This window comes from Oncorhynchus mykiss, chromosome 25, assembly GCF_057628025.1.
Source record: "Oncorhynchus mykiss isolate SJ-2025 chromosome 25, ASM5762802v1, whole genome shotgun sequence".
In the NCBI taxonomy this organism is placed as follows: Eukaryota; Metazoa; Chordata; class Actinopteri; order Salmoniformes; family Salmonidae; genus Oncorhynchus; species Oncorhynchus mykiss.
In genome coordinates, this window is record NC_143046.1 from 34,174,067 (window position 1) to 34,318,245 (window position 144,179).

Sequence of the window (144,179 nt, forward strand, 5' to 3'; positions counted from 1 at the left end):
GGTTTGCAACCGGACATGGGGACAAAGATCATACTTTTTGGAGAAATGTCCTCTGGTCTGACAAAACAAAAATAGAACTGTTTGGCCATAATGACCATTGTCATGTTTGGAGGAAAAAGGTGGAGGCTTGCAAGCCGAAGAACACCATCCCAACCGTGAAGCACGGGGTGGGAGCATCATGTTGTGAGGGTGCTTTGCTGCACGAGGGACTGGTGCCCTTCACAAAATAGATGGCATCATGAGGAAAGAAAATGATGTGAATATATTGAAGCAACATCTCAAGACATCAGTCAGGATGTTAAAGCTTGGTTGTAAATGGGTCTTCCAAATGGACAATGACTCCAAACGTACTTCCAAAGTTGTGGCAAAATGGCTTAAGGACAACAAAGTCAAGGTATTGGAGTGGCCATCACAAAGGCCTGACCTCAATCCTGTAGAACATTTGTGGGCAGAACTGTAAAAGCGTGTGCGAGCAAGGAGGCCTACAAACTTGACTCAGTTACACCAGCTCTGTCAGGGGGAATGGGCCAAAATTCACCCAACTTATTATGGGAAGCTTGTTGAAGGCTACCCGAAATATTTGACCCAAGATAAACAATTTAAAGGCAATGCTACCAAATACTAATTGAGTATATGTAATCTTCTGACCCACTGGGAATGTGATGAAATAAATACAAGCTGAAATAAATCACTACTATTATTCTGACATTTCACATTCTTAAAATAAAGTGATGATCCTAACTGACCAAAGATGTAATTTTTGCTAGGATTATTTGTCAGGAATTGTGAAAAACTGAGTTTAAATGTATTTGGCTAAGGTGTATGTAATCTTCCGACTTCAACTGTATATACTCTGTATGTATATATATTTAGCAAATGTATTTTTGTTCTACTTTTATTTTATGCACTGCATTACAAATGTAGTAATAATAACAATAATAATAATTATTATTATTAAATTGTTTAACAGTAAAACATTTAATGGATTCCATGTTGCCATCAAGAGTTAAGACAATTGCATTTAGAGTAAGAGAGCAAATTAGAATGTAAATTGCAACATTTGGTGCCTGCAGGGAAAACAGTTTGCTCTGATAAAATTAAATGCATTTAGGCTTTTCCAAGCCACTGATGTTTCAATCCTCTCAAGAGCAAACAGTACATTAGTTAATTAAACAAGTTTGCACGGTTATGCAATCTTCATCAAGTAAATTACTAAATACATTTTAAAAATACGTTTATATATTAGTGTCACAGCTTCAGTGTCTATGATCTTGGATACTTCGCCTCTTCATTGATTTCTCAAAACAAGGGTTGATTTTTTCCCCCTGAAACAATATTAATTATGATATCGTGAAGAACAATATAATAAATCATTCACAACAATGCCCTGATTTCACCTACCATCAGGTGACTTCATGCATGGGCGAAATTGATATACTGTACCTTTCACATTTTGCCTCATCTGGGTTTTTTGCCACACAATTTCTGAGCGGGAGAATGTAGAGAAAATATGAAAGAATGTAGTTTAATTTCCAACGTGGTCTCAGGGCAATTTATTATTCTGTATGTAAATCTGTGACACTCCATTTAGTATGATATGTTCCGTTACATTATGAATTGAATAACAGTTGTACAATATCATACGAATTAGAGGACATATAGTATCATACGCCTTACCCAGTCTTACAATAGCATACGAAATGGAATAAGTCATTTATCATACATCTTGGGGGACGTAAAGTGTTGCACGTCTTTACCTGAGACCAGGTTGCTTGTTGCACTGTAACAAAGGAGAATTACGGAGAGAATTTATGTTGGTGGTTATGGTAACTAATGGCAAAGGTTAGGATAACTAAAATTACAAAGGTGAGGTTAATTTACCAAGCAGGTTAGGTTTAGAATACGGGCTAGGTGAAGTGTTCGATGAAAAGCAGTAATTGTCCCCGACTCGACTCAAACATGCAAACTTTGGTTTTCTAGACTGTTGTGGATTACTTCCACCCATCCTCCCTGACCAACCTTTCTACTTTTGTTCCATGTCTCATGTAACTAGACCATTAGTAGGTTTCATCCGTCTTGGAGGTGCTCAGAAATACAGTAAGTAAAGTATATTTTGTATATTTTACAGGCCAGGCTGTCATTTCAGCTTCACTTGATATTAACTCTGAAAAGTAGGAAACAGGAAACATATTACAGATTGTTGTTTAAAGGTGTCATCTGGGATGTTTTGGAGTCATTTCATGATTTAGTGCAGGTAATACTGTAATAATATGGCCATTTCTAAGATTTATTCTGTCCAACGCAACTTACAGTTACCATATTCAGTATATATCCATAAACCTGGTGTTGCAAGCAGTATGTTGTAACCTACTGAGCTATCGGTTATCGTTCTAAGTAACAAAATTACCTTCTATTGTGTATCTACCATACAGTGGCTTGCGAAAGTATTCACCCCCTTGGCATTTTTCCTATTTGTTGCCTTACAATCTGGAATTAAAATTGATTTTTTTTTGGGGGGGGTAGGGGATTGTATCATTTGATTTACACAACATGCCTACCACTTTGAAGATGCAACATATTTTTTATTGTGAAACAAATAAGTCTCAAATCTCTGGAAGACTGAAACAGGTTAATTTCCCTGTATTTTGCATCATCCATCATTCCTTCAATTCTGACCAGTTTCCCAGTCCTTGCTGATGAAAAATATCCCCACAGCATGATGCTACCACCACTATGCTTCACTGTAGGGATGATATTCTTGGGGTGATGAGAGGTGTTGGGTTTGAGCTAGACATGGCGTTTTCCTTGATGGCCAAAAATCTCAATTTCAGTGTCATCTGACCAGAGTACCTTCTTCCATATGTTTGAGGAGTCTCCCACATGCCTTTTGGCAAACAGCAAACGTGTTTGCTTATTTTTTTACTTTAAGCAATGCCCTTTTCTGGCCACTCTTCTGTAAAGCCCATCTCTGTGGAGTTTACGGCTTAAAGTGGTCTCTGATTAAAGTGGTCTCTGCCTCTCTGATTAATGCCCTCCTTGCCTGGTCCGTGAGTTTTGGTGGGCGGCCCTCTCTTGGCAGGTTTGTTGTGGTGCCATATTCTTTGCATTTTTTAATAATGGATTTAATGGTGCTCTGTGGGATGTTCAAAGTTTCAGATATTTTTTTTATAACCCAACCCTGATCTGTACTTCTCCACAACTTTATCCCTGACCTGTTTTGAGAGATCCTTGGTCTTCATGGTGCCGCTTGCTTGGTGGTGCCCCTTGCTTTGTGGTGTTGCAGACTCTGGGGCCTTTCAGAACCGAACATGTACTGAGATCATGTGACAGATCATGTGACACTTAAATAAAGTCCACCTGTGTGCAATCTTCTGAAGGTAATTGGTTGCACCAGATCTTATTTAGGGTCTTCGTAACAAAGGGTGGTTTCCATTTTTTATTTTTAGAATTTTCTGAAACAAGTTATTTTTTAAATTTCACTTCACCAATTTGGACTATTTTGTGTATGTCCATTACATGAAATCCCACCCCCCCTTCAAATCCATTTAAGTTACTGGTTGTAATGCAACGAAATAGGAAAAACACCAAGGGGAATGAATACTTTTGCAAGGCACTGCAGCCTTGACTGGAAGACAGGAACTGGTGAGTAACAGAGGAAGCTACATTTTCAGTGTAATTAGACCTTAAGCCTGCCTGATCACAAATACACCTAAATTACCAGATCATATCCAAGGGGAGTCTGCCCCTAATAGATAATTGACCCCTTTGTGGGTCTGGAGGCTGGAACCAGCGGGAAGGCTAATGATGAAATAAGTGGGGGGTCATGGCTAAACAAGATCATTTGTATTCGCTTCACCGTTACATCTCACTGTACTCCCATTACTTCTGTGTTGTTTACAAAGGCTCTGGAGAGGAGAAAAATATTGGCAAGTTGGACGACTTGGACCTGGCAACACTTGGAACGAGGGGAAGTGGTAAATAATTGATTATTGAAGCGTCCTCTTGACCCTTATTACTATTAATACATATTTTTTTGTCAAAGCCATTTGAAACCAAAAAGTGATCTTACTAAGAACCAAAAAATGTAAAAGTATGAAAACAATATTTATATTGCTCATATCATATTTTTTCACTCCTCGCCTAACAGCCCTTCCTTGGTAATGACCTTTCCATGAAACCCTGTGCTTTACATATATATGAGTAATAGGCTACATTAATCATAGACTACATTAATCATAGACTACATTTATCATAGGCTATATTAATGTATTACAGAGGCAATTTTAGCATGTAAGTATTGGTGGGGCAAACTAAGGGCAACATTTTTGTTTATTTTTGATGCATGCCAGCAAAGCCACTACACAACAGAACACTAATAAACAATACATTGTTTGCACTATAACGGTGACAAACGGTGCCCACAAACTTTTAGGGCCTACATAAAGCTGTCCCAACAGCAGAGCTTTCTTTTCAGCACCATGGAGTGAATCCTTACCACTGCTACACCTGGCTATCAGAGGAGCTTTGTCTGGGCTTGTATGCCAGACATTCCTTAAATTCAAAAAATATATATACACCAAGTACACCAAACATCTTCCTAATATTGAGTTGCACCCCCCCTCCACCTCCATCAAGTTGGCTGGATGTCCTTTGGGTGGTGGACCATACTTGATACACACGGGAAAATGTTGAGTGTGAAAAACCCGGTAGTGTTGCAGTTCTTGACACAAACCGATGCGCCTGACACCTACTGTACTACCATACCCCATTCAAATGCACTTATATTTGTCTTCTGAATTCACCCTCTGAATGGCACACACAATCCATGTCTCAATTGTCTCAAGGCTTAAATATCCTTCTTTAACCTGTCTCCTCCCTTTCATCTACACCAATTTGAAGTGGATTTAACAAGTTACATTAATAAGGGATCATATCTTTAACCTGGATTCACCTGGTCAGTTTATGTCATGGAAAGAGCAGGTGTTCTTAATGTTTTGTATACTCAATGCACATGAAAATCCAGAAATATTGCAACGAACAAACCTTGAAAGCTACTATATCATATTCTGTGTGCTAGACTTATCTTCTGCATGTTTGACTCTGCTTTCCTGACATGTGTTTGTGCCAGAGGTTCTGAGAGGGAATTAGTTATGCTAATTCCACGGCGTAAGTGTCCCATCTGTTTCACAAATCACACACACAATTTAGAAGTATAATTTAGCTACAAGGAGGCGTTATGCACATTTCTCTATTGTCATGCACACAAGAATTCACATTTTGTTCCCACAACCTATTATAATCCATCTTCAAAACCATATGTGCACATTAGGAATGATTGGGCAAAGAAAGATTCATCGCATTCTGTTCATCATCTGCAACACTGAGAATAAATGGCTTGAAGCTACTACTACCCAAAAGCTCCTTACCATAACAAGGCGTATCATTTAGTGTGTTATGCTCCAAATTCACTGTTTTCTTTGGGAAAAGATCACATGAAATTGATCCCAAGGCAACTGCCCGTGCAATATTCCACATAAGGCATCAGGAGCTATACTGGCCTTGTCAGTGGTCTTGTCTAGACCTCCAAGTTCTTAAAAAGATGGCTAGCAAATGATCTTGACATTTGTGGAATATTAATGTATAATGCATCATGTAGTTCCCGTTCATATTAAAAACAATAAACCACGGTTTAAGTGTGAAATAAGAATTGTTCTGAAGTTGAAAAAGGGAATTCACATGAGCACCACAATGCATACTTCACCCATGCTCTACCAAGATTTTCCAGCACACAGATTTGACCTACTACAGAAGCTACTGTATGTTGGCCTATTTCTTCAAGCAATGTGTATGCAGGTTGCTTAGGATTCACACCTTCTCAAACAGCCTAAAAACTCAGATAATACTTTTATTTCCCTTTTCTTTTGACCCACATTTTAATCACATAGACAGTCAGGGGAAATCCAGAATATCTAAAGTGTCACAAGAATGAAGATGCATGCTCACACAATGTACACAGTGTAAATTGTGTCAAAAAGCCAGCATGACTACTTTTGGGGAAGTATTTGGACATGGATGTCAAAATTGTTTTTGGACTCTATAATCAAATCAAACTTTATTTGCCTCTTGCACCGAATACAACAAGTGTAGACTTTACGGTGAAATACTTACTTACAAGCCCTTAACCAACAGTGTAGACTTTACGGTGAAATTCTTACTTACAAGCCCTTAACCAACAGTGCAGTTCATGAAGAAGAAAATACTCAATACTCTAGCACTTTGGGTTTGAACGAATAATGAGGCAATATTAGGAAGGTGTCCTTAATATTTTGTACACTCATTGTGTATATATATATATATATATATATATATATATATATATATATATATATACAGTCGTGGCCAAAAGTTTTGAGAATGACACAAATATAAATTTTCACTAAGTCTGCTGACTCAGTTTGTATGATGACAATTTGCATATACTCCAGAATGTTATGATCAGATGAATTGCAATTAATTGCAAAGTCCCTCGGTATTCCAGAGTAACATCTGACAAAAATATCTAAAGACACTGAAACAACAAACTTTGTGAAAATTAATATTTGTGTCATTCTCAAACTTTCTGCCACGACTGTATACACACAGTTGAGGTCGGAAGTTTACATACACCTTAGCCTAATACATTTAAACTCAGTTTTTCACAATTCCTGACATTTAATCCTAGTAAAAATTCCCTGTCTTAGGTCAGTTAGGATCACCACTTTATTAATGTCAGAGTAGAGTAGAGTGATTTATTTCTGCATTTATTTCTTTCATCACATACCCAGTGGGTCAGAAGTTTAAATACACTCAATTAGTATTTGGTAGCATTGTCTTTAAAATGTTTAACTTGGGTCAAATGTTTTGGGTAGCCTTGCACATGCTTCCCACAATAAATTGGGTGAATTTTGGCCCATTCCTCCTGACACAGCTGGTGTAACTGAGTCAGGTTTGTAGGGCTCCTTGCTCGCACACACGTTTTCAGTTCTGCCCACAAATTTTCTATGGGATTGAGGTCAGGGCTTTGTGATGGCCACTCCAATACCTTGACTTTGTTGTCCTTAAGCTATTTTGCCACAACTTTGGAAGTATGCTTGGGGTCATTGTCCATTTGGAACAGCGGAGCTGGTCTGCTGGGTCTGTCATGGCCAGTTCGTACTATAAGGGCACAAGGTGAGACCCAGATGCAGACACAGGAGGCAGATGGTTAGAGTCTTTGTAGTTTATTTATTGTTCAAAAGGAGTAGGCAAGTGAATGGTCGTGGACAGGCAAAAGGTCAAAACCAGATTCTGAGTCCAAGTAAAGAGTGGCAGACAGGCTCCATGTCAGGGCAGGCAGAAGGGTCAGGCAGGCAGGTATGGAGTCCAGAAAAAAACAGGCACGGGTCAAAACCAGGAAGACTAGAAAAAGAGGATAGAAAACAGGAGCACGGGAAAACACGCTGGTTGACTTGAAAACATAAAAGACAAACTGGCACAGAGAGACAGGAAACACATGGATAAATACACTGGGGAAAATCAAATCAAATTTTATTTGTCACATACACATGATTAGCAGATGTTAATGCGAGTGTAGCGAAATGCTTGTGCTTCTAGTTGTGACAATGCAGCAATAACCAACGAGTAATCTAACCTAATTTCACAACTACCTTATACACACAAGTGTAAAGAGATGAAGAATATGTACATAAAGATATGTGAATGAGTGATGGTACAGAGCGGCATAGGCAAGATGCAGCAGATGGTATCGAGTACAGTATATACATATGAGATGAGTGATGTAGGGTATGTAAACATTATATTAAGTGGCATTGTTTAAAGTGGCTAGTGATACAATTTTTACAGGTATGGCAGCAGCCACTCAATGTTAGTGGTGGCTGTTTAACAGTCTGATGGCCTTGAGATAGAAGCTGTTTTTCAGTCTATCGGTCTCTGCTTTGATGCACCTGTACTGACTTCGCCTTCTGGATGATAGCGTGGTGAACAGGCAGTGGCTCGGGTGGTTGTTGTCCTTGATGATCTTAATGGCCTTCCTGTGACATCGGGTGGTGTAGGTGTCCTCGAGGGCAGGTAGTTTGCCCCCGGTGATGCATTGTGCAGACCTCACTACTCTCTGGAGAGCCTTACGGTTGTAAGCGGAGCAGTTGCCGTACCAGGCGGTGATACAGCCCAACAGGATGCTCTCGATTGTGCATCTGTAAAAGTGCTTTTGATGACAAGACAACTTTCTTCAGCCTCCTGAGGTTGAAGAGGCACTGCTGCACCTTCTTCACCACGCTGTCTGTGTGGGTAGACCAATTCAATCTGTCCGTGATGTGTACGCCGAGGAACATAAAACTTTCTACCCTCTCCACTACTCTCCCGTCGATGTGGATAGGGGGGTGCTCCCTCGGCTGTTTCCTGAAGTCCACGATCATCTCCTTTGTTTTGTTGCCGTTGAGTGTGAGGTTATTTTCCTGACACCACACTCCGAGGGCCCTCACCTCCTCCTTGTAGGCCGTCTCGTCGTTGTTGGTAATCAAGCCTACCACTGTAGTGTCGTCTGCAAACTTGATGATTGAGTTGGATGCGTGCATTGGCCACACAGTCGTGTGTGAACAGGGAGTACAGGAGAGGGCTCAGAACGCACCTTTGTGGGGCCCCAGTGTTGAGGATCAGCGGGGTGGAGATGTTTTTACCTACCCTCACCACCTGGGGGCGGCCCGTCAGGAAGTTCAGTACCGAGCTGCACAGGGTGGGGTCGAGACCCGGGGTCTCGAGCTTGATGACGAGTTTGGAGGGTACTATGGTGTTAAATGCTGAGCTATAGTCGATGAAGAGCATTCTCACATAGGTATTCCTCTTGTCCAGATGGGTTAGGGCAGTGTGCAGTGTGATTGAGATTGCGTCGTCTGTGGACCTATTGGGGCGGTAAGCAAATTGGAGTGGGTCTAGGGTGTCAGGTAGGGTGGAGGTGATATGGTCCTTGACTAGTCTTTCAAAGCACCTCATGATGACAGAAGCGAGTGCTACGGGGTGGTAGTCATTTAGCTCGGTTACCTTAGCTTTCTTGTGAACAGGAACAATAGTGGCCGTCTGGGCCTGCAGCCTTGCGAGGGTTAACACGTTTAAATGTTTTACTCATGTCGGCTGCAATGAAGGAGAGTCCGCAGGTTTTGGTAGCGGGCCGTGTCAGTGGCACTGTATTGTCCTCAAAGCGAGCAAAGAAGTTGTTTAGTCTGTCTCGGAGCAAAACATCCTGGTCCACGACGGGGCTGGTTTTCTTTTTGTCATCCGTGATTGACTGTAGACCCTGCCACATACCTCTTGTGTCTGAGCCGTTCAATTGCGACTCTACTTTGTCTCTATACTGATGCTAAGCTTGTTTGATTGCCTTGCAGAGTGAATAGCTACACTGTTTGTACTCAATCCACGGTTTCTGGTTGGGGAATGTTTTAATAGTTGCTGTGGGTGCGACATCGCTAATGCACTTGCTAATCAATCCATGCGATTAAAGCAATCTTGAAGCGTGGAATCAGATTGGTCGGACCAGTGTTGAACAGACCTGAGAGCGGGAGCTTCCTGTTTTATAAGCCACACCTGGAGGAGGTGGAGACAATTACAAGAACAGGTGAAACAGATCAGGGCGTGACATAGTGTTTTTTTCTACTCTTCTGGTATTTATTTACAACACCCTGCAAAGGAGAACCAAAGGAGGATATAATATTAGAACAAAAGCCCAAACTGTTAATGCTGATGACGCTCATATACATGTAGGAGGGTTACAGCTCCGACTATGAAAACGTAGAACACATCTATGTGGACCCAGATGAGTATGATGCCACGTACACAGCTCTTCGGAGAGAGGGCATTTGCACTTGTATGAGACCATCCAGAAGAGAGAATCACCACAGGACCTGACCTAAAGGGCGTCTGCAAGGAGAGCAATGGCACCAAACAAAGGCCATGCCTCATAAGATGGATGGGTCATTGGATACATGCTTGGGAAAAATCTGATCTGTGTTTTCTTTTTTTATGCAAAAAAATGTATTGAATGTAAATATTGTAATATCCATGAGTGCTTGGAGCTATTTCTATGGTCTTTTTTAAATTATTATTACAAGCTCATGAATACCAGCAAATTAATGTGTTGTAATCTACAGCATGTATAGGCTACTCGTGAACGAAACCTAATGCTAGTTCTTTATTTAGTCTTTATTTTTGTATAACTTTACTGCCAAGACAGGAAATGACCTTGCATACTTACCTGAGCGTTTAGAAAATAGGTAACTGATTACCTGCTGACAGAGACTTTAAATAATTTAATTTAAGTAATGCTAAACAAATAATCTGTCCATAGACTGAAACACCCTAACATTCAGAATATTCCCTGCAATGTCCTCCATAGTGCATGCACAGTGATGACACTGAACTGAGTTGTAAATTAGGGTTTTTTGTGAAATTATTCTCTCTCATTAGTCCAGTCACTCTGGTCCACACTGTAGCCCTGCCAGATTCTCTGCACAGTGCATGTCCTTAACCTTGTCCTGCCTTTCTCTGGAGCTTGACCATGAGAGGGTACAAAATGTCACCAAGACGAAGTGGCAGACGGGGACCATCTCTCCGGGGCTCCATGCCCCTTCTCCTCTCATTAGAGAACATAGCACGATCTCGCCCTTCTTCTCAAATCAAATATGGAGTATTTGATGATGGCCTCTGCGACCTGAGGGCCCTTAATGAGTTTCAAAGGACACTATTCTTTCTTTCTCTCACGATATTCGTCTGGTTCTTGCTGTTTTTCTGCTCTCCAATGCCCTTTGTGGTGCCATGTGAGACAGATTGCCATTTTATTACTACATTTTGTCTGTTCCATTTTGTCATATTACATTTTGTACATTTTTGTACATTTTGTACATGTCACTGTGTATATAACTAAAGATCATCAAGGACAACAACCACCCGAGCCGCTGCCTGTTCACCCCGCTATCATCCAGAAGGCGAGGTCAGTACAGGTGCATCAAAGCAGGGACCGAGAGACTGAAAAACAGCTTCTATCTCAAGGCCATCAGACTGTTAAACAGCCACCACTAACATTGAGTGGCTGCTGCCAACATACTGACTCAACTCCAGCCACTTTAATAATGGAAAAATGTATGGAAAAATGTATCACTAGCCACTTTAAACAATGCCACTTAATATAATGTTTACATACCCTACATTACTCATCTCATATGTATATACTGTACTCTATACCATCTACTTTATCTTGCCATCTTTATGTAATACATGTATCACTAGCCACTTTAAACAATGCCACTTAATATAATGTTTATATACCCTACATTACTCATCTCATATGTATATACTGTACTCTATACCATCTACTGCATCTTGCCTATGCCGTTTGTACCATCACTCATTCATATATTTTTGTGTACATATTCTTCATCCCTTTACACTTGTGTGTATAAGGTAGTTGTTGTGGAATTGTTAGGTTAGATTACTCTTTGGTTATTACTGCATTGTCGGAACTAGAAATACAAGCATTTTGCTACACTCGCATTAACATCTGCTAACCATGTATGCGTATGTGACAAATAACATTTTATTTGATTTATAGATGTAAGATTGCTACATTCATTTTCAGCAGTTTTGTCATTTTGTATGTCTTGTAGGATTATTTTATACTACAAGGATTGGTTGTTGCTAGCTATATTCAGTTTGTTTTCGAGTTTGAAACTGCCAGCATCTACCTCGCCTATATGCTTCATGCAGCTTGCTTTTGAGTTTGTGCTTTCCAAGTGGTTCGTACAGGTTGAATGAGCCTACCGCTGATCGCGCGCATCGCCTCTTGTGCTCCGTGAAGATGTGACCAGACAAACCATTAACATTTTACACCTATCCAGGGATGCTAATTAATGTTCCACTGCAATGTTGGAGCTGACCTGGCACAGACCTAATTTAATCCACCGTATTTTATTCTCAGTGCACCTGCAATGTGAATAAACTGCTTTCTTTGCCAGTGAAGGCCCATGGCCTTAATCTCCTGAACTCTCCCTCAAGTTTACTAGCTTCCCTTAAACCCAGTTCATTTTGGGTCATGTTCTCTGTCTCTATAGTCATATAATCTCCTTTCCTTGATTTATTTTGTCATGACTGACCACTGATCGGTAGAGAACTTGAAAGCAATATGGCAGAAAGCTATGTATTCCTTTGAAATATCAGCAGTTGTCAAGAAAAGGAAGTGAATTGAGAGTATTGGGACACGGTAGTACAGTATGTTTATTTGTTCAACAGAGGCACGCATTAGCACTGAGTGAGACAGCTGATCAGACACTAAAGCAACCCTTTATTCCCCCACCTATGGGTTGTGGCCCATCCAAGTTTTACAATTGTACTCATGAGTCATTTAAATATTTACTATTTTTGTATAAAAAATTAATTTAAAAAAACTATGAGGCTGACTGCATCTATTCTAGATTGATTACTTTAATGTAGGGGGTCTGAAGTGAGCTATGTGCATGGTAAACTACCAAACTAGCCTCGGTAACAATATGCTTTCTACTTCTAATGTTATTTTCATTGCTATGCTGTCGTTTGCCACTATTCCCAGAAATTGAAGTCTATTTCGCCAGTTTCCATGAAAGATATCACAATGACCTTGATTCAAAACTGCAGATTGAATTGAATTGATATTTTCATATATATATATATATATTTTTAGCAGACACTCGTATCCAGACCGACTTACAGTAGTGAGCGCATTCATTTTTTATACTGGCCCCCTGTGGGAATTGAACCCACAACCCTGGTGTTGCAAGCGCCATGCTTCATAAGTTCCTTTCCTTAGGACCCTGAATTTGACTGAGCTTCTGCGGCTCAGCAGTTGCTGCACGATATATTAATCCAAGATTTCTATGAGTGCCTGAGACTTGCTCGTACAATCAGCAGCTTTAAAAAGAGCTTCAAATCCCATGAGCACTGATCCCATTTCTGATTGCCTAATCATTTTAATTGAGGTGCTCCGTCTCATCTCTAACTAGACAACGTAAATGGACTAGACAAAGTAAAGGGTTGTATATCAACCACTTAAATAATCAGGCATCAAGCTGTTTCATTTGAGCTCTTCCTCTCTTTCAAGAGCACAACGTTCGTTCCTGACGCGAGAATACTAGAGACAAAAGTCCCATCAGCCATGAGACAGCACAACCGTGGAGCTAGATTAGCATCTCAACCCACATTGACCCTATGGAAGGCTTGCTATGTGAAGCAACAATACCTTTAAAAGATTGTTGCACAATTCATTTGAGTTTGTCAATCTAGTGTGTGTACAAAGCGCAAAAGGATCATAGTAAATAAGAATAGGTACCGAAAGTTACACAATTGTGTAATAACCATGTACCTACATAGTTTTTGCAACAGTCATGGGAGCAACTCTCAGTGACGAGCGGATGGGCTATGTCATTCTCTGTACAGTAAGGCTCTCTCACTAGGGGGAATATATTGTCTGGAGATGATATTCTGCTGTATTAATTAGTTGTCAGGGAGAAACAATGGGTGCCCATTGAGAGACATTAGACTCAGCACCACTCTCTTTCTCCTTGAGACACTAAAGCTAAAAAGGAAACAATTACACACTCTACTTACACTTCTAATAAACATTAGCCATGCAGTCCCCCATGCTTTGTTCACACTCCGGAAAGAAATGGGTTGTTTATCAAATTCCCCCAAGTTTTCAGTTTACTGCTATTCGGTTAAAAAGAAAACAATTTGAACCCGAGAAGGAACGTGGTCCTGTGAATTTGTCCTTGTATCATAAAACAATGGAAAAGAATGCTAGCCATTTGTGATCAATGATTTATTTGTCTCACATTGCCGGTGACCAAGGTAACCAAAAGAGAGCAAATAGAGTTTTGTATGAAACATGACTATGCTATGAAAAGACACAGACACGGTAATCTATTCTATGGGCCAGCCTATGGTATAGGAAAGTGATATGGACCTTGCATTGTGTATGGGGGCCTTGTCATGCTGAAACATAAATGGGCCTTCCCCAAACTGTTGCCACAAAGTAGGAAGCACAGAATTGCCTAGAATGTCATTGTATGCTGTAGCATTAAAATTTCCCTTCACTGGAACTAAGAGGCCTAGCCCGAACCATGAAAAACAGACTGAGGCCATTATTCCTCCTTCACCAAACTTTACAATTGGCACTTTGCATTGGGGCAGGTAGCGTTCTTCTGGCATCCGCCAAACCCAGATTTGTCCGTCGGACTGCCAGATAGTGAAGTGTGATTCATCACACCAGAGAACGCATTGCCACTGTCACTGAGCTCTTCAGTAAGGCCATTCTACTGTCAATGTTTGTCTATGGAGATCGCATGGCTGAGAGCTCGATTTTAAACACCTGTCAGCAACACATGTGGCTGAAATAGCCGGATCCACTAATTTGAAGGGGTGTCCAAATAGTTTGTATGTACAGTAATAGCGCAGCTAAGGTTTTATCATGCTGTAAATGTTTTTCTGTTGTAAACGCATCAGGTTGTCAGAAACATCTTCTAAAAATATCTGCTTGCAATTTATGATGATACCACAGCACAGAATCTCTTAGTTGGCACATTCATGGATCATTCTAGTTGCCAGGGGGATTAAAGGGACCTATAAATAATGTGTAAGACAATATGTCTCCCTTTAACATTAGAACAATACTGTCATGCAATCACAGGTGTGTTGAACACAGCCCACATGCAGCGAAAATATATTTACAGTTCCCCTGAACAACCTATTTTTCCCAGGGCATTATTTCACATGACTAACCATGCTATTTCCTTTCCCCCGTCATTAAGACCTCTGGTGCATGACCAAATAAAAAATATGACAAAGGAGAAAGTCTCCCGAATGTCTGCTGACTCCACTCGCAGAGGATTGTAAAATCCTAGAATGAATCCATGAATGATGGGGAGAAATTGGTTGTGGCAAGGTTAAGGGGAAAGAATGACTCCATGTTTTGCGGTGTGACCCAGAAATATTAAGAGGAGACCCAGGAGGGACAGAGGAATGGGAGCAGGAACTAGGTGATGGTGTTTGTGGAGGCAGGGGGATCCTGAGCTATTGCTGTACTATGGTGTGTGTGTGGGAGCTAGCTGTCAGATGTGTGTGTCTTGGTAGTGAAGTCAGGTGCAGGAGAGCAGACATTTGTGAACAGGCGCACACTTTATTTTGGCAAAAGTGCAAAACGAGCAAAACAGTCACAAGAATTATGTTTAACAATAAACATCTTTGCGAAAAAAACAATACACACGTAACACAAACAATCTTACACAACGACATGATGGGGAACAGAGGAATAAATACATGTAGATTGATTGGGGAATGAAAACCAGGTGTGCCGGGAACAAGACAAAACAAATGGACACCGCCGAACGCCGCCCGAACAAGGAGAGGAGCCGACTTCGGGCGGAAGTCGTGACACTAACTGATAATCCACAGTTTTCCCCTTGAACAATGTTTAACCACATAGTTAGCTCAGATCTCAATTATTATGGAGTTAACTGTCACAGAATAAGGTTTCTAAATAACAGGCCAAACTGTAGTGTATTACGACCTAATTATTTGAAATGGTGAAATGATTGCTTCGGGGGTCATTTCAAAATCAAATCAAATCAAATGTATTTATATAGCCCTTCGTACATCAGCTGATATCTCAAAGTGCTGTACAGAAACCCAGCCTAAAACCCCAAACAGCAAGCAATGCAGGTGTAGAAGCACGGTGGCTAGGAAAAACTCCCTAGAAAGGCCAAAACCTAGGAAGAAACCTAGAGAGGAACCAGGCTATGGCCAGTCCTCTTCTTCTTTTATTTCCATAGAGTCACGATCGTCGTTGGAATGAGGTGAGGACCAAAGCGCAGCGTGGTGAGTGTTCATCATACATTTAGTAAACCGAGAACACTAAACAAAACAACAAAGGAGAAACTAAACTAAACAGTTCTGAAAGGTGACAAACACATAACAGAAAATAATCACCCACGAAACACAAGTGGGAAAAGGCTACCTAAGTATGATTCTCAATCAGAGACAACGAATGACACCTGCCTCTGATTGAGAACCATACCAGGCCAAACGCAAAACACAACATAGAAAAAGGAACATAGACAACCCACCCAACTCACGCCCTGACCATACTAAAACAAAGACATAACAAAAGAACTAAGGTCAGAACGTGACACATAGCAATTTCCTACTGTCCACGCGAGCGCCTTTAACATCTAGTAGGCTTGCGACGAGTTTGGGCGCTGGAAACGGGGTTGAGGATGGCCTTACACCGCAAGCTACGGCTCAGAGGATCGTGGAATCAATTGTTTATATTTTTTTATTTTCTGTTTTATCCCTACCCCAAACATTAACCCTTACCTTAACCACGCCGAATTAATACCTAAATGGTTAACTTTATCCCAAACCTTAACCATTAACTTAACAAGTGCACAATCCTCTCCTTTGTCTTGATCACGTTGAGGGAGAGGTTGTTATCCTGGCACCACACTGCCAGGTTTCTGACCTCTTCCCTGTAGGCTGTCTCATCATTGTCGGTGATCAGGCCTACCACTGTTGTGTCGCCAGAAAACTTAATGATGGTGTTGGAGTCGTGCTTGGCCATGGAGTCATGGGTGAACAGGGAGTACAGGAGGGGACTGAGCATGCACCCCTGAGGGGCCCCTGTGTTGAGGATCAGTGTGACGGATGCGTTGTTACCTACCCTTACCACCTGGGGCGGCCCGTCAGGAAGTCCAGGATCCAGTTGCAGAGGGAGGTGTTTAGTCCCAGGGTCCTTAGCTGAGTGATGAGCTTTGAGGTCACAATGGTGTTGAACACTTTAGCTGTAGTCAGTGAATTACATTCTCACGTAGGTGGAAAAAAACACACAATAGCACAATTGGTTAGCAGCCGATAAAATGGCAGCCATCTCTTCCGGCGCCATCATTTATCCCCTACCAGCCTGAGGATCTACACTGGGTGGGCCTAATATGGGTGTAAAATAATAGCTTTACCTTGGTTGAAAAGAAGTGCTCGGAGTGCATTTGGTTATTCTCCCCTTTCTTCTCCTCCACGGGAGAGGAGGTGCTGGGGAAGTGGACAGTTTCAGATTCTGACCAAACTGCAGGTGTTCTCAGTGTGCTGTCACTTCATGGCCTGCAAAGGGGCCTGGAGAGGGAGGAGGAAGGCACCAGCACCTGGGATGTCTCCTTCCAGGGTTCTGAACAAGAGGAATGTCACCAGCCCCTGGGATGTCTCCTTCCAGGGTTCTGAACAAGAGGAATGTCACCAGCCCCTGGGATGTCTCCTTCCAGGGTTCTGAACAAGAGGAATGACACCAGCCCCTGGGATGTCTCCTTCCAGGGTTCTGAACAAGAGGAATGACACCAGCCCCTGGGATGTCTCCTTCCAGGGTTCTGAACAAAAGGAATGACACCAGCCCCTGGGATGTCTCCTTCCAGGGTTCTGAACAAGAGGAATGACACCAGCCCCTGGGATGTCTCCTTCCAGGGTTCTGAACAAGAGGAATGACACCAGCCCCTGGGATGTCTCCTTCCAGGGTTCTGAAAAAGAGGAATGGCACTAGTAGCATCAGCACCTCAGAGCTCTCCGCTCCCAGAAGAGGTTCTGCCAATAAGGAGGCACTTAGCCTACATGTATATACTGTAAATAGTTCCTCAATAAAATGTCAAATTAATACACTTGATCAATAATGGGTTATTGAGACGGGTATAAAAACACATTAATTATATATTTTTTTAAAGTGACGTTTTGGTGCAGTATATTGTATGTGAATGTGTTATGTGGTCTGACACATATCACTTAGCACAATGTGCTCCATCAGAAGCATGTCAGAAATGATTCAGAAGTGGAATAATAAATAAAAGGTATGTAGTGACTCACTTTGTGTGTGTGTGTGTGTGTGTGTGTGTGTGTGTGTGTGTGTGTGTGTGTGTGTGTGTGTGTGTGTGTGTGTGTGTGTGTGTGTGTGTGTGCGCGCGCGGAGGTAAACACTCCCCAAGGGTGGCTAAGGAAAGTTCCTCGATAATTGCGGGTCCTTTTCAAACAATGCAGAGATAAAGATAAGATAAAACATGTAAAATAGTGACACGGTGAATAACAAATAAAACATAATGAGTGAAAATAGCGTGGCTGTATACAGGGAGTCGAAAATAACATGGCTACAGTACACACAGTACAGAGAGTACTGAGTAGATGTGCAGTGGTACGAGATAATTGAGGTAACTATGTACTGTACAAATAGGTAGGGATAAAGTGTCTAGGCAACAGGATAGATAATAGACAGTAGAAGCAGCGTATGTGGTAATTGTGAAAGTGTGTGTGTGTGTGTGTGCGTATGTGTGTGTGTGAGTTTTGTGTGTGTGTGTGTGTGTGTTTGGGTGTCAGTGTAAGTATGTTTGGGTAGAGTCCAGTGTGTGTGCGTAGAGTCAGTGCAAGAGAGTTCGTGCAAAACAGGGTCAATGCAGGCATAATGACTCCTAATTATTTTAAGTGTACTTGTTAGTCACACATTTTCATATGCTAGCTAGCTGCTGACTGGAAGGCAGCTATTTGGATTTAGCATTACAATATTTGTCGTCCGCCGCATCATAAAAAATGAATGGAAATGCAAACCCTGTCCTTTAAGGCATATTATGTAAATAACTCATAGGCTAATGACGCCAAGACAATGCCAACATATTTCAAGGAGGCATTTGGGTGTCATATTACGACCTATTTGCACACTTTCCCTTATTAAATCGAGACCCCCACATCTTCCACGCAATATGCTGCAAGGTATCATTCATTTAATAGTGCAACCTCAATAATGCATATTAATAAAGCCAAGTCCAACTCCAATAATACGCAACAGCACCAAAGGGATTGACACGCTAGGGATTACTATTCAGTAACTATCCACCTTAAAGTATCAGCTTGATATTATATTACTTGACTCAGATTGCCATTTACTCATTGCACCTTAATTGATTTCCTTATTCTTACCCACAAAAATATTATTATTAAATTACACTATTATATTTAGGCAATAAGGCCCGAGAAGGTGTGGTATATGGGCAATATACCACGGCTAGGGATGTTCTTATACACGAGTGCCTGGACACAGCCCTTAGCCGTGGTATATTGGCCATATATCACAAACCCCAGAGGTGCCTTATTGCTATTATAAACTGGCCACCAATGTAATTAGAACAGTAAAAATAAATGTTTTGTCATACCTGTGGTATACTGTCTGATATACCAAGGCTGTGATCCAATCAGCATTCAGGGCTGGAGCCACCCAGTTTATAATTATTAGTATTATTAGTATTGTTTTTTTATTCCTTATGTATCTGAAATGAATGGATGGGTGTACGCAATACTGTATGGTTACAGCATCACCTGTCAACCACATTTCTTACTCGTATTCAGTCATTTCAGATCTGCAAGGTGTGCTCAACGAAGAACCCCAAGGATAGAAGCATAGGGTTTCCACTAGGAGGAAACCCAAATACCAGGATGTAAAATGCCCACTATAATGTCCTCCATTGGTTGGAGATTAGGCCTTGATGATGGGATGATGGATATCAACTTCCTGGTTAGGTACCCACCACCATCCTTCCAGTCATGGGTCAGCAAACAGCAAGCAAACATCCCTATCCTTTCCAGAGGTAACAGGAAAGCAGGGAGTAGACAGCTGAGGTGAGCCTCATTCCAACAGTAGCCTATAGCAACCCTGTGTCCTCCATTAGGCGATCATATTAAACACACAATCTCCAGGGGAATTTCACACATCAAGTGGGATCATAGGCTCCAGAAGGCGGAACGGGCAACGGAACACACATGTCAGCAGTGTCTGTGAATTACCCACCTTAATTTAGAGGCCAACTCACCATTTTAAGGCAAAGGTTAGTGTCACGTTCTGACCTTAGTTCCTTTATTATGTCTCTGTGTTAGTTTGGTCAGGGCGTGAGTTGGGGTGGGTAGTCTATGTTCTTTTTTCTATGTTGTGTTTATGTGTTTGGCCTGGTATGGTTCTCAATCAGAGGCAGGTGTCGTTCATTGTCTCTGATTGAGAATCATACTTAGGTAGCCTGTTTTCCCCATTTTAGTTGTGGGTGATTGTTTCTGTTTTCTGTGTCTTCACCATACAGAACTGTTTTGTTTTCGTTCGTTCAACTTGTTATTTTGTTTTTGGTGTTCAACGTTAATAAATTATCAACATGGACACGTACCACGCTGCATATTGGTCCGATTCTTCATACTCCTCGTCTGAGGAGGACGAATCGCATTACAGTTAGCTTGGGCAGGGCATCCATAACGATGACCGTGTCTCTAGTCTTTTGTAATACACAGGAAACTGTAGCTGACTAAACTCAACTCCACGATTTATGATGGCGAACAGACTGGAACAGACTGGAGCTCCGACGTCACATAAAATGAAGTTTTTATCAAAAACGGTCATGTGTAATTGCATGCAGTCCAATGGGTGCTGGAATCAAATTAAGTTTGAACAAATTTTTTTTAATTTTTTTTAATTTTACCCCTTTTTCTCCCCAATTTCATGGTATCCAATTGTTATAGTAGCTACTATCTTGTCTCATCGCTACAACTCCCGTACGGGCTCGGGAGAGACGAAGGTTGAAAGTCACGCGTCCTCCGATACCAAGCCGCACTGCTTCTTAACACAGCACGCATCCAACCCGGAAGCCAGCCGCACCAATGCGCCGGAGGAAACACCGTGCACCTGGCCACCTTTGTTAGCGCACACTGCGCCCAGCCCGCCACAGGAGTCGCTGGTGCGCGATGAGACAAGGACACCCCTACTGACCAAGCCCTCCCTAACCCGGGCGACGCTAGGCCAATTGTGCGTCGCCCCATGGACCTCCCGGTCGCGGCCGGTTACGACAGAGCCTGGGCGCGAACCCAGGGACTCTGATGGCACAGCTGGCGCTGCAGTAACAAAAACTTAATTTTATGTGACATTGGAGCTCCAGTCCGTCCACACTAGTCATTGCTCAACTGCATTGTAAATTGTGTATTTTAAGGGAGAATGGAAGCACACTCATTCGGTTCGCCTAACCAAACTGAAGGATGCTGATGCCTTAAGGAACCTGAAGTCGTATTACCAGGTCCAAACATTGCAACATTGGGAGTCGTTTTTACCTTAATACCATGTTAAACCAATTTTATATACAGTATGTAGATTGTATAAGTTTTACTGGAAGTGCTCTTGGAACAGTTGAGTGTTTGGTTTAAAATGAGAGACTTTCTAGAAGAACTGAAGATGGGTAACCAGGTAAACAAGATGATGATCGCAAATCTGGACAGGTGAATGACTAGAAAGCCAAAAGAAAAACAGCAACCTACATTCTTAAGAAGCAAGAATACCTTGGGATTTGGCTTACAATTGGGAATTTCATTGGTCTATATTGCCTACTGGTGCATAATTATGAAGAAAAGTATATGGCTGGTGTTCAAAAAAACAAGTTAGGGAAATCATGTCAGTCATAGAATTGAGCCAATTTAAATCGCAAAGCAATATTTTAATGAGTGGCAAAATCAATTAATCTGTAATCAATATCTGTGGTGAGATAATGAAAGGGATGCATGGTAATCTAGTCTAGACCTGAGTTGGCCTCTGGATTGGTTGGAAACCTTAAATTATATTTATGAGCAGTTTTTTCTTTGAGTTGGAATAAATGGACTTTGAATACCTAATAACCTGTTCGAATGTGACTTCAATGTGTGAACAATACAAACGCAACTGATAACACCGGTTAATTGTAATCATGAAAATAGTTAATTTTCATCTAATATTCATTTTCATCTAATGTGTTAGTGGTTTTGACTGTGGAGATATAACCTATTTCAGTCAATACAAAGCAATAATGCTGTTTGAGTTAACTTTGGTTTTATGTCCGCTTTTAAAATTGTGAGGTTCGGGGAAAACCTCTATGGGGAATTTCAGGGTAAGTCTAATTACCTGGTTTTGGCTAGCCTGTTCAATCCCAACCTCACTGTTATTGTGATTCTCAAAATGAAATAAGTGAGAAAGATAAAAAAAAAAGATCATTAAATATTATCTACATGCACCATCATTTTAGGGAACGTATGTATCAATCTACTACGGTGTAACGCTGGTGGCCCATCAAAAAAATTGAGGGTTTTTCTTTAATTTGTACATTGTAAAATAATAGTGCAAACATTGAAACTATGAAATAACACATATAGAATCATGTAGAAATCACAAAGGTGTTAAACAAATCAAAATGTATTTTAGATTTTAGATTCTTCAAAGTAGCCACCCTTTGCCTTAATGACAGCTTGTCACACTTGGCATTGTCTCAACCAGCTTCATGAGGAATGCTTTTCCAACAGTCTTGAAGGATTTCTCACAAACGCTGAGCACCCATCACTCTCCTTGGTCAAATAGCCCTTACACAGCCTGGAGGTTTGTTTTTGGGGTCATTGTCCTGTTGAAAAACAAATGATAGTCCCACTAAGCGCAAACCAGATGCTGTGGTAGCCATGCTGGTTAAGTGTGCCTTGAATTCTAAATAAATCACAGACAGTGTCACCAGCAAAGCACCCCCACGCCATCACACCTCTTCCTCCATGCTTCACGGTGGGAACCACACATGTGGAGATCATCCGTTCACCTACTCTGCGTCTTACAAAGACGAGGTGGTTGGAACCAAAAATCGCAAATTTGGACAGATTTCTACCGGTCTAATGTACATTGCTCGTGTTTCTTGGCCCATGCACATCTCCTGTTCTTATTGGTATCCTTTACTAGTAGTTTATTTGCAGCAATTTGACGATGAAGGCCTGATTCACGCAGACTCCTTTGAACAGTTTATGTTGAGATATGTCTCTTACGTGAAGTCTGTTAAGCATTTTTTTGAACTGTTATCTGAGGTGCAGTTAACTCTAATGAACTTATCCTCTGCAGCAGAGGTAACTCTGGGTCTTCCTTTCCTGTGGCGGTCCTCATGAGAGCCGGTTTCATCATAGCGCTTGATGATTTTGCGACTGCACTTGAAGAAACTTTTAAAGTTCTTGACATTTTCCGGATTGACTGACCTTCATGTCTTAAAGTAATGATGGACTGTTGTATCTCTTTGCTTATTTGAGCTGTTCTTGCCATAATATGGACTCTGTCTTTTCGCAAATAAGGCTATCTTCTGTATACCACCCCTACCTTGTCACAACACAACTGATTGGCTCAAACACATTAAGAAGGAAAGAAATTCCACAAATTAACTTTTAACAAGGTACACCTGTTAATTGAAATGCATTCCAGGTGACTACCTCATGAAGCTGGTTGAGAGAATGCCAAGCGTGTGCAAAGCTGTCATCAAGGCAAACTTTGAAGAACTACTTTGAAGAATCTCAAATATAAAACATATTTGGATTAGTTTAACACTATTTTGGTTACAACATGATTTCATATGTGTTAGTTCATAGTTTTAATGTCTTCACTATTGTTCTACAATGTAGAAAATAGTAAAAATAAGGAAAAACCCTTGAATGAGTAGGTGTGTCCAAACTTTTGACTGGTACTGTATGCACATGTTCAAACTTCAATTGCACATGAAAGGAGGCCTTAAATTCTGTAGATCTGTAGAGGTCCCTAATGATATTTAGCTTGCGAACTATAGTACAAACGATGAATGACATTACAGCTTATTGTGGGAGACTTAAATGGTTAGCAACTCCAAACACGCAGCCTTTGACCATGATTGGAATCAACAGGGTGGGTGTATGTTTGATATTAAAAGCCAAAGTTTTAATGGGCTAATGCAATGCACAGAAATTGCACTTAGTACAGTACTGTATAGCAAATCCAAGGCACCCTGATGCTAATAAGTACAACAACGATGGTAACAATGATCAGGATAATACAGTACTAACAAAGCCCATCAATTAATCTGTTTACATTGTCCATTACTCTGTGAGCCTATGTTTTTCACGTGGGCAAGGGCTCACTAAAAGCAACAGATGGTGCAGCTGTGCCCGTTCAGCACTCAGTGGGTGGAGAAAGGAATATCTCCAAATGTCAGGTTTTGAATTTCATAGGAATCTGACACCCACGTTGATCTGTAATCCTGGCTATTACAGAGCTTTAGTTTCATCACTCGGGTTGCCATGCACACACAAACAGGTGGCTTAGAAACCAGTCTTGGGAGAGTACTGCAGCACCAGGGTACTTTATAGTCATGGCACCTTGTTGATTTGTTTGTGCACAAGCTGGTGTGATGTTGCTGTGTGTTCTCTCCTATGAATTATGTACTTTAAAGACTATAGAGTGTCTACTGTGTACATACATTACCAGTCAATTACCATCTACTCATTCAAAGATTTTTCTTTATTTTTACTATTATCTACACTGTAGAATGGTAGTGAAGACATCAACACTATGAAATAACACACATGGAATTTTTTACCTTTATTTAACTAGGCAAGTCAGTTAAGAACAAATTCTTATTTTCAATGACAGCCTATTCTGCCCCTGTTCAGGGGCAGAATGACAGATTTGTACCTTGTCAGCTCGGGGATTTGAACTTGCAACCTTCTGGTTACTAGTCCAACGCTCTAAACACTAGGCTACCCTGCCGAATCATGTAGTAACCAAAGAAGTGTTAAAGAAATCCAAATATATTTTATATTTGAGATTCTTCAAAGTAACCACCCTTTGCCTTGATGACAGCTATGCACACTCTTGGCATTCTCTCAACCAGCTTCATGAGGTAGTCATCTGGAATGCATTTCAATTAACAGGTGTGCCTTGTTAAAAGTTAATTTGTGGAATTTCTTTCCTTCTTAGTGTGTTTGAGCCAATCAGTTGTGTTGTGACAAGGTAGAGTTGGTATACAGAAGATAGCCTTATTTGGTAAAAGACAGAGTCCATGTTATGGCAAGAACAGCTCAAATAAGGAAAGAGAAAGAACAGTCCATCATTACTTTAAGACATGAAGGTCAGTCAATATGGAAAATGTCAAGAACTTTAAAAGATTCTTCAAGTGCAGTCGCAAAACCCATTAAGCCCTATGATGAAACTGGCTCTCATGAGGACTGCCACAGGAAAGGAAGACCCAGAGTTACCTCTGCTGCAGAGGAAAAGTTCATTAGAGTTAACTGCGCCTCATATTGCAGCCCAAATAAGTGCTTCACAGAGTTCAAGTAACAGACATATCTCAAAATCAACTGTTCAGAGGGGACTGCGTGATTCAGGCCTTCATCGTTGAATTGCTGCAAAGAAACAACCGCTAAAGGACACCAATAACAACAAGAGACTCGCTTGGGCCAAGAAACACAAGCAATGGACATTAGACCGGTGGAAATCTGTCCTTTGGTCTGTTGAGTCCAAATTTGAGATTTTTGGTTCCAACTGTCTTGTCTTTGTGAGACGCAGAGTATGTGAACAGATTATCTCTGCATATGTAGTTCCCACCGTGAAGCATGGAGGAGGAGGTGCGATGGTGTGGGGTGTTTTGCTTGTGACACTGTCTGTGATTTATTTAGGATTCAAGGCACACTTAAACAGCATGGCTACCATAGGATTCTGCAGCGATACACCATCCCATCTGGTTTGTGCTTAGTGGGACTATAATTTGTTTTCAACAGTGCAATGAAACAACACACCTCCAGACTGTGTAAGGGCTATTTGACCAATAAGGAGAGTGGTGCTGCATCAGATGACCTGGTCTCCACAATCACCTGACCTGAACCCAAATGAGATGCTTTGGGATGAGTTGGACCGCAGAGTGAAGGAAAAGCAGCCAACAAGTGCTCAGCATACGTGGGAACTCATTCAAGAATTTCCAACTCCTGTTGGAAAAGCATTCCAGGTGAAGCTGGTTGAAGGAATGCCGAGATTGTGCCAAGCTGTCATTAAGGCAAAAGGTGGCTACTTCGAAGAATCTAAAATCTAAAATCTATTTTGATTTGATTAACACTTTTTTGGTTACTATGTGCTAGCCTAGTGGTTAGAGCGTTGGACTAGTAACCGGAAGGTTGCGAGTTCAAACCCCCGAGCTGACAAGGTACAAATCTGTCGTTCTGCCCCTGAACAGGCAGTTAACCCACTGTTCCCAGGCCGTCATTGAAAATAAGCATTTGTTCTTAACTGACTTGCCTGGTTAAATAAAGGTAAAATAAAAAATTTAAAAAAAATTTAAAAAATATGTGTTCGTTCATAGTATTGATGTCTTCACCATTATTCTACAATGTTGAAAATAGTCAAAATAAAGAAAAACCCTTGAATGAGTAGGTGTGTACAAACTTTTGACTGGTACTGTATGTCTGCATGGCTGCAACTCAAGACCTGTACCTATGCCTTTTGCTAATTCTACTTTTAAACTGGGAGAGCTTTAAGTTGAATGGGGGATGACTCAACCCTACCCATCTCTAATCTGAGTGGAAGAAAGGTTAGGTCAATGTGAATCTAACAAGACCAAGAAAATATTGCAATACTCCAGATGAGCGCACATAGAATTCCATTCTCTAATCTGTCAGTTAAAGTTTAACAGGCAACAAGGATCAGATGAATGAACTACTAATTCCACCATTTTATTCGCTAATGGTGGCCAATATTCTGCTTTTCATTTTCAATTGCAGTAAATTACATCATTGTCATGTTGAAAATATCGACACAAACCCATACATGATGTAGCTACAGTATTAATACAGTACATGGACAATACAATGTTGGAGGAAAGCCTTTGTAAGGTTTGAACTAGATCAACTGGTTGCCAGTGATGGGTTAACGTAATGTGAAACCGGTGCAATCTGGTTAAGTCTAATGTGTCAATGATTTGATAACAGAGGTACTCAAGAAATACCTGACAATGGTAAGTAGGTATACACGTTATTCTTTCCTTTCACAACCTGCCCTGAAGCAAAATGCAATGTCTATGTGTAGCCTAATGAAAGGCTACCCTAGATGGATGTCGCCGTATATATAAAACATCTATGGCTGTCACCTTCAAAATGATTAATTCAACCACATAAGTACACAAAAACATATGCATGGCAAAATAAAATGTAGGTCAGAAATGGTAAAAAGGTAGCAAGGCAGGTATATAGGTGGTCATAAAAGCTTAAACTTGGTAGCCTTTTCATGGTTGTGGGCTGAGGCTGGGTTGTCGGCTATATTCCGGTAAACTACTCAAGAAGACGCTATTAGACCGAAAGGGGAGGGGTGAACAAAGACTCACTGGACCGCGTCAATAATAATCGCTCTCTTTCGGTCAGAACGTGGGACGTTTCAGAAGGGAGCTCTCCATGTGATTGATTCCGTGAGTTTCTTCATCAGCGGCAGGCAAGGCAGCTGCAGTTCCCCTCATAAACACACTCACAAAGCCAGTGTGCAAGAAGGAGCAAGGACGTCCCTTTTCGCAAGCAAACCGGAGATGCCAAGCGTGTGCACTTAATATAATAGTCTGCCATTGCAAGATAACTTCATTTCCTTGAGTCTTATTGTCGTTTTTGAAAGATTCCAATCGCCAGACAGGTAATTATGAGCACAGACGAAAACCCCGCTGTCGGGTTTACTATGTTGTAGGACGATAACGGGGCTCTCCACTAGCAATGGTGCTGAAACCTGCCTTTGATGAACAGGGAAGTGGTTCTGTATCACCGCGATCATTTCCATGGTGCGTTCACAAATGCAACGCGTTTATTCATCGGTTATATGTTAAAATTCACTTATAATCGAAATGCATATGCTATTCTTGCAATAGGCTAAATACAATAAAAAGGCATGGTTATTGTGCGTGAAAGAACACCGTAGGTTATAGGAACCGTACGAACATTGATCGGTTGGTTGACAAAACATTTGGAATCGTAAAAAGATACATTCTGTGTCGGCTACTGGAAGATGGAAGTTTTCATATATAGTACCAGTGGCAGGTATATAGTTTCATAACCGAATAATTATGAGGGTTATTGTGTGTTTTGGTCATCATCCTTCACCTCTGTGCTACTCCAGATACATTTGGAGACCTCAAAAAAATAGTTTTGATTTCAAGGTTCGGTGAAACATTTTTGACTTTGAGTAGCCTACCAATAAGAACACACGTTGCTTCATAATTTGCATTATCCCTAAACAGAAATGATCACATTTGATGTTTTAGGCATCAAAGAAAATCCTGCTAAGTAGGTACAGGACAAGTGTGACCATATTGTCATTTGTGCTCGTGACAAACTGTACATGCATGATTGTGCGCGCCTCTATTTTGTGTTCGAGGTCTGGTAGCAAATAGTCTACTGGCCCTTGGTGTCCTTCATATTCAATTACTGATATCAATGGATTCTTATGGAAATACGACTGAATATCGTTTTTAAAAGTTTCCTCAGAGTAAAGGGTTTCGGTCAAGACAAGTTACAAGTTTCAGTGGGAAACTTAACAATGACCGCTTTTCATTTTTTACTTTAGATCTGGCAACAAAGGACTATTTCTCCTGCTGGAGACCTCGAGGATAAAAAAGGCAGGAATTTAAAGCCATTATCATGGATTTTGTTATGAAGCAAGCTTTGGGAGGTAAGTGTACCTTACGCTACTACTGCCTGTTGACACCATACAGCCAGTCTATGGATCTTGTCTATGGAGGAGATTGGGGAGCGTCCGAGTGAGATCATGCGTGTCAGACTATGGGGCATGATGGGGTCCGTTAAAACGACTGAAACAACTTTTTTCATGTTGTTTAATGGGTTTTGGGGGATAAACAGTTAGCACGTTGTACTGTTACCTTTTTATCACGTGTATAATCTGGCAAAGTGCACTTGGAATAATAGCTATGCCAGTTGATCATTGAAGGCGAGATATGTTTCTTGGTGAAATTTGAGCACGGTCATTTCTATATTTAGAATGTTTGGATGTTTATTGATAGATTATGTCAAACGGATCATAACATTTTGAATAAACACTGTTTTGGTTATGCGCAATTGCGCACTGCCACTCCAGCGGTTAGTCCCTTTTTTTGCGCGCTCTTGCATTTCAGTATCTGAAGACGACACATTGCACACGTTATGAAGCCTTAAAGAGCCATTTACTCTACCATGAAGGTGAGCTGGAGCATAATGGTTGAACATGTTGTCGTTCCTACAAAAGGAATACAGTGGTATCCTACCTGTAGCCTTTCCAGTGAGCACCGTAACAAAACACCAGTTTGGCTGTGTAACTGATTGTTGCCGATCATAATTACTGTGCAGTACAGTACATCCTGACTATTTGCAGCACTGCTCCTCATCTTGACATGCTGACTACACATTTCCCAGCTGCGAAAGCCTAACCAACTGCAAATTCAATCTTCAACAATTTCATTAGTGCACATTAAATATGCATGATTTTCTCTTAATAATTGTTTGATTAACATATAGAGTAACATATTTTTTTCACGAATGTAACACATTGATCCCGCTGTATCATCAATATGCTAATCAATCTAGTGGATGGTGAAGTAAGTGTCTTGTATGGAGAGGTGCTAAACCTAGAGATAGACTGTCATACAGTAATCCCCCCCCACACACACACACACACACACACACACACACACACACACACACACACACACACACACACACACACACACACACACACACACACACACCCTTGTCCCTTGCCGCCCCCAAAAGCGTGACTTACCATTTGCATCCCCATTACTCGTGTCATCGGGGGCTTTTTACAGCCGTGTGTTCTGAGTCACGATGATGGATATGCGGGAGAACCAACCCTGGCTGAGTAGGGACAGCAGGGGGCTCAAAGGAGGGATGGGATTCGTTTCATTTAACAGATAACACACTAAAAACAAATGGTTCTTTACAGTCCCAATTAAGGGTTATTTGGCTTGTAACCATAGCGGTTTACAAGTTCTCATAAGATTCTAAATGGAAACTGTGTGGTGCTATAACGAACACTTTTCTAAGGTTCTATAAATAATCATTAAAGGAGCAGTGCAGTCAAAATCGTAATTTTACTGTTTAAAAAAAAAAAATCCATACTATGAGGTCGAAATGACACTGAAATTGCTTAAATTATGACAATGCCCTTTTAGTGTAAAGAGCTTTTTGAGGGAAAAAAAACGCCTGGAGTTTCAGCCTGTTCAGGTGGAATGGAGTTTTTGGCCCACAGCATGACATCACAATCTGATTTTCCTGACCAATGACCAGTCATCTTTTATTTGTATACATTTCCTCTTACTTTGAAGGGGTAAGTGGGGTAGGCTCTAGATTCTAGATGATCCTATCTGCCAATAAGTGCTAAATATATTCACATTTGTATCACACCCAAACGATCAGACTGAACATTTCAATGGCAAAAAGAGGATCAGGGAAATAAATTATTAAAATGATGAAAAATATATTTTTGTGAAATAAACATGATTTATAAATAAAAATACTGCATGGGGGCTTCCGCTATGGTAACAACCCTTTTTGGGACTATATAGAACCCTTTTTATGGTTATCTTAGAATCTTTATAGAGAATAGTTCTATAAACAGCCTTTCTCAATCTCAAAGATTCTACTTCCTATATACTGAGTGTACAAAACATTAGGAACACCTGCTCTTTCCATGACATAGACTGACCAGGAGAATCCAGGTCAAAGCTATAATCCCTTATTCATGTGACCTCAATTGATGTCACCACTACAAACCGTGTAGATGAAGGGGAGGAGACAGGTAAAAAAACATTTTTTTTAAGCCTTGTGACAATTGAGACATGAAATCAAATAAAATTTATTTATATAGCCCTTCGTACATCAGCTGATATCTCAAAGTGCTGTGCAGAAACCCAGCCTAAAACCCCAAAGCAAGCAATGCAGGTGTAGATGCACGGTGGCTAGGAAAAACTTCCTAGAAAGGCCAAAACCTAGGAAGAAACCTAGAGAGGAACCAGGCTATGAGGGGTGAGATTATAACAGAACATGGCCAAGATGTTCAAATGTTCATAAATGACCAGCATGGTCAAAAAATAATAATCACAGTAGTTGTCGAGGGTGCAGCAAGTCAGCACCTCAGGAGTAAATGTCAGTTGGCTTTTCATAGCCGATCATTAAGAGTATCTCTACCACTCCTGCTGTCTCGAGAGAGTTGAAAACAGCAGGTCTGGGACAGGTAGCACGTCCGGTGAACAGGTCAGGATTCCATAGCCGCAGGCAGAACAGTTAAAACTGGAGCAGCAGCATGGCCAGATGGATTGGGGACAGCAAGGAGTCATCATGCCATGGACATGGATTGTGTATACGAATAGCCATATAGCCATGTTATTTTTAATCGTGTATGTGTATATAATGTGTATATAAAACGACCCGTAAGTAAGCATTTCACTGTTCGTCTACACTTGTTTTCTACAAAGAATGTGACAAATACAATTTGATTGGATCTTTATAGATTTTTTTGAAGAACCACACAGGTTTTTTTCATTCTGTAAGCCTTATTATACTGTTACATTTCCTTAAGCATTATCATTGTGCTAATTGACAAGTTGAATCAAGTGAGCTACCTCTGGAACAGCTGGGGGTCCCTGAGGAGAGAATTGAGAACCACCGATTTAGTCAACCATTCTTTCACAAAACACCGTCACTGAACATAGTCACATATAACATGTAATGGCATAACACAACAGATTAGATCAACTGGAAGGACACTCTCACTCATGGTTGCACAAAAAAAGATGTGAGCAAACCCCACCACAAAATATTTGAATGAGCTGTTGCTAAAAGAGCAAAGAACGCTTTTTGTGAACTGCAAAGAACAATTGAAGAGCTGAAAGGGTTCTCTGAGTCATTATGGTTCCACATAGAACCATCCCCCTTCCCAAAGAAGCCTGGTCGGGACCCCTGGTCCGGTACACAGCTACATCGATAAAGTAAAGTAGAATCCACTGTATACAAAGGGATTTCACACTTGAGGAAATTGAGCAGTGGTGCCACGGTCCTAACCGTCAGCAGTTTGGAAACATGTTCTTCGTTATTACTTTCCGACATACAGTGCCTTGCGAAAGTATTCGGCCCCCTTGAACTTTGCGACCTTTTGCCACATTTCAGGCTTCAAACATAAAGATATAAAACTTTATTTTTTTGTGAAGAATCAACAACAAGTGGGACACAATCATGAAGTGGAACTACATTTATTGGATATTTCAAACTTTTTTAACAAAACAAAAACTGAAAAATTGGGCGTGCAAAATTATTCAGCCCCCTTAAGTTAATACTTTGTAGCGCCACCTTTTGCTGCGATTACAGCTGTAAGTCGCTTGGGGTAAGTCTCTATCAGTTTTGCACATCGAGAGACTGAATTTTTTTCCCATTTCTCCTTGCAAAACAGCTCGAGCTCAGTGAGGTTGGATGGAGAGCATTTGTGAACAGCAGTTTTCAGTTCTTTCCACAGATTCTCGATTGGATTCAGGTCTGGACTTTGACTTGGCTATTCTAACACCTGGATATGTTTATTTTTGAACTATTCCATTGTAGATTTTGCTTTATGTTTTGGATCATTGTCTTGTTGGAAGACAAATCCCCGTCCCAGTCTCAGGTCTTTTGCAGACTCCATCAGGTTTTCTTCCAGAATGGTCCTGTATTTGGCTCCATCCATCTTCCCATCAATTTTAACCATCTTCCCTGTCCCTGCTGAAGAAAAGCAGGCCCAAACCATGATGCTGCCACCACCATGTTTGACAGTGGGGATGGTGTGTTCAGGGTGATGGCTGTGTTGCTTTTACGCCAAACATAACGTTTTGCATTGTTGCCAAAAAGTTCAATTTTGGTTTCATCTGACCAGAGCACCTTCTTCCACATGTTTGGTGTGTCTCCCAGGTGGCTTGTGGCAAACTTTAAACAACACTTTTTATGGATATCTTTAAGAAATGGCTTTCTTCTTGCCACACTTCCATAAAGGCCTGATTTGTGCAATATACGACTGATTGTTGTCCTATGGACAGAGTCTCCCACCTCAGCTGTAGATCTCTGCAGTTCATCCAGAGTGATCATGGGCTTCTTGGCTGCATCTCTGATCAGTCTTCTCCTTGTATGAGCTGAAAGTTTAGAGGGACGGCCAGGTCTTGGTAGATTTTCAGTGGTCTGATACTCCTTCCATTTCAATATTATCGCTTGCACAGTGCTCCTTGGGATGTTTAAAGCTTGGGAAATCTTTTTGTATCCAAATCCGGCTTTAAACTTCTTCACAACAGTATCTCGGACCTGCCTGGTGTGTTCCTTGTTCTTCATGATGCTCTCTGCGCTTTTAACGGACCTCTGAGACTATCACAGTGCAGGTGCATTTATACGGAGACTTGATTACACACAGGTGGATTGTATTTATCATCATTAGTCATTTAGGTCAACATTGGATCATTCAGAGATCCTCACTGAACTTCTGGAGAGAGTTTGCTGCACTGAAAGTAAAGGGGCTGAATAATTTTGCACGCCCAATTTTTCAGTTTTTGATTTGTTAAAAAAGTTTGAACTATCCAATAAATGTCGTTCCACTTCATGATTGTGTCCCACTTGTTGTTGATTCTTCACAAAATAATACAGTTTTATATCTTTATGTTTGAAGCCTGAAATGTGGCAAAAGGTCGCAAAGTTCAAGGGGGCCGAATACTTTCGCAAGGCACTGTATATGGGAAATTAGTAAGGAAGACGATTGCCCTTTGGTTGATGAAGTTAGTCTTGTTTCCCCCTCTTAATAGCCTTGAATTGTGTCTACCTGATTTTTCTGAAGACACATCATGTTAATGTTTTTCAATGTATGTAAATTGTAAAGTCTTTTGTCTTTAATGTCTTTTTTATTATATGTCGGACCCCAGCAAGACTAGCTGTCGCCATGGTGAACCTAATACATCAAATAGAAAATAAATAAAATAAATAGTGATGAGATTTTCAGCCTTTGTTCAAAATACAGGCGTACAGGATGTTCATATGACTCTCTTTTGTGGCTGAAACACCACATGTTCACAACTACGGTACAGAATGCGCTACAGACAGAGAAACAATGCATTGTGGGTCCCGCAGAGCTCATGGCTGTACAGTCGAACAAATAAAGGGGCCGTTGAACGTTACCAAAATATACTTGGAAAAAGGAATCAACACTCTAACCATCATCCCTCGGTGGCTTCTACGCTCGGGGCAGATAATACAGACATACTGAGCGTTAAACAGGATTTTATGTCATCAGGCCTCCCAAGTAGACATTGATCAGTATTACTGTATTTAAAAAAAATGTTTTAATTTATTTCACCTTTATTTAACCAGGTAAGCTAGTTGAGAACAAGTTCTCATTTGCAACTGCGACCTGGCCAAGATAAAGCATAGCAGTTTGACACACACAACAACACAGAGTTACACGTGGAATGAACAAAACATACAGTCAATAATACAGTAGAAAAAAAGGAAAACAAAGTCTATATGCAGTGAGTGCAAATAAGGTCAAATAAGGGAGTTAAGGCAATAAATAGGCCATGGTGGCGAAGTAATTACAATATGGCAATTAAACACTGGAATGGTAGATGTGCAAAATATGGATGTGCAGTATTACAGTATTACTGTAGATAATACAGCTGGGTCTGAGCTGATATGATGGCGAGGTGAGCCCTGGGGTGGGAAAAATATTTAGTGGCACAAGGTTACCTAGAAGGGGAGGGAGGACGCAAAGGGCCTCAATCTTGGAGTAGTCAGTGGGACGTGAGAGTTACCTCCTGCCCTTCACTGTCTGTAGCATCAGCTGGAATCCACTGTGGAGTGTGGAGTATATTCACACAACCTGGGACACTTGAACATATGCTAAATGTATTAAACACACACAGAGCTAGATTTTCACATGCATGCCATTTGTACGCTCTTAGAAACTCAACTACGCACGCACGCACACACACACACACACACACACACACACACACACACACACACACACACACACACACACACACACACACACACACACACACACACACACACACACACACACACACACACACACCCACAACATCAACCACACCCCAAGCAGCCCCTTTCCCCCTACCCTTAACCACCTTCTCCCTCTCCTCTCCTCCTTTCCGTCTCCAGGTCTCTGGGTGCAGCCACGTGGAAATAGCCCAGTCCTGGCCCTCTCTTCTAATGAGGCTGACATGTGGCATGTCCTTGTGAGCTGCACGCATGGGCTCCACTGACTGCCATCCTTCACTAGAAGGCTAAGGGACACAGCAAGGGATCCACTGCTATCTAGGCTCAGTCTAAGGGATAGAGCAAGACATAGTCCCTATAAATCTATAGCTACAATAGTGTAGAATAGAATGTGCTGGGTGGAAGAAAAACACAGCAATCTCTAAATGATTGATGCATTGGCATCTGCCCTCATCAATCCTGTGATGTCTGTCCTTGGCATGTTCCGTTAAGCTTACTGTGTGTGTCCTTTGCTCATGAAAAATAATGACAGATTCCTTCCACCTGAGGGCTTTTCTCAGGTGTACTGGGAGAGTGGGAGATTGACCAATGACGACTGGAGGTATATCCCCAAGAGGGGTGCACTGCAGACCGCTGTCAATCAATGCTCCTAATCTGGATTCCTGGTGTGAAAAACTGGTTGTTTGGATTCGTTTGTGAATGAACCCTGGATTATACTTCTAAATAAATAAAATGAGGAAGTCATGCATTATTAATTAGATAATGGAGAAACACAATAGCTATGGCATTATTAGAACTGCCGTCAGTACAATCATCACCACCATTATCATTATTACAATAATCCCAACCAACGCTCAGCCGACCGTGAAGTCAAATAAGGGTTTCTTACCATAACTACAGTACAATAGCAAAACTGCTTCCTTAGCTTCCGCGTGGCTAATTATTATTATTTTTCTTTTCTTTTAGCAGGGAGTGGGAATCAAAACAGTCTACCTGCGACTCCGGGGAGTCGATTGTGTGTGTGCTATAAAAGCGCTGCCGCTTATTGATTTATGTGCTGACCTAGAAACGGCTAATAGTGTGTGCTTAGCTGGCGCATTTTTTTACTATTTAATGAGACTGTTTGTCTGTAACCGGGAGGTGAGCAACAGTATCACAGGGGGGTGGCAGAATCAATACAGCATCCATGACGAGCTAGCCAGGAGGGGATCCGCCTGCTGTGGGTTCAACGGAGAGATAAGATGGAGAGGTTGGGTTACTGGGAGATAATGGACTTAGGTAACGCTTTTATTGGGCACTAACAAGCAGGTGCCTCAGCAAAGGGTGACATCATCCTTTAATAGTGAATGTGTCCCTTTTAATGTGCATCCGCTTCTGTCCACAGGGGATTTTCTGATGTAGCGCGTCTGCTCTCTATGAGGAGTGATACAGTGGAGGCTGCTGAGGGAACGACGGCTCATAATAATGCCTGGAACCGAGGGAATGGAATGGCATCAAACACATGGAATCCACGTGTTTGAAGTATTTGATACCATTTCACCGATTCCACTCCAGCCATTACCACGAGCCCGTTCTCCCCAATTAAGGTGCCACTAACCTCCTGTGACAGCAGCATCAGGAAGAAATAGCTGCGGAAATGAATGAGAGATAGCGTGTGAAAAGGAAATGGATAAATGGCTTAATTTGCTCTGAATTTAATTTCTTTATGGCTCACAGAATTTTACCTCTTCTCACACACTCACTTACTCACACCATGTACACAACAGGCTGAGGTAGGTGTGTTGGGTTCTTTAGGGGTCAGCAGCTGTACATTCTCCTCCTGGACAGCCCACTTGGCAGTGCCGGCCCCTTCTTGGCTCTTGGCTCCTAATAGTAGCAATTACGATTGGGATTGTGCTGTGGTCCCCTCATTCCATCCTAGGGCCCTGGTGCAGAGAGAAAACAACTGCCACAGCAGACCCGTACGGGTACACGCACGCACGCACGCACGCACGTACGCACACACACACACACACACACACACACACACACACACACACACACACACACACACACACACACACACACACACACACTTAGAATAAAGGTTTGCTTAAGGGTTGTTCAGTTGTCCCCATAGGAAAACCCTTTTTGGTTCCAGGTAGAACCCATTTTGGTTCCAGCTAGAAGCCTTGTGGGTTCCAAGTACAACCCTCTGTGGCGAGGGTTCTGCCCGGAACCCAAAAGGGTTCTACCTGGAACCAAAAAGCGTTCTTCTAAGGGTTCTCCTACGGGGACAGCGGAAGAACCCTTTTAGGTTCTAGATAGCAGAGTGTAGAGACAGAGACACAGAGAAACACACAGACTCACACACGCACAACAAACCAACAGATGCACTATAACAATGCCATTATTCACATGCACAGAAAAAGTTAAACATACACAAACAAACACCAGACACACATACACACATTACTCTGGCTCATATGCACGTCACAGACGGGCTTACTCTCCTCTGGTGCAGCTGAGTGTGCCGTGAGGGAGTGACTCATTTGTTTGGCCTTGATATTTGCACCTATATTACACAGTAGCGCTTTGTCTACCATCTTTTTGCGTTTACGGCAATTTAACACAAAAAGCTCACACTTCAGTTTTGGATCTGTTTCAGTGAGAAAAACATACAAACCTTTTTCACACAGTTACAACAGTTACAACAGGGTTAGGTATGGATTGTTAACTGTTAGTCCTGATTTCATACAATTACATATTTTTGGTTTTGGGAACCAATTTACCAGTTATTTCGAAGCCATCGTGTTTTTGTTTCATTTGAATCTGCTTGACATTTCCATTAAGTTCACTTTATCATCATCAACAATTGCCTAACATTGTCATTTTTGAGGATGCTTTCATTGTTTTGAAGTGCAAAGTTCAGAATCAACGAAGGGGAATGAATATAATTGTACCATTGGTTTACAGCAGAGCACTATTGTTGAAAATAACAGACCTGTCTTTTTTTTGTTACTAATCTTAACAGTATTTATTTATTGGAATCAATTCATCTTCATTTTATCTCTGACAAAAATGTTATTTATGGTCACATAGTATTTAAGTTCTGTTTATCCTCTTGGCGATTTAAATCGTTTGACCTAATTGAGCAAAATTTCTTCCACAAATATAGACACCCACAATGTTGGGCCTCACTTCCGTTCCCGAATATTGAAAGTTCACAGTTAAGCGAAAAGTGAAAAGTTCATTCAAGAGACTTCAAAAGCTAGTATCTGGTATGATTATATAAAGGAACCACTGCCGTCAAAAATAGGCCTGTGACGTTGGCAGTTAGATAACCTCACATTTTCAGCTCGGGTCTCCATACAGTATGCTACCCTGCACCACCCATAGAGATGAGTGCGTTACTGGCAGGCAGTGTGCTAAGGTCTTCTGGCCAGAGCATCGGTTATCCTTGTTGTGCCTCCTTGACCAGCTTCCAAAATGGCCACCTCATTCGTATGTCATCTTGGCAGAAAATCCCTATCTCTCCCCATGCCAGGCTTAAGCCTTCGAAATTGAAAATGTGAGACGTGGTTCCCTTAATGTTATAGGATATTCAGGTCTCTCCATGCATTCACTTTCCCTTTACCTTCCTCCCTGCTCCTTTCCTGTATTTAACTCAAACATATAGGCTAATCAGTTATGTCAACCCAGACTTTTAAACCGCCCGGCCCTGTTTGGTGTGCTAGGCCATTTATCATGTACACTTCTGGTGTCTGTATCCCATTCCGTGTATGTGTGTGCGTGCGTGTGTGCGTGTGTGTGTGTGTGTGTGTGTGTGTGTGTGTGTGAGAGAGAGAGAGAGAGAGAGAGAGAGTGAGAGAAGGAGGGACAGATAAAGAGAGTGGGTTAGGGGGTGGATATGTGCAAGATGTAAGGTCAAGCAGAATGCTTTTGTGAATCATAACAGTCCACCCACAGCTTGCATTTTCACCCTCACAAAAGGATTACCAAGTGAAATTGGCAACTGCAATTGTGGTGTTACAGTCTAGCATGTGTTTGCTGTAACCAAATAAAATAGCTGAAATCAAGATTTGCAATGGAGAGTTAGCCTCGTGGAGCGATTTTGAGCAGGATTTGCCTCAAATAATTTATTCAGTGGGGAACCCCAGGTTCAGATGAAGGTCAATGAGTCTATCAGCCAATTAATCAACTAATTACCAAAGCCTGTACAATTCAATCCACCAATTGCTCTGCTCAGGAGTCTTCATATTGTGCATTCTACATGTATCTCCATATGGTGCCCTGTGGGCATTCTACTTCCAGCAATGTGCCTGGCTGGTCTTTTGTGTGCTGAGCAGCTCTTTGGCCCCATAGCTTTGAAGGCTTGGGGAGAGGGACATGTGGACTGGGCTGGGTTCCGCCGTTGGAGACCAGAGTGGCCATAGCAATGCCCTGGTCTCTGCTGATAATGTCGGAGGCTGCGTCACTCGCCATCTGTCCAAGGGAGATTCCTCTCTTCCCTTGCTCCTGAAAAAGGAGAGAATAGCATTTTCATTGTGGATAGCTCAGTTGCCCATCAACTGTAGTGAATGGGAGGGTCTGTTTCGAATGACTTAGGAGTTAGGTGTATAGAGAGTGGGGATCATTGAGGAAATTGGATTTTGTTTTGGGGGATATGCTGACTTTAGCATTCATCCCTCCAGGGCTCAGTCACAGGTATGATTCATCCGTCTCGTTGTAGGAATCTGAGCAGATTAGGTGCTGTCTCTCGAGTCAAAACTCGCCCGTTCCCATAACTAACTCCTCCCGTCGCTTGAGAGACGTGCTGTTGGATTGGGCGTGATGGATGCATCCCGCAACCTGTTTATGTGCCAGCCAGTTCCTATCATGCATGGTAAACAATTTGGAGGCCCTACTGTGTTTCTTTAACGGAATGTGATGAAAATATGAAAATGAGCCCTTCTGCCTTCCACGCCTCAGCCTCACTTGATCAAATATGCCCTTCAACGAATCTGCTCTCTGAAATCATATGCTCTCAAAGAGGGGGAGAGAGCCCATTACTTACTCTTGGTGGTATTTATCAAAATGCCATTCCACCTATAATCACCATCGTCCGTGTGTGTGAATGACAGATTCATTCACAGGCATTTGTTTGAAGTTGAGCTCAAATTCGAAAGGGATTTACATTTGAATATTGAGACTGTGTCTTTATAGCATTTCAGAGCTGGTACTATTAGTTGGATAGGATAAGAAATTGCTTGTGGCAACGTTGATGATAGCGTTCCAAGAGAGTGGAATTGATATGCTCCAAGGATGGAGGTGGCCATCTTTGTATAGGCTGCATTCTAAATGTAATTTTTTTTCCAGGGACAGATGTGGCTGTTGTTGTGTGGCCTGAATTGTGCGATAGCACAAAGCATGTTTATCCTAGGTGTCCAATTTAGAAATAGACGTCTTTATTGTTGTGTACAGCTTACTACTATTTGGCAATCTACTACTATCTGTCCACCAACTATCTCTCCACCAATATTCTGAGATTAACAGTGGTGCTTCATTTTTTAGTTGAATGTCTTCAAGCTGCATTTGTGGCTTTTAACAAGTACCTTTATTAAGGTGTACTCACCAGAAATGTGGGCGAGTAAGAAAAGACTTGCTGTGGGTGAGTGTAGGGACCTCTGCTGACCTGCTGAAGCTTGATGGATTCTCTAAAGTTCTCTGGCTGAAAGCATTGCCAGGCATTGATGTGTTGGATTCACATCTCCATCTCAACCAAAAATACAAGTTAATGAAATAAATGAATAGGATTAAGCCAGTTGGCACAGATCTAGTATTCACACCCCTTGACTTCTTCCATATTTTGTGGTGCTACGGCCTCAATGTAACATTGATTACATGTGGTTTTTGTATTAGTGGCCTACACAGAATTCCCCGTAATGTCAACGTGGAATTATATTTTCAGATATTTTTACAAATTAATTGCAAATTAAAACCTGAAATGTCTTGAGTCAATAAGTATTCAACCCATTTGTTATGGCAAACCTAAATAAGTTGTGCTTGAACTTATTTACATTTTAAAAAATGTGCTTTACAAGTCATAATAAGTTGCATGGACTCACTCTGTGTGCAATAATAGTGTTTAACATGAATGACTACCTCATCTCTGTACCCCACACATACACATATATTATCTGTAAGGTCCCTCGGTCGAGCAGTGAATTTCAAACACAGAGACCAAGTAGGTTTTCCAATGCATTGCAAAGAAGTTTACCTATTGGTCACTACAAAGACACAGATCTCCTTCCTAACTCAGTTGCCGGAGTGGAAGGAAACCGCTCAAGGATTTCAATATGAGGTCGATGGTGACTTTAAAACAGTTAATGGCTGTGATAGGAGAAAACTGAGGATGGATCGACAACATTGTAGTTACTCCACAATACTGACCTAATTGACAGAGTGAAAAGAATGAAGACTGTACAGAATACAAATATTCCAAAACATGCATCCTGTTTGCAACAAGGCACTAAAGTAATACTGCAATTCACTTCTTGTCCTGAATACAAAGTGTTATGTTTTGGGAAAATCCAATACAACACATTACTGAGTACTGTACCACTCTTCATATTTTCAAGCATAGTGGTGGCTGCATCATGTTATGGGTATGCTTGTATTAGTTAAGGACTGGGGAGTTTTCAGGATAAAAAATTAACGGAATAGAAATAATCACAGGCAAAATCCTTTAGGAACACCTAGTTCATACTTCTTTTCACCTAACACTGGGAGATTAATTCACATTTTAGCAGGACAATATCCTAAAACACAAGGCCAAATCGACACTGGAGATGCTTATCAAGAAGACAGTGAATGTTCCTGAGTGGCCGAATTACAGTTTTGACTCTTAAATCTATGGCAAGACCTGAAAATGGTTGTCTAGCAATGAGAAAACCAATTTGACAGAGCTTGGAGAATTTTTTAAATAATAATGGGCAAATATTGCACAATCCACGTGTGGAAAGCTCTTAGAGACGTACCCAGAAAGATTCACAGCTGTAATCGATGCCAAAGATGCTTCTATGAAGAATTGATTCAGGGATGTGAATACTTACAGTATGCAAATGAGATATTTCTGTATTTCATTTGTAATAAATTTGTAAACATTTCTAAAAACATGTTTTTACTTTGCCATTATGGGGTATTGTGTGTAGATGGGTGAGAAAAAATGACTATTTAACCCATTTAGATTTCAGGCTGTCACTCAACAAAATGTGGAATAAGTAAATTGGTGTGAATACTTTCTGAAATCACTGTAACTATCCAAGCAGTAGAGATTTTGACATTTACATTTTGATATTTGTTTAAGGAGTGCATACTGGCGGCAGAGAAGTCAGGCGCAGGAGAGCAAAGACTGTGTTACAACGGCGCAGTTAAATAATAAGAATCACTGTGAACAAAAACAATATATACAATGGGACAAAACCCCTTCGCACGCCAGACATAACGTGCACATACACTTACAATAAACAATTCCGGACAAGGACATGGGGGAAACAGAGGGTTAAATACACAACATGTAATTATGGAATTGGAAGCAGGTGTGTGGGAAGACGAGACAAAATGAAAGGTGGATCGGCGATGGCTAGAAGGCCGGCGACGCCGACCGCCGAACGCCGCCCGAACAAGGAGAGGGACCAACTTCGGCGGAAGTCGTGACAATTTGTTTGCGTTGTTAACCAAACACAATTCAATATTACTTTTGTAAGACAATGTAACACCTTAAAACGAGTAACACATCCATGGCCACATTTTGAGGTTACTGTAACAATAAATGCCTTCTTATTTAATAATAGAAAGCATGCATGTTCAGGTTTGCAGGACTGTGGAAATCTTCCCAATTGCTGTAATAATCTGCACAGACGGCATTGATCACATGCACCATGAACTTTAATATAATCTCAACTGCAATCCAGGTCATTTGGTTGTGCTATTAGATGAAGCACAGTGATAACACATTAAGTTGTTGTATTGATAAACACAATATCTGACGTTGTATTCCCTGTTGAACGTTGTTATGCTTTTAGATGGTTGAAAGCATAGTGATAATTCAACATATTTTTGGCTGTCTTTTTGAGTGGGCGAAAATTGGTTGGAATCTCATTGATCAGCGTATCTACCAAATATTACCCAATTCTCCACGTTGAAATGACTTGGTGTACCCAGTAGGTTGTGACGCCGATCGGTTCGTTTTCAAGGCTCAAAGTGTATCTGCTGCTGTTGTTGTTGCTTTCACTTCTGAAAATAGTTCAGCAAATCCCTCTCTAATGCAAATGAAGGGAAAGGGCTCTACGGTGTCATTTTTTGATGTACTGGCTTGAGGCCAAAGAAAATTAGATGCTTTTGAAGACAATGTTCTCAGCTTAACACTCACTGTATAGCTTGTGAAAAACAAATAGGTTGACTAGGAAACCCTGCAGCATGAGAAGGTGTAAACACTCTCTGGAAGAGTCTGTGCCTTTACAAAGGGAGATACTCCTCAAAATACAGATGTAGGGTCTTAATTTGATCACTCTTTTGTTTTTGTGAATTTGTATTGTATTTTAAAGCTTCTAATGTTTGTAATTTCCACAATGAAATTTCAGACTTGATTTACCCTAATGAAAAAAATGTATCAACCCTTGTAAAAATGTCCATTAATTATAATCCAGATGATAATTCACATTTCCTGTTGCTGCAAGATTATTTTCCTGCTGTAGCAAACTGGCAGAAATTAAGATCCTACATCTGTAAAATATTCGCCACCGGACACAAAGGAACAATAATTAGTTAGCGGACGTGAATTGCAAGGCAAATGCTACCCTTGCTTCAATTTGGGGATGGTTAATTGTGTCAGTGACTTGGGATGGAAAGTCGATGGAATTGGCCCCTTACATCCTGGCAATGAGTCACGGAACAGTCCAAAATTAGATCTGTTTTAGCACAGACTGGAGATAAAAATAACAAATCAGATCACTTCATCAATTGGATTGAAATTGCAGCCGCAAGTTGTTGACAGGTTATAAGTGGACCTACTTGTGACTGACACGAATCGGTAGAGGATGAATAAACTGAACACTCACATGAAAGGGAAGGAGAGAGCACAAGTTGAATGAGAGTGTTTTGCCACATGAGCCACATCAAGCCAAATCAAAGACGGCGTTCTTGTCCGATTGATCACAGGCCTTTGTCAAATGTATCTGTGGGACATGGTAGAGGGGATGGCAGACAGCGGTGCACACAGAGATGCTCTGTGCTGACGTACAGAGAGACACACTCTTAGAAAAAAAGGTGCTATCTAGAACCTAAAAAGGGGTTATCTCGCTGTTCCCATAGGACAACCCTTTGAAGGACCCGATAGGATTCCAAGTAGAACCCTTTACACAGAGGGTTCTACATGGAACCCAAAAGAGGTCTACCTGGAACCAAAAAGTGTTCTCCTACGGGGACAGCCTTAGAACCCTTTTGGAACCACCATGCACAACCTGTGCCTCAGCACTCCCACCTGACAGACAATAATGTTTATTGTTAGCGTGACCTGGCTGAATGTCACGCTCATACATTGAATCCCTGGTGGGATGAACTTGTCAAATCAATATCAGCTTCAGGGCCCTTTGTCTTTGAGAATGGAACGTCTTTGGCTTTTGTATCGGGACACAGGGATCATCTGGAGAGGGAATTTACAGGAGAGGGAATCAATGCCAGGCTTTGTCCCGGAGGACAACAGCACTGTGGTATCTCTCCAATCCATACCCAGTACAAAGAGTATTGGCCCTATAGGCCAAATGAGCTGAATGAAAGGCCTTTGTGGGTTTTGGATAAGATAAGGTATTGATGAATTTGGGTTAGGGTTCTGGTCTTCTGGATGTGCAGCCTGCAGCCCCTATGGACAGACTGGAAGATGTAACGACAAAGCAGGACTAACTTTATTGGCTACAGTTTATGCCTTTTATACTCTGAAAGTGGTCGAGCAATGGCTAGAGGAAAAATAATGTATTCCAGGTCAACATTATGGTGTAGCAGTGAACTCATGATTGCTAGCACATAAATGTAGAGCCAAGTCCAATTTCAATATAGATTTTCAATACTCTGACTATTACCGTGACCTATTTGAAGTGCCACAGTACATAGATTCCGTTTTCAAGAACAGTAATTCTAGTTTGAAGGGATTCTCACTGAAGTCAAGGCGTGAAATATAGGGTCAGCTAGAATCACAAGGTTCCATTGAGGTTATCCATTAACCACTAATGCAGACATAACAATGTAATGACTCCAAATAGGGCCCCAAATGAAGAATGTCTGTTCGAGAAAGATTAATGGCTCTCACAAAATGTCTGAAGCTATCTTGCTCACCCCTTAGCTCCTTCCTTATTTTAACATTAGCACCTGGTGTGTAAGTTTAGCACTATCTTACTACACAAGCTACCTAGCTGAAAGGTGTTGGAAATGAATGATTAATTAACAGTAGAGTTGGCTCAAGGCGAGTGTGTCAAAATATCAACGTCAAGTACTTCATATCAACGTCAACTACGAGCCGTTTTCAATCACGCCAACATTGGACATCCCATTAATAAAATGTTGTGTAATTTGTGTAATTTGTCTTGTTTTTCCACTCAGTCCATCATACTGTTGAGGTAATGGCTTTCCTTAAACATCCAAGTCAGGGTCAATATATTTGTTCTCCAAATGATAAATGATGCAATTATAGCCACAGCAAAACGAGATGAATCCTTCAAAAGCAGCCATGAGTTTCAAAATGAAAAATACAAAACAATACAGGACATTTTGTTGTTGTTGAAAAATGCTAAAATGCCATTAGATGCAATGAAAATAACACAAGATAAATCATTAATAGAACAATGCATATTTTATAAGAAAAGAACTATGACAAGCTAGCTACATTCTGTAGTTGTGTGGTTTTTCTTGGTCAAGCTGGCCCAGGTTCTCCATTGTGCTTTGTGCTCAAAGGCATTAATGAATAGAAGTGAAAGGCAGGTGTCGGGGTGAGAACAGGACTAATTTGGAAAACAGCGGTGATGGCATGCTAATCTTAAAGCTGCTAATTACTTAAGGCTTCAATTGGGTTGCAAACAGAGAGGATGTGACGCGAGGAAGGTTTATTCAGTGATGAGGGGACAAAAACAGCACCTGGAGTGTTATGTGTTGAAGGAAGTGGAAAGAGATGAAACTATAGCCTTCTGAAGTCGAATAGAATCGTAGCATATCACTCAAATGCAGCAGATTCCAGATCACCCAATGACTCAATAACATTTGCATCCTTAATCATGGAATGAACCAGTGCATTTCTAGCAGAGGGTAAAAGAAACAACATGAATGTACAGTCCTGTAGGCTAATAGATGAACTCATCCGTGATTTGTCTGGGTACACAACACCAGCCGGTTGGTGGAGTCTTGTCTCTACAGCCTGGGGTCAGATAGCCCTTCTGGTGTTCATCTAGGCATTTTATCACCAGCGAGCTGAGCATCTAAGAAGCTTTGACACCAGATAAAACTCACAACATTCCAGTTCACACTCCTCTCCTTTAGACATGACACAAAAAACCTCCAAGGGTCAACACAAACTGCCATTCAATCCAAAATGATAAAAGGCAAATTTTCCGAGCAAGCAACTCCAGTCAGATGCATTACAGTAATGATTCATATTATGGACTGGGGCAATGTTGGGCTATGAATTCTCAGGATGACGGGTTGCGCGTCTCTCCTGTATCATGACTCACTGAGTCCCAGACGTCGCTGCCACCGCCGCCTTCGAGAAGGCACGATGAGGCTATCAAACTCACCCGAATTCCTGAGTGATCGCTGGCACTAACATGCACGGTCTTGGAGAGCAGAGGGAAGCGGTAGGGAGTTGACCGGGGTGGTGAGTCTTGATGATGAGTACACTGCGTGTGAGTGATTGCAACACCTGATGCTCATTCTAGCCCTGAGGCCAGTCCTCGAGGGGGACTGAGCAATCCCTTCTAATGGTCTACAAGGGGACAAGGAGAGATTTGTCATCTTTTCTAGTATTGTCATATCCTCCCACTTTCTCATGTTGAGGATTTCTGAGAGTACATTTAGGGAAACACTTTATTTTAAGGGTCCATAATAAACCATTTGAAAGGCATTTACAGTGCCTTTGGAAAGTATTCAGACCCCTTGACTTTTTGCACATTTTGTTAGTTTACAGCCTTATTCTAAAATTTATTAAATAGTTTCCCCCCCTCATCAATCTACACACAATACCCCATAATGACAAAGCAAAAACTGTTTATTCAAAGAAAATGGAAAACAGAAATATCACATTTACATAAGTATTCAGACCCTTTACTCAGTACTTTGTTGAAGAACCTCAAATCAAATCAAATCAATCAAATCAAATCAAATTTTATTTGTCACATACACATGGTTAGCAGATGTTAATGCGAGTGTAGCGAAATGCTTGTGCTTCTAGTTCCGACAATGCAGTAATAACAAGTAATCTAACTAACAATTCCAAAACTACTGTCTTGTACACAGTGTAAGGGGATAAAGAATATGTACATAAGGATATATGAATGAGTGATGGTACAGAGCAGCATAGGCAAGATACAGTAGATGGTATCGAGTACAGTATATACATATGAGATGAGTATGTAAACAAAGTGGCATAGTTAAAGTGGCTAGTGATACATGTATTACATAAGGATACAGTCGATGATATAGAGTACAGTATATACGTATGCATATGAGATGAATAATGTAGGGTAAGTAACATTATATAAGGTAGCATTGTTTAAAGTGGCTTGTGATATATTTACATCATTTCCCATCAATTCCCATTATTAAAGTGGCTGGAGTTGAGTCAGTGTCAGTGTGTTGGCAGCAGCCACTCAATGTTAGTGGTGGCTGTTTAACAGTCTGATGGCCTTGAGATAGAAGCTGTTTTTCAGTCTCTCGGTCCCAGCTTTGATGCACCTGTACTGACCTCGCCTTCTGGATGATAGCGGGGTGAACAGGCAGTGGCTCGGGTGGTTGATGTCCTTGATGATCTTTATGGCCTTCCTGTGACATCGGGTGGTGTAGGTGTCCTGGAGGGCAGGTAGTTTGCCCCCGGTGATGCGTTGTGCAGACCTCACTACCCTCTGGAGAGCCTTACGGTTGAGGGCGGAGCAGTTGCCGTACCAGGCGGTGATACAGCCCGCCAGGATGCTCTCGATTGTGCATCTGTAGAAGTTTGTGAGTGCTTTTGGTGACAAGCTGAATTTCTTCAGCCTCCTGAGGTTGAAGAGGCGCTGCTGCGCATTCTTCACAATGCTGTCTGTGTGAGTGGACCAATTCAGTTTGTCTGTGATGTGTATGCCGAGGAACTTAAAACTTGCTACCCTCTCCACTACTGTTCCATCGATGTGGATAGGGGGGTGTTCCCTCTGCTGTTTCCTGAAGTCCACAATCATCTCCTTAGTTTTGTTGACGTTGAGTGTGAGGTTATTTTCCTGACACCACACTCCGAGGGCCCTCACCTCCTCCCTGTAGGCCGTCTCGTCGTTGTTGGTAATCAAGCCTACCACTGTTGTGTCGTCCGCAAACTTGATGATTGAGTTGGAGGCGTGCGTGGCCACGCAGTCGTGGGAGTACAGGAGAGGGCTCAGAACGCACCCTTGTGGGGCCCCAGTGTTGAGGATCAGCGGGGAGGAGATGTTGTTGCCTACCCTCACCACCTGGGGGCGGCCCATCAGGAAGTCCAGTACCCAGTTGCACAGGGCGGGGTCGAGACCCAGGGTCTCGAGCTTGATGACGAGCTTGGAGGGTACTATGGTGTTGAATGCCGAGCTGTAGTCAATGAACAGCATTCTCACATAGGTATTCCTCTTGTCCAGATGGGTTAGGGCAGGGTGCAGTGTGGTTGAGATTGCATCGTCTGTGGACCTATTTGGGCGGTAAGCAAATTGGAGTGGGTCTAGGGTGTCAGGTAGGGTGGAGGTGATATGGTCCTTGACTAGTCTCTCAAAGCACTTCATGATGACGGAAGTGAGTGCTACGGGGCGGTAGTCGTTTAGCTCAGTTACTTTAGCTTTCTTGGGAACAGGAACAATGGTGGCCCTCTTGAAGCATGTGGGAACAGCAGACTGGTATAGGGATTGATTGAATATGTCCGTAAACACACCGGCCAGCTGGTCTGCGCATGCTCTGAGGGCGCGGCTGGGGATGCCGTCTGGGCCTGCAGCCTTGCGAGGGTTAACACGTTTAAATGTCTTACTCACCTCGGCTGCAGTGAAGGAGAGACCGCATGTTTTCGTTGCAGGCCGTGTCAGTGGCACTGTATTGTCCTCAAAGCGGGCAAAAAAGTTATTTAGTCTGCCTGGGAGCAGGACATCCTGGTCCGTGATTGGGCTGGATTTCTTCCTGTAGTCCGTGATTGACTGTAGACCCTGCCACATGCCTCTTGTGTCTGAGCCGTTGAATTGAGATTCTACTTTGTCTCTGTACTGACGCTTAGCTTGTTTGATAGCCTTGAGGAGGGAATAGCTGCACTGTTTGTATTCGGTCATGTTACCAGACACCTTGCCCTGATTAAAAGCAGTGGTTCGCGCTTTCAGTTTCATGCGAATGCTGCCATCAATCCACGGTTTCTGGTTAGGGAATGTTTTAATCGTTGCTATGGGAACGACATCTTCAACGCACGTTCTAATGAACTCGCACACCGAATCAGCGTATTCGTCAATGTTTTTGTCTGACGCAATACGAAACATGTCCCAGTCCACGTGATGGAAGCAGTCTTGGAGTGTGGAGTCAGCTTGGTCGGACCAGCGTTGGACAGACCTCAGCGTGGGAGCCTCTTGTTTTAGTTTCTGTCTGTAGGCAGGGATCAACAAAATGGAGTCGTGGTCAGCTTTTCCGAAAGGGGGGCGGGGCAGGGCCTTATATGCGTCGCAGAAGTTAGAGTAACAATGATCCAAGGTCTTTCCACACCTGGTTGCGCAATCGATATGCTGATCAAATTTAGGGAGTCTTGTTTTCAGATTAGCCTTGTTAAAATCCCCAGCTACAATGAATGCAGCCTCCGGATAAATGGTTTCCAGTTTGCAAAGAGTCAAATAAAGTTCATTCAGAGCCATCGATGTGTCTGCTTGGGGGGGGGGGGATATATACGGCTGTGATTATAATCGAAGAGAATTCTCTTGGTAGATAATGCGGTCTACATTTGATTGTGAGGAATTCTAAATCAGGTGAACAGAAGGATTTGAGTTCCTGTATGTTTCTTTCATCACACCATGTCACGTTAGCCATAAGGCATACGCCCCCGCCCCTCTTCTTACCAGAAAGATGTTTGTTTCTGTCTGCGCGATGCGTGGAGAAACCCGTTGGCTGCACCGCCTCGGACAGCGTCTCTCCAGTGAGCCACTTTTTCGTGAAGCAAAGAACGTTACAGTCTCTGATGTCCCTCTGGAATGCTACCCTTGCTCGGATTTCGTCAACCTTGTTGTCAAGAGACTGGACATTGGCAAGAAGAATGCTAGGGAGTGGTGCACGGTGTGCCCGTCTCCGGAGTCTGACCAGAAGACCGCCTCGTTTCCCTCTTTTTCGGAGTCGTTTTTTTGGGTCGCTGCATGGGATCCGCTCCGTTGTCCTGTTTGTAAGGCAGAACACAGGTCCGCGTCGCAAAAAACATATTCTTGGTCGTACTGATGGTGAGTTGACGCTGATCTTATATTCAGTAGTTCTTCTCGACTGTATATAATGAAACCTAAGATGACCTGGGGTACTAATGTAAGAAATAACACGTAAAAAAAACAAAAAACTGCATAGTTTCCTAGGAACGCGAAGCGAGGCGGCCATCTCTGTTGGCGCCGGAAGTACAATTGTTACAATTACAGCCTCAAGTATTTTTGGGTATGACGCTAAAAGCATAGCACACATGTATTTTGACAGTTTCTCCCATTCTTCTCTGCAGATCCTCTCAAGCTCTGTCAGGTTGGATGGGGAGCTTTGCTGCACTGATATTTTCAGGTCTCTCCAGAGATGTTCGATCGGGTTCAAGTCCGGGTTCTGGCTGGGCCACTCAAGGACATTCAGAGACTTGTCCAGAAGCCACTCCTGCGTTGTCTTGGCTGTGTGCTCTCTGTCGTTGTCCTGTTGGAAGGTGAACCTTCATCCCAGTCTGAGGTCCTGAGCGCTCTGGAGCTGGTTTTCATCAAGGATCTCTCTGTACTTTGCTCCATTCATATTTCCTCGATCCTGGCTAGTCTTACAGTACCTGCTGCTGAAAAACCTCCCTACAGCATGATGCTGCCACCACCATGCTTCACTGTATGAAGTATATAGGTGCCTTTTGGCAAACTCCAAGTGGGCTGTCATGTGACTTTTACTGAGGGGTGGCGTCTGTCGGGCCACTCTACCATAAAGGCCTGATTGGTGAAGTGCTGCAGAGATTGTTGTCCCTCTGGAAGGTTCTCCCATCTCCAGAGAGGAACACTTTTATTTTGTTTTTATTATCATTACCAGAACAAGGTGAGGTATACACTACTGGTCAAAAGTTTTAGAACACAAACTCATTTCAGGGTTTTTCCTTTATTTTTTACTATTGGTAGAATAATATGGTATAGTAACCAAAAAAGTGTTATATTTGAGATTTTAGATTTTTTAAATAGCCACCGTTTGCCTTGATGACTACTTTGCACACTCTTGGCATTCTCTCAGCCAGCTTCATGAGGGAGTTACCTGGAATGCATTTCAATTAACAGGTGTGCCTTCTTAATGCGTTTGAGCCAATCAGTTGTGTTGTGATAAGGTAGGGGTGGTATACAGAAGATAGCCTTATTTGGTAAAAGACCAAGTCCAAATTATGGCAAGAACAGCTCAAATAAGCAAAGACAAATGACAGTGCATCATTATTTTAAGACATGAAGTTCAGTCAATATGGAACATTTCAAGAACGCAAAAACATCAAACGCTATGATGAAACTGGCTCTCATGAGGACCGCCACAGGAATGGAAGACCCAGAGTTACCTCTGCTGCAGAGGATAAGTTCATTAGAGTTACCAGGCTCAGAAATTGCAGCCCAAATAAGTTCATGTAAGAGACACGCTCAAAATCAACTGTTCAGAGGAGACTGTGTGAATCAGGCCTTCATCGTTAAATTGCTGCAAGGAAACCACTACTAAAGGACACCAATAATAAGAAGAGACTTGCTTGGGCCAAGAAACACAAGCAATGGACATTAGACCAGTGGAAATTTGTCCTTTGGTCTGGAGTCCAAATTGGAGATGTTTGGTTCCAACCACCGTGTCTTTGTGAGACGTGGTGTGGGTGAACGGATGATCTCCGCAATGTGTATTTCCCACCGTGAAGCATGGAGGAGGAGGTGTTATGGTGTGAGGGTGCTTTGCTAGTGGCACTGTCTGTGATTTATTTAGAATTCAAGGCACACTTAACCAGCATGGCTACTGCAGCATTCTGCAGCGATACGCCATCCCATCTGGTTTGTGCTCAGTAGGACTATCATTTGTTTTTCAACAGGACAATGACCCAACAGACCTCCGGGCTGTGTAAGGGCTATTTTAGAAAGAATTAGAGTGATGGAGTGCTGCATCTGATGAGCTGGCCTCCACAATATCCCAACCCCAAACAAATTGAGATAGTTTGAGTTGAGTCGGACCGCAGAGTGAAGGAAAGGCAGCCCATATGTGGGAACTCCTTCAAGACTGTTGGAAAAGCATTCCAGGTGAAGCTGGTTGAGAGACTGCCAATAGTGTGCAAACCTGTCATCAAGACAAAGGGTGACTATTTGGTTACTGTGTTATTTCATAGTTTTGATGTCTTCACTATTTTTCTACAATGTAGAAAATAGCAAAAATAAAGGAAAACCCTTGAATGAGTATGTGTTCTATAACTTTTGACCAGTACAAAACAGGAACAGAAACCGAAGCTGAAATTCTGTGTTCCTTAATGCCGATAAATAATGGATGCAACCATGATAGAAAAATTAGTAACCTGCATCAGTGCCCTCTTCTCTGTAGAAAGTATTCCACTACTGTAAATCCTCTCTTGTTCACTTTTCATTTTAGTGCATATTATGTCGGGGAGAGTTACCATGCATTCTGGTGCAAACTAGGACTTCAAATGAATGCCTTGAGTGCCCATCTGAATGGCAGCCATTAATTTGGCATGGATTATCTCTCTGTAATATGCTGTATGACCACTAGCATTCTTCATCATGGTCCATGTTCTGACTAATTCCCCACACTCTAATCTAACTACAAGCTTCAATAATAGAACCATCTCTTTGTACTGTGGCTATTTATACCTGCAACATTCAAACTGCCCCAGCCTTGACTGTCTCCCATAAGAAACCATTCATAGCCTGGCTTGGGGAGCTGGAATTATTATTTTTTTCTTAATTTAACTAGGTAAGTCAGTTAAGAACAAATTCGTATTTACAATGACGGCCTACACTGGCCAAACCCAGACGACGTTGGGCCAATTGCGCGCCGCCTTATGGGACTCCCAATCACGGTGACAGTGTGGGACTCCCAATTGTGATACAGCCTGGATTCGAACCAGGGTGTCTGTAGTGATGCCTCTAGCACTGAGATGCAGTACCTTAGACTGCAGCGCCACTCGGGAGCCAATCACGGAGATTGATATGCTGATTGATGATTCTTATGCTGCACCTGGTGTTAGTCGGAAGGCAAAGGTCACTCTGCTTCCTCTCTCCAGCGGAAGGCAAAGGTCACTCTGCTTCCTCTCTCCGGTCTCCTCCTCGGCCGATCCCCTTTACCAGCTCGTGCTTGATATTTAGAGCGCGAGGTCCTCCCAGTTACGGAACCCTGCTACAGAAGCCGACAGTGCTACAGAAGCCGACAATTCTCAGCTCACTTGCTCGCTTCCAGCGAGACACATAATAAAACTCTGAACTCAGAGCAGCAGTCTGTCTGGTCACTGCTGTGCATGCATAGGAAATGCCCGATGGCACTCAAACATCAGCCCTGGTTTTAAAGAATGGCAGAGCACAGGTTATACTGACACTGACTTAAGATAAATGCATGATGTTTGGTAATCATCATTTTCTGTATTTTTTTCAGGACCTTTGGGGGAAAAATACACTAGCCTCCTCCGGAGTTTCGACTGTCTGGTGAATAACACTGTTATCAGGCATTTTTGATCAGGCATTCAGAAATATTTCACGTGACGTTTAATGTAGAGCGGCTGAAATCAGGATCATGTGACAAAGTTCTCCATAATTCAATGGGCCATTGACCCTTGTGAGAGAGGAGATGTTTTATAATACCGTGTTTCATCATTACAATAGGGTTTGTTGGCTTTGCGGGAGAGAATGAGGAGAACAGGAAGGACGGTAATTATTTTTAAGGGCTAAGCGAAATTAATCAATTCAGTTCTATTACTAACTGTCATTGTGCTTTCAGAATACATGAACTTGTCACAAACGTTACCTCTTGAAGTGTTCCATCATCCATGAAATGAATCGCAAATGGCTTTATGGGTTTGATCTCCATAACAATCAGACACTGCTCGATAAATGTCCTCGAAAAGGCATTTCCCTTTTCAAGTCATTATTTGCCATTTGCGTCAGCAAGCATTAGTGGTTAAGAAAAAGCATGCAGGAAGATACAGGAGGTGAATTTAGGGTTAGTTTACCTAAGTGGACATTAAACATAGCCGATATGTTCTATATGACTGTAAATGTAAAAAAACTTCACGCTGCTTGCGTAGCGACTTCCGCTTCCTCTCAATTCGGGCCCGTACCCGGCGCAAACTCTGGACTTCTGCCTTGCTAGTGCACATGACTGCCCTTCTGAAGCATCTCACCAGTTGGCGCCACGCGAGAAGCTTACTATTTGCTAGTGCAAGTGTGACACTTCAGGCTGAACAGTAAGTTTCACACATCCCCATATGCTACATAAACACCCAAGAGCCCAAGAAAAGAGCACATAAAATGAAGAAAACCAATTTAATCAAACTGTGTGGATTCTAGTGGCACATGCTCCGAATGCATAGATGCAACAACCTTCCGAGTTCAGTGCTCACACACAGGCAACATGCTGTGAAAGGGATTGGCATGAATTGGATTTTCATATATCCCACGCACGGCCAAAGCTATGCAAATTCAGCCCATGGATGACGGTGAGGTTAAAGTGATCTCATGTTTGAATAATGGTGTTAGTTATCTTAGAAATCAGAGTGTTTCTCAGGAGTAACGTAGAGGATGAGGAGACGTAATTATGCACAGAAGGGAGCTTTGGATTCAATGGACTAATTCACGGAACGAGTCTTCCAAAGTCACGGAAGCACAAGGATAAGAGGCGAGGGTTGAATCATACCATCTGACATTAGCATGAAGCCAGGAAGTGAGACGGGAGCTGAAGGCAAAGCCACTAGGAAGGGACTGGGGAAAGGGGGAAGGGACTGGAGCCTTAAGAGTTGCGATTAAATGTGCATGAATTAGAGTGAAAATTCTGTAAATACCAAAGTCTTAGAGAGCCATCCTAATGAAGCAGAGAACTTAGGGTAAGGCCCAAGGTGATGGCAGCTTTTTCTAATGTGTAATATGCCCACAATAATACAGTCATTTATCACAGGTTTTCATCCCAAGTGATTTACAGTAAACACATATTCAAAAGTTGTATGTTGCTTATGCAGTAATCAAACACACAACCCTGGTCGTGTTGTAAGCAACATGATCCAACAAACAGATATTTTAAAGCACATCTTTACATTTCTTTACAGGGTACATTCGCTTTACATATTGTGTGGGCAATGGGTTTGAGATTCAGATGTTTTACAGGGTGATGCTATTTGTTGTCTTGGTCACCGAGATGCTTGTAGGCCTACATTGGTCTCGCATCTCCACCTTTACACTCAGTAGCTTCTCATAAGTGAAATTCAACCTAACGTGAAATAGAGACCCAAATAGATATCAATTACCTCACTCACAAATTCCTTATGTTTTAAAATGTGACCCCCTTTCCTGCAGCCAAATGACCAAATCGCCCTCTAGTTGCCTCATGGGTGGAATGTCATTGATATTTTTTACAATTTCATAATTAATAAATAAATTCACAGAAAATCCGATGTTTATATCTGAAACGGTTTTGTTGTATTTCAGTCTTCTGTGATGCAAACTCAAAATGTAAAACTATATCTCACATGGTTCTTCTTTTAAAGCCCATAACCATGTGTGTGAGGTGTATACTTTTGTTTCAAAGTAGATTTGTTTAAGACTACCAAGAAACACTGTGTGACCCTGATTTAGCCCACTGCAGTAAAAAGTGAACACCAACCTAGTTCCTAACAACCGGTTTCTAGATGCAAGCTAGTGATCCAAACTGAGAGGACAATTTATGCTAATCCACAGGCTCTAGATTCTAGGAATTCTTTGATTTTACCTCTTACCTGACACCATTGTGGATTTACGGTTGGATTGTGGATTGCCAGTGAAATGTACCTACTGTATATCTTGCTCACATTTCAGCTTCACGTGTGAATTCCTTTCAAACAGAGAAGAATGGTTTTAACGTAGAGCCGGAACCATCCACCTAAGTAGTTTAGCGATGGCTTTGAAAATATTGAGAGAGGAAAGCTACCTCAGAGGCTATTGCAATTGTAGCTTGCGTCAGTTGTCGAAGGAATTAAATGGTTGTGCAAATAGATTTAATGGAGAGCTGAGCTGGACTGGGAGCAACGTCACTGTCTTCACTCACATAGATAAAACAATGTAAGGGCGTTCGTCTGTAGGAGGAAGAGAAGCGGACCAAAGCGCAGCGTGGTGGTTATTCATGTTTTAATAAATCACTACACATGAACAAACTAACAAAAACAAGAAATGTGACAACGCAAAACAGTCCTATCCTGTGACAACAAACACAGTGACAGGAACAATCACCCACAAACACACAGTGAAACCCAGGCTACCTAAGTATGATTCTCAATCAGAGACAACTATTGACACCTGCCTCTGATTGAGAACCATACTAGGCCGAAAACATAGAAATGCCCCAAAACATAGAAAAACAAACATAGACTGCCCACCCAACTCACGCCCTGACCATACTAAATAAATACAAAACAACAGAAATAGAGGTCAGAATGTGACAAACAAAAAAAAAATTACAAGAAGATGCAAGGGAGGGCAGGGCGACAGACCTCAGCTCTGGGTTGCCAAGTACAAATAATAACAACTCAAATAGGTATAATAGAAACCTATTCGAAGTATGAAACCTAAAACCTTCATGCCAGTTAATCAAAGTTATGCGATGATTAAGAGGATGACACCAAAGTACATGTGGAGTTGGTAATCACAAAGCACGTAGAGTTGTGAAATGTGTTTCACAGGTGCCTATTGGGAGGTGTCTATTTGTGAGGTGTGAGGTAATAGCATATGTGCTGGTGAGGTGCAAGTTCTGCCAATGAGTGGTATGAGGTTATAGCCCTAGACGCAGCGGTGAATCTATATTCCTTATGTATATCTTTAAAATGCATTTTCTATCACCCAATTTTCATTTGTAATTTCGTTCGTATGGATTTGATTACCTGTCATTTTCATTTGGAAGCCTATTTCCCATTGCGTTACATTCCAATCTAATCATGTTTCAGATGCAATTATATGGAAGTTTTGAGAAGAATGAGTTGTGTCAAATATGACTGTGGAGACATCAACCTACTTGCTTTTCACAATCACACCTGGCAAAACAAGGTAATAGGACCATACAACAACACTTGGTCAAGCAATTTAAAATGAGGTCCTAAATAATTTGTAAGTTAGCTGCATGACCCTCGGAATCAGCTAATGCATAAATTGTTGGGTGTGGGCGTCCATAACTAGCTACATCCAGATGAACCCATCTGAATAGGTGTTCTAATTGCCATCTTGATTCCCGAATTGGGGGGAAATTGCACACAATGTGCTAATGGTGAGTTAGATCTAATGACAGTTACCCTTATTTGACCTCCTCCATTATAGGGGGATCAGTCCTCAAAACAACGTTGCCAACTTATTCAGAACTTTTCTATTCATTCTTCTACATAAGTTCAGGTTGAGCTAGTTTTCAAAAAGACAGGGGCACGCGGAGGATGCTGAGAATGGTGACGAACAGCTCAGTATCAAAAGCACAGAAATGAGCTGAGGTGGCAGAGCCTAGGGAATTAAAGGTGCAAAAAGTAGCGGCACAACAATTCAACCTTGGGGGATGCCATTTTGCTGGGGTGCAAGGGCACCATTTGCTAGATTCAGCTCAGATATGTTGAAAGGCAGTTACAGCACTTAACTGCCATTCACCATATCTGGGCTGAATCTAGCAAATGGTATTAATCCTAGCCCTTGCACCCCAGCAAAATGGCATCCCCCAAGGTTGAATTGTTCTAGCTGTGTTTGCTTTCTCTGGATCAGGAGGAGCACACAGAGTAGTCCTGAGTAGTCAACTACAGCATACAGCTGGGCCCTTTAACAACCCTGGTGCAATGGACTAATGAGCTAGATTTCTCTTTAGAATAAATGCACAGGAGAAAACTATGTTAGTACACACTGGTAATAGATAGTAATACATTTGGTTATTGTACACTCCACTCTGCACTATACTGCTGTTCTCCATAGAGGGCTACTTTATGCCCCATTTGAGTTTAGAAACCTTTTGGCTAAAGGGTACAGTCGTGCCCTTCAGCTGCACAGTTCCAGTCTGTCACACTGTCTCATTCAGCTTGGCCGAACCACCTCCTCTTTCTGCATCTCCTAAGAACTGAAGGGTCTTGTTAAGCAGAAAGCTTGTAAAAGTCACAACCTTTAGCGTTTCCCCCAGCATGGCAGTGGTTTTTATCTCATATCCTGTGAAGTGGGTCCTCGGTATCCTCAGTGTCAGTGGGTTGGTGTTCTCCGCTTCGCTGCTGTCCGTGACTTTTTACCCAGTGACACGAGCGTAATCACTTATGAAGGTCTGCAATGGCCTTCTATGATCTCTGGCAGACAACCAAGTGAACCACCCTAGGCTGCCCATGGTTGTTACAGCACGCTCCGCTAAAGACAGTGCTTATCTGAGGAAGCAGAGAAAATCAATCAGCCCTAAACTCTATTTAAAGGCAGATAGTGATACGCCTACTCCTCCTATGATTATGGCGTAAAGAGAACACAGCTGTTCAAATGACATTGTGCAGACATCATCATTGTGAAGCTTATGATTCTGTCTCTCTGCTCCCTTGACAATACTACATTTAGTCCCTTATAGTGGGTGAATTCCTCCTTAATGCAAATGTAGATCTTGGTTGTGGTAAACAATGGGCCGTGGGTGACCTGCGTCCTCTGTAGATAAATGGGGCGCCGGGTTGTTGGTGTGAACTGCATGGTGATACATGCGTTGGGTCTTGCTAGCTCATTTCCATGCTGAGAGTCTGTGGCGGAGAATGGGTGATACAACGCAGCAATGATGAACCTTCTGTCTTCGTTCTCCATCTTCCCTGGGAGATTTACCTTAGATATGGTGGCTGTGGGTCCACTGTACCTCCCCCTTCCCATTCCAACCCATCCCGCTCGCCAACACATAAAAACCCCAAGTCTCATTACCGACCTGTCTGCAGGCCAAATCACTCAGCCATTGGGGCCCTTTTATATGGTCGTTTTCCCACTTTCATCCACCACCGATAGATATATAATTCCAGAAAAGACCATCAGTTATACCTTGCACGCTGTTATGGTTTTGGGAGCTGCATCACGGGTGGGAAATGGGGGATGTGTTGGGAGGCTGGCTGGGGAGGACCAATAGATTGCTTTATAAAATCTAAAATGGAAAATTGATCTACCTCTCTCAGTGGTTGGTGTGTTTTTTAAAATTTTATTGAACCAACCAAGCTATTTCTTGGCAACAAACTGGTGCGTGCTTCAGGTTGGTGTCTGCTATGTGACTAGCTCTACAAAGGCAATTGCTCTTACAATATCCTACCACTTGACCCTGCTTCAGAGGTAGTTTTGAAGGAACCGCACAGTATTACTCCACCCAAAATTTGATGTTCTGTTGAAGAGCCTTACTGTCACAATATAACAATGTAACTATGAGCAACATTCTGGAAGTAGCAAGACTCTGCATGATTCCTATTTTTCTGATACATTGCTAAATCACCTAGCACCACCTGTGAACATTTTGAATGTGCGTATCACCTTTTTTTTTACTTGACTCCACACCCCATCCCACCATGCTATTGACCTATCACAATTAAAAGAGGCTCAATCTTTCAGAGCCAATTCAAGGTGGTGTCTGTCCTGGGAGTAGAAGTTAACGGTGCAAGAGAGGGCTGGCCTGTAGCCCTGGGACAGGTGTGATGGATGACAGATGGAGGAGAAGGAACACAGTCCTTGAGCTGGTGCCTCTGCTCCCCGCTAACGCCACGTGTTTGGGTTCCGCAGGGGCTACTTTCGCCCCCCCCCCCCCCCCCCCCCCCCACAGTCCTTCAACAGGGCACAGCGACCTTCTTACACACACACACACACACACACACACACACACACACATACTGTCAACTCTAAGTACATTTTGTTCTCTGCCGGTAACACCCACACGGCGCCACCTCCAAACACCCACACACACATACAAGGACAAGACACCTACTGTGAACGCATGCACACGCACATACACAGGCACACACGCACATACACAGGCACACACACACACACACACACATACACATACACATATACATACATACACACACACACACACACACACACACACACACACACACACACACACACACACACACACACTGTCAACTATGGTACATTTTGTTCTCTGCCGGTAACACCCACACAGAGCCACCTCCAAACACCCCCCAACACACACAAGGATACAACACATACTGTGTACACACAGGCACACACACACACACACACACACACACACACATAGAGTGTCACACACATACTGTCAACTATGGTACATTTTGTTCTCTGCCGGTAACACCCACACGGAGCCACCTCCAAACACCCCCCAACACACACAAGGACAAGACACCTATTGTGTACACACACGCACACACACGCACGCACACACACACCCTGTCAAGTGTACTATTTGTTCCCCTCTTCCTCTCACTCTCTCACTCTCCACCAAGTCCACTGCATGCCTATACGTAACATGGCACATTTTAAGCCAACATGTGACCTTGCCCTTCCTCAACTTCAAATTCTCTTGATCCCTTTCAATTTCAACTCTTTGTGCTACGATGCACACTCACCCTCCTCTCCTCTGACAGTGGCCCTCGGGCCCAAACTGAGCTGAGGAGACCCTTTCAAGCTCTGTTGAGTTCGCGCCTGTTAGCGCCTGTTAGCTAGCTTCTACACAGAGAATCCTCTCAGTGAATGCGCCCGAAAGGCCTCAGCAACCAGACCATTTCCGTTAGCGCTTAGGCTGCACAGCTGGTAGGGGATGTCACCACTAAGACTAAAGGGATGGTGGCTGTCTCATGCTGCTCCGCTGCAACTTTGTCACAAACAGATGAGCTAATTAGCCTCGGGTGCGGAGATTAAGCGTACAGGGTGTGATGGGAGAAGAGGAACAGAGCATGCAGCATTGCTAGGAGAAAATGTAGTTAATTAAATACAGATAATGAAGCACACAGGATTTCACAAAGGAGAAGTTCTCACATGCAGATCATCAATAATATAGAGGCAGGCAGGGCTGAGAAATCATGTTTTTTCCATTTTTCTGGTTTATTACCACAGCCATAGGCCAGGAAAGGGCCATCATGTGTGAAATAAATTTGAATTACAGCATTGCACACACAGATATGAGAATACCATGACAAAATAATGTATTTAGAGTGAAATTTGACTGAGAACTTGTTGCTGTGTGAAACGTTGGCATGCGTATTTATTTTGAGGCAGACAGGCCTCAAACAGTCAGTAGAAAATACTGTGTGTGCGAGTTGGAAACATCTCCCCAGGCTACTGGCAACCATGGAGAGAGTTCACTCAAATGATTGGTTCCACGCACACTAGAGGGAAACTACTGACAGTGGCTCCTACTGTACCTTGTAGAGACGTTCAAGAAATTGTTTAGACTTTTGCTTATTCTGACCTTGAGTGAAAATATTAGTTAGTGTAAAATAATTTGTCCCCTTAATTCTCCAATTCTTTTTTGTCCTTTGTAGAATAAAGTCACTGCAATGAGTCTACTCTTCAGTAGAGCTTATCACGGCCTTGCATGTCATGAGTTCTCCCAAAGTAATCATTTTGTACAGCTGCAAATTAATGACATTACAAGGGTTTTGTAGAAAGGTACATTAAATAGTTGTATTGTCTTTTTCAGCTTGGTATTCAGCTAGCTTCCGCATGGTCTACATTTAAAGACACAATATCTCACATGATGATGTGCAAGTAGAGATACTGGAGTCTTATATCTCCCTCTCTAACTTTAAGCATCAGCTGTCTGAGTATCTTACCTATCACTGTACCTGTACATAACCAATCTGTAAATAGCACACCCGACTACCTCATCCCCATTTTTTATTTACCCTCTTGCTCTCTTGCACCCCAGCATCTCTACTTGCACATCAATCACTCCAGTATTAATGCTAAATTGTAATTATTTTCACCTCTAGGGCCTATTTATTGCCTTACCTCCCTACTCTTCTACATTTGTACACGCTGCACATAGATTTTTCTATTTTTCTTTTTTGTTGTGTTATTGACTGTACGTTTGTTTATGTGTAACTCTGTGTTGTTGCTTCTGTCGCACTGCTCTGCTTTATCTTGGCCAGGTCGCGGTTGTAAATGAGAACTTGTTCTCAACTGGCCTACCTGGTTAAATAAAGATGAAATAAAAAATAACATAAAATATATAACATCACATCCCACTCATAATACAATGAATATAGTGGAAGATAGACCATCATTGTAACTGGAAGTGTCACAAGATTACAATATTATAGGTGGGGGAGGGGGATTGTGCAATTTTAAACCGTATACAAATCTACTGTACGTTGTCTCCAATACTAAGGAGTGAAACTTCATTCCATTCCCCTATATTTCACCCCTGTGTGTTACGTATCGTAAACATTGGTGTTCAATGGCGCATTATAAGACATCCACTGTTAAGACTGTTAATTAACCTTTCTAGGGCAGGCGTTCCGCTAGCGGAACCCTTCGACAACATTCCGCTGAAAAGGCAGTGCGCGAAATTCAAAAATAAACTTTCACACATTAACAAGTCCAATACAGCTAATGAAAGATAAACATCTTGTTAATCTACCCATCATGTCCGATTTCAAAAATGCTTCACAGCGAAAGCACAACATTATGTTAGGTCATAGCCAAGTCGAAAAAACACACAGATATTTTTCCAGCCAAAGATAGGAGTCAAAAAAAGCAGAAATATAGATAAAATGAATCACTAACCTTTGATGATCTTCATCAGATGACACTCATAGGACATCATGTTACACAATACATGTATGTTTTGTTCGATAATGTGCATATTTATATCCAAAAATCTCAGTTTACATTGGCGCCTTACTTGCAGTAATGTTTTGATTCCAAAACATCCTTTGATTTTGCAGAAATACTCATAATAAACATTGATAAAAGACGCAAGTGTTATTCACAGAATTAAAGATAGACTTCTCCTTAATGCAACCGCTTAATGCAAAAACATTTTTACGGAAAAAGCATAATCTGAGAACAGTGCTCAGAACCCAAACCAGCCAGAGGAATGTCCGCCATTTTGGAGTCAACAAAGTTAGAAACAACACCATAAATATTCACTTACCTTTGATGATCTTCATCAGAAGGCACCCCCAGGAATTCCAGTTCGACAATAAATGACTGATTTGTTCCGTAAAGTTCTATCATTTATGTCCAAATAGCCACTTGTTGTTAGCGTGTTTAGCCTAGTAATCCATCTTCATGAGGCGCAGGCACTTCGTCCAGACAAAAACTCAAAAAGTTCCGTTACAGTCCTTTAGAAACATGTCAAACGATGTATGGAATCAATCTTAGGAAGTGTTTAACATAAAACATCAATAATGTTCCAACCGGAGAATTCCTTTGTCTTCAGAAAAGCACTGGAACGAGAGGTAACTCTGTCGGGATCGCGCGTCATGAGACCAAGGCACTCTGCCAGACCACTGACTCAAAGGGGTCTCATGAGCCCCTCCTTTATAGTAGAATCCTCATTCAAGTTTCTAAATACCGTTGACATCTAGTGGAAGCCATAGGAAGTACAACTTTATCCATATCGCAATGTGTATTCGGTAGGCCAAGCTTTGAAAAACTACAAACCTCAGATGTCCCACTCCCTGGGTTTTCACCTGCCATATGAGTTATGTTATACTCACAGACATCATTCAAGCAGTTTTAGAAACTTCAGAGTGTTTTCTATCCAATACTAATAATAATATGCATATATTAGCATCTGGGACAGAGTAGGAGGCAGTTCACTCTGGGCACGCTATTCATCCAAAAGTGAAAATGCTGCCCCCTATCCCAAAAGAGTTTTAAGACTGACCCTTTGTGAGATGTCAACATATCCTAGCCCTAGCCGTTTGTTTGCTATGCTAACTCGCTAATGTAACACCAAACAGAAATGCGATTATTAATTAGCGGTCCTCTTGTCAGGACGAGGTATTGCAGCTTTGCCTAACTCCCACTTGCCAGTATCAGAATGCAAAGTGGAGAGTAGCCAGCGACCCCCAAGGTCATGGCGGGCAATCGCTCATCAATTTCGGGTGGAGACCAGATGGCCGTGTGTTCGGCTTCCTCCTCTGGAGAGCTGGATGCAGCCTGGCTTGTTGGAACTTTGCACAGATTGGATCAAGACAGAGGGGCAAATGCTGAAAGAGTAAGCCTTTTGGACGGGAAAGGCTCATAAAGGATGGGCTGTGGTGGAGCCATCTCCACCGCATCTTTATCTGCCATCAGGTTGGCCCAGAACTCATTAAAATCAATTTCCAGCGAGTCTGCCTGAGCGGTGTGGTGTGTCAGGGAGTCTGACTATCCATGGGCAGCTGGGAGAGAGAGAGAGAGCACTGGCATGCCTCCAGCTGTTGGGGGAGAGGAGGTGAAGCTTCCGGACTGAATACACAATGTCTCATTCATCGACATGCTCTGTGTCAGACCTCATTGTGAGGGGAATGCATATTGGAGCAGCCCTCAGCAGTCTGACTCTATACAGGGCTTAATCTCTCTCTAAATGTAGGATGGGGGCTTTTACAAGTTTAAAAGTTATGTAGACATTCTCTAATCCATTATTCATGGGAATGTTTAGCTGAAGTATGATGTTGTCTTGATTTTAGGTAAATACACAAGCATCCTTCTCAGAAACATTGGAAAGGGACGAAAGTAGATTTAGTTTCGTAGGCTAAGCACACTGCTGGATTATGATGGGTACTTTTTCTTTTTAACGTTGGGAAAACTTGTGCACGGCCCAGATGTGATTATATGACTCTGCCTGGCCCCACTATCGAATACTTCAGCCAAATCTCTGCATGGAGTAAACCACTAGATGTTAATGAACTCCTCTCCATTTATAATAACCATCTGCCTATGTCTCATAATTTCTGAACAAGTTATTGTCATCACATTCTCTTTTCCTCCCCAATATGTCGACATATGAAAATGTCCATCTGCGTGGTCAATGCAGAGCTTGTATAAGCAATTCATCTCTGAGGGAAGGCCTATTCAATTGGTTTTTGGCAACTCTGTCCAGCCTCTTTTCACTGAATAAAAGTGAGCCAATGAATCACCCAAGAGCTATTTCTCCATAATAAAATTCAGTTGTCTATCATATCTAAGAAGCCATGCCAGGGGTCGAGGATGTGTTTCTATTACTGTATCTTCTTATAATCTGCCACATCCAAATCCTACCATAGAACTCCAAACCATAAAAAATCCCTTTCCTCTCGGGTCTTGACCCACTGTTCAGTTGGAACATTTGTGCGTGGCTCAGCCTCTGACAGAGATAGTCATGGCCAAAGAAACCAACACAAAGCCCATCAAAAGGAAGAGGAGATTATTTTTTATTGGGTTCACGTTCAAGCTGGTCACTTCTTGTTTCCTCTGTTGTTCAGTACTGTACTGTAGGTTCCCGCATAACAGACTCATGGCTGACATTTCTTCCCCCACTTTCATTCACCTCTAAAGGAGCCACCAAAGACATGGGGAAAATGTTGGGTGGGGAAGAGGCTGAGAAGGACCCTGATGCGGAGAAAAAGGAGGAGGAAAGACAAGAGGCACTTCGACAACAGGAGGAGGAGAGGAAGGCAAAATATGCAAAAATGGAATCGGAGAGAGAAAACGTCCGACAGGGCATCAGGGATAAGGTAAAAATGTCATCACGTTGAACATTGAATCTTATGCAAATAGCTTCAACCCCGTTGCACGGATCATACTCACATGTGATTGCCTTCCGATGCAAAACTCATGCATGCATTATCATAATGTAAAGCCGCTGTGTGTGTGTATGTGTGTCTATGTGTGTGTCTGACTGTCCATCTGTCTGTGCAGAACCAAACAATGCACTATGCTTGTCAAATTCCTATTTGATCATTACTTCTCACTGTCATCCAATGTTGAGAGTATGGCAGCTTGGTTCAGTGGTGGTGTCTTTTGAACCTGGTAGGAGAAGCTTGACTTGATATAACCTCAAAGAACTTGCTTTAGTGTTGGAAAATCCTGAGGGCCCTCGTTTTGGAAAAAGACAGAAATTACAGGGCAGCTTCAGCACACGTTGGAAACCGAAGACTGTGGAAGACTTCACTGAAACTGACACAGTTTTTTGTGTGACCCTGAATAAGAGAGAGAGCAGGAATAAGAGTCCAACACAAGGGAGTTAAAGCAGTGAAATGGCATCGGCCGTTAAAACCACAATGTTAACAGACTTCGTTTTCTGAGGAATGTACCTTAACTTCCAACATAAAAGATGTGATCAGTCTTTAAACCAGACTTAAAGGTTTCCTTGATGTATGGAATCTGTAAATATTACTAAGCATAGAGTAATGCGTGGAATCATCACCCGCTGTGAGATAACCAACTTCCTATTTGATGCTGATCAATTGCTATGCAAAGAGATCATGTTATGCAAAGAGAGAGGGCTAAAGACTTATTGGCGGCACTGGCACCCAGCGGGCCTAATTTACACCAGGATTAAGACTGCATCTCCATGTTCCGCTCCACAACGTGACTGAAATGCACCAACATCTCTGTTGATCTTCTGCAACATGCACAACCACTATTGGCATCAGCAAAAAGCTATGGCTCCTCCAGTAACTTCTGGAAAGCTAGTGCTGCCTATATTGTGTTTTGTTTAAAGCAGTGAGGAATTGTCTTTGAAAATCAAGTGAGTGAGCTTATTTCATTATTCAAGCCTCAAAGATGAGAGAACACTTTTTCTAGGAGGCCTAACATGAAAGAATCATGAAAACTGAGCTAATTCATATTGGAAGATAAAATATGATCAGTCTGATGCATTTTAATGAATGTCTTACACACTTTTGATTTGTGTAATTATGACAAAAGAAGGCAAAACATGATCATTAGCATTAGCAAAGCCAACACCTCCTTTGGCCTCCTTTCCTTCCAGTTCTCTGCTGCCTGTGACTGGAACAAATTGCAAAAATCGCTGAAGCTGGAGACTTACATTTCCCTCACTAACTTTAAACATCAGCTATCTGAGCAGCAAACTGATTGCTGCAGCTGTACATAGTCCATCTGTAAATAGCCCACCCAATCTATCTACCTCATCCCCATATTGTTTTTAATTTACTTTGCTGCTCTTTTGAACACCAGTATCACTACTTACACACCATCATCTGCTCATCTATCACTCCAGTGTTAATCTGCTAAATTGTAATTACTTTGCTACTATGGCCTATTTATTGCCTTACCTCCTCATGCCATTTGCACACACTGTATATAGACTTTATTTTTTTCTATTGTGTTATTGACTGTATGCTTGTTTATTCCATTTGTAACTCTGTGTTGTTGTTTCTGTCGCACTGCGTTGCTTTATCTTGTCCAGGTCGCAGTTGTAAATGAGAACTTGTTCTCAACTAGCTTACCTGGATAAATAAAGGTGAAATTAAAAATAAATGTAAAAACTATTTCAGTACGCATTAGACAGTACTGAGAGCACTCCGCCGCCTTCCCCCTTTCTTTGAGTCCCCGTTCACAAACCATATCCTCTCTGTGGCTAAAAATGACGAGATCCATACTCCTTTAAGATGTTTACTGCCTGAGAATCACATGAATTTATGCTTGGGAGAGTTGCAAAGGGCTCACAGGAGACAAACAACTCATCTTCCGCATCCGTGCCCTAGGATGTTCCATCAGTCAGGCAGTCTACATGTACTCCCCTCCTCAGCATCCGGCAGTAACTCACCAGGAGCTCTCCCTGCCAGTGGTCTACTGTAGAGGCAAAGTCCTTGCTCGCTTAGTGGGAGGCTAACCTGGCTGATCTCAGAGAAAGCACTCCTGTTTTGATCATACTGTGCAGTATAATAGACTCTCTTGTTGTATATCACGGTGATTGATTGGTTAATGGGTTGATTGGTTGATTGATTGGTTAATGGGTTGATTGGTTGATTGATTGGTTAAAGGGTTGATTGGTTGATTGGTTAATGGGTTGATTGATTGATTGATTAATGGGTTGATTGGTTAATGGGTTGATTGGTTGATTGATTGGTTAATGGGTTGATTGGTTGATTGATTGGTTAATGGGTTGATTGGTTGATTGATTGTTGTTTACTGTCCCGCAAGAGGAAATTATTTCCACTTTCCATCATGTGTTTTACACTGCTTGATCAAAGACAAGAGAATGTTGAGATATTTTCTAACAATAATGGGTACAGACAACCATTAAGATATGTTGTCCATTATTCTTTATTCTTTAATTCTTTGAAAGGGGCGGGGCATAAGGTCTTTGTATTACTATGCAAATTGTTGAAGGAGGCAAGGTTGAGTGCCAGACGTCTCAATGCCAAGTGGGTCTACATTATGTGTAATCCAGGGTAGGCTGAGTGGACTTTCCCTGTAATTCTCTATCATAAAATCTACTATTAATGTATTAGTATGAGTAGTATGTTGTCACGGTGAGGTGCAGAAAACTTCACTGAGACTGAAGAGGGACCCACATTTGATAGAAATGACTAAAGTGCATGTGTGAAGTGAAGTTTATATTTGTTGCCTAAAGCGGCCGCCTTTGTTTGTTTGCTGTTCCAGTACGGCATCAAGAAGAAGGAGGAGAAGGAAGCTGAGGCCCAGGCTGCTTTGGATCAGGCAGCAGAGGGAAGTCTTACCCGCCCCAAGAAGGCCGTCCCAGCCGGCTGTGGTGATGAGGAGGAGGAAGAGGAAAGTATCATGGACACGGTCATGAAATTCCTCCCTGGTCCATTTATGGATATGTTCAATAAAAAGTAACAGCGTTGGTGGTATTAGATTGTTAACCTTCCAACATACATAACCAAGGCCACCACCCTAACCAACCGTTCTTCAACCATACATCCCCATTTCTAAGAGCCCTGGATTTGATCAGCGCACCATAATATTTGTCCTTAACTTAAAAGATAAATGATCCGATCTATCCATGTGTTACATTGTCTTGTTTGGAAGGAAGACCACTGATTGGTGATACCATGACGTGATGTCTGAACCTATGTAACATCTGCATAGATCCAATACCTTAACTTAAAGACAAATTTGATGCCAGGTTTTCAAGGTTTCCAGGCCTTAGAATGTGATCTGATAAACTATAATCCACAGTTTTTGTTTGTAAATAATAGCCTCTGGATTAAAATGAATATATGTGAGTACCAGAAAATATATAAAGAGTATAAGCCATAATTTAAACATTTAAGACATTCTCCAAATCAGATAAACATTTGATTACATTTAGATGTTTTATTCTTGATGATATTGATATATCCATGTAGTTTTTATTGGTTCTTCATTGATCATTTTAATACTGTTCTCTGTCCCAAAACATTCATAGGTTTTAATGTTGAAAATGATACTGGTAATTGTAACAATGTTGTAAACCATAAAGAAAATGGATCATTCATTCAACAACATATGTTTTTCAAGCATGCCGTTGATAGATTTTGTGGAGTACAGTACATTTACAAATTCCATTACATTTGGTATGATTAAGTGAAATACATTAATATTTAAGGCAATAACTCTGGTTTTCAATTTTGTTTCGATGACACTACTATGTACGGTAGGCTATACATAGACATCGTAACTGTTCTTCCTTGAGATGATAGATGTCCTCGATAAAAATGCTCAACAAAAAAACAATGATATACCTGTGCTTAATATAAACCCATAGTTGTATGTCTTGTTGCTAACTCGATCTGCTTGGCTCATAAACAGTAGGACTTGTGAGAATCAAATCCAGCAAATACAATTGGACGTAGAGGGCTATATGTTCACTATTCTAATTTCCATATCTGTAAATAGATTTACTAGATGTACTTTTAGTTTTCTCAACCACAACTATGTTGTGAACACACTTTATGTGAACAGACAGTGACAATGGTGCAATATATTGTTCGAAATGAAGTTGTCCTGTGTCCGTTGGTTAACTAAAGGGAGTGCAATCCCGAATCAGCAAAGACAGACAATCTTCATTGTTATGTGTTGAGCTTAATACATGTTGTGTGTTTGTGTATAGACACAACGTTGTCTAACTAGTAACGGAGAAGCATATGTTTTCAGTCCGAAGTGTTTCATTTTGCCAAGTGGGGAAAGAGGTGGAGGATTTGTTTAATGTAGGGTGTTTTATCGCATTGATAATTTCAACCAGTGCGGGTCATTGTCTCTCAGTGGGATTTGGTTTGCGGTTCTTCCATACCGTGAATTTGTGTTTTAACCTTTACAGAGATTGCAGGACAAGGCCGTTTTTGCTAATAACTTGAGAGGCATGCGTACACCATAGGAAACAGTTGTCCTTCGATATGTTCCTCTATATGTTGTCAATGTTTTCCCCAGAGGTCAATATGTACATTTCCCCAGACGTTTCTGTCATTCAGTTGTACCACAGAACTCTAAATGTTTAAAGTTCTTTCATCCCTTTCCTTCAAATGTCTTAATTGAAAATGAATGAAGCTGTAGTGTACATTCCAAATATTTCAGACATTCCATAGGGCCTGTGCAGGCTTCATAGAGTCTTGAGCAACAAATATGACAATTTTGTCGTTAGTATGAAGAGAATGGCTTTGATGCTCTTCTGTAATTGTGGGGATTTCTTTTCTTGTGTTGAGGTAGATACAACACATGACCAAGTAAATGTCAATAGCTATCTAGCCTGCCATGTACAGAAAAAAAGTCCAACATGTAATCAAAGAGAAATACAAAATGTGCTATAGCAGCTAGCTAACTTATAGAGTGCTGGCTAATAGATTGATTGTTAAGCCTTTATTTTGGCAGTGAACACGCTAGCTAGCTAGCATTTGTCAATGATGCACAATCCGAGTAACCGTTTGCTTTCAGTGCCATTGTAATTTGCTTACAAACCAATGGATGTTGAGTGTACTAGACAAGTATCAAGCAGTTTACCGATGGCATTTGTGAAACTGCCACTGTTTATATCAGCCCAGCGTTGATGCTAGTTAGATTCAAGATTAGCCTTTAGAAACCTGCCAAGTGTGATTCGGGGGCCTGTTGTAGCTTTGGAATAGAGAAGAAAATCTGCATGATGTAAAACCTAGCTACATAGTATGCTCTCAAAACCTTCATGCCAATTGCCTACAATGTTTGTAGATAGACATATGAAAGACGCAACATTAAGGTCATTTATAGAGCACATTTATTGAACTTCCTGTGATTTTTATGTACTTGTGAACTGCCTTCAGCCTCTAATTTATCAATGTGGTAAAACGTGGCTGATTAACGACCAATACTTGTTGATATTATACAATTATACCACTTCTCTTTATTTGTCATTGGCACATGCATGCATCGACAGCCTTCAATCAATCATTGACATGTTTTTCTTCTATTAAAAACCAAAGAATAGTCTTGTTAGTGATAGACTGTCTCACCAAGTTCATATTTTACATTTCTTTGTCATGTTTTGTTAATTGAAATTCTCAGGTATTCTAGCGTTTCTTTTGTACCTTTTTACCCATTACATTTTGTAGTGTTCACGTAATGATCACAACAGATTTAGAAAATGTAGTATTTCATTATTAGCGACCAAGCACATAGCATCTTTCATTTACGAGGATAATGGACAGATAGCATCTGGTTTGACCCTTGTCCATGAATACAAAGCTACTGGAACTGTCCATCCCGACAAGGTTTTCCAGCAATTTACAGTCTGAAATTCTGTCAAAGTTCCAGATTTCCTTCTTGGAACATGTTGTAGAACATTATTCAATTCCGAAAGTGCTCACCTTTTAACTACAAATGGCATCACTGCCTTATGGTCATCATCACCTAATTACTCCACATTGCGCCAAAAAAATTGCCACTTATTGACCACTGCCTGAAGAAACAAGTCACATGTCTAATAAAAATGTGTTAGCGATTCTATGGTTGCGTTTACACAGGCAGCCCAATACTATTTTTTTTCTGCTATTTGATCTTTTGACCAATCAAATCAACTCTGAAAAATATCTGATGTGATGAGATCTGATGTGATTGGTTAAAAGACCAATTTGTGGGAAAAAATATCAGAATTGGTCTGCCTGTGTCGACGGAACCTAATATAAACCATGTCAGATTACTGTTGATCCACTCATTCTCACTTTTTAAGTTAAACCATTCTTTCATTTCAACCCTCAATTAACCATCGATATGATAAAAAACTGCCTGACAAAAATGCCACTTAAAATATTCCTTTGTTGTGACTTGAATGTAACTGTCTGATGTTTCTATCTTCGCATAGTCTTTGACTGTTTATAACTGTGTTGAGAAGATGCTTATTCTGGTGCAGTTTTATGTCTGTATCATTCCTGTTTACGTCCACTGGTGGTTGGTTGTTCTTCGAGAAATCTGTATCTTTTGTATTTTTTGTATTGTAAAATCTTCTCACCCTTCTCACTCTCTCTCTGTCTCTCTCTCTCTCTCTCTCTCTCTCTATCCATCTATTTGTTGACAATTGTATGCATGCTTATGGTGTGAGATGTAGGCAAGGTTGTTAAGATAATTGTTTGTGTCTTCTGTGTCAATAAGCTCCACCTGACAGCCTCGCTGCATGCCATTTCAGGCTGATCTTTTAGTCTCTGTAACATTCCTGCCAAAATGGAATCACCGCACACTCTGAGAATAAAGTGATTTCATATAATTGTTCATTGTCTTGTGTTTCTAATGGTTGACTGTATATCATAATTATCATCAATAATTCAAAAGCAATGCAGTTATATTATAGGGGAATGAGACATACAATATTTTTTAGGACTGCAGAAGAAAAAAAAACTCCAAAAACCTCAATATGAAATGATTCTCGTCTTATTTGAGTAAAGCAACTACATTACGTTTGCAGACAACAATGTATCACTTGTAACAGTTTTTGTCCATTGCTGATGTTCGTTTTCATCTCAACATGGCTGTTATGCATCTTCACGTTTTCCAAGAAATTTGACATCTATTCAATAAAAGCGAAAGGGCTGTGAACAGAATGTACTGTGTCGTTCAAATGGTGATTGGATCCTGTTTCCAAAAGATTTACCTGGTAATCATGTCGCAGGGAGAATGGAATAGGGAAGTCAATGCCTGCTCCTCTTATTGCAAAGTCTGTCTTATAGCAAAGGGTCTCTGATATGACAAGAAACCCTGTACAGATGTAGGACAATAATTTGAGCCAGTTTGCTACAGCAGGAAAGTAATCTTGCAGTAACAGGAAATGTGAATTGTTATGTGGATTATAATAATTAATGGTTATTTTTTGTAGGTGTTGATACATTTTTCGTTAGGGTAAATCAAGTCAAAAATATTCAAAGTGGAAGCCTTTTAAAACTCAAATACAATACAAGTTCACATTTCCTGCTTTGCAGAGTAATCAGATTACGATTCTACATCTGTACATCAAACGAATCCACTAGAAAGATGACGGAAGTATGCCCAGCAAAGGTTATATAAATAAATTATTTTGGGGATTATTTTAAATGCCAAGTATAGGACTCAATGATGGGATATTTTCTAGCGTTTTACCTGACAGGAAGGAAAAAGACTTATGCAAGCAGCGTTTGGTTCGATTCTTAATGGACCCCCTAGCGATGTCTGCACACCCGTGTACATTTAATTAGCACAATAAAAATATCCCCATACAAATCTGCCAAGTTTAAACTCGAGATATCAGATTTTTCGCATTGGATGCGTCTCAACCCACCGCATCCGCCAATGTCGCACTTCCGCTTCCGCTAGAGCGGTGTTTCTCAGACCATGAGACATCCCGAAAAGCGCTCTTCTTACAAAATCGTCTGTAGCGTCCGAGCGGTTTGGCCTATAAATGATTAACCCCTCTTCTATGGAAAAATGATTCAGATTCAGAAAACTTTAATGTCCTCAAAGTGGCACTTCATCTTGCATGAGTCATAAAACATTTAACATCTAGAAACAATGAATAGCACTTGTTAGTAGCAAAGGATATTTACAAACAAATGGGCAGGGTAAGTGCAATTTCATAGTGGAAGTGCTAAGTGCACTTAGTCCAACACGTGTTAAGTTTCAGAATTGCATTCGGAATAAAAGAGAACTTGGCCCTGTTTTCTTTTTTAAATTTTAGGTAATCTGTACCTGCATCCAGAGGGAAGGAGCTGGAATTCAGGGTGTAGTGGATTGGAAGAGTCAACCACTATTACGCTCATGAACACAATGGTGTTCTCTGTTTTTCTTTACGTTCCCCACAAGCGATCTGCCAACGTCTGTCTGTTGCGCCCGAACAGTTTGGTCTACACGCTAAAATGACCCGTCTTTTGCTCTCGGATGCCCACAGGCCTCACAACTAATCTGAAAGTCCCCCGGTTGAAAACATGTATGGAAGTATACACAGAGACTGTTTAGTGCCAAAGGTAAAAGGGTTAAATACATGTACAAAAAACAAATGTTTCCTGATCTTTCTGATATCTCTCAGCTATAGGACAGGTACTTCAAAACAAACTTCCTTTAGATTTTTGGGGGGACTATCTGCTATACCATGTAGTGAATATATTCTTCAATGCATTTGTACGGGCTAATAGCAATAATAAGGCAAATACCATTTTTCATCAAATCATTCTTTAATATATATTTTTATATACTTCAAAGGGTCTTAAAATTCTAAATCCAATAGCAAAATGATCTTTGTCATGACCTTCTTAAAACAATTCGATATAGCTTAGTAGAACTCCCCCTTAGACTGTAATGGGTTAATGAACATTCAAAGGTTGCAAGTGTAGCTTTCTGTTTGTGCAGAGTTCTATGTATAGAGAGCATCAGGGCTTTTGTGTACGTACATTTACTTAGCAATTCTATTTAGTTGTTTATCATCTCACTCAAAAAGCTCTCCATTTGAGCAGGTGCCATTGTATCCATATCTTCCAATGTAATTGTCTTTTGCTTCAATGTCCAACCCTCTTATGTTTTAGAATGAATGAATGAATTAGACCGTTTTACAGTGACATAAAAAGATGAACACCGAACTCTGTCCTACACAACTATGACTCCAACCTGTGGAGGTTAAGCATTGCAATTATTGCATTTCAAATCTGATTCTTTCCGTGGACATTTCACAAGTCGTTAACCTCTCAGATTTAATTGAACACAGTATTTGCTTATAAGAAAGTAGCTGATGATATACCAACTACACGCCCTTCGGTTAATGGTGGGAAAACAGAACCCTCTGCAGTATCTGCGTCAACAGATGTTTCACGGCTGTAGGCTCTGCCAGCTATCATGAGGAGATTTCCCTCGTCTCGAAAGGCTGCTAACGTGCAACATGGCTCCTCATTTGGATCAAAACTGTAAACAACAACAGAGACGCACGGCTGGCCTTGACAAAACCATCAATAAAGTATCATTAATATTCAGTAAACTCCTCACAACAACGGGTTTTGCACTGATTTGAGGACTTCCATGGAGACAATCCACACTGTTAAGTCGATAAATAAAGACTGGTTTTCCACATCATTATTCAGCAAACTGTACTGTTTAGCACACAGCAGAGTCTCTGTCCACTCCTTCGCATTATTAGCCTGAGGTCTCACTGCAGGACACGAGGAAATAAATCAATTCCATTAGCATTCATACTCAGGGGTGGCCTTTTCATACCCAGCTGCCTCCCCACTCTCCAAACACCACTCAGAGCTATGGGGGAGCCGGGCCTCTATTGGTGTCCTGCAGACATGCAAAATCAATGTCAATTAATTGTTCTCCACTGGGCACCACAGAAGCCAGCCCACAGAATGGCTGTGCGCCTAGGCTCCTAGGCTTCTGCTCTATAGAAAAGGATTTCACTCTTGATCACTTAGGCTTGCCCAGGAATTCTCCCCACTCCAAAGGCATGAGTTTCCCCACAGACTCAAAAACAAGTCGATAGCAAAGGAAAGTTCCAGTAATGATCTAATTTGTGCAATAACCACATTCAGTTTAGTGTTCCATGGGCAAGGAGATTCCCTACGGTGTACTGCAGTGGTTACCAACTGTTCTATCAAACCTAGTCGATCACCAAACGTTTTTGTAGAAAAGCCTTTCTATTTGTGTTGCGCTGTTGGCGGTAGTTCCACTTGATTCAGAAGTCCTGCGCACCAGGTAGGCATAGTGTTCCCATTTTGAACCTTTTCCTTAGTCTGAAAAGACAAACTCCGCCTACCTGGTGGACCAGTAGATCTGTGGCTAAATCAATCGGATAGCTCAAATCCCCTTGCCTATAGCTTCCATGACCTCGGCGACAGCAAAGTTTAATACTAGCCTATGTGAGATTTCATAACTTTTAAAACCGTGACCAGGGAGAGACTGTCAAAGAATACAGCAAAGAGCTGCTTTGAGTTCATGTTTACATTTTTATTCATCACTGTCAACACTGGTTTTATTCCAAATTATTCCAAAACATAAAACGCACTTCTCCCTACTTCCAATCGAGCCGCTGCTGCAATGAATAAGTAGCCTAGTGTCTTGATAGGCCTGCATTTTTTATTATTATTAAATTGCGTGTCGTGTCTCCTTTAATTTAGAGGAATATTTCAATTTCTCTGGTCATAGTAGCAACATGAATTTGTGTATGATGCAGATATGGTGCTCGAGTTTCGCCATCATAAAACCCATAAGTCTCACAGCGGAGGAAAGGAAGGAGAGAGCAGGGACCGGGAGAGGCGGTCGACTAATGCCGTGTTCAAAACAACTGGGAACTGGGAAATCTCCAACTTCAGTGCATTCAGGACATCCAGGAACTGAAAAAAAGCTTTGAACGGCCATCCAACTCGGAATTTCAAGTCTGAGACTCTGGTATATTTCAGGTGCTCCGACTTTCCGACCTGAAGATTACTGACGTCATGATTTGACCTCGTTTTCCCCCCAGAGTTCCCAGTTGTCTTGAAAGCACCATGGCCATCAGATGCAGGTAACGTCAGTCCAGTTAAATAAAAAGCGATTGATTTGCAAATTATTGCAATTTATGCTCAGCTATGCCTCACAAGTGCTACACCAACTGATCTATTTTGTTTGGAAATGCAATATGGTCTGAGAAGAACAATATTGTCAGGCCAGGCAGATCGCCAATATGCTGTGATAATGTGTTAGGCCTAGTGCACAAACCTCATTCCCACAGAACTGTTTTTATTAGGTACATTTTACATTGTTTAAGACATGTTTAAATACCAATCTGAGTGGTCGATCTCGGCTTGCTTTTTGACCTCGAAAGTGATCTTGACTCAGAAAAGGTTGGTGACCACTGGTGTACTGTACAGCAGTTGGTGTATATTTTAGTTTGGTTTTGTTCATTTGTTCATGAAGACCATATTAGATGCTCGTCTTGAGCATTGCTGTTAGATTCTCCTCTGTTTTGCATATTGATTGCATGTAAACGGTGGATCGAGGGGAGCACGATTAATTTCAAACCCATCAGACATCCATTTAACTGTCGTCAGACGTCCAGGGGACTCTCCCCCCCCCCCCCCCCACAACTCTGAACCATGGGAGCTAGATAGGTATCAGTGTGGCCAGGGGAGGCCCAGATTGACAACTCAATTGACAGGAGATTAGAGCAGCAGCGATGGTTCAGATGAAGCTATAATGGGCCCAGTTAATGAATCAAGTATCCCAGAGACCTTCGCCGCAATAGGGACAGGTGTGGGAACCCTTCTCCATTCCCCAGTGACAGGAGTCTGTGGAATTATACAGCGTTTAGTTTCAGATTGGACCCCTGGAGGACTTTCTCTATTTCATCGTGTTAAAAGGAGCAACGAATGGCTGCGATTTTTTTTTTTTTTAAGTCACGTTTGAGAGATTTTCTGACCTCAATTAGTGAGTGTGTCCCCTCAGAGTTTTAGGCTCTGGCATAAGATGATGGCACAACTATGTCACCTCCTCTGACGTGCCTGGCCCGATTTAGATTTCAGAGCCATGCATAAAAAACATCCACAATAAATAAACTATGTACGCTTGATGAAAAATACTGCATGTTTCTCCATACATACGATGGATTACCAACATATTATTTTTCTGATCTCTGCATCAATATATAGTATAATTATATCGTTCTTTCTAAATATTGTATCAGAAGACATACTCTCTGCCACATGCACGGAATGTTACCTGTATGGCTACTTAGCTGATATAGTTGAAAGTTCAGCCTTCTTGTCAATCTACTTGTATTTTACAATGCATAACCTGTATGCTTCAGCTTTCTTATTTTTTTCACAACTTAAATGTATCACTAACAAACATCATATGTAGATGAAATGTTAAATTTATTTATTTATGGTTAACCCTCCTTATTTTACCAGGTAAGTTGACTGAGAACACATTCTCATTTACAGCAACAACCTGGGGAATAGTTATAGGGAAGAGGAAGGGGGATGAAAGAGCCAATTGGAAGCTGGGGATGATTAGGTGGGCACAATGGGAATTTAGCCAGGAGACCGCGGTTAACACCCCTACTCTTATGTTAACTGCCATGGGATCTTTAGTGACCACAGAGATCCAGGACACCCTTTTAAAATCTCCCATCCGAAAGACAGCACCCTACATAGGACAATGTCCCCAATCACTTCCCTTAGGCATTGGGATATTTTGGGGGACCATCACCCTCCAACACCACTTCCAGCAGCATCTGGTCTCCCATCCAGGGACCAACTCTACTTAGCTTCAGAGGCAAGCCAGCAGTGGGGTACAGTTGATGCGCTATTGAAGTATGCAGTTGGTGCGCTATTGAAGTATGCAGTTGGTGCGCTATTGAAGTATGCAGTTGGTGCGCTATTGAAGTATGCCATTTGAAATGTTTTATTTTATTTAACCTTCATTTAACTTGGCAAGTCAAGTATCAACAAATTCTTATTTACAATGACAGCCTACTCCGGCCAAACCCGGGCGACACTGGGACAATTGTGCGCCGCCCTATGGGACTCCCAATCACGTCCGGATGTGATACAGCCTGGATTTGAACCAGGGACTGTAGTGATGCCTCTTGCATTGAGATGCAGTGCCTTAGACAGCTGCGCCACTCGGGAGCCCTCGATGTGGATTCCTCACCGAGCTATCCAGAGTGTATTTCTGCAACAAGCTTTATTACCTTTAAACACAGACCAACTAAATATTGCTGTACATTCTCCCAGAGTAAATCTCTCCTCTTTACTTCTCAGAAAGCGGTACTAGGGATTAAGCTCCACTGAGCTGCAAAATTGAACTGCCAGCCATCTATGGAGATATGATAACTGAGGGTAATGTTCTGAACCTGACATCTTAACTTCCACTAGAAAGTGGAATCGGAGTAGAGCGTTAAGTAATGGCGATAAAAGCTTGGGGCATGTAGGAAAAAAATAAACTCAAGTGCGGTCGGCAGTTGAAGTAAGGAGCATCTCGTCCACAAAGGAAAGCCGTTGATATCTTATTATCCAACTGACTGATGAAACATCTGGGCCACTCAGTCCACGTTCTCTGCAACCCTCCATCCACTTACTCTTCCACCCACCCAGGCCTAAACCAAAGCATTTTCATCCGATCAGAATACCAATTAGGCCTACTTATTGTTTGTAGCCTAATTGCCTGACATTGAATGCAAGACACTCATTTGTTCCACAGCCAAGAGACGAGACTGGATTCATGAAAAGTGAACTGTGCCCCATTCAAAGTAAATGAGTAGCTATGAAATTGAAATTCAGGCTTTTGTTTCAGAAGTTTCCAATGTTAGCCCGAGTTCGTAATGTCGCATCTATCGTTTCTCGTCGCAAGACAGGACTATTGAAGAGAACATTGCCTTCAAATTGATTGACTGTTTAAAGCCTTACAATAAGGAATGCTGATATCTTCAATCTCTTCAATGCTGTTTGTTTTTTAAGCATATAATGAGTAGATCTTATTTATAGTTTAGCTAATTTTGTATATATTTTTTAAGATGCATTCACTTGAACAGCTCCTTATACTTTTAATAGAATCAACACATTATTTTAGGAAATAATCTAAAGATCATAAATAGCATACATGTATTGTTATGTAGATTAGAGAGTCAAAGAGACCCAATATTACCTTGTTCAGGGTTGGGGAGTAACGGATTACATGTGATTAGTTACATGTAAGGGATTACAAAAAAATGGTAACTGTAATCCGTTTGTTACCTGCAAAAATATTGTAATCATATTACAGATACTTTTGAAAAACTAGATGTTTCCTTCGAGGATTACTTTTAAATTCAGGAAGGAGGTTTGCGGAAAGAATATATTTGACACTTCTCAGTTCTCTCAAAGACATTCAAATCAGCATTTAAAGTCTGAGCACAAGTCAGAGACCACTATGATGACACACCAAATGGGTTTGATGGGTCGTGGGAAAAGAGCAGGAATAGGCTTTTGTAGGCCACATTCAAAGATTATTCAACTTGAATATATCAAGTATCATACACATGGTTAGCAGATGTTAATGCGAGTGTAGCGAAATGCTTGTGCTTCTAGTTCCGACAATGCAGTAATAACAAGTAATCTAACTAACAATTCCAGAACTACTGTCTTGTACACAGTGTAAGGGGATAAAGAATATGTACATAAGGATATATGAATGAGTGATGGTACAGAGCAGCATAGGCAAGATACAGTAGATGGTATCGAGTACAGTATATACATATGAGATGAGTATGTAAACAAAGTGGCATAGTTAAAGTGGCTAGTGATACATGTATTACATAAGGATACAGTCGATGATATAGAGTACAGTATGTACGTATGCATATGAGATGAATAATCTAGGGTAAGTAACATTATATAAGGTAGCATTGTTTAAAGTGGCTAGTGATATATTTACATCATTTCCCATCAATTCCCATTGTTAAAGTGGCTGGAGTTGAGTCAGTGTCAGGTAAGGATGAAAGCAGTGGTGTATTCAACGGCGATACGGATATGACTTATTATTGATATCTACATAGTGTATTGATGTGAATCACACTGCTGCTCTCTCATTTAGCTATTTGCACCTTACGGATTGTGGTTGTTGTAGATGGCTGTTCACAAATCTAAATATGTATTTGAACCCAATAATGATTGAATTCAAGAAGTTTAACCTGTCTATCAATCATTGTTTTCACAGCCAGTGAAAAATGTGCTCTTGCAACAGCTGCACAGAGCCGTTCCCAGCCTATGGAATAAAAGTGGGGCTTTTATTGCTCAAACTAATTCATGCTGATAAAAAAATGAATCCATAGGCCTAATGGACACATGTTCAAACTCTGACATTTTTGATAGACTTAAAGGGGCAATCTGTAGTGTATACATCCATTTTTGGATTTATAAATTATATACTGTATATAAAATATAGATATTTATTCATTGATTCTGAAAGAATATAACTTCTAAATGCCTCATGAGCTTAGTTCAACTGTCAGTCACACTCCATGAGAACAATAATGTGATATCATGGATGGTCAGTCCTTGCATCCATTGCTCTGTCTATTAATCTGAGAGTGGTTACATTTCTCCAGGCCCATCCCTCAGCTTTTTACCAAAACAGAGGCGGGCAACTGTTTTGTTATTGTTTCATCTGTGGATTATCAAGATTTCAACGTGTCACCAGCAAAAAGTTTAACAATAGGCCCATAGAAAATGCAGTATATGGCGTTCATTTTTCACATGTAAATAGCACTTTTTAGTACTGCTCAAAGCAGGCCATTCCATGAGCGCAGCATTTATTTTTCAACTCGAACCAATGAGCCCAATCAGTCCTCCATGACAACAAAAGCATAAACAACAGAGTAGGGCTGGCTAATAAATCCTTCGTTTTGGGGTTATGCGAAGGTAGAACAATTTTGCTAATCTATACTTCCATATTTCCAGGTCCTATTCTTGAAGATCAAGGGGACATTTGTTGAAATGACTGGAATTCTGATAGACTTTGGTTTTTCATGTAAAGACATCCTTTAATCCTATTATTTTATGTAGTAGAAAGCGGTGGGTTAAAATTAGCATTCATAACCAACCCATAAAGTAAAATGTAACATCCATAAATGGCCAGCTATGTAAACTTTTACAATGATTTATCCTGCAATAGATGTGGTTCAATTGGTAACATACATTTTGTCTTCTTCTAATGCCTCTTAGGGGGAAAGTAATCTACAAGTAACTGAATGTAATCAGATTGCGTTACTGAGTTTGGGTAATCCAAAAGTTACTGATTACAATTTTGGACAGGTAACTAGTAACTGTTGCGGAATACATTTAGAAAGTAACCTACTCAATCCTGACCTTGGTAATACATTGCCCGAAACACAAGCAATTTTCTCAAAAGAACACCACAACAATACAATTTCTCACCATCCAAATTGGTAGAAAAACAAGCAACAAAGCAAGAAAAAGAGCACGAGAATAGCAAATTATAAAGTGTACTCAAATAAAACAACCGAGTTGATAAGCTTGGGGTGAAGAGGGCATGGGGGACGGGCATGCTCCACTTGTTAAAGTGACACCAAATCAGTGGAAATAAGCGGCATGAATTGAGGAGATATAATTGGGAAGGAAGAAACTGAGACAAGATAGCACTTCACAGTCCCACAAACCCCTGGGAGCAAAGAACACATGCTAGTCCTTAGAATCATTTAACATAAACCACAGAGCGTACATAAAAAGGAGAGGGTAGCTTAATGTACCTTAGTGTATTTTGTCGTTCTGAACCCGAGTCTAATTCTTATAAAACTTAATTGTCACTTATTTTGTAATTCCATTCTCAAGATGACAATCAAAATGAGGACATGTGATTCATAAAATGTAACACAATAGCTACTGTAAATCGGACAGTGCAGCTAGTTAACCAGAATTTAAGCTTTCAGCCAATATAAGACAGTTATATATACATAAATGTTTCACCGGAAGTTGTTCCCTGAGCTGGACTCCTGATTACATACAGTGCTAGGGTTGTTTCAGTTTGTTGTAGTGCCATTTAGCCTACAGCATGCAACATGCCAATTGTGTAAATTAAGACACGATACAGAATGCAGGCTGAGTTTAACTTGGTTGCCTTCCAAAGCAGGAAATTACTGGCCTTTACCATAGACAATGGTGCATGCAGTTCCCCTGTACAATGTTCCTGAATATGTGAAAGTCTGCCCAACACTCAACACGTTCCAGCTATACTAGCAGTGTACACAAAACACAATGCAACACTACTCCCAGTATACCCCCTTTCACAGAGGCCAGAGGCTAATGCATTATGATAGCTCTCATGAGCTCTATACCCACAAATAACCAATATAGGCCTATGCGAAAGGTACTGCTTTCAGTCTCGTTATTCTAGCATACTACTCTGCTACTGTGTGACATCGGGGCTAAGTAGTTTCCATTCTGGTATTATTTCATAGTTTTACTATGGCCTCAGCAGTCTTCACCTGTCGCCTCCAGAGAAAGAGAGCATTGTGCGCCCTGGAAAAGAAACCGATGAGATAAGCACTCTGTATTTACCACAGTGCTGCCAAACTCCACATTTCCTGTTCTTTTTGATCGTCAGCACAAAATAATATCAAACCCCAATAATAGCTAATGGGATTCAGTCTTATTTCTTCAGGTAATGCGGTGAGCAAATACCTTTTTGAGAGAATGGTACACAAAGGATGCCTCTGGGGGGGGGTTCATCATGCTGCTTTGATTGATTCTTGTTTCACATACATACTGTTCAATTTATTTGCAGATTCATAGTTTTATAATTAAGTTAAACACTCAGAGGAACAAAATATAAGACTGTAATTTACTTACGTACTTGTCTCAACACAGGTACGTATCAAGCTTGATTGGTAAACTAATCTGAAGTTTTGATGCTCTCACAATCTTGGTATATTTGCACGGTAACCCCACATAAACCTTCATAAATATTCAACTCATCCATAATTATCTTCATTATAATCGAGTGTTAAACACTTACATGTAATTAACACCGCAGGGTGTGTGAATCCCAGTGTATCTTAAGCTACAGTATCTACAGTACTGTTCATGTCAACACTGATGAATAAATCAAGCTATTAATCCGACTGATTAAATGTGAAATATCATTTTAGAGGGGGCTCACTCAGCCCAGTGGCAACTGTAAACAAGGCTGTATAAACAAGTTTCAAAATGAATGCCTTGTTTGTCTATATTAAGCCCCAATTCTGTCAATGCACTGTGAGTTCACTTGGCATGTTTGCAAAGTATTTTCAGGACAGGTGTCGATTTGCAATTACAATATTTGCGAGAGCAACCGCTTGTAGGGCGTCAGTTCTAACACAGTTCATGTCCGATACAGTGTTAAGTAACATTCTTGTGAACCAGCGGTTTTCCTGGCTTTGAATTGGCGCCTCAGAATTGGAGCTAATCCTGTTTCTGTGTGAGTCTGAGATCACCTGATGCAGAGCAAACCTGATGCATGCATAGCAAACTAAAAATACTTTTACATTGCATTTGAATACGCTCAGTTTCCAGTGCACTTTAAAACCGTACAGTAGAGAGTGTGATCAACAGAGCCATGGAGGAGGACAGCCTGCAGTGCTTTAGTCGCCCAGGGGGACAGTGGAGTGAGCAGATCTTTAAACATTTATGTGGAAGGCACACATGCAAGCCTCCTGGTACCCATCTCTCTCTCTCTCGCTCTCTCTCTCTCTCTCTCTCTCTCTCCTCCTAAACAGGGCTGAAGGATGAACGAGCTGTCAGAACAAGCCAACATCACCCTCAATAAATCATACCACAATTTCCAAACCTTGGGTCTATAAGGTTCCATCTGCACAAAGGTTCTATCTGTTCACATCCCAGATCTCAGAAGTGTCTTGTGCTGTCACGTATACTCCCGCTCCTCCCCTCCGGCGTTCGACGTCGCCAGTTTACTAATCACCGGCCCTGGCAACCATCATTATGCGCACCTGGCATCAATCATTATGCACACCTGCTCTTCATGATTAGGCTCACCTGGACTCCATTTCTTCTCTCATTACCTCCCCTATATCTGGCAGTCCCTTAGGTCTGGCACTCCCTTAGGTCTTAATGTTGTTCCATGTCTGTACGCCACACTTGTGTCTTGCAGTGTTCTCTGTTACCTTTATTATTAGACTTGCTACTTGCTTACTACTTGCACTTGCTTCCCGTCTCCCAGCGTCGTCGTTACAGAATACTGCCTCAACAAATGGAAACCGCAGGAAATCAGGACATCTTCCAGATAGTCGACGAACAGGGATACCTACTTCGTAAGCACCACGACCAGCTGGCGCAACTGGGGACGGCTATGGAAGAGGTTCTTCAATGTCTTGAACATGCCTGAGAGGCGTTGCCTTCCGCTAGCGGAGGATACTCTGCCACCAGTCGAGCCAGCGCATCAGCAGTCCGCCCAGGCCAGTGATGCCCGTTTGTCCCTTCTGGATAAATATGACGGAATCCCATCTGAATGCTGTGGCTTCCTACTCCAGTGCTCCCTCTGTTTTGTGCATCAGATGGGAGCCCTGACCACAGAGGTAAAAGATTGCCACTGTTATTTCTCTGCTGACTGGGTGGGTGTTGGAGTGGGCTACGGCCGTCTGGGAGAGAGGAGGAGAAGCTGGCTCCGTGGACCCTGGGCCAGACCGACGCTCCTGCGGTGGATGAGTGGTTCAGGCAAGCAGAATTGTGGAGCGATGCTCACATGAGACTCCAGCATGCTGTCCACCGCCAGAAGCAGGCAGACCGCAATCCGCAGACTCCTGTGTTCCATCCTGGTGATCGTGTCTGGCTCTCTACCAAGAATCTCCCACTCTGCCTGCTGAGCCCCCGGTTTGTGGGACCATTCAAGGTTCTCCGGAGGGTCAATGAGGTGATGTATAGATTACAGCTCCCCAGTGACTACTGCATCTCACCTTCCTTTCATGTCTCCCTTCTCAGGCAAGTGGTTCCTGGTCCCCTGGCTGAGGCTGTCCCCTACGACACTCTTTTACCACCCCCTGGATGTCGTGGGAGGTCCTGCCTATGCCATCAGATCCCTACTGGACTCCCGACGTTGTGGGGGTTAGCTCCAGTACCTGGTGGACTAGGAGAGGTGCGGTCCAGAAGAGCGGACCGTACCCCTCCCAGTCCACCGGAAACCCAACATCCGTGACTTCCATCTTTTCCGCCTGGACCGGCCCACTCCTCGTCCTCTGGGATGTCACTCTGGCCGGCGTCATCCTGCGGCTGGAGACGACGCCAGGCAGTACCTCCCCCACCCTGCTCGGGGGTACAGTCACGTCGGTTTTTTTATTGCAAGCATTGTGAACAACCATTATTAAAAATGTAATTAATAGAAGACAAATTAACATTCCAAAATCGATCATGGACGTAGATCAAGGAAGTAGGCAAGGGTTTTTGAGAGATGGGCCCCTGATAGCAGAGGGGTCATGCCGCATAGAGCAAAGTGAAATCATAATTTGTGGTATATCAAAAACAGGTGTGGAGGGTCACCTGCTTGTGAGAATCACCAAAGTGAACTGCCTGGATTTCGCTGGTGTACTTTGCAAAGTCAATATGCACAACGATTCCCTTTTAATTCTCTGTTTGGGGTATTGGTGTTTTTGTTGTACATGTGTTTCTCCAACTTCTCTTTCAATCCTTTCGAGAAGTCCTCCAGTGGAATCTGCTGTCTCACTCACCTTTTTACTGTCAAATGTACGTTGATTGGACTTCTCCATGTTTCCCTCTGTTTTTCTATTTTCTCTCTGTTTATCCACTCAAACCACCATGTCTGCTCACCAGCATGAAAGTTGGATGTTCAAGCTCTTTTACTTGGCAAAGGGAGCACACTGGGTACATGTATTCTTGATTCAGGTTCTCACAGCACAAAGACTCAATAAGGTTCTCAATGTTGTTGCAGCTGCTCACTTTGTGATGCTGTAGTTTTGTCCGCCATGAACTGGAGGTTGGCGTGGGATTCGTAGTCGGAAATTTGAAAATCTGAATATTTCCTCTTAAACTTCTGATTAAGGTTCTGAATTGTGCCATTCAAGAAGGGCTTCTGCTTTTTCTTGTTCCTCCTAAGGGTGTCCTTTTCCCCCTGTTTCTCTTCATGTTCATAGAATCTAGTGTTTTTCTCTTCTGGCTGTGAGAATTCTGTTACACTGATTTTGTATTGAAGACTTTTTTGCTGAAAATCCAAATTCTCTTTTGGCTGCTTTGACCAGGTCAAACTTTCTCAGGATGTTTCCTCTGAGCATTTTTGAAGCCACTTGTTTGTCCTTGGCATTGCGCATGTTTTGATAATTTTGCTTTAACGCTGCAGTGATGGCATTTTTAAACATTAAATCCTTCTCGGCGTTCCCTTCATTTGCTGTTTTGTGTTTGTCTTTGGGGAATCTTGTCTCCATTTTTTTAACTTCTTATGGCTGGGGGCAGTATTGAGTAGCTAGTAAGGTTCCCAGAGTAAACGGCCTGCTACTCAGTCCCAGTTGGTAATATATGCATATTAGTATATTTGGATAGAAAACACTCAGAAGTTTCTAAAACTGTTTGAATGATGTCTGAGTATAACAGAACTCATATGGCAGGCAAAAACCTGAGAAGAAATCCAACCAGGAAGTGGGAAATCTGAGGTTGGTTGTTTTTCAACTCCCCTTCAACTCCCCTATTGAAGAAACAGTGGGATAATGGTCATGTTGCACTTCCTAAGGCTTCCACTAGATGTAAACAGTCTTTAGAAACTTGTTCTAGGCTTCTACTGTAAAGGAGGGGCTCATAGGGGCTCTTTGTGTCAGTGGTCTGACAGAGTGCCACAAGCACGTGACGCTCGTCACGTGAGAGGTAGCCCGCGTTCCATTGCTTTTCTACAGCCAAAGGAATTCTCCGGTAGGAACATTATTGAACATTTATGCTAACATCCTAAAGATTGATTCTATACATCGTTTGACATGTTTCTACGGACTGTAACAGAACTTTTTGACATTTCATCTGCTCCTAGTGAACGTGCTTCGTGAGGTTGGATTGGTTTACAAAACGCGCTAACAAAAGTAGCTATTTGGACAAAAATTATGGACATTATCAAACAAAACAAACGTTTATTGTGGAACTGGGATTCCTGCGAGTAAATTCTGAAGAAGATCAAAAGTAAGTGAATATTTACAGTGGGGCAAAAAAGTATTTAGTCAGCCTATTGTGCAAGTTCTTCCACTTGAAAAGATGAGAGGCCTGTAATTTTCATCATAGGTACACTTCAACTATGAAAGACAAAATGACAGTAAAAATCCAGAAAATCACATTGTAGGATTTCTAATGAATTTATTTGAAAATTATGGTGGAAAATAAGTATTTGGTCAATAACAAAAGTTTATCTCAATACTTTGTTATATACCCTTTGTTGGCAATGACAGAGGTGAAGACTTACAGGAAATATTTGACAAGGTTTTCATACACTGTTGCTGGTATTTTGGCCCATTCCTCCATGCAGATCTCCTATAGAGCAGTGATGTTTTGGGGCTGTTGCTGGGCAACATGGACTTTCAACTCCCTCCAAAGATTTTCTATGGGGTTGAGATCTGGAGACTGGCTAGGCCACTCGAGGACCTTGAAATGCTTCTTAAGAAGCCACTCCTTCGTTGTCCGGGCGGTGTGTTTGGGATCATTGTCATGATGAAAGACCCAGCCACGTTTCATCTTCAATGCCCTTGCTGATGGAAGGAGTTTTTCACTCAATCTCACGATACATGGCCCCATTCATTATTTTCTTTACACGGATCAGTCGTCCTGGTCCCTTTGCAGAAAAACAGCCCCAAAGCATGATGTTTCCACCCCCATGCTTCACAGTAGGTATGGTGTTCTTTGGATGCAACTCAGCATTCTTTGTCCTCCAAACACGACGAGTTGAGTTTTTACCAAAAAGTAATATTTTGGTTTCATCTGACCAAATGACATTCTCCCAATCTTCTTCTGGATCATCCAAATGCTCTCTAGCAAACTTCAGACGGGCCTGGACATGTACTGGCTTAAGCAGGGGGACACGTCTGGCACTGCAGGATTTGAGTCCCTGGCGGCGTAGTGTGTTACTGATGGTAGGCTTTGTTACTTTGGTCCCAGCTCTCTGCAGGTCATTCACTAGGTCCCCCCGTGTGGTTCTGGGATTTTTGCTCACCGTTCTTGTGATCATTTTGACCCCACGGGGTGAGATCTTGCGTGGAGCCCCAGATTGAGGGAGATTATCAGTGGTCTTGGATGTCTTCCATTTCCTAATAATTGCTCCCACAGTTGATTTCTTCAAACCAAGCTGCTTACCTATTGCAGATTCAGTCTTCCCAGCCTGGTGCAGGTCTACAATTTTGTTTCTGGTCCCCTTTGACAGCTCTTTGGTCTTGGCCATAGTGGAGTTTGGAGTGTGACTGTTTGAGGTTGTGGACAGGTGTCTTTTATACTGATAACAAGTTCAAACAGGTGCCATTAATACAGGTAAGGAGTGTAGGACAGGGGAGCCTCTTAAAGAAGTTACAGGTCTGTGAGAGCCAGAAATCTTGCTTGTTTGTAGGTGACCAAATACTTATTTTCCACCATAATTTGCAAATAAATTAAATAAATTTAAAAATCCTACAATGTGATTTTCTGGATTTTTTTCTCTCATTTTGTCTCATAGTTGGTGTACCTATGATAAATTACAGGCCTCTCATATTTTTAAGTGGGAGAACTTGCACAATTGGTGGCTGATTAAATACTTTTTGCCCCACTGTATAATGTTATTTCTGACTTCTGTTGACTGCACAATATGGCGGATATTTCTTTGGCTGGTTTGGTCTCTGAGAACCGTACTCCGACTATTGCATGGTTTGCTTTTTCCGTAAAGCTTTTTGAAATCTGACAGCGGTTGCATTAAGGAGAAGTGTATCTAAAGTTCCATGCTTAACACTTGTATTTTCATCAACATTTATTATGAGAATATCTGTAAATTGATGTGGCTCTCTGCAAAATCACCTGATGTTTTTGGAACTACTGAACATAACGCGCCAATGTATGCTGAGATTTTTTGATATAAATATGAACTTCGAACTAAACATACATGGAGTCCTATGAGTCATCTGATGAAGATCCTCAAAGGTTAGTGATTAATTCTCTCTAGTTCTGATTTTTGGCTGTGTTTCTGTGACTTGGCTCTGACCTAACAATCGTTTGTGGTGCTTTCGCTGTAAAGCCTATTTGAAATCAGACACTGTGGTGGGATTAACATGTAGTGTATCTTTAAAATGGTGTGAAATACTTCTATGTTTGAGGAATTTTAATTATGGGATTTCTGTTTTGAATTTGGCGCCCTGCACTTTCACTGGCTGTCATATCGATCCCGTTAGCGGGATCTCAGCCCTAAGAAGTTTCAATAACGATGACTTTTTTCAATAAAGCATTATCAAGTTTGACATTTGTCATGGGAAGATCTGTTTTTCAATGACCTTTACTTTTTTTCCTTCCCAACAAGTATTCGACATCTCATTACACATGCAGACGAAGAAGGGGTATCAGGACGTGAATTAGGGACAGGTACAAAGAAATACTACTTCGTTTTCAACTTGTGCGCACACCTTGGAGAATTGTCTAGATTAAAATAATTTTAAACATGATTAAATAAGCCTAAAGTAAAAAAAAACTAAAAACGAGTAATATAATGGGGTTTTGTCATTTCCGCCACAGTTAAGTTTGTGATGGAAAAGACGCTTCTAACACTTTTTGGAGAAAAATTACAGGTTGTTTAGCATGCGTTGGCTAGAATTACAACGAGCATATAGTTTACACTAAATACATATTTTACAAAATTCTACCACAAATGAAAGATCATAGCCTCTTTGGAAATGACTGACAATACAAATATTCTCTACACAAGCAATATTGTTCTTTAACTTCTGGACATCACATCTGGAACAGCTGTCCGCTGCAGCCATATTGGAGAACTTTATTCATGAGGAATTTGTCCTCAGTGGTGGAAATGACACCACTGCCGAAGGACAGGTATATTTTGTGTAAAGAATAATATAAAGGGTATTTTATTTAATTGACTTTCTCTAGTAGATAACATATGTGCAATTATTCATGTTTTCTCATAGGAAAACAGTACAACCTCAGAAGTCTGTGTCAGGGACAAAGGCAAAACAGTGAAATTGAAATGCATCTGAAAAGGAGCTCAAATATTCGATAGAGGTGTTAAAAAAAGACTGGGGTAATTGTAGTGTAAACGTACCTCGAAGACAAACAAGTGCCCATAGTTGCAGAATCACCTCCAAAATGATGCTGAGTCATGATTTCGACTGGCTGAGAAAAGCTGCCTGTCTGTCTCGTCCCAACTCCCGACACGTTCATTACTATGGGACAGCTGGAGATCGAATTTGAATATTGAAACAATGTTACAAATGTCAGAGAGACAGACAAAGGTTTATACAAATCTCTGCTGTTGAGAAATAAATATGAGTCTAAAAGAAATGTGAGAATGTCTAGATGCTTTTTATAGTGGAGATCAAGTATATATATTTCCTGGCTGTGCTGATGAGACAGTGGATTGCGCAGTCAGATGGAACAGAGTAAATGGACATTTTAACGTCATAGATTTAGCAGTAACTTGTGGAATGGACATCGTCTGGAATGCGGTTTTAACCAATCATCATTCAGGATTAGACCCACCTGTTGTATAAATCCCAATAATCTTAACACACAAATATTACACTGTAATCGGCACATAAGAACTTATGAAACAAGGTGTAATGCAAAATGTTTAGTAACTTCCTCTCAGGAGGCCTTCACAGTGGTGTGCTCACATCCATTATTTTTCAGGTGCTGGGTAAAAAGACTAATGCAGAAAAGATACACTATTTGTGCGTGGGTATTTATTTTTATGAAGTGAGTATAGCTGTCTGTCATACTAATTCATTTCCAAATAAATGATCCCTTTTTTGGAGTACACGTGTGTTGGTTATCGCTCTGCATCTGTCTCCTCTGAGTAATCGTCATTGCCCAAATTATGATTTGATTATCATAGGAAAAGATCCACATGATGCGAGGAGCTTCTGAACCACTGAAAGTCCAACTGTGAGAAAACATGTCGTCATACCTCCAACAGGATGCCACCATCTCATTAATATCCCATCTCCGCGCTCCATGGAGATTTTAGATATTTAATTTTCCCTCCTCGACGATGTCTGACAGCTGCCAAGGTTTCTCCTGTCACGGTAGGAAAGAATTCCCTGTGCAGGAGCAACACTTTTTGTCTGCAGAAAAGCAAGAGGAGAAAAGTGACATTTTATCCAGATGCCTACTTTGTTACAGGGGAGGAAATGAAAGGAGAAGCCCAACGGAGAACCATGTTGAAACCATCAGGCACATGTGTCTGAAATGAAGCACTCCCAGCGGCATCAAGAGTAATAGTGTACTCTTTTTAAAAAACAATTTGACAGCTAGAACTAGTTGAATTCACTTTGCATAGATTATAGATCGCAGCAAGATTTTTGACATTTAAAGTAGCGAATGTCGAATTGAATGATCAAAATTGTACTTGTGAATAATAACTTGTTTCAGGTTAGGGTCATGAAATGTGTGGATGAAGGGCGGGTGGGTGGCAGGCAGGTTGAATAAAGAAAAAACAATGCAGATGTACAATTCTTGTACAATTCATACAGGCTACATTAAGTTTTTCCTTCCATTATTTTTATTTTGCGTTATTGCATTAGCATCGGCCTAAGCTTTAGGGCCTAAATGTAAACTCGTCAAATACACAGCAATTCCCAACATCTTTTGAAAAAGGTCAGCGCTGATCCTCTGTGACAAAAAGTTTAATTCTTGAAGAGAAACGTTGCAAAATGGGTGCTGAGGAGTGTTTTTCTTTACTCTGCTGATGATTACTTTTATTCGCTCATATAGGAGTAATAAAGGCCTAGTTCAATAATTTTGTGGAATTTTTTTAATACATTTTTTATTTCATTTTATCAGGGGTGCTGCAGCTCCCTCGGCACCCCTATTTCCTGCGGCTATGGAGAGGAGGGCCAGAACAGTAGTCTAATGTTTGGGAAAGATTTGGTGAGTGGTAAAAGAGGATGATAGCAATGTCGGCTACGTTATGTGTGATGATTATGAAGCACTACGCAAAATCGACAGCCTCAAATGGGGACTTTAAAATGGCATGGCAAGGGAACTGTAAACTACTGTTCAGATGGATTAATGGAATAGTAGACTGAAATTTGGAAACTGACTGTAGGTCTATAAACTTTCACATAGCCTAATATATTTACTCCTGCTGAATTAAGCATTTCTTGCAATAAAATTATACACAATGTACATTTTGACTGGGGAACAGGAGTGGAGAAATATGATTTCTTTCTTTCAGCATCTTAAAAGAATGATTGTGCAGTTAGGGACCGTCTGTAAAGGAGCTATCGTTATTAGCATCATAAAAGCTGAAAGTATTTCAACCACAAAAAATGTGCATCTAAGCTGAATTCAAATGGTATCAGAAACATGTTGGGTAGTATTTACAGCTTTAAATTTCCTTCAAACCGATGTAATTTGGACATTTTGCATGATAAATCTTTCCCGTAATTTTTTTTTTGTGCATTTTCTCCCAGGTCACTAAAATAATTTGCTGTGGGAGAAAAGCACATATGAAAGGAAACTTTACCAATGTTTACTAGATTGAAGCATTCATTCTATCAACATATGACATTATTCTGAGGAAATGTTTATTTAGCCAATTAGCATTCAAGCCCTGAATGCTGATTGGCTGACAGACGTATATTTGTACTGCTCTAATTACTTTGGTAACCAGTTTATAATCGCAATAAGGCACCTCAGGAGTTTGTGGTATATGTCCAATATACCATGACTAAGGGCTGTATGCAGGTACTCCGCATTGCGTCGTGATTAAAGAACAGGCCTTAGCCGTGGTATATACCACACCGCCTCGTGCCTTATTGCTTACCTATAGGGCAACAAGTAATGACAGAAGAAAAGCTGCATGTATCTAATTACAAACAAGTTTACTAACAAAAAATGCACCAAAATGTATGAAAGTAACATAAGTCTATCTAAAAAGGCCTGTTGAAATATAAATAATTGCTCCACCATCTCTGACAGTTCATTTTCTATCTTTGCGGGTTAGGGTCGGGTGCAAGGCAACAGATTTCCACTTTATCACATACAGTCCGTTCAGAAAGTATTAAGACCCCTTCCCTTTTCCACATTTTGTTACTCTAAAATGGATTAAATTCAACATTTTCCTCATCAATCTACACACAATACCCCATAATGACAAAGTGAAAACAGGTTTTTAGAAATGTTTGCAAATAAAAAACAGAAATACATTATTTACATAAGTATTCAGACCCTTTGCTATAACACTCAAAATTGACCTCAGGTACATCCTGTTTCCATTGATTATCCTTGGGATATTTCTACATATTGATTGGGGTCCACCTGTGGTAAATTCAATTAATTGGACATGATTTGGAAAGGCACACCTGTCTATATAAGGTCCCACAGTTGACTGCATGTCAGAGTAAAAACCAAGTCATGAGGTTAAAGGAATTGTTTGTAGGCCTACTAGACAGGATAGTGTTGAGGCACAGATCTGGGAGGATTGAAGGTCCCAAAGAACACAGTGGCCTCCATCATTCTTAAACAGAAGAAGTTTGGATGCACCGAGACTCTTCCTAGAGCTGGCCGCCCGGTCAAACTGAGCAATCGGGGGAGAAGGGCCTTGGTCAGGGAGGTGACCAAGAACCTGATGGTCACTTTGACAGAGCTGCAGAGTTCTTCTGTGGAGATGGGAGAACCTTGCAGAAAAACAACCATACGACAGCCCACTTGGAGTTGACCAAAAAGCACCTAAAGGACTCTCAGACCATGAATAACAAGATGTTCTGGTCTGACGAACTCTTTGGCCTGAATGCCAAGCATCACGTCTGGAGGAAAAATGCCACCATCCATACGGTAAAGAATGGTGGTGGCAGCATCATGCTGTTTTTCAGCAGCAGGGACTGGGACACAAGTCAGGATTGAGGGAAATATGAACGGAGCAAAGTACAGAGAGATCCTTGATGAAAACCTGCTGCAGAGTGCTCAGGACCTCAGACTAAGGAAAAGCCAAGACAACACGGGAGTGGCTTCTCTGAATGTCCTTGAGTGGCCCAGCCAGAGCCCGGACTTGAACCCGATCGAATAAGTCTGGAAAGACCTGAAAATAGCTGTGTAGCGACGCTCCCCATCCAACCAGACAGAGCTTGAGAGGATCTGCAGAGAAGAATGAGAGAAACTCCCCAAATGCAGGTGTGCCAAGCTTGTAGGGTCATACCCAAGATGACTCAAGGCTGTAATCGCTGAAAAAAGGGGCTTTAACAAACTATTGATTAAAGGGTCTGAATACTTATGCAAATGTGATAAAGTTTTTTATTTTTAATACATTTGCAAACATTTAAAAAAATCAGTTTTTGCTTTGTCATTATGGGGTAACGTGTGTAGGTTGATGAGGGAATTTTTTTAAACACATTTTAGAAAAAAGCTGTAACATAACAAAATGTCGAAAAAGTCAAGGTCTGAATATTTTCCGAATGCTGTGTATAGTCAAGCGGTTGCGGATGGATTATTAGCAATTGTGGGCGGGTGCAACATATAACTTCCAATTTGAGCATTTGTGAAGTGAATTGATGTCGAGAAACAAGCCCGCAGCCTCAGAATAATTCTACATGCTGTGGAAGACCAAAGACGTCTAGCGTACTCCTGTAGAAGACCTTTGTTTAAAAATGGCAATTTTACTGTTTGTCCCTCTTGAGACGCCGTAGCAACATAGCCAGTAACACTTCCCCAAAATGTTATTAGTCTAAGATAAATCAAGAAATCTGTTATTCAGTTTTACGTTTTTGCCAAGGGGGTCTTAGTCGCACAATTTTAACTAAGATGATTGGTGCAGTATTTCAATTAACAAATGTACAGTAAAAGCTAGTCATCTCTCAAGTAAAAAAAAAAAAAAAAAAAAAAAGGTATGACAATAAACAGTTAATTGAAGAATCCTGTCCATAGTTCCCAATCCTACTAGGAGTAGTACTGTTGACCAATCACCAATGACGGGGCGTAGACTTTGGCAATATGACTTGCCTCCAGAAAAACATTTGTGTGCACAAACAGCATCATTTTTTTATTGCCGACGACCAAATCGAACAAAAAAACGTCACAAAGTTTCATCATAATATATGCGCAAATTGTTTCGACTGGGAAGCACTAACGCCACACTAACAAGCAGAGAGACACAGAAGGTTCCCTCAATTTCCTGTGACAATATGACAGGCACATCTTGCTGTTGGAGATTGTTCAGGGTCTGCACATGGAATGATTCTTTAATTGAACACTCCATTGAAGCATAGTGTTGGATATATCATTTCATAGCAGTTTTGTGTTCTTCAAAGAACAAAACCACAAACAAAATGTAAAACTCAAAGTTTTGAATGAATTCATATGGCAAGTAAGATATAGTCTAATTCATTGGATAGATTTTCCCAGTGCTATGGAAGGGTATTTCACTGTGTAGTCAGACATGTTGGCCTAGTTACACAAGCTTGACGGGTTGTCATATCCCAGAGGAAAGAGGAAATCAATTATTCACCAGGCCATGCATTCTATGAATCTAAATCCATAAAATGTTCTCTTCTATCAAACCTCCACAGTATTTACTGATCATACATCACTTTGAAAGTCAATATTACCTTGGCGCAAGAGTGATTTGAAAGAAGGGCACCCAAAAAGATGGATGACAGCTGCACAACTCATGCCTTCCCAGCAGAATACCACCCACGCCTGTCCTCTACTACATTCCAAAGGCCAGTACTAAGAACACACTGTCATGCTATACACTCAGTCATACAGGTTGTCAGTACAGCCATTGTTGCTCTGCAGTACTTTTAACATCCTTCTAAATAGAAGGGAAAGGGGGGTTACCTAGTCAGTTGTACAACTGAATGCATTCAACTGAAATGTGTCTTCTGCATTTAACCCCAACCCCCAGAGAGGTGCAGGGGGGCTGCCTTAATCGACATCCACGGCACTGCCTTGCACAGGGGCAGAATGACAGATTTTTACCTTGTCAGCTCGGGTTGCTGGACCAACACTCTAACCACTTTTTTGGGGGACGGCTAACTGTTGCCCCCAAAAAAGTATAGCCAGTGGTGTAAAGTACTTAAGTAAAAATACTTTCAAGTACTACTTTAGTTTTTTTTGGTATCTGTACTTTACTGTCCTACTTTTATTGTTGACAACTTTTACTTTTACTTCACTACATTCCGAAAGAAAATAATGTACTTTTTACTCCATACATTATCCCTGACACCCAAAAGTACCCGTTACATTTTGAATGCTTAGCAGGACAAGGAAAATTGTCAAATTCACGCACTTATCAAGGGAATATCCTGGTCTTCCCTACTGCCTCTGATCTGGCGGACTCACTAAACACAAATGCTTCGCTTGTAAATTATGCCTGAGTGTTGAAGTGTACCCCTGGATATCCGTAAATAAAACAAACAAGGAAATGGTGCTATCTGGTTTGCTTAATATAAATTATTTGAAATGATTTATACTTTTACTTTTGATACTTAAGTATATTTAAAACCAAATATTTTTTGACTTTTATTGAAGCAGTATTTTACTGGGTGACTTTCACTTTTACTTGAGTCATTTGCTATGAAGGGATCTTTACTTTTACTCAAGTATGACAATTGGGTACTTTTTCCACCACTGAGCATAACCCTTGTTACTTGTGCATTTTATGTCGTTGGCAAAGAAACGCCTCAAAGTAGCACGAAAGAAGAAGATGCTTTGAAATGTTTTAGTGTGAACTCCTCTGACCAACTGTTTGATCAAAGTTCCTTACCAGAACACCAACAACCCAAACCCTACCAGAGAGCGAAGAAGTCTACTCGCAATAATAAAAGATATGAGGGAATTAAAAAAAAATAAAAAATAAAAAAATAAAAAATAAAATAAAAACATGATAAAAAGCCACCAATGTTACAAGGGCCCACTTCTGAACCAACAAGGGGCCATGTTGCTTTAGCAGTTGATGACCAACAGTGCCTTAAAGCAGGGGTTCCCACATTCTTTCACTTGGGGGCCCCCCTTCCAGCATTCCTCCTGTGTGTGCGCGCGCACGCCACGTCTCTTTCTATGAGCTCAAGCACTGTTCATGACACAAACTGTTCACACTGTTATTGTGGGTGGAGATCATTTTGCAGGTTTAAAGCTTATTTCTAATGTGTATTCATGCTATATTTGAGTGACTAAAAAATGACAACAATCCATGGGATAAAAAAACGGCATCAAAAACCGTTAACTGACATGGGCTAGTTGATCGGAACATTTCTGACAAGTTATCCCTGTGCCCCCCTGCCGACACCACAGTTTGGGAAGCACTGCCTTAAAGGATTTGCTGAGATGTTTTGGGTGACAGTGACAAAATTGACAGTTTAATTTTTCATTTGGATCATAACATGATAATTAAAAGGGGGAAATTAATGAGGGGGATCACCTTTGGTTCGGTGCATCAATTTGTTTCCCGCTTTCAAACCACTGTGAGGAGGATAGGATTGATAAACAGTTGCGCTGTGATAAATGATAGGAACAAGTACCTTGTTCTGAACATTTTCTCATGCAGGCTTTTTGGTAGGTATTGATCTCTCACTCTCTCTCTCTAAGAATGATTGTGCTCTTACTATTCTTGAAAAGCACATTGGTCTCCTGCTGTTTTCCAGGGCCCGGTTTCCCAAAAGCATCTTAAGGCTAAGTTCATCATTAGAACCTTTGTAAGGGGCATCGTTTGAGCTGTTTCCCAAAACCGTCGTTATTAACGTTGCACTTGAAAACGCTCTTGATCTAACGCCTGCCTCAGATCACTCGTTGAACAGCTATGTGTGGCGTTAGATGTTTCATTTTATACACAAAATATCTCCACTAAACATAGAATCACATGGTTTGTCCATGTCTGTGACAGCTGATAACTTCAGAACAAAGTTGACTACAAATACAAAGTTGCCAGTGTCTTTGAAATTGATATAAACAAGGGAAGTATAAAAATATGTTTCAAATGAAAACCGAGATGACCGCATTAAAATATAAATACAGTACGCTATAGGCCTATTTCAATCATATTGAAATACATTTCATGTTCAATGAATTGAGTTCTATTTTGCTAGTAGTAGGCTACTGTCTGTAATTTGTCTCAATATATTTCACATACACTGTATTTCACGTGCAACCTAACGTGCGCAATGATGTGCCAAATCTGTGAGTTTGTGCATTTTTATTGGGAAATGCATTACAATAAGCCGAGTCAATATTTGCAGCTGTAGGTGATAATATCTCTCTAGGAGTTGATCCATCATCAGTATTGTGAAATAATTATGTTAGCGTAAGATTTTAATAGAAAAAGCTGGTCCGATTTCAAAAAAGCTGATTTCTTTCGATCCTATCAGTATTGACACATGATCCAACGAAGGACTTAGCAACCGTTCTATCTGCATGGTGTTTTGGAAAACACATTTTTGGCCGTTGTAGGAAAGATGCATTGTTACAACACCAGTAAGCCTAAATTCCATTGCTACGGGGAAACAGGGCCCAGGTCTGCAAGTCTTGATGGGCAAGATTATCAGCAAGGCAGTGGAACATGAAGGACAGCAGTATCTTTCCTATCTTTTATCCCCTGAAACAACAGTGTGAGGTGGGTACTAAGCAGGTAGTACTCTGACGAGTAGCCAACATTTGACATTCCATCATTAACATCACCCTGACGCCACAAACCTTATTCAACTTTTGATTGGTCAGACATTCACACTTGACCTTTATATATGGCTGCCACCCCTCTCTAAATGTTTGCATATTTATTTTGCCCTAGAATGGTTGCCTCTGTAAAGGTAACTATAACATGAAAGGTCAACGGAGTTCATCGTTCCCATTTGTAGATGGGAGAAAGGTTAATAAACATACATAAACTGCAGGAGGAACACCCACATTAAAAAAGCCCCGAAGGGGGCAAGGCGAAACCGTTCTGCATTCCAATTTGCCAAAGATGACTTTTGACTTCCCCTTGCAATATTAATGGGCAAATGGACAATTAGTTAAATTATGTGATCTTTAAAGTTCACAGCTTACCTTCATTTGTTACCTGAGGCAGACCTTCACGGTTGACTGCCCATTGACTTGCCAGACACTTTTTTAATGATGTTTTGGAATGATGGGGGGGGGGGGGGGGGGGCTGAGGACAGTGCTCTAACATTTGTCCACTGGGTTGATGGGTCCTGATCCTTTTTTGATACATCTAGTTTTATTCCTATTGATTTATCCCACACATCATGTACAATTCCTTCAGAAAGTATTCACACCTCTTGACTTTTTCCACATTTTGTTGTGTTACAGCCTGAATTTAAGATGGATTGAATTGAGATGTTGTTTCACTGACCTACCCACAATACCCCCATAATGTCAAAGTGGAATTACGTTTATTTTTACAAATTAAGAATGAAATGCTGAAATGTCTTGAATAAATAATTATTCAACCCCTTTGTTATGGCATTTGCTTAAAAACTCACATAATAAGTTGCATAGACTCACTCTGTGTGCAATAGTAGTGTTAATGTAACGCTTGTCGTCTGGGGAAGGAGAGGAGGACCAAGGTGCAGCGTGGTAAGTGTTCATATTTTAAATATTTTAATGAACACTGAAAACAAAACAATAAACAACCAACGAACAGTCCTGTAAGGTGCAACACAACACTAAACAGAAAATAACCACCCACAAAACACAATGGAAAACAGGCTACCTAAATATGGTACTCAATCAGGGACAACGATTGACAGCTACCTCTGATTGAGAACCATACCAGGCCAAACACAGAAATAGAAAATCATAGACAAACTAACATAGACAACCCACCCAACTCACACCTTGACCATACTAAAACAAAAGACAAAACAAAGGAACTAAGGTCAGAACGTGACAGTACCCCCCCCCCCCCCCCACCACCACTCTACCATAGTCTTTCTCCGCCTCCTTAACCGCCTCCGTGGCCTCTTAAGAGCGGCAACCTTCGCCGCCGACCTCGGACTGGGGACCCTAGCCACGGGTCCCGAATGGACGGGAGATTCCGGAAGCGCCGGAGTGAAGGACGACTCCGGCAGTGCCGGACAGGCGGGAGACTCCGGCAGCCCAGGACAGGCGGGAGCACCTGTAGAGAGAAGACGGAGAGACAGCCTGGTGCGGGGGACTGCCACCGGAGGGCTGATGCGTGGAGGTGGCACCGGATAGACCGGACCGTGAAGGCGCACTGGAGCTCTTGAGCACCGAGCCTGCCCAACCTTACCTGGTTGAAAGCTCCCCGTAGCCAGGCCAGTGCGGCGAGGTGGAATAGCCCGCACTGGACTGTGCTGGCGAACCGGGGACACCATGCGTACGGCTGGTGCCATATTGTACACTGGCCCGAGGAGACGCACTGGAGACCAGTTGCGCTGAGCAGGCTTCATGGCACCTGCCTCGATGCCCACTCTAGCCCGGCCGATACAAGGCGCTGCAATGTGCTGCACCGAGCTATGCACACGCACCGGGGACACTGTGCGCCTCACGGCATAACACGGTGCCTGCCCGGTCCCTCTCAGGTAAGCACGGGGAGTTGGCTCAGGTCTCCTACCTAACTTAGCCACACTCCCCGTGTGCCCCCCCCCCAATACAATTTTGCCTCTCGGTCTTCCTTGCCAGCAGTGTTCCCTCGAAGCGCTGGCTCCCATTACCTGCTTCCTCCACTCTCCTGGCTGCCTCCACCTGTTCCCATGGGAGGCTATCCCTTCCAGCCAGGATCTCCTCCCATGTGTAGCAACCCTTGCCGTCCAAAACGTCCTCCCATGTCCAGGAGTCCTGAGATCGCTGCTGCCCGATACCACGCTGCTTGGTCATTTTTTGGTGGGTGGTTCTGTAACGGCTGTCTTGGGAAGAAGGTGAGGACCAAAGGGCAGCGTGGTAAGTGTTCATCTTATTTAATAAATAAACTGAACAACAGCGAAACAACCAAAACAGTTCTGTCTGGTGCAGACACACAAAGACTGAAAATAACCACCCACAAAACACAAACGAAAACAGGCTACCTAAATATGGTTCTCAATCAGGGACAACGATTGACAGCTGCCTCTGATTGAGAACCATACCAGGCCAAAAACAGAAATAGAAAATCATAGAAAAACGAACATAGACAACCCACCCAACTCACGCCCTGACCATACTAAAACAAAAGAGAAAACAAAGGAACTAAGGTCAGAACGTGACAGTTAAACATGATTTTGTTATGACTTCCCCATCTCTGTACCCCACAGATACAACAATATGTAAGGTCCCTCATCGAGAAGTGAATTTCAAACACCCGATTCAACCACAAAGACCAGGGAGGTTTTCCAGTGCCTCGCAAAGGAGGGCGCCTATTGGTAGATGGGTAAAAAAAAAGCAGACATTGAATATTCTTTAAAACATGGTGAAGTTATTAATTACACTTTGGATGGTGTATCAATACACCCAGTCACTACAAAGATACAGATGTCCTTTCTTGCTCAGTTGCTGGAGAGGAAGCAAACCTTTCTGGGATTTCACTATGAGGCCAATGGTGAATTTAAAACCGTTACAGAGTTTAATGGCTGTGATAGGAGAAACCTGAGGATGGATCAACAACATTGTAGTTACTCCACAATACTAACCTAAATGACAGAGTGAAAAGAAGGAAGCCTGTACATAATAGAAATATTCCAAAACATGCATCCTGTTTGCAATAAGGCACTAAAGTAAAACTGCAAAAGCTGCAAAGAAACTGACTTGATGTCCTGAATGCAAAGTGTTATGTTTGAGGGAAATCCAACACAACACATCACTTGTCACGCCCTGATCTGTTTCACATTTCCTTGTGATTGTCTCCACCCCCTCCTGGTGTCACTTATTTCCCCTGGTGTATTTATCCCTGTGTTTCCTGTCTATCTGTGACAGTTCGTCTTGTCAAGTCAAGTCAAACAGAGTGTATTTCCCATGCTCCTGCTTTTCTATTCTCTCTTTTGCTAGTCCTCCAAGTTTTGACCCTTGCCTGCCCTGACTCTGAACCCGACTGCCTGACCATACTGCCTGCCCTGACCTCCTGGACTCTGACCTTGTTATGATCTTTTTGCCTGTCCACGACCATTCTCTTCCCTGCCGCTTGGATACTAATAAATATCAGAGACTCAAACCATCTGCCTCCTGTGTCTGCATCTGGGTCTCGCCCTGTGCCCTGTACCACTTTTCAAATTTTCAAGCATACCCATACCCATGCACAGGCAAAGTCCTAGAGGAAAACCTTGTTCAGTCTGCTTCCCAACAGACACTGGGAGATAAATTCATCTTTCAGCAGGACAATAACTTAAAACACAAGGCCAAATCTACTCTGGATTTGCTTACCAAGACGACATTGAATGTTCCTGAGTAGCCTAGTAACAGTTTTGAAATTGGCTTGAAAATTTATGGCAAGACATGAAAATGGCTGTCCAACAATGATCAACAACCAACTTGACAGAGCTTAAATAATTATTTTAAAGAATATTATGCAGACATTGTACAATCCAGGTGTGCAAAGCTCTTAGAGACGTACCCCCAAAAGGCTCACAGCTGTAATCACTGCCAAAGGTGATTTTAATTAAGATATAATGCTCGAGAAGGTGGTGTTTGGAGGACATATTGGCATGGGTGTTGTTAGGCCCGAGACGAAACACTGGTTTCGAGGAAATGATCAATTATCACTTTTAACGGATTACCAACATATTCAAATAATGATTGACATATTTTCAGAAAAAAAACATTATTTTGATTAATTTATTCATACTATTTCATCGTTCCACAAGATACAGTCCCGATACAAATCTATGGTTGCTACCGAAGCTGGCTGGTCGTTCGTTCTATCGGTTGTTAAATCTTTTTGTTCTAAATCTATGGACGACCCAGTTATTAGTTCTAAATGTTCCGTTGCCATGATGGCTGGCAACGTTCTTATCACTTGCTTGCTAGCTAGCCAACCTTGGCTAACACAGTCAGGTGAAACCGTGCACCCAAAAAAAAAAAAAAAAGTAGCTGCACTTGCGTTTGTTGAAGCTGTTTCCTAGTGATTTTGGGGGGAAAGATCCATAATAATAATGTGCAATTTCGCCTGGTATAGAAAATGTGCTCTTTTGCCAGGCCACTGTTCAGAAGAGATAGCCAACTACACAGCTCACACAGTCACTTCAAACTGGAGCTGGAATGACAGCAAACTAGCTGCATTTTGTGTTTTCTATTGACATTTCTTTATATATATCCATACAAATGATTTCGACTAGCTGAGAAAAGCTGCCAGCCTGCCTGTCTCATCCCGACTCCTGACACATTCATTACCATAGGACAGCTGGAGATCGAATTTCAATATTGAAACAATGTTGCAAATTTCGGTGAGACAGACAGCAAGGTTATTACAAATCTCCACTGTTGAAAACCAAATGCTGGTCTAAAATCAATGAGAGATAATGTCTAGATGCTTTTTATAGTGTGTATCTAGTACACTACATGACCAAAAGTATGTAACATGAAGCAAACATTTAACGCCTTTCCTTCAAGCACATGACATCCCTGTTTGGACAGGAAGGGTCAGTGGAAACACGTGTGTTTAGCAGAGAGGAATAACCTATACTACATGGCCAAAAGTATGTAGACACCTGCTCGTCGAACAAGTCATTCACATTAATATGGAGTTTGTCCCCCCTTTGCTGCTATAATAGCCTCCACTCTTCTGGGAAGGCTTTCCTCTAAATGTTGGAACACTGTGGGGACTTGCTTCCATTCAGCCACAAGAGCCATGGTCATTGTATGTCATTGGTATTGTACGCGGCAGGTAGCCTGGCGGATAGGAGCGTTGGGCCAGAAACCAAAAGGTTGCCAGATCGAATCCCCGAGCTGATAAGATACAAAATCAGTTGTTCTGCCCCTGAGCAAGGCAATTAACCCACTATTCCCCAGATGTGAATGTCAATTAAGATAGCCCCCTGCACCTCTTTGATTCAGAGGGGTTGGGTTGAATGCATTCAGTTGTACAACTGACTAGGTATCCTCTTTCTTTAATTGCATGCTGTAGCTTGAAGATTTCCCTTCACTGGAATTAAGGGGCCTAGCCCGAACCATGAAAAACAGCCCCAGACCATTATTTCTCTTCCAGCAAACTTTACATTTGGCGTTATGCATTCAGGCAGGTAGCGTTCTTCTGACATTCATCAAACCCAGATTTGTCCGTCGGACTGGCAGATGGTGAAGCGTCATTCATCACTCCAGAGAACAAGTTTCCACTAGTCCAATGGTGGTGAGCTTTACACCACTCCAGCCAATGCTTGGCATTGCACATGGTGATTTTAGGCTTATGTGCGGCTTCTCAGCCATGGAAACCCATTTCATGAAGCTCCCGACAAACAGTTATTGTGCTGACTTTGCTTCTAGAGGCAAATTGGAACTCTGGAGTGAGTGTTGCAACCGAGGACAGACCATTTTTAGTTACTACGTGCTTCAGCACTGTTCTGTGAGCTGTGTGACCTACCACTTCGTGGCTGAGCCTTTGTTGCTCTTAGACGTTTCCACTTCACAATAACAGCACCTACAATTGACCCGGGCAGCTCTAGCAGGGCAGAAATCTGACAAACTGACTTGTTGGAAAGGTGGCATCCTATGACGGTGACAAGGTGAAAGTCACTGAGCTCTTCAGTATGGGCCATTCTACTGCCAATGTATGTCTATGGAGATTACACGGCTGTGTGCTCGATATTATACACCTGTCAGCAACGGATGTGGCTCAAATAGTGAAATCCACTAATTTGAAGGGGTGCCCACCTACTTTTGGCCATGTAGTGTATATACAGTGCATTCGGGAAGTATTCAGGCCCCTTCACTTTTACCATATTTTGTAACATTACAGCCTTATTCTAAAATTGATTAAAATGTTTGTTGTTTCTCATCAATGTACACACAGTAACCCATAATGACAAGGCAAAAACTGTTGCAAAAAAAAAATAAAATGGAAATATCACATTTCCGTAAGTTTTCAGACCCTGTACTCAGTACTTTGTTGAAACACCTTTCGCAGTGATTACAGCCTTGATTCTTCTTGGGTGTGGCGCTACAAGCCTGGCACACTTGTATTTGAGGATCTGCTCTGGAGATCCTCTCAAGCTCTGTCAAGTTAAATGGGTAGCGTGGCTACACAGCTCTCTCTCCAGAGAGGTTCGATTGGGTTCTTGTCCAGGCTCTGGCTGGGCCACTCAAGGACATTCAGAGACTTGTCCCAAAGCCACTCCTGGATTGTCTTGGCTATGTGCTTAGGGTTGTTGTCCTGTTGGAAGGTAAACCTTCGCTCTAGTTTGAGGTCCTGAGCCCTCTGGAGCAGGTTTTCATCAAGGATCTCTCTGTAATTTTTTCCATTCATCTTTCCCTCGATCCTGACTAGTCTCCCAGTCTCTGTTGCTGAAAAACATCCCCACAGTAGGATGCTGCCACCACCATGCTTCACCATAGGGATGGTGCTAGGTTTCCTCCAGACGTGGCATTCAGGCCAAAGAGTTTAATATTGGTTTCATCAGACCAGAGAATTGTATTTCTCATGGACTGAGAGTCCTTTAGGCAAACTGTCAAAAGGTACCTAAACCCAAGCGGGCTGTAATGTGCCTTTTACTGAGGAGTGGCTTCTGTCTGGCCACGACCATAAAGGCCTGATAGGTGGAGAGCTGCAGAGATGGTTGTCCTTCTGGAATGTTTTTCCATCTCCACAGAGGAACTCTGCAGCTATGTCAGAGTGACCATTGGGTCCCTGACCAAGGCCCTTCTCCCCCGATTACACAGTTTGGCAAGGCGGCCCACTCTAGGAAGAGTGTTGGTGGTTCCAAACTACTTCCATTAAAGAATGATGGAGGCCAAGGTGTTCTTGGGGACTTTCAATGCTGCAGACAATTTTTTGGTACCCTTCCCCAGATCTGTGCCTCGACACAATCCTGTCTCGGAGCACTAAGGACAATTCCGTTGACCTCATGGCTTGGTTTTTGCTTTGACATGCACTGTCAACTGTGGGACCTTATATAGACAGATGTGCCTTTTCAATCAGGTCCAATCAATTGAATTTACCACAGGTGGACTCCAATCAAGTTGTAGAAACATCTCAAGGATGATCAATTGAAGCAGGATGTATCTGATCTCAATTTCGAGTCTCATAGCAAATGGTCTGAATACTTATGCAAATAAGGTATTTCTGTTCAAAACATTTTTATAAATTTGCGAAATGTATTGTCATTATGTGGTATTGTGTGTAGATTGGTGAGGGGGGAAATGATTTAATCCATTTTAGAATAAGGCTGTAACGTAATAAAATGTGGAAAAAGTGAAGGCGTCTGAATACTTTCCGAATGCACTGTAAATTGTCTGGCTTAGCTGATGAAACACTAGATTGCGCAATCCGATTGAACACAGTTAATAGGCATTTCAAAGCTATAGATTTAGCCAGTGGCAACTTGTGGAATAGACATTGGCTGGAATGCGGTTTTAACCAACCAGAATCTAGGATTAGACATACCCATTGTATGACATGTATTTAGTCAGGGGTGTGAATACTTCTGCAAATTAGTTATTTCTGTATATCATGTTCAATGGATTTGCTAAAATTTCAAAAAACATGTTTACTTACACTTTGTCATTATGGGGCATTGTGTGTAGATGGGTGAGAGTTTTTTCCATTTTGAATTCAGGCTGTAACAACAAAATGTGGAATAAGTCAATGGTTTTGAATACTTTCTGAAGACACTGTATTTCATCTACTCTTCAATTTAACACATCACAAGCTTTCATGGTGTGCTACAGTATAAGTTTGGTGACAGTTACTGATGTCATCCTGTTGGATCAATGAATGAGTCTCTGCCAAGTCTTCCATTGGCACAGTATAGGATATTCAACATCCACATAATCTGAGAGATACACGACAGGTCAAAAGTTTTAGAACACATACTCATTCAATGGTTTTTCTTTATTTTTACTATTTTCTACATTGTAGAATAATAGTGAAGACATCAAAACCATACAATCAGGTGGTAACCAAAAAAGTGTTAAACAAATCAAAAAATACATTTATATTTGAGATTGTTTTGGTTGCCATCTAACCGGCCACGGAATCTCCAGCGACGGTCCCCAGTCCGGGGTCTTCAGCGACGGTCCCCAGTCCATGGTCTTGAGCGACGGTCCCCAGTCCGGGGTCTCCAGCGACGGTCCCCAGTCCGGGATCTTCAGAGACGGTCCCCAGTCCGGGGTCTCCAGTGACGGTACCCAGTCCAGAACATCCGGCGATGATCCACGCAGCGAGGGTCCCCAGCCCGGGGCCTACAGCGAGGAACTGCAGTCCAGAGCCTCCGACGATGATCCATGGGTCAGTGATACAAAAGTGGACTCAGAGTAAAGAAGGGGGGCGGCGTCCAGAACCAAAGCCGCCACCAAGGTTAGATGCCCACCCAGACCCTCCCATATAGGTTTAGGTTTGCGGCCGGGAGTCCGCACTTTTGGGGGAGGGGGGTACTGTCACGCCCTGACCTTAGTTATCTTTGTTTACTTTATTATTTGGTTAGGTCAGGGTGTGACAAGGGTGGTTTGTGTACTTTTAGGAATTGTCTAGGGGTTTTTGTATGTTTATGGGTTTTTTCTAGTCCCAGGCTGGGAAGACTGAATCTGCAATAGGTAAGCAGCTTGGTTTGAAGAAATCAACTGTGGGAGCAATTATTAGGAAATGGAAGACATACAAGACCACTGATTATCTCCCTCGATCTGGGGCTCCACGCAAGATCTCACCCCGTGGGGTCAAAATGATCACAAGAACGGTGAGCAAAAATCCCAGAACCACACGGGGGGGACCTAGTGAATGACCTGCAGAGAGCTGGGACCAAAGTAACAAAGCCTACCACCAGGCACTCAAATCCTGCAGTGCCAGACGTGTCCCCCTGCTTAAGCCAGTACATGTCCAGGCCCGTCTGAAGTTTGCTAGAGAGCATTTGGATGATCCAAAAGAAGATTGGGAGAATGTCATTTGGTCAGATGAAACCAAAATATAACTTTTTGGTAAAAACTCAACTCGTCGTGTTTGGAGGACAAAGAATGCTGAGTTGCATCCAAAGAACACCATACCTACTGTGAAGCATGGGGGTGGAAACATCATGCTTTGGGGCTGTTTTTCTGCAAAGGGACCAGGACGACTGATCCGTGTAAAGGAAAGAATAAATGGGGCCATGTATCGTGAGATTTTGAGTGAAACCTCCTTCCATCAGCAAGGGCATTGAAGATGAAACGTGGCTGGGTCTTTCAGCATGACAATGACCCCAAACACACCGCCCGGGCATCGAAGGAGTGGCTTCGTAAGAAGCATTTGAAGGTCCTGGAGTGGCCTAGCCAGTCTCCAGATCTCAACCCCATAGAAAATCTTTGGAGGGAGTTGAAAGTCCGTGTTGCCCAGCAACAGCCCCAAAACATCGCTGCTCTAGAGGAGATCTGCATGGAGGAATGGGCCAAAATACCAGCAACAGTGTGTGAAAACCTTGTGAAGACTTACAGAAAATGTTTGACCTCTGTCATTGCCAACAAAGGGTATATAACAAAGTATTGAGATAAACTTTTGTTATTGACCAAATACTTATTTTCCACCATAATTTGCAAATAACATCATAAAAAATCCTACAGTGTGATTTTCTGGATTTTTTTTCTCATTTTGTCTGTCATAGTTGAAGTGTATCTATGATGAAAATTACAGGCCTCTCTCATGTTTTTAAGTGGGAGAACTTGCACAATTGGTGGCTGACTAAATACTTTTTTGCCCCACTGTATATGTCTATGGTTGCCTAGATTGGTTCTCAATCAGACGCAGCTGTTTATCATTGTCTCTGATTGGGGACCATATTTAGGTAGCCATATTCCTTGGATAGTTTGTGGGTTGTTATTCTATGTTTAGTTGCCTGTTTGCACTAAACAGCGTGTGTGGGAACTCCTTCAAGACTGTTGGAAAAGCATTCCAGGTGAAACTGGTTGCTAAGAGTGTACAACGCTGTCATCATGGCAAAGGGTGGCTATTTGAAGAATGTAAAATATAAAATATATTTTGATTTGTTTAACACTTTTTTGGTTACTACATGATTCCATATGTGTTATTTCATAGTTTTGATGTCTTCACTATTACTCTACAATGTAGAAAATCGTAAAAAATAAAGACAAACGCCTGAATGAGTAGGTGTTCTAAAACTTTTGACCGGTAGTGCAAGATCGTCTTGTCGGCTGTTGCATAAACATACCGAAATGTAAAGCTGTCTATTCATAACAGTAACTGTCCAAATTGTACTTTAAATAGGTACTGTGCTCTTACATAACAAATTCTATGCAACAGCAAGGTATAAGTGCAACAATCTGTCCAAACCCAACAGGGCCAGTCTACCAGATGTTCGTCTCACTGCCAACAAGCTGCATCTAGGAAAACAGAGAAGGCCTACATACAGGCCAAATGCTGAGCAGGTACCCAACAGGAACTTGGTGTTTCTTTATTCTACCAGTCTGTCTGCATTTGCAGCTAGCGGAGATCGGTCCATGGGTCCATGGGACAGGGTTCACAACATGCCTCCCTCACTGCTGGTAGGGCCTGTGTGCGCTGGGTGTGTCATTGTGCTTGTCAGGAATGCGGGTGCTGTCAACCCAAGAGATTATCATGTAACGTGCAGCCAGCTTCAGGAGACAACAGGAAGAGATTATGTCAACGCAGGTGGTCTCCTCACACTGAGGCATCTTTGTACTGTACTTTGACGATTTTCGGATTTGTGTTGGTGTAACTGCCATAGCCTCTGGAATTATACATCCTGGCAGAAACCTTAACATTTTTGTGATCTGACATTTCTTCTCCTAGAAGAAGGAAAGGAAACAAAAGACAAAGAACAAAGCCGCTGAGTGCAAATCGAATTAAATGTCAACAGGAGGTAAACCAAAAGGAATAAATAAAAACACAAGAAGGCTAGGTCTGTATCCTGACGTTTCGCAACAGATTTCTGCAAGGACATCCAAGGCTGTTATGCCAGGACAGATAGAAACTTCTCTCCACTATCTGACACCCCAAAAGGGTGAGGAAGACAGCAGGCCACATCACTGGCCATTGGCCCTGTCATCATGTAGCCTGTGGACAGGGTGCCTCACCAATACGGTGTCACGCGGATAAGAAGGGAGGCTATGTGGGGGTGTAGGTGGGGGAAGGATGGGGACGTGGAGAGGACAGGAACAGATGCTGGTCCTGCAGTTGCCAATGCTGTATAAGGAATATGGCAACATAACTTTACTAACAGTAACTGTAATACTACTTAGTACTTATTTTAAATGTTTGTGCTGCTGCTAATGTCGATCACTAGACCTGTATGTGTTTGTATTGATGGCTGTCAGCCCTATGACTAATAAGCTCAATGTACTGTACTGTTTTTTTACGTCTCATGTTGTTTTTTATGCTCCTCTGCCGCAAAACCAATTGTCCTCTGGGACAAATAAATACATCACAAAAGGAGGAAAAGTAGACCATTTTTGTTTTCTCCTCTTTCTTGGGACATTACTTCTTGGGACCTGGCCCCGCAATGCAGGTTACACTTTTTTTTGTCATGAATCTTGTTCTGGAGGCAGCTCTGCAGAGTGGTCACTAGCTGGCTATGCCACAAAGCCATAAAATCTGATTTTAAACGTAACAGTAACTTAAACCCTAACCCAGATCCTTAACGTTAACTGGCTTGCTAGCTGCTGTAAGAATGGCATGTCATTGGAGTGACTGACTTTTTCCCCTTATATAGTTTTTCGATGGCTACAGCTGTCAATCCCTTTGCTAGCTAGCTATGCTGAACTTGAATGACCGTTGTCCACAGATAGCATATCTATTAGTTGTCAATCAAATGTATTTGGCATTGATCAAATGGGCAAGCAGGCAGGCAGGCTCCCATGTATTGGCAGGCAAGCTGCAGAAGGGCGAGCAGGCTACTGTTCTCCATTGTTGATTAGTGCTATTTTGACAGCCAACTATCTGAAAATGTTTGAGAGGGTTTATTTAATGTTCCCGCGTTAAATTTGAGCTCCTCCAGCTCTGGCCAGCATTAGTTGTGATCTTGTTGTTGTAGATGTTCTTGGGCAACTGAGGGAAACATAGCCTACCTTTTCATGGATGTTTGATCAATAGGACTGTGAAGTTCTCAAATGTAAGAGGACTCCCGGGGAATTTACATATTTGCAGAAATCCATTCAGGTGTATTTTGTGGCTTTTGGCGAATGTGTTCTAATGATCTAAAGTCGCACTGTTGCTACTGCCTGTAAACACACAGTCCAGTTCAAAGTGAATGATGGCAGGCCCGTGTGGCAAATGTTTTATTTGCATATAGGCCTACTGTAGCTCTGATTGGCTATGGCGCACCGGTCTGCCCAGACTCCGGTCCTGGACAAGACAGATGTTTTAATTCGGTTTTATTTACTGCAGTGTCTATTAATTGTCCAAACCCACTGCCACTTTCCCCACTCTATATGTCAGGGGGAAACAAAAACAAAAAAATGGGTACAATTCTTCCTGGGGTTGTATATGAACAGATTTGAATGAGATTTCACGTTGCCTAAATGCTGTCAGTTCCACTTTAAGTGTTTCAGGTTTTAATGTCACTTGCACATGTACAGTTAAAATTCCTTTCTTGCCAACCCTAAACCCCAAAATGCAGTAATCAATAATAATGTAATACTGAAAATAACATAAGGTTGAATAAAAACACATGAGAAATAAGAAGAACACGAGAAAGTAAGTAAGCTTACAGGGTCAGTCAGTTCCAGTACCATATTTACAGTGTGCAGGGATACTGGAGTGATAGAGGTAGATACAGTATGTCCTGTTATAAGACCGGTTGATGTGCATCCACTGGACAGGTACATCATTATCTTCATAACACTTCAGTAATTGTTCTTTGGGTGGTTTAAAATCAAATGTTTATTTGTCACCTCCAGCTTATGAAGAAGATAGAAGTGTAGATACAGTTAATACGTGTGATGAAATCATACTGTGAATGATAAATATTGGTTTTTAGATTGAGTATGAGGGGTAATGGTAATGAGTATGATATTAATACCATTTTAATCTTCTGTTTTAGCTTGCATGAGATATATTTGCTGATAGACTTTGTGGATTGTGTTAATGAAAAGTGAAAGGATGAAAAGTAAATCCCTCTTTTTCTTACTTTGTTTTCAGGTAATGTGGTAACATTAACATTCAAGTTCATAATTTAAAGTGCAACTTCCTGTTGTAATAATCTTAATTCAAAAGAGTAATGTCTGCAAAATTCTTACCTGACTGCGTACTATAGATAGTAATGAGTTGCAGTTTTGTGTTACCAAAAAAGAATGTGCCACACTGGGCACAGACAACCGTTAAACATCTACCTTTGATTTACATTTGGTTGAGTTGTCAAGTAACGTGAATTCAATGTCAAATCAACAAAACATTTCCATGTCATTGGATTTAGGTGAAAAGTTGAGTGAAAAAAAGTCTAAATTCCCTTACATTGATAACTTTAAAAAAAATATCCAATCGGTTTTCCACGTTGATTCAACGTCATCACATTGACATTTTTGGTTGAAATGTTGATTCAACCAGTTTCCAAATTTTTGCCCAGTGGGTACTCAAATACATCCATCCCTGTACTAAAAACACAAGAGGATGTTTCTAGAGAGTGACTGCTATATATATTTTAAGATAGAGCAAAGCTTTTACAAATAGGGTCGTTCAAATGACACAATGTATAGATGTTTGAAGTAGCACTTGCTTTGAATAAATGGCTCGGGGACATACCTCTGATTCATGCAAGAATCCTTAGATATTCAACGAGGATGAAAAACTAAGGGAGAAGTAAAAGAATAAAGGCCTGAAGATGCTTAACAGTTTTTCACCATGTGAACGTTGATACTCTCCCTCCGGCTTCAGAGAGCACAATGTTTACATGCAGGCCTGCCTTTGAATCAGCCCAGATAACAGGGAAAAAATATCTGCTCTTCTCCCTTTTGAAGCAGAGAGAGAAAATAACCTGAGAGACTTGGAAAGACTGCAGCTGTGTGAGAGCTGAGAGGGAACTCTCCCTGATGACGCCATGCCACCTTTGAAGTCCGGTGATGATTTCATAGCAGCCAGGGAGTCACTGCTGCTCACTGAGCCCAGACAAGGCCTCTGTACTTACCCTTTAAGCTAATGCCAATCATAGCTCACTCACTCCTCTGCAGAAAGGAGACAGCAATGGTGTGGTAGTGTAATTGCATAAAGGAACGACAGACAAGACTTAGCCATCACCCTGGCCCGTTTTTCAGTGCACTAAAGCCTCACCATCTCAGGGAGGGAACAAAATAATCCAATCAACTCGGTTTCATGGACTTCATTTAGCGTTAATTGACAGAGGTCATTCGGTACGTCAGAGGCTAGACAAGGGCACTACGCTACATCTTCATAATGGCTGGATTCCCAGTGGGCTCGGCAGTGTGACCTCACCTCGCAGTGCACCACCGCCGTTCCACTTCGCAGAGTGCAGCCTACAGCATGTCAAAGAGTGTTATCCCGCATCACGCCACCCATTTAGCACCGCTTGCCATCTGCCATTAGGTATTTGGACATGCATGTTTTTTTTTGTGTGTACTGCAGAGCGTTGCCAAACCTGTAACGTGCCTCTGGTTTACCCCCAAAGAGATACCATCTCCTCTGATCCACTCTACTCTGATCAAGGCCGAAGCCGAATGAAAGAATGGGGAGTTGGGAGGAATTCTCAACGCACCTCTTACAACATACAGTATGACTCACCCTTTTGAGACCTCATTTTCTGTTTTATAAGCTTCTATTGGGGCCCTCAGGAGCATTTGAAGTGCTTTAAGTCAGGGGAGGATTAATGAAAACACTTTGCAGGATCTAACTGTATAGCTTAGCATTGATACAACCGCTTTGGTTCTTAGTGGTACTTTTATATATATATTTTTTTTTACATTTCACAACCTGTGTGTTGTGTTCTTCTTCTTTCTGCGTCATGCATTTCATCCCAGAAACAGAATATGGTGTTAGAATGTTTAAAGCATATGCTTATTTCCCAGTTTACCCTCCGTGGAGACAGAGAAGAGAGCAAGAGAAGGGGTTGCTCTCTGCAGTGCGTGTACACAGATGAACTAGATTGTTCTGGGGAATACATTACATTACGCATGGAGGAAACACTGAATGAATAGCAAGTCTCCCCTATCCGAGTGATAATACCATATTGTGCAGCTTCTGAGTAGCGAGCAAGGGGATATTATAGTAGATCACAGGCAGGAATAATGCATGTGATGGATTAGACCTGAGAGAGACATGAGAAATCAATAAAACAGATTATTACCTTAACAGTTGCAGTATGTATATTATACACAGACCATTTTAGTCCTTTGAGTTAATAATAGTTTCAGGGAAATGCCATATACAGAACCTAAACTGAACTTACAGTAGGCTACCCAACATAATGCTGCTCGTTACCATCAAGAAATGACCTGGACCCAACAATGGGCTGAGTGTTCTTGTATAAAGCCCACAAAAAGTGTGCCACAGAAACTACAACAGTGTGTTTCGACACACTGAATTCTGCCAGAAAAGCGAAGAGGAATCACAGAGCGGATGTGGCCTTCTCGGGGAGTCCAGGGGAAGAGACAGTGTGATCGATAGGACGGTTACAGTTATGAATTCACTGAGGAGTCAACAACAATGGCAAAAGAGAACAATGGAACAAATGGGAGTTGAGACAAAATGGGGGGCCTAAGAATTGTGATGGATGGCGAGGTGTCTTCCTCTCGCCCCCCAGCAGTTGGAAGGAGAATCCGGCGGGGTGGGGGGGGGGGGGGGGGGGGGGGGTGGATGAGTAATGAGAAGGCATTATTTTCTGTTACCAAGGCTTATTTCCCTGGGATTCAAAGGCACACGGTCCTGGAAGAGGAATAAAATGAAGGTGCAATACTTTGTGGGGTAGAATGACCAATAATAGGATGAAATTAGATACTGTGCATGAATGGCAATTATTTCAAGAATTTCTCTCCCCTATATTTGATATGGTATTGCAATATCCTGTTGGTATTTGATCATGTAAAACATGAATTTCTTTATAATGAAATGCCAACTTCATTGATGTGATATTTTCACCAAATATGAGACAATACATTATGTGTTTATTTAAACCAATATTTGCTCTTCTATAAAGTAGATTACATGAAGGGTGGGCACAGATTTTCCTTTGGCGCTTTTGAATGTGATTGAGCGTCGGTTTTCTGCTATCCCCTTGACAGGTCTAGACTTGAGACTTGAGACCTTTCGTGTGCCATAGCTGTCAACTTTCACAACGCGCCTTTTCACGTTCACTCTCTGAGATGTTAGGCAACCCTAATAAAGCTACAGTCTGTCTGTGGATTTCCAAAATCTCCTTCAAGGTCAGGGAACATAACATAAGGGAGGTCCAAGAGAATTTAATGATATTGTAGTGAAGCATTAAAATCTCTGACTCCCAAATCAACTCTCAGGCTAGAATCTCTGAATTTGGAATCTCTTCATATCTTCTAGAGCTTTGGGAATGATGGAACACCATTAGAATAATACATGCCGGTACAGAACTGTAGATGTCTGGTTGCCCTCAGAGGCACGGAATGTAAATGTTTGTTTATGTATGTTCTACCTCTCTACCTACAGGCCTAAATGCAGTATTGTTAGCTATTGTGACATGAAAGAGAGCTTTGGGATGAAATGCTAACTTAGCTGATTGACCGGTTGTTTGGATCCTACAAGCAATCCGGGTTGGTGCCAGACTCACTAGATCGGCTTCATCTAGCCATGTCCCGATTACATTGTTACGTTTATTTGCCATGTGCACATGGTACAACAGTGCACTGAAATCCTTTCCCAACAATGCAGTGATAATAATGATCATAAAATAGATAATAATAGAAAATAGAACTTAAAAAAAACACTTCTTTATTTCTTCATATTGTCTCATTGAGACCGCTTGAGTAATGTGACGCACAACTCTTTTGGACATTAGCTATCGCTAATTCACTTAATTATCTATGCGAGGCAGCTGGGACTCGAGAGCTATGTCGGCTAGCCCCTGCCCTCACTTAGCATACAGCCCAGTGACCCATGCCATGCACCAACTAAACGTCTCCCTGGTTAAGCCCTGCACGTGTTGCCGCACAAGACACGCATCTGCTGTGTACAGCGGCTGTATTTAGATGACGCACAGAGCGCCGACGCTTAACCCTTCCTGTTCTAGAGGCTAACGCAAAAGGGATTCATGCTTTTATCGATATCTTAACCGCTGTTAGCCTTCTTCCAAGGCAAGGTCATCCTAGAGGACAGGAAATGATCGATTGTAATGATGGAAGTCTGACACTTAAGCTCTGCAACTAAAAATATGAAACAAATGGGGAATTATGGCTGTTAATATTCAGCAATACTCTATTGAGTATTGGTGGCCTCTAACAACTTGACCATGGACAGTCGATTGAAAGTTTGCTGAAAAACCTTCATCTTCTTCAGAGCCCACTGTTCTGTCTTCCCATCAAAGCATGACAACCACAGCTAAATGGCTTACTCACTCATATTCAAACATGCAAAGATGAGTAAATAAAAGTTGAATGGCTTGCACAAGCTTTTTTAATCAGTGGCGTTCTTTAGGAGCACTCAAAGCCATTGAAGTGTGTTACATCTGAAAACTGCAACATGTTTACTTAGGCCTGAGAGAAATGATGAACAGTTCAAGTCCTTAGTCAATACCACACTGGTTGCAAAAGCACTCGCCAGTAGTTACGAAAAGTCAGGAATACTGTAGATCTTTTCATACAGTACGCAAATGCTGTTTACATTTTACTCTTCACTCGGGATCTGTGAAATACAAGGCATTTTCTTCAGAAGAAAGTTACAAATATATTTAAATATTTTAAATGGTAAAGCCCTTTCTATGGTAAAGCCCTAAGTTCAAAAACAAGGCAGGAACTTGTTATACGTGTGATAGTATATGCACCACATTTATGAAAGTATAGTCTTTGTTCCCCATGCAGGTCACGAGCCAACAAAAACACAGTGAGTGGCAGTTCTGCTTTGTCCATGACATTTACTAAGAGCCAGATAAACACTGTGGCATAGCCCACCGGAGCCTGTTTCAAATGGAAAACCGTTTCTATTGAATTACCACAGCGGGAATAGTGCCATACTAATTCGAATTGAATTGCGCTCTTCATTTTTTTGCTCTCTCACTCTATTGCCACGTTTTCAATGGCTTTGGCAGTGTCACATGGACAGAGATCGACAGCCATGACAGCTACAGCTACAGGCACCTGGGTGTCTCTCATCATTGGCAATCTTAATTTGAGGTAAAAACACATGCGTGGGACTACATCTGGAATAACCTCATCTGGAAGGTATTCTGTCTCTCTCGCAAGTACAGTTTGTTTTACCCATCCTTTTTTTTTTGCAGCATCAATGCCTGCAGTAAGTCTGGGCCGTTTTTTTGTTTCAGGCAAAGACAGATCATGAAGGTCTTGGTAATAATGGCGTCATAACTGTAACTGGCTTTGCTATTCATAAAGAAGAGTATACTGACTATACTATAATGAATGAGAAAGCAGCCATTTTGACTGTTGACGTTCAGAGGCAGGATGATAGGCTAATGGTTAACAGCCCGACTATTTCTACTCACCAATGAATGTTACCCGTGTAGATCGTAGCACATGTGGTTATTGATTTGTTTCTCGGTGCTCTGGAATTGATTCGAATCGCAATGAGGAGAAGACCGCCCAGCAGCACTTAAATGTGACCTTTGTTATAGAATCATCGCATGAGTCAATACTAAGGACAGTTTTTAATTCTGAAGGCAGCAAGTCCTCGCATTAGAAATACAAATAAAATGCAACAAAAATGTGTTCAAGATGAGGGAGAAGATATATGGAGAAGTTTGAAGACTGAGGTAAGTTAACACTCACTTTTGGTAAAAGTTAACTCCGTGTGACAAAAAAAAGAGGTCCTGTTTATTGGGATGTTTTTGTCTGTAGGAGACTGGAACAGGTCATTTGAGGTAACAGCTGCATCTGGACTGGAAAGACATCTGGACTGGAAAGTTTCCTTAGGGAAATGTGATGAGGAAATCATAGGAATGGTGCTGATGAACTTCAAAGCAAAATATCTTTTCAATAATGAATACTTGTTATGGGTACTGAAGCTCTTAACCAGTCGGATCGAAATGTAATTATATTACCCGACAAAATAGTATTAAAACATCGTTCAGCAGATAAATATTTTCTAATTGATACTTTTATCTAAAATGGATAGTTTTGAGCAATAATCTCTCCTGGACAGACATAACATAACTGCTATTGTGGCGTCTGACAACATTGTGGCATACAATGACTAACGATTCATCACATCCATCACTGATCATTTGGACAAATCACGATTTCGCAGGTGTTTTTGTCTACAGCATTCCTATGAAGGTAGAATAATTTCTGTAGACAGAAAAGTTCAAAGCAATTGAACCTGATGAAGAGAGTAAATTGCAGTTGTGGTTATTTTCTTGGTCTTTAAAGGTGTTTCCATATATGAAAATAACCCAATTGAACAGCATAACACAGTACTGTAACATATTCCAGGTGACTTCACCCCTACCTACATGTACAAATTACTTCAACTAACCTGACTAACCTGTACCCCCGCACACTGACTCGGTACCGGTACCCCCTGTATATAGCCTTGTTATTGTTATTGTGTTACTTTTAATTCTTTTTAAAATTATATTTTACTTCAGTTTATTTGGTAAATATTTTCTAAAACACTTCTTGCACTGCACTGTTGGTTAAGGGCTTGTAAGTAAGCATTTCACAGTAAGGTTGTACATGGCGCATGTGACAAATCAAGTTTTATGTGATTTGAAGATTGTGCCCAGTGCTTGACTTGGACTAAAATAGGTAGTCATTTTGGGTGCCAGTATTGTTTATATTTAGGGGCAGGAGCGCCACAATACTTTTGAACATACTGTATATTCTGAACATTCTGAACATACTGCTTGCTGCATTTTCTAACACGCCTGCCTCCAGAAAGTAATTTAGCATCTGATGCATTAAACGCGTCAGATGCTCAGTTATTCTTTTATTGAATGACGAAAAAACACGAAGAACACTTAAACAAAAACAACAAAACGAATGTGACGCTATGACAACAAGTGCAGACACAGGCAACTACACATAGACAATAACCCACGAACTACAATACAACACAGGCTACCTAAATATGGTTCCCAATCAGAGACAACGACAAACACCTGCCACTGATTGAGAACCATATCAGGCTAAAACACATAGAAATAGACAAACTAGACATACAACATAGAATGCCCACTCCTCTCACACCCTGACCAAGCAAAACATAGAAACAAACAACGCAAATCATGGTCAGAGTGTGACAATGACAAGATGCCAATAATCTCTGAAAACACGGAATCAAAATCTTAGTCGCTCGCTTAATATCGTAAACCCAGAACTAGAACTAAAAAGAGATTTTAGGCAACTTGTCGGTTCAGGGTTAATTGCCTTGAGTATTTTGACACAATCAGTGCTTGACTTGGGCAGGAGCTCACCGGAGCTGAGTACCAGCACATCACATTTTCTACTGATTGAGCTCCTGTTCCTCTTATAGAACATATTTTCAAAAGCATTGTGGAGCTTCTGCATCTACATATAAACAGTACTGGCACACAAAATGAGTACCGGAACCTATTTCAGTCCAAGTCAAGCACTAGGCACAATATTGCAAGTCACTAGCAACCTGCAATTGTGTTATGATGTGCAATTGGGTTATTTTCATGTGGAAACCCTTTAAAGACAGAAAAAGTAACCTCAACTTCAATTTACTCTCTTTATCAGGTTCAACTGCTTTGAACTTTTCTGTCTACAGAAATTATTCTACCTTCAGAGGAATGCTGTAGATAAAAATTTGAGACTGCATTGGCATATATTAATTCGACTCATTTTAACTTTGTTGGGATGTTGAGCCTTCAGGGAAGCCGTCTTTGTTTGTTTCTATATAAAGCAGCCAGTGAGCGAGCTCTTTGAGAAACCCATCTAGCCGAGAGGTGGTTAGAAAGCCTGCTGAGAGCCTTGGTGCACATGCTTGCCTGATGTGTGTGTGTGTGTGTGTGTGTGTGTGTGTGTGTGTGTGTGTGTGTGTGTGTGTGTGTGTGTGTGTGTGTGTGTGTGTGTGTGTGTGTGTGTGTGTGTGTGTGTGTGTGTGTGTGTGTGTGTGTGTGTGTGTGGGTGCACGCTCTGGATACCCCGAGCACTTCATTTTCGCAGACTGCATGCCATTTCAGTCAGACACGTTAAACCCCACTTTCATCTCCCCGCTCTGCGGTGCTACACTTCAATCCGAATAGGCCTCTTTTGTTCTAACTTCTAACTTATACTTGCTCTCTGTTTGTGAATGCTGGCTTACTGCGCCCTGAGAAAGAATCTCCTGTTTAATATTTTAGGAGAGTCTCCTCTGACAGCACAGAGGCAGCATCTGGTAAAATGACGGCAACGAATCCAGACTGTCACAAAGTTTCCCATGTAAGTTCAAAGGTTGTTTCAATCCAATCAAATACCCCAACACCATAAAGAATGTACATGCTTGTTATTGTGACACTGATGTGGGAGTAAAAAGTGCTTTGCAAACAGTTCCCAAACTATCGCGTTATGCATGTTCATCTGCTCCTCAGAGCATTGGTCCGACGAAGTTACCTATACATCTGACAACGTGGTGGATTGGAAGTCAAATGGCATTTGTTTAGCGAGCACCTTCCTGTCACGGCATGCATAAAGAACATCTCTAATGTGCGCGGTTAACTTGACCTTTCCCTGGCATGACTGATGTGAACAGTGGGTCTGGAATGTGCAGTCCAGCCCTTCAAAAGAGAGCCAGACCAGGACTAAGAGATTCCGTTCTGTTTGTTGCTCAGTCGCCTGGAAAAGAAACACTTACACAACCGATAGAGAAAGAGAGGAGTGTCTGAGCATGGCAATGGATTCATAATATATCATATTCAGCTCAGCGTGATCCGTTCAATCATATCATCCATTCCATATTCTGTTCCAGGTGACGTAATAGGTCTATAGTAGTTCCTCTACTGGGATAGTTCAGAATTCATACTAACACAAATTGATGCAGATGCCATATCTTAATTTGATCATCCTGTTGTTGCAGGGATTTTCCTGTACAGCAGGAAATGCAATGTGTAGTGTATTCAAGGTTTAAAAAGGCTTCTAAAAGTTTGTCATTTACACTTTACAATTTCAGACTTGATCAACCCCTACACAAAATGACCATTAATTATAATCCGCATAGCAATTCACATGTACTGTTGCTGCAGGATAATTGTCCTGCTGTGTGAAACTGGCTCCAATTAAGATAGGTAATCTGTACTTTTCAATGTCGTTCACCCTTATTCTTTCACACATACTGTATGTTTCAATGAACAATGGACATATCTCAGGTCCTGAGAAGGCAGTGCTCAACAAAGCAAACGATGGGAATTCATTCATTATTGTAATGTCCAGTTGCTGTACATGGTAAGGTATTGAGTCAATACAACTCAATACTGCAGTGTCATTGTGTCCTTGCTATGATGCTGAGGCGGGACCAAGTCATTTGGGTCATAAGCAACACACTGGGCAGAGACATCAGTTTAACATATAGTTTTGATTGATATTTGGTTGAGTTGTAAACTAACTTGAATTCAACTTGAAATCATAAAAACATTTCGCCATGTCATTGGATTTAGGTTCAAAGTTGGATGGAAAAAAAAGACAAAATGCCCTTACATTGATGACTTTTTGACATAGACATAGACATAGTTGATTCAACCAGTTTTTACCCAGTGGGAAGTCTCGAGTCACAATGTGTCAGGATTTGCCCAGGATTGTTCAGGTTTTGGTCACTAGATGCTCCCATTGTGCTTTTTTGACCCTTTTGTTTTTCCGTTGTTCTAGTTATTAGTTGCACCTGTGCCTCATTTCCCTTGAATGTATTTAAACCCTTAGTGTTCCTCAGTTCTTTGCTCTGTGTTTGTATGTTAGCACCCAGCCATGCTGTGAACTTTTGTTTCTCTAGTTGGATTTTCTTGAGGTACTCTGGTTTTGTTCTTGTTTATTTTGGATTATTCTTTTGAGGTTTGTTTTTTCCCTGCTGTTCTTACCACTTTGTGGATTTTCCTTGTGTCTTGGAGGATATACATTTTTTCTACATTTTTACTTTTGACGTTGTGGATTAATATTTTTATATATTAATATACTTTTTCTTTATTAAATCATCGTCTCTAGTACTGCTGTGTCTGCCTCATCACACATTGATGTCAGACATGCACCTACCCCAATGCTCTGTTGCTGATGACTGGGATGAATGCAGGAGCAGGTTTCAGGAACAGGACAAGACACCCTCTTTTGGACTGATGAATGACATAAGGGCATGTATGTGATAGGCCTATCTGGCTTATAGGATTATGATGGTCATAATGCTTCTTGACAGTGTCATAAAGTGTAGTTTCTTAGTCCAAGTAAAGTGACACAGGATGGTCATAATGCTTTTCTGCAAGTTATTTAAAATATGATGGGGGGGATAAAACATGACTAAAGAATTCATTACAACAACAAAGTTCTGAATAAATAAACTTTCAAACGAAATGAACCTTCTTGGCAATTAAAAAAACATGTGAATAAATGTGGGTTTTGACACTCTTATGTAGGTGTCATAACCAGCCATAAATTAACGCAATATATGTCACAACAGGTGTCAATATAGGGGTCATGACTGTGTTATGACCATATTATGACAGGATAAGTTATGTCAGCAGTTATGACATATTATGACATGATTATGACCGTGTCATAATGTGTTTTGACGCTGGGTGTCAAGTGTTACCATTTTTTTTTTTTTTACAGTAAACAAATACATGAATAATTTATCGAAAAAGCATACACCCTTTAATGCATATTTTATACCGACTGCATCAGCTCTTTGACAGTTCCTTTGTCATCGGTGGCTTGTCATTGTACTATTACAAGGGCGGGCCATAAGGGTTCAGACACACCAATAGCATTTGCTGGCCGAGAGTACTTAGCACCTCTGAACGTAATATGCGAAACAAGTGCGCACATTTTTTACATGTAGAACTGTCTGTCGATCGCTGAACGATCGACAGATGAACGCTAGGTCCACATCCAATGTGACGTGTGCCAGCCTTCAAAGAGGCGTGACTGAGCACTAAGTGTGAATCCATGAAACAGATGACAACAAATCATGAATGAATCATTACGCCTCAGACTGTACCCCACAAAGCAGTTGATGACAAGTGAACATGGAAATAAGCATTAGAACAACTGTTATGGCATTCTCAGCTAATACCACAAGTCCTTTATCCATCTGCATGAAGCTGAAGTTGTGTTTCCTGTGGTTGGAGGTGGATCGTCAGAGGGGCTTTGAGGCATTACTATACAGTAGATCACCTCCAGGATAACCTCCAGTATCAATACCCACATGAGCAGGATTTCATCTCTTTCAGGAGAACAGGTATTATCTATCAGTTTCACTGTGTCTCCTTCCAGTTCCAGGCTAATGTTTGGCTACGCGTGACATTCACCACATTGCAATTCCATGATAGAACCGCTAAGGTTTAGTGTGCGATGGATGAATGGCAATACCACATGTGTTAGCTAGGGAGCTTCACTTGGTTATGAGATTATTCATGTACTAGCATATTAACTAACACTGTAGCCAGGATGACGTGTCAGGTTTTGACGCATAGTCCTGGGGATCGCAGTGTGGCATCTCGATGGCCAGCACAAAGCCAGGGCCATCTACAGTATCACCGATGCCCTACACTCTTCCAAAATGGTTCTGTGGTGACTTTGACTGTCCCCATAGGAGAACCCTTTTTGGTTCCAGGGAGAACCTTTTTTGGTTCCACATAGAATCGTTTTGGGCTCTGTGTAGAACCCTCTGTGGAAAGGATCTTACATTGAACCCAAACGGGATCTACCTGGAACCAAAAAGGGTTCTCCAAAGGGTTCTCCTATGGGGACAGCCAAAGAACCCTTTTAGGTTTAGGAGTCTAGTCTTGACCTCTGCTCCTTATCCTCTCTGCCAAAAGCTTCACTGACAGCTGAAGGCCATTCACCTTCTAAACAGAAACCAGGCTTAATACCATGTGTTCTTTGTCTCTGAGTAATACCCTGTTATTACTACAGTTATACCCTCATAGTGGTGGTGTGTATGGTAGTGGTAAGGAATGACTAATTTACATTCACAATGTGTAAGGCTGTGCAGCGTGCTTTAGGGTGGGCTGCCAGGTTATTGTTTTGATTCAGTTGGGCTTTGTAGGTTTGGTTTACAGAGAATACCAGTGTTGTATCATTGATAACAGCCTGAAATGTATCCTCTGCTGGTGTCAATTCATTCATGCGCTGTTAAACAGTTATTACATTAGGTAAATGTATGGCAATACCTTCGTGGACGACTAGTGTACACTAGTACTCTCTGTTTGCGCTCTCTGTTAATAGTCATCTGCTTAATTTCTGAATCAATGAATAAATTCGGAATGGTTCTTGCCTCAAAATACAAAATAATATTGGCTGAATAAAACGATTGGTGACAATGCAGCATGTTGCAGGGGCTTAGTATTCAAGGACGGCTCCTTTTCAACCGTTGTTGTCTCTAATAAGCTTTTGGGAGTTTTCTCAACTCGTCACTGCATTCTGTCTTAGCGAGCAAGGATTGTTGGGGATGAATCAGAATAAGTTAGGTAACATTGATAAATACGATGTTTTACATAATAATGCTTATGTGAGATATTTGTCATTAGGATGTCTTCTTTTGGATAATTCTGTTGGCAGTTTGCAGTTATCCCTTCTCTGCTAGGGCTTAGTCACTTGGGGCCCAGAGAGGGGAGAGGTCAGGCTTGTCTTCATATGTCAATGTATCTGTTAAACCATGTGAAGGGCTCCACGATGTCTGTACACCAGTCACTCCCTACTTTTCCCATTTGGGGGAAGAGTATGGCAGTGTCTGTAACTATTGTATGTCTCCTCTGAGGTTGCCTTTATTCTTGACCTAGTATATGACCTAAGAGGCTCACTGTCTTTTCTGATCTTGTCCAGGAGCGGGTGTATTTGAGATGGGAGTATCTAGAATTGACAATCGATATATGCCATTAGATGAGGTAATGTTTTGGTAATATATTGTACCAAGAACGAGATAAGAACTTCGTTTAGGAGACCAAACTGAACGATAATTTATAGCTAATGCTATCTGGCTATGGGGTACTTCTCTTTCAAGTAAAAGGCACTTTGTGAAGTTCCTATTATCTGTGGTTTGTCATGTCGACTCGGGGGTGGATCTTTGCTATAAAAGATCTCAGTTGCCATTTTGTAAACACTCTCAGAGAATTCATTTATAGACACTGAATTGATCTGAGAGTCACAGGGCTATGGTGAGGCTCATATATAATTAAAGATGGACTTTAATGTTTAGTAATACAGGAAATTACCACGACATGATCTCTGAGTGAACACATTTGCCGTAATTAAAACAGTGACTTGTTGAGCGTTGGATTGTTTTGAGATTTAACCCTCAGACAATGTTCATCATAATTGTGATGAGGAGTCGTTTTTGTCTTTTCAAATAGGATTTAGATGTGCTTCAGTTGGTTTAAACCTACACTTTTAATCTGGTTTACTCATGTACTGTGATACAGGGTTCTCTATCTGTGCCCCTCTTTGTTATGTTGTAATCATTTGGTCTGAATGAAAACTTCTGCATCTTGGCATTTGAATTGGGGGTAGGCCTGATGGGGTATCCAGCCTTCATGATATTATGCAGCTTTCATTATATTTTGATGTGTTTCTAAAAAAAAAGGCCAGATGGCTCTTAATATTGCTCCCTCCCGACCCTTTCAGCCTGACACAGGCTTGGGATCAATCTATGGAATAAGATCTTCCCTTTCTCCAACAATATCTCTTATCTTCTGATGCATCACTGCAAAGCCAGCCGGTGACTGGAAAGGAGCCTGTGGTGGAAATAATCACCACTGCGAGCTTCTTCCTGTTTACGTGGACACCATCTAATCCGACATGTTATCTGGCACGGGGAGTGATTAGTTTCCCTTTCATCTGGACAGCATCCATCACAGAACCTATCTACTATACGTTTCTCAAAACACACCAGAACATTTCCATTAGTTTTTTTTCTCCATCCATTGCTGTATAAGTGCCTCTTAGCCATGTCCTGGGTGATTGATCAGCCACTGGGTTGGTATCGATGTGAGAAGATGTATCGTTTGCAGTTAGCTAGTTGGTTGCCAAGACAGCTGCACGTTCACTACTTAGCAGGTTTTCAGTGAACATTTGCCAAAAATACCAGCTTTCTTTTTCTTCAGCCGATGAAGGCCACTTTGAAGACCTTGCCAGCCAACTTGTTATCTGCACAGGATTGATAGATAATGTACAGTGGGGTTCAAAATAATTGACACTCTTTATTAAAGATGAGCAAAAATGACTGTATAGAATAAATCATTCAAATTATGAGCTATATTGTATGCAATTTTTATTATACGTTATAGTAATGAAATTGCTCAGGGAATTAGAATTAGAATGATTTATTCTCAAAAAGGTAGGGGTCAAAATGATTGACACCCTTGTTTTTAATACCTTTCAAACTTCAACTGGCGAGGATAACGGCATTGAGCTTTTTTTCTAAAATGTTTATGAGTTGGACATCACATTGGGAGGGATCTTAGACCATTCCACCATGCAGAATCTTTCCAGATCCTTGATATCCTTTGTCTGCGCTTATGGACTGCCCTCTTCAATTCAAACCACAGGTTTTCAATGGGTTTCATATCCATGGAATGAGATAGCCATTGCAAAATGTCGAATTTGTGGACAATTAAGCATTTCTTTGTGGATGTTGATGTGTGCTTGGGGTTATTGTCTTGCTGGAAGATCCAGTTGCGGCCAAGTTTCAGCCTCCTGGCAGAGGCAACCAGGTTTTTGGCTAAAATGTCCTGGTACTGGGTAAAGTTCATGATGCCGCTAATCTTAGGGCCCCAGGACTTGCGGGAGCAAAATAGCCCCATAACATCAATGCTCCACCACCATACTTTACAGTAGGTATGGGGTTATTTTCTGCTCATGCATTCTCATTTCGATGCCAACCCACCACTGGTGTGCCTGGCCAAAGAGCTCTATTTTCATGTCATCAAACAAACGTAAATGCCTGAAGTGTGCTAAAAGGCATTGGCACTTTGATTAGAACCAATGCTTTGGTCAGATAACAACGAATGAAAATTAAGCTCTTGGCCATGCGCACCAATGATGGGTTTGGCGGCAAAATGAGAATTAGTTATTCAACAAAATCTCTTTCTCTGAGCAATTGAATTAGTGTAAAATAATATAATTGTTTGCTTACAATATAGCCCAGTATTTGAATTATTTATTTTATAGAGTAATTTTTGTTCATCTTTATCACGGTTGACAATAATTTGGAACCCCACTGTAAACATACTGCATATGTAAATACATACCATAAACATACAGCATGATAGTATATTATACACATCTACAATAAACAGTATTACAACAAGTTTAATAAATACATACAGTATATTGTGTATGCATGCATGCATGTAATGTGCCATTAACAGGTCAACAAATAGCATTGTTTAATAAACATTGCTGGAATGCAATGAGTTAAGTCTCAACTGCGACATGTACACCATATAAGTCTAAACTGTGATTTTTACACCATATAAATCTCAACTGCGATATTTACACCATATAAGTCTCATCTATAATATTTACACCATATAAATCTGCAACATTTACACCATATAAGTCTCAACTGCGACATTTACACAATTTTTTTTTTACTGAACCGCCGACCGTCGCCAGAGGCGCCGGACCTGGGACCGTCGCCGGAGGATCCGGACCGGGGACCGTCGCCGGAGGATCCGGACCGGGGACCGTCGCTGCAGGCTCCGGACCGGGGACCGTCGCTGGAGGCTCCGGATCGGGGACCGTCGCTGGAAGCTCCTTGCCCTGGATTTTCACTGCAGGCTCTGGGCCATGGATCATCACTGGAGGCTTCATGCCATGGATCATCACTACAGGCTCCGGGCCATGAATCATCACTGGAGTCTTCGTGCCATGGATCATTACTAGAGGCTTCATACGTGGAGCTGGAACAGGTCTCACCGGACTGAGGAGACGTACTTGAGGCCTGGTGTGTGGAGCTGCCACAGGGCTTACCAGGCTGGGGAGACATACTGGAGGTCCGGAACAGGTCTCACCGGACTGGGGCGATGCACTGGAAGCCTGGTGCGTGGAAAAGGATACCGGATACACTGGTCCGTGGAGGCGCACTGGAGGTCTCGAGCATAGAGCTGGCACAACCCGTCCTGGCTGGATGCCCACTTCCATCCCTAACTATAACATTTTCCGACAAGATAGAACTGCCAAAGGGGGGGGGGGGGGGGTGCAATCTACTGCAGCCTGGTAGGGGTATCCACTTGGAAAGCATGGCCAGCCTTAGAAAAATGCTTATTGAAATTCTAAATTTTAGTGGATTTATCGGTGATGACAGTGTTTCCAAGCCTCAGTGCAGTGGGCAGCAGGGAGGAGGTGCTCTTATTCTCCATGGACTTTACAGTGTCCCAGAACTTTTTGGGAGATTGTGCTACAGGATGCAAATTTCTGTTTGAAAAAGCTAGCCTTTGCTTTCCTATCTGCCTGTGTATATTCGTTCCTAACTTCCCTGAAAAGTTGCATATCGCGGGGGCTATTCAATGCTAATGCAGTACACCACAGGATGTTTTTGTGCTTGTCAAGGGCAGTCAGGTCTGGAGTGAACCAAGAGGTATATCTGTTCATGGTTCTACATTTTTTGAATGAGGCATGCTTATTTAAGATGGTGAGGAAAGCACTTTTAAAGAATAACCAGGCATCCTCTACTGACGGAATGAGGTCAATATCCTTCCAGGATACCTGGTCAGGTCGATTAGAAAGGCCTGCTTGCTGTGTTTTAGGGAGCGTTTGACAGTGATGAGGGGTGGTCGTTTGACCGCAGACCCATTACGGACGCAGGCAATGAGGCAGTGATCGCTGAGATCCTGGTTGAAGACAGCAGAGGTGTATTTAGAGGGCAGGTTGGTCAGGATGATATCTATGAGGGTGCCCGTGTTTACGGATTTGGGGTTGTACCTGGTAGGTTCATTGATAATTTGTGTCAGATTGAGGGCATCTAGTTTAGATTGTAGGACGGCCGGGGTGTTAAGCATGTCCCAGTTTAGGTCACCTAACAGTACGAGCTCTGAAGATAGATGGGGGCAATCAATTCCCATACGGTGTCCAGGGCACAGCTGGCGGCAGAAAATGATCTATAACAATCGACAACGGTTAGAGACATGTTTCTGGAAAGGTGGATTTTTTGAAGTAGAAACTCAAATTGTTTGGGCACAGACCTGGATAGTATAACAGAACTCTGCAGGCTATCTCTGCAGTAGATTGCAACTCCCCCCCCTTTGGCAGTTCTATCTTGTCGGAAAATGTTATAGTTAGGGATGGAAATTTCAGTATTTTTGGTCGCCTTCCTATGCCAGGATTCAGACACGGCTAGGACATCCGGGTTGGCAGAGTGTGCTAAATCAGTGAGTAAAACAAATTTAGGGAGGAGGCTTCTAATGTTAACATGCATGAAACCAAGGCTTTTAACGGTTACAGAAGTCAACAAATTAGAGCGCCTGGGGAATGGGAGTGGAGCTAGGTGCTGCAGGGCCTGTATTAACCTCTACATCACCAGATGAACAGAGGAGGAGTAGGATAAGGGTATAGCTAAAGGCTATAAGAACTGGTCACCTAGTGCAATTGGAATAGAGAGTAAAAGAAGCAGGTTTCTGGGCGCAGAAGAGTAGATTCAAGGCATAATGTACAGACAAAGGTATGGTAGGATGTGAATACAGTGGAGGTGAACCAAGGCATTGAGTGACGATGAGAGAGGTTTTGTCTCCGGGGACATCATTTAGACCAGGTGAGGTGTGGGAGGTGCATGTGTGGGAGGTGAAACAAAAGGGCATATTCAGCAGAGCTGGAGGCTCTATAGTGAAATAAGACAATAATCCCGAACCAAAACAGCAATGGACAAGACATATTGACATTAGGGAGAGGCATGCGTAGCCGAGTGATCATAGGGACCAGTGGGTAGCTAGGCAAGCTGGAGACATGGCGATTCAGACAGCTAGCAGACTGGGGCTAGCAGAAGGGCCTTAGGGGGACGTAGCAACGGAAGAAGTCTTTTGTAGCCCCCTCGGACGGTTACGTCGGCAGACCAGTCATGTTGGATTGGCAGGGCTCTGTGTAGGCAGTAAAAGGGTCCAGGCCAATTAGCAAAATAGGTATTTGCAGCTCAAGAAATTGGCTGAGGGTCCTCTTCAGCTAACAGTCCGATATGCTGCAGGCTGCGGCTGGCAGGCTAGTGGATGGGCCTTCAAGGGACATCGCGACGAAGGAGTCTGTTGAAACCCATCGGGCAGATTACGTCGGGAGATCAGTTGTGTTGGAATCGGCGGGACCACCGTGTCAGCAGTAAAAGGGGTCCAGGCCAATTGCAAAATGTGTATTGTAGGAGTGGCTGATGGACCTCTTCAGCTAGCTGGGAGATGGACCTAGCATGAGGCTAGTTCCAGGCTCACTGGTGCTTGCTTCGGGACAGAGACGTTAGCCAGGGTGTAGCCACTCGGATAGCAGCTAGCTAGCTGCGATGATCCAGGTGAAAAGGTTCAGAGCTTGCGGTAGGAAACTGGAGATGTGAAGAAAAAGCTATCTGGTATGCGCTGTTTTGAATCGCGCTGTGCAGACTGGCAGGAGTTGACCGGGCTAAGGTTAGCTGATGACCGCTAGCAGTGGCTAACTGACTACTAGCTAGTAGCTAGTTAGCTGGCTAGCTTCTGTTGGGGGTTCCGGTTCTAAAGTATAGAAAATAGAAGATCCTTACCACATTGGGTGAGGCGGGTTGCAGGTGAGTATGTTGATACTGAGGTTAAAAATAGAAAAATATATATATACAAAGGAAAAAAAAGGATATATACACAGGACACGACAAGACAAAGACGTCTGAACTGCTACGCCATCATGAATTATAGGGATTATAAATCTCAACTGCAATATGTTAATGTGATGAAAACAACACATAAAAAACATGCAGCCCATTAGTTTACTGTGTTAACAAGACGGACAATTAAACAGTGATGATGGTAAGTGACCTTTCACACCCGCGTGGAAGCCAAATCAACTTAATGATCTCTGGGATGCCCTGTGGTGGAATAATCACCCAAACAGGGACGTGAAACTGAAGGTAAACATGTCAGAAAGGGGTTGGGAGCTCTGTGGGACACTCAAGGTTGGCTGCTGATTGCTTTCTCTTTCCGCTCTCAAATCAAAATGTCAGCCAGCAGGAAGACAGTGGTCCTGCTGTGTTCTGTAATAATTAAAGTAGTTATTTTCCGTTCTGACATAAGAAAACAAAGCCGCAACCTAAGTTTTTAGAACATTTGTATGCTTAAAAAGACACGCCAGATTATAGTACTTTAAGGCTTAAGAAATTGCTGAATGTTGGCAAGCTTTTCTTTTTTGGTCCATTAAAAGGACCACAATGTGTAGTCTAGTCTTATGGTTTCTAGTCAAGCCGACCATTGTCATTGCTAGTTGCCGCTTGCAGGAAATGGTTCATTCAAAGAAAGAGGCAGGCCATCTGTATGTCAGTTCCACATTTATTTGAAATCACAAAAAGATATTACAAGAAGAATATGTCCTGCATATGGCAAGCTGGTCAGGTTCACAGTCACAGGGTAGTAATACTCCACACCTGCAGCTCTCTACACTATCCATCACGATACTACATGGAAGAGGAGCCTGTGTAAAGATCAGAGTCAATGGATAGGATCCACAACCACATTTGTAGTTACCTCAGTAGGTCAGAGAAAAAACATGAGCGCAGCATGGATGGATAGATTAAGAACTGCCATGAATCCTAAAGTAGACAATGTTCTCCTCCACGTCATGACGTTCCACCTCAAGACTGTTGAAGATGGATCTGGGCTAAGAAAGGGTAGGAGAAATAGGATTAATCTTCAACTAATTTCCTTCCTGTTTTAATCTCTGTGGTATACCTAGTGAAAGCAGGGCACACATGCATTATTGTGGTTATACTGTAACATGACTGGAGGCTCATGCTCAACAGGTTGTACATGGTCTTTTGGGAACCATGTGTGGTGCTTTCACTGCTGTTTTGACATTGTGGTTTGCCTATTCTTATTTTTTTGGTCCTCATATAACAAACGTCCATTATCCACCTTTGCAGTTGCAGCTGAGGGAAACCTTGTTTTCTTCTCAGTGCTAAATGGCTCTGATGATTATCGCAAAACACAAGACCTCATTTATCAAACAGTTTGGGTGTAATCTGAATGAAAACATTAAGGTAATTCAGAGCACACATTCCTCAGAACTGCTCCCATCTCATTTCACCAGCCTAGCATTACAACACGCCGTTTTCAGTCTGAAACAGCGGCAGGTGCTCTTAATGAAAGATTGGACAATTTTGGGAAAACGATCATTTGTGTGCTTTTTGGCAGTTACTCTACATCACATGCACTTGGCCACATTCTTGTGGCAACATAGCGATTTCTCGTAGGACAAAAGTGTCCAGTTTAAGGTTTGAGCCCCAACAATTCCCAGTAATCTTCAAAATGCCTCTAGTAGAACTAAATTCATCCTAATGAGAAGCTATTAACATGTGTCACACCCTATTATCATTAACCTACTTGTCTCTAATTATGTTTAGCTCGGCGACACTACTGGGAAATGCTTCCCCTGATCTTTAAACCCACTCTTATTTTCAAAAATAAGAAACAAGGCCTTATCATTAGACTGAGGGAGGGTGTAAACCTGAACAAGATGGATGAGGTGGAATATATAGGAACTAGATAATGGTTGTGGTAATTACACACCGGCTAATCTCCCTTTGTTCCAGCTTTTACTGTGGTTGAAAAATACTAAAGGCTGATCCGGGAGGAGCATGTGCAGTGGCTTCCTAAAGTATTCAAACCGCTTGACTTTTTCAACATTTTGTTGTGTTACAGCCTGCATTTAAATTGTGGCCTACACACAATACCCCATAATGTCAAAGTTGACAAATTAATTAAAAATGAAAAGCTGAAATGTCTTGAGTCAATAAGTACTCAAGCCCTTTGTTATGGCAAGCCTAAATAAGTTCAGGAGTACAAATGTGCTAAACAAGTCACATAATAATTTGCAAGGACTCACTCTGTGAGCATAATAGTGTTTAACATGATTTTATAATGACTACCTCATCTCCGTACCCCACGCACACAATTATCTGTAAGAGCCCTCAGTCGAGCAGTGAATTTCAAACACAGATTCAACCACAAAGACCAGTGAGGTTTCCAATGCCTCGTAAAGAAGGGCACCTATTGGTATATGGGGAATAATTCAAAAGCAGACACTGAATATCCCTTTGAGCATGGTGAAGTTACACTTTGGATGGTGTATCAATACACCCAGTCACTAAAAAGATACAGGCATATCTTTCTAACTCAGTTGCAGGAGAGGAAGGAAAACAACTCAGGAATTTCACCATGAGGGCAATGGTGACTTTAAAACAGTTACAGAGTTTAATGGCTTTGATAAGAGAAACTGAGGATGGATCAACAATGTTGTAGTTACTCCACAATACTAACCTAATTGACAAAGTGAAAAGAAGGAAGACTGTACAGAATAAAAACCTCCCAAAGCATGCAAAGCATTCCATAGCGTATGGAAAGTATATTTATGCCTCTAACTTTCTCACTCATTATTCACGATTCATTTAGGACTATCCATAATCATGATAGCATCCACATTAATGCAGAAGTGTTTATCTAGCTAGCTAACAGTATGCTTTAACTTACAATGAAAACAATTTCCTGACAAAATTAGAAACTTATATCTGAGAATGTAGCTAGACTCTTACTGGCATATGTGGATGAATGCTTCACCCTCTCTGCCATGGTTGCCCTTAGTTTGAAGATGTAAACCGGAGACAGGTGTTTTATACAACAGCCTACTGTGTTCTCTTTTCGACTCCCACCACATTTGCAATCATACTCTGCTTTCACAGGGCATTCCACTTATTTCAAAACTCGGTCAACTTCTTCCGTGACACACTGTTGATCGTCATTTCTTCCCCATCACAGGACTCTACAATGTCTGGTTCAATGAACATGTTTTTACCTAAATCAGGGATTTCCTCATCGTCTGACAAATTTTCAGTCAGAGAGAGTCAGCACGGCACAGTCGTCCTCCAGAAAGTAATCCATCACAACTTTTTCCGACTGATCTTTGTTGATAGCGGCTGTTAAATTCAGGGCAGCAACTGAGAGCAGTAGCAACACTTCTGCAGTACTTCATGATAGCTTTCAAAAAAGCTGCGGTAGAAAGGACTATCTACACATCAAATCATATCAAATGTTATTGGTCACATACACGTGATTAGCAGATGTTATTGCGGGTGTAGCGAAATGACTGTGCTTCTAGCTCTGAGAGTGCAGTAATATCTAACAAGTAATATCAAACAAATTACACAACATATACCCAATACCCACAAATCACAGTAGGAATTAATTAAGACTATATAAGGCTGAAGTCGGAAGTTTACATTCACTTAGGTGGGAGTCATTAAAACTTGTTTTTCAACCACTCCACAAATGTCTTATTAATAACAAACTATAGTTTTGGCAAGTCGGTTAGGACATCTACATTGTACAAGTAAGTTTTCCAACAATTGTTTACAGACAGATTATTTCACTTATAATTCACTGCATCACAATTCCAGTGGATCAGAAGTTTACATAAACACAAGTCGACTGTGCCTTTAAAACCTCTTGAAGCTAGGGGGGCACTATTTTTATGTTTGGAAAAATAACGTCCCCAAAGTAAACGGCCTATTTCTCAGCACCAGATGCTAGAATATGCATATAATTGACATATTAGGATAGAAAACTCTGTTTCCAAAACTGTCAGAATTTTGTCTGTGAGTTAAACAGAACTGATATTGCAGGCTAAAACCTGAGGAAAATCCAATCAGGAAGTGCCCCTGTTTTTGAAACCTCTGTTCTTCAGCATCCCTATTGCCCATTTAAAAGGATATCAACCAGATTCCTTTTTCTATGGCTTCCCTAAGGTGTCAACAGCCTTTAGACATAGTTTCAGGCTTTTATTTTGAAGAATGAGCGTGAACGACCACATTGCGTAAGGGGATAGGTGGGGGCTCTCAGAGTGAGTTGTGCGCAAAAGAGAAAGGCGGCCATTGTTACTCCCGGTCCTAGTGAAAAGCCAACTGTCCCGGTTGATATATTATCGAATAGATATTTGAAAAACACCCTGAGGATTGATTATAAAAACCGTTTGACATTTTTCTGTGGACATTATGGATATAATTTGGAATTTGTCTGCGTTGTCGTGACCGCTCTTTCCGGTGGATTCCTGGGCATGACGCACCAAACTAACGGAGGTATTTGGATATAAAAAATATCTTTATGGAACGAAAGGAACATTTGATGTCTAACTGGGAGTCTCGTGAGTGAAAACATCCGAAGATCATCAAAGGTAAACAATTAATTTAATTGCTTTTCTGATTTTCGTGACCAAGTTACCTGATGCTAAGTGTACTTATTGTTTTGTCGAGCGATCGATAAACTTACAAACGCCTGTATTGCTTTCGCTGTAAAGCATAATTTCAAAATCTGAGACGACAGATGGATTAACAAAAGGCTAAACTGTGTTTTGCAATATTGCACTTGTGATTTCATGAATATGAATATTTTCTAGTAATATTATTTGACTGTGGCAATATGCTATTCAATGTTGCTGATGACAAATATACCGGATCCAGTTAGGAAAATTCCAGAAAATTGTGTCATGGCTTTGAGTCCTCTTCATTATATTTCTATATGTAATGTTCAGAATCAAAATGATTCACCTTGCTGAATATACGTTTCTCTTGTTTTTGAGAAATTAAAATTAAAACACACATTCACTTTGATAACTTATCATGATATGATAACTGACATCATTTGAGTCAATTGGAGGTGTACCTGTGGATGTATTTCAAGGCCTACCTTCCATCTCAGTGCCTCTTTGCTCGACATCATAAGAAAATCAAAAGAAATCAGCCAAGACCTCAGAAAAAATTGTTGACCTCCACAAGTCTGGTTCATCCTTGGGAGCAATTTCCAAACTCCTGAAGGTACCACATTCATCTGTACAAACAATTAACAAGTATAAACACCATGGGGACATGCAGCCAGGATACCGCTCAGGAAGGAGACGAGTTCTGTCTCTTAGAGATGAACGTACTTTCGTGCGAAAAGTGCAAATTAATCCCAGAACTACAGCAAAGGACAAAAGTATCTATATCCACAGTAAAACGAGTCCTATATCGACATAAGCTGAAAGGCCGCTCAGCAAGGAAGAAGCCACTGCTCCAAAACCGCCATAAAAAAGCCAGAGTTTGCAACTGCACACGGGGACAAAGATCATACTTTTTGGAGAAATGTCCTCTGGTCTGATTAAACAAATATAGAACTGTTTGGCCGTAATGACCATCGTTATGCTTGGAGGAAGAAGGGGGAGGCTTACAAGCCAAAGAACACCATCCCAACCGTGAAGCACAGAGGTGGCAGCATCATGTTGTGGGGGTGCTTTGCTGCAGGAGGGACTGGTGCACTTTACAAAGTAGATGGCTTCATGAGGATGGGAAATTATTTGGATATATTGAAACGTCATCTCAAGACATCAGTCAGGAAGTTAATTAGTCTTCCAAATGGACAATGACCCCAAGCATACTTCCAAAGTTGTGGCAAAATGGCTTAAGGACAACAAAGTCAGGGTATTGGAATGGCCATCACAAAGCCTTGACCTCAATCCTGTAGAAATTTGTGGACAGAAACGAAAAAGCGTGCGCGAGCAAGGAGGCCTACAAACCTGACTCAGTTACACCAGCTCTGACAGTAGGAATGGGCCAAAATTCACCCAACTTATTGTTGGAAGCTTTTGGAAGGCTACCCAAAACATTTGACGTTTGACCCAGTTTTGCACGAATGCTACCATCTATCCACAGTTTCTGGTTAGGGTAGGATTTCATAGTCAATTGTTTTAAAAATGTTCTACTTTGTAGAATAATAGTGAATACATCAAATCTATGAAATAACATATATGGAATCATGTGTTAAACAAAGATTTTACATTCTTCAAAGTGGCCACCCTTTGCCTTGATGACAGCTTTGCACACTTTTGGCATTCTCTCAACCAGATTCACCTGGAATGCTTTTCCAACAGTCTTGAAAGAGTTCCCACATACAATGAGCACTTGTTGGCTGCTTTTCTTTCACTCGACAGTCCAACTGATCCCAAACCATCTCAAATGGGTTGAGGTCGGGTGATTGTGGAGGCCAGGTCATCTGATGCAGCCCTCAATCACTTTCCTTCTTGGTCAAATGACCCTTACATAGCCTGGAGGTGTGTTGGGTCACTGTCCTGAAAACAAATGATAATCCCACTAAGCACAAACCAAATGGGATGGCATATTTCTGCAGAATGCTGTGGTAGACATGCTGGTTAAGTGTGCCTTGAATTCTAAATCAATCACAGACAGTGTCAATAGCAAAACTCCCACAAATCATCACACCTCCTCCTCTATGCTTTACGGTGGGAACCACACATGCAGAGATCATCCGTTAACCTACTTTGCGTCTCACAGAGACACAGTTGTTGAAACCAAAAATCTTAAATTTGGTCTCATCAGACCAAAGGACAGAATTTCACCAGTCTAATGTCCATTGCTCATGTTTCTTGGCCCAAGCAAGTCTCGTCTTCTTATTGGTGTTCTTTAGTGGTGGTTTATTTGCAGCAATTCAACCATGAAGGCCTGATTCACTCAGTCTCCTCTGAACAGTTGATGTTGAGATGTGTCTGTTACTTGAACTCTGTAAAGCATTTATTTGGGCTGCAATTTCTGAAACTGGTAACTCTAATGAACCTATCCTTATGAATTTATCCTCTGCAGCAGAGGTGACTCTAGGTCTTCCTTTCCTGTGGTGTTCCTCATGATAGCCAGTTTCATCATAGCACTTGATGGTTTTTGCGACTGCACTTGAAGAAACACTCAAAGTTCTTTAATGTTTTTGTATTGACTGACCTTCATGTCTTAAAGTAATAATGGACTATCGTTTCTCTTTGCTTATTTGAGCTGTTCTTGCCACAATATGGACTTGGTCTTTTACCAAATAAGTCTATCTTCTGTATACCCCCTTACCATGTCACAACAACTGATTGGCTCCAACACATTTAGAAGGAAAGGAATTTGTCAAATTAACTTTTAACAAGGAACACCTATTAATTGAAATGCATTCCAGGTGACTACCTCATGAAGCTGGTTGAGAGAATACCAAGCGTTTGCAAAGCTCTCATCAAGGGAAAGGGTGGCTACTTTGAAGAATCTCAAATGTAAAATATATTTGTATTTGTTTAACACTTTTTTGGTTACTACATGATTCCATGTGTTATTTCATAGTTTTGATGTCTTCACTATTATTCTATAATGTTGAAAATATTGCAAATAAAGAAAAAACATTGAATGAGTAGGTATGTCCAAAGTTTTGACTGGTACTGTATAAATAATAGATGCATATACATTTACACTACCGTTCAAAAGTTTGGGGTCACTTAGAATTGTCCTTAATTTTGAAAGAAAAGCTATTTTTTTTGTCCAGTAAAATAACATCAAATTGTTCAGAAATACAGTTTAGACATTGTTAATGTTGAATATGACTATTGTAGCTGGAATAGAATAGCCTTCGTTTCTCAGAACAAGAATAGACTGAAGAGTTTCAGAAGAAAGTAATTTGTTTCTGGCCATTTTGTGCCTGTAATCGAACCCACAAATGCTGATGCTCCAGATACTCAACTAGTCTAAAGAAGGCCAGTTTTATTGCTTCAGCAAAACAGTTGTCAGCTGTGTTAAGATAATTGCAAAAGGGTTTTCTAATGATCAATTAGCCTTTTAAAATGATAAACTTTGATTAACTAACACAACGGTCCATTGGAACACAGGAGTGATGGTTGCTGATAATGGGCCTGTACACCTATGTAGATATTCCAAATAAAAAATCTGCCGTTTCCAGCTACAATAGTCATTTACAACATTAATTTACAACATTTTCTACACTGTATTTCTGATCGATTTGACGTTATTTTAATGGACAAAAAATGTGATTTTTAAAAAACAAGGACATTTCTAAGTGACCCAAAACTTTTGAACGGTAGTGTATATAGACTATCCAAAAACGAGGCATGTGGTACACATCATTACGAGCTAGCATGACTGGCTAACATTTTGGCTAGCTGGCTAGAAGTAGCATGAAGCACATGGAAAAGTAATAACTCTATAAACCTTATTAAGGTGGTAAATACTCTACTGGTTTAGCAACACCCAACTGAAATCCCAGTGACATGTCCGACAGTACTTACAATTAGATGCACACGCTAAACACAGGTCAAATACAATGAACATGAGGATTAGTCCAGCGAGTCCATTCTCTAATGACCGGGATCTCACTCTGACTGCAGGAGTCGGGTTCAGCGAGGTGCACGGGGAATGGTGAACTGTGATTGGCTGCTACAAGTGGGGTGACTTGGAGGTACCACTACAGTGAGAAAATAAGGGGTGTTGGGCAAACACAACAACTACTAGAATATAAGAATTATCAGACTTAGCCCCATAGTTGGTTAAGAAAGTGTACCTTTGACCCCTTGGTGGAAGCATTCATCACCACAAGTTAGAACTACTGTATGGAACAGATGATTACATGGCAACAAAATGAAACAACAGAATTTTACACAAATCATACTATGAAACGTCTGCAAAAATTAAGATAGCTACAAACCCATCCGCTGAATTTAAATAGCACGCTATTCAAATGAAAGGTGTGTGTAGTCAAGCCAGAGTGCTGCAGGCCAGTGATCAACTAGTGCTGAAGTGAGTCATTAAATTGTGTTACGTAAGCTATTCACAGCCACACGGCCATTGTTCGCCTGACCTCTGTTGACTTACTCCTCATGAGGCAACCCTCTGTGTCACGTAGAAGATGACTTGATGAAACAAGACGTGCAGAAAATCTAAAACAGCAGTACCCAATGGAGATTTTCATTTAAATGGCCATTGATGTCAGATGCTGTCAACTCGAGAGGAATTGTTTGTTTTAGTGACTCAAAGAGAGCTCTGAAACTGTCCCTCAGAAAATCATATCACATCTTCACCAGAGAAACATTAACACCACTCAACACTAGCAGGCATGCCATCTGGACTCCTGGACAGTTTCTGCTCTATTATGAAGACAAAAAGCTCTTATTTGTGTACTGTAACCTGTTTGTTCTGGTGTCATCTTCTCCCCACAAACAACATGGACGTCAACCCGATTTTCTCCTGCGTTTTTGTTGTTGAAGTTTGAGTCTTTAAGCAAGTACTTGTTGGTTTCTGGTGAAAACTCGCAGCTTAAATGAGAACTGGAACTCTGGGAGCCAAGTCCCGCCGACGCATCGCTCCAAATAGAGTGTTGGATTACCAGTGCTCCCCTACCATCTGTAACCCAACACCCACCAGCAGCAGTAGCACACTCACTGGCGGGGGTGTGGGTTAATTAATGAAGCACCTTGCATGAAAATAATGAGCATATGCATTAATCATCTCATCTATATTTAATAGTCGCAACACTTCCCTAAAGCCTGGGTGTAATGGAACTCGATGACTGCTTTTTTCCTCTCTTCATGATACTCGTCTCAATAGAAGTAAACACTGAATAGGTTGATTATCTCTCCATTGTACTCTCACAGTGTCCTAATCAAGCAATACAAATGCATACACACACATACACACACACACACACACGGGCGCACATGCCCGCACACACACGCGCACACACACACATACACACACACACACACACACACACACACACACACACACACACACACACACAGAGGACAGAGGACAGGGTGCAGATGTGTCCCTCCCTGGGGCTCTTGCGTCTAGCCAAGTCAGCAGCAATATGGTTTCTTTCTGTGTTCTCTCTTCCAGCATCCTCCCCTTCGTTTATGGAGGAGCGAAGAGAAAGACAGATTTAAATGAGTGTCCTCGCCATGCCTTTTATACCAAAATCACCTACAGTACACAATTCATCATAGGAGGTCTCCCAACCACTGTTAATGTCTTGAAATATCTATTAGTCTTGTCTCAACCACCACCTTGGTTAGAGACAGACTGACATATATAAAGGTTTCCTTTCTCTCCATGTCTACAATCTGATTGTGTTTTATCGACAATGTGGCTATTAAAGGCAATGTTCCCACAAACCTAATTAACGTTTAATCCTGCGTATGTCGGCATATGTCGGCTCCAGCAGAAATTACCTTTAAATGCTGCATTGTCGGGCAAAGCATGATTAGATTGAATCCAGGCACTTGTATTTGATATAGTTGTTACCACGCTCAATATTAAATTATTTATTTGGTTGAACTACTTCATGCCATGGTACAGAGCTTTCCACAATGCTTGACAAGTTTTAAATAAAATTGTTCCAAGCTCCTCCGCTCAGATCAGGTAAAATAGGTGACGTGCCAACAATCCAACACATTGTCTTTCATGGCTATACTGAAGGCTTGCAATCGATTTGGATGTGCATCTTTTCAACCTAAACGATCAATGCTGAATACATGTCGATTACATAGTCTATCCCACAGGTGTGCCGCACGTCAGCATAAATGCCAGAATGGCCCCGCTTCAAGCTTCAAAACATCTGTTTTTCCTGTCATGTAGCATATTATCTGCTACTGCTCTCACAAAAGTCTATAATAAGACTTTTGGGTTCACCAGTTGTAAATATGAGTAGGTTTGCTGTATAGCAACAGCCTAGAAAACGGCATCTTGCCGATGACATTGATATTGTTAGTGCGTTATATGTTACATAATTGTTGCTCACATTCCAAGACCACCCTTTGTCCTCACAATGGCACAAGGTACTAATTACTCAGCAATATATACACGTTGTTACCATACAGTAATTATCTAGCACTGTATAACCTTAGCAAACATACATCAATTACAAGATGTGGCACAGTCGTGCCGGACTTGTTAAATAGGTTGCTGTCAAGTATTATTTGTCATAGTTACTGTTGACGAAATGAACACTGGCATGAAGTGGAACTAGCGAGGTCTCTGAAGCCTTGAGCTCGTTCTGTGTTCCATAGAGGTTGTTCTATGTTCCTAAACCAACAGGATCCTACAAGTATATGTGGTAACACTTTACATTAAGTTGCCTCAATTACTATGTAACTACACAGTAATAACTGTAATAACAACACAATATTTACATATATTTTACTATATTATAATATGGTAATA

The 144,179-nt window shown here is 41.6% G+C and overlaps 1 protein-coding gene and 1 long non-coding RNA gene across 2 annotated transcripts; one reads left to right on the forward strand and one right to left on the reverse strand.

Annotated features, from left to right (window-relative positions):
* Window positions 1-27,129: 27,129 nt before the first annotated feature.
* Window positions 27,130-73,211, forward strand: LOC110505070 (complexin-1). Its single transcript, XM_021584025.3, has 4 exons — window positions 27,130-27,562; window positions 28,487-28,591; window positions 66,066-66,244; window positions 69,141-73,211. The coding sequence occupies exons 2-4, from the start codon at window positions 28,561-28,563 to the stop codon at window positions 69,336-69,338; spliced, it is 408 nt and encodes a 135-aa protein (XP_021439700.1). The 5' UTR covers window positions 27,130-27,562; window positions 28,487-28,560; the 3' UTR covers window positions 69,339-73,211.
* A 60,212-nt stretch (window positions 73,212-133,423) lies between these two features.
* On the reverse strand, window positions 133,424-141,329 carry LOC149971796 (uncharacterized). The gene is made up of 2 exons (XR_016492046.1): window positions 141,251-141,329; window positions 133,424-133,765 (listed from the first exon to the last, which is right to left on the reverse strand). It is a non-coding gene; the product is annotated as an uncharacterized LOC149971796 (long non-coding RNA).
* Window positions 141,330-144,179: the final 2,850 nt, after the last annotated feature.

What these genes read in the sequence shown, in the direction of transcription:
- LOC110505070 (XM_021584025.3), top strand. Translation starts at nt 28,561, where the DNA reads ATGGATTTTGTTATGAAGCAAGCTTTGGGAG. An exon ending in TATGAAGCAAGCTTTGGGAG is followed by an intron (nt 28,592 to 66,065) that starts GTAAGTGTACCT and finishes TCACCTCTAAAG; the next exon opens with GAGCCACCAAAGACATGGGG. An exon ending in GACAGGGCATCAGGGATAAG is followed by an intron (nt 66,245 to 69,140) that starts GTAAAAATGTCA and finishes TTGCTGTTCCAG; the next exon opens with TACGGCATCAAGAAGAAGGA.